The sequence below is a fragment of the Canis lupus genome, chromosome 20 (assembly GCF_011100685.1).
Source record: "Canis lupus familiaris isolate Mischka breed German Shepherd chromosome 20, alternate assembly UU_Cfam_GSD_1.0, whole genome shotgun sequence".
Taxonomy (NCBI): domain Eukaryota; kingdom Metazoa; phylum Chordata; class Mammalia; order Carnivora; family Canidae; genus Canis; species Canis lupus.
Genome location: NC_049241.1, coordinates 19303199 through 19437571, shown reverse-complemented (window position 1 = coordinate 19437571; position 134373 = coordinate 19303199). Strand labels below are relative to the sequence as shown.

Here is a 134373-nt window from a genome sequence, read left to right as displayed (position 1 = left end):
CAAGGTTCAAAATTAAGTGTTAAATTTAAAAATACACTTTCTATAAATAGTTCCAATTTCAGCCATATGACAAAATTCCATTGTTACAGCAGTCTTTTAATGGTGAAATGCTCCTTGTTTCCAGAAGGTGGCATTCATATAGACGATTAAGACAGTGTTATCACAAAGAACAGAGTTTTAACTTAAGTTGGAAATAGCTTCCTTAAAAAGCTATTTATAGCTCTAGTTCATTCTCTGAGCCATTTTTGGGAAGTGGTGGGATCTTACACAGAACTTGCAAACTACACCTTAACCACTGTTATTATTTTGGTGTACCTCCTTTCAGATTCCTATTCATAAAAGTATAGAAAGATTTTTGAGCAAAAATGGTATCATCTCTATATTTTTACTTTTTCACCTAATGTAGCATTACAATATTTCTGTTTGACTACTTTTTTGGTCAATAATATTGTACCATAATTTTACCCTTCTTATTTATCTGTGTTAGTATCATAACACTTAAAAGAAGAACAAACAGATGATTGGTTTTGAGAGAAGAAAAAAATGAAACCAATAGTAGAATCATAAACATAGATCACAACCCAGGAATAAAAATACAAAAGTTAGAAAACAAACTAGATAAGACATTTTGAAGTTTGAAAAAAGTTATCCTTTTATAGAACAGTAGTATGTACTATAAAACTAGACATCCTAAGTTTTGCCATTCCCAGTTATAAACTGCTTCCAAGAGGGCTTGGATGAATTCTTGGATAACGTACAGATGAATACTGTATTGTAAAAGAGGCTTAAGGGATGGTCCCAACAGGATATAGACAGAGCAGACCATGAGTCTCCAGTGTTTTTTAAACCCTTTTATAGTTAAGCACAACTTTTTTTGATCATCACATAAATCCTTCAGCCTATTCAAGTTATGTAGTTAAAAGAGCCCAGCACTGACAATAACCTAGCGCAGTGATGAGTATTTCAGGTAGGAGTTAGTCCAATTCCGATTTTCTACAAGCTCCCTAAAGCTCTGAAGAAAATCCAAAGTGGCTGCCATTGACACCAGTAAGTTTTGCAACATGTTTGTGTAGTGTGTAGCTAAGGGCTTAGCAACATATATTTCAAGATGCTAGTCCCATCCCATTAGATGAAATGCAGACCACTTAGAAAGGCTAACCAAACAGCATTCCAAGCTTCCTTCATTGTTAAACATCATATATCTAAAGGATATCTACAGGAGATGTTTTGATGTCCTGCCCAGATGACCTTAATGGAAATAGGGAATCCATCTGTCACTAGCAGCAAATGTGGTTAATGGCTTGCCCTTGACCCCTTCTCCAAAAAACTGCCCTAATCCAGTGTTTGTCCACCCCAAGTATTTCAGGAGATAATGCTTTGTTGTGGGCAGCTGTCCTGTGCATTGTAAGATGTATAGCAGCATCCTGGCCTCTTAACTTCCCAATGCCAGTACCATCCCTGCTATTGTGATAACCACAAATATCTCCCCAGACTTGGCCAAATGTCTCTCAGGGGACAAATTTGCCCACGGTTGAAAATGACCTAGATTGATTGGAGGATCCAGGAAGTACTTCTCACCATCACCACCACCACCACTACTCTGCCATCCAGGCCCACAAAAATGAAGACTGATCTGGGGTACAGATACTGCCTTAAATGACATATTTGACGACTCAAATATGGCTTATGCTCCAGGGTTCCTTTTGGGATCAGGCCAAGAGTAGTTTTCCCCAAGTCCATATCCTTGTTCAGTTCTTTCCTTTTCCCTGTCCTTCTTCACATCCTTCCTTACAGGTTTCTCCTATAAATGCCACCTGGATAAATCACACGCATCCAAATTCTTGTCTCAGGCTCTGCTTCAGGGAAATAAATCTAGGACACCTGACCCACGAGTTCATCTTGAGAAACTCCTTCCTTCATGTTCTTTACACTTCAGCAGAACTACTAGAGAAAAGGATCTACAATATCTACCAAAAATACATGACAAGTTTTTATGTAACTTTTTAAAGTTATCATAATCTAATTATCAATCATTAATTATTATTAATCTAATTATTAACCATAATTAGTTATGATTAATCTAATCTTTTCTTTGATTCAAAGTGAATGTGTTTTTAGTCCTTTGTGCAGATCTAAATGCACCTCCTTTGGCATCAAAGATTGTAGTAGGATTGTATACTGGCACAACTACCTTTAAAAATTATTTGGGGCTAAAAAAAATAAATAAAAGTTTAAAAAATTAAAAAAAATTTTTTGGGGCGCCTGGGTGGTTCAGTGGTTGGTTGAGCATCTGTCTTTGGCTCAGGTCGTGATCCCGGGGTCTGGAGATGGAGTCCCGCATCAGGCTCCCTGCCGGGAGCCTGCTTCTCTCTCTGCCTATGTCTCTGCCTCTCTGTGTCTCTCATGAAATAAATAAAATATTTTTTAAAAACTAAAAATAAAATAAAAATTGTTTGGCAGTATATGCTAATAAACATATGTATGTCTGTATACATATATGCCTGCAATTCCTCTCTTTGATATATAAAAGAAATGAGAGTTAATCATCCATCAAGAGACATGTACAGGAATGTTCATAAATGCATTATTTATAATAGCCCAAACTGTATATAATTCAAGTACCCATAGAGAGTACAATATACAGGGGTACCTGGGTGCTCAGTTGGTTAAGTGTCTGCCTTCTGCTCAGGTCATGATCCCAGAGTGACAGGATCAAGCCCCACATTAGGCTCCCTGCTCAGCGGAAAGTCTCCCTCTGCCTCTTCCCCAGCTCATGCACCTGTGTGCGTGCTCTCTCTCTCTCTCAAATAAATAAATAAATAAATAAATAAATAAATAAATAAATAAATAAATAAATAAATAAATGTTTAGAGAGTACAACAGACAGATTGTGGTATATTCCCTCAGTACTGCCACACAGCAATAAGGATGAACTCCTACTATACACAACATGCATGAACCACATAGGCACGTTAAGTCAAAAAGGCAGATCCAAAAGAGTTCATACAATATGTTGACATTTTTACACATGTGCATATTCATGTAATCCCCTCCCAAATTAAAAAGAGATTCTGTGCATGGCTAGAAAACAGTCAGAAGATTTGGACCACTCGTGGATGCTGGGAATCTAGGCTGCTGATGGCTCACAGCTGTGTCCCTCACGGAGGCTTGCCCTTGACTGCAGAGAAGTGCCTTGCACCAAATTACCCCTCTCCAGAAGGCTAATACCTGATACAAAGGCCTGGCCTCCTGCCTCATATGGGAGAACTTTGAAAGCCATCCCCACTCCAGAACTTCCTATAGAATTAACAGAGGCCTTGGTTGTAATTCCATCTGTCCAGTCCCACCTTCCCCTTCTTACAGGTATACTCCCAAGAGCATCCCCCCAAAACTGTATGCACTCAACTGTCCTAAAAACTGTTTCCTAGAGCCCTAATCTAAGATGCCATCTGTACTACAGATCTATCCTTCCAAAAAGATTGGAATCACCACTTTCCTCTAATACTGAAATCCCCAAATTAACTCAATGACCTCTTTCTTGATTTTCCTGAAGGGTCATTTCCTGGCATTTCTTCACTGAGGGGTCGTACTGCCGTGATTTTGCCTATATTTTTTAAAAACTGTTACTGGGGCTCTCTGTCTTCCTGAATGCCTTTTGAGTATTGCAACCACTCAGAAGAAAACCAGTCTTGTGAAGAAAATGGTCAATAAAACTATGAGCTCTAAGCAAGAGAAAAATAGTTTCCCCTGCAATTTGAAACAATTTCTTTTGATTATATGTATTGTAAACTCATTATAGACATTTCTCTATAAAGTTACAATGGCATAACTGGATTGTTTTATATTGTTTTCCCAGAAGAGTTCACATTAGTCACTTTTTTCCTGAAAAAAGGATAAATCCTGTCAACAAGATTCCCTAGTGTTTAAAATGTGGGTAGTAATTATGTTATTGTCAATGGTACATAATCAAGACATAGCCTTGGATACTTCTATCAATCTTCTCTTTTTGCTTTGCTCCATTCCGCTCTCTGGTTGTATATATTCAGGATTCCTTCACCTCTCAATTGATTTACACTTCTTTTCCTACATTGACATTTTTTGTTTCATATAAATTTTTTCTCTTTATGGGTTTTGTTTGTTTATACTTATTTTTTTGATCATTTCAATACTTAACAACCATTTTACTGTGATTTTTAAAATCATAATTTGTAGCCAATTAGATCTACTCTCTCTTTAGATTAGACATAAAGAAACAAAAGGAAACAGGAAAACTTCAACTTAGGTCTTTATGGCATCAGAAGTCTGCAGCCAATAGAATCTGAATAGGCATTTTAGAGCCAGTTGCCTCCGTTATCATAGTTAATGTAAATTTTTTCATTCTGAAAAATAATTTTTAAAGATTTTTTTCATTTATTCATGAGAGACACAGAGCGAGAGGCAGAGACATAGGCAGAGGGAGAAGTAGGCTCCCCATGGGGAGCATGGTGCAGGACTCGATCCCAGGACCCCCAGATCACAAGCTGAGCCAAAGGCAGAAGCTCAACCACTGAGCCACCCAGGTGCCTCTCATTCTAAAAAACAATGCTCAAGCACTTCACTTTTCCCTTGGGCAACACTGCTCCCAATTATCATAAGTTTGTGGTCTATATTTAGTCAACGATAATAGCTGGCATTTATTGGTTGCTTATTGTATACTCACTATTTTTTCAAGTGATTTCATCCCCTTATCAATCAATTCTATGAGGAAAAAGCTATTCTGTCACCAATAATATTTTCTAAATGAGGAAACAGACTTGGAGAGGTTAAGTGGTTGCCCAAGTCCCAGGGCTTGTAAGTGACACAGCCAGCATTAGACCCCCTGAGCTTGTCCTGCCTTCAGCCCACTGCCTATAAAACACGTGCTTCTACTCTTAATGTTCTGGGAAGAGGGAAGGAGAAGTGAGTGGAGATAATAAAAGGTGAAAGACGTGATTCCTAACGTCGAATAATGCAGACTTTTGTTAAGAAAATAAAACACAGAACGATTAGCAGTTGTGGTAGCCAGTTTCCAAAGATGCCTCCTCCCCCAATGAGCCACTACTGCCAAGGACCTCTTGTTTGGTCCTTTCCCACAGTGAATTGGGGTTGGCTCTGAGTAGTTTAGAGAATGCAGAAGAGGTGACACTGCATGACTTCTTAAGGTCAGGTCATAAGAGCCTTGCCACTTCCACCTTGCACTCTTGCAACATGTGCTCTGTGGAAGGCTAGCCACAGTGTAAGAAATCCAACTACCCTGAGACCACCATGCTGTGGGGAATCCCAGCCTAGCTACCTGGAGAGACTGTGTGGCCAGCTCCAGCTGCTCAGCCATCCCAGCCCAGGCACAATTCATGGGAGTAAAGGTGCCATCTTGGACATTGGAGCCCCAACAGACTCCACATGGAGACTAGGGGAAATCTAGTATCTGCCAGAAACAAGGAGCCAGACTTATGGCCCCATCCCAGCCACCTCCAATCCTTCGAGCAACCCCAGCTGACGCCCCAGCCATGTGAGAGGAGAGATAAGCCATCCCCACTGTGCCTACCCTAATTCCTAATTCACACAATGGTTAGCATAATAAAATGGTTGTTATTTTAAGTCATTGGGTTTTGGGGAGGTTTGCAATGCAGCTACTGATAAATGACACAGCAGTGAGAGACAACAAAGGGTGTACAGATTAAGTTAGGGAGATCCAGCGATAGAGAAATGCTTGGGGTTGGAACAATTAGAAACATCTCATTTCTGATAACAAAGTCTGGGGCCTGAGCAAAGGCTCCAGGGAGAAAAAAAGGCAGATAAATAGTGGAAAACCAGGTCACCTTATCTGATATGAAGACTGCAAGAATTGAAGCAATAAGCAATAGGGTTGGAAAAGCGTCTAGGGCAAATTGGTGAGGCTAGTGAGTGCCAAGGAAAATAACTTTCCAGCTGAGTGGGGCTATGAAAACCATCTAGTACAACTCGATTTTTTTTTTCTTTTCTTTCTTACAAATCAGGAAACTTAAACCTAGAGAAAGAAGCGATTTTGGGAGGGTCACGTAGCGGGTTGGCACAGAAGTTAATACCAAGGCTAGGGTGTGGTCTCTTTCCTCCAGGAGCCTACAGTTAGGGAAATGGGAGCACTGTTTTGCATCTAAATCTAGATAAGCTTTCTCCCCTGGCATCAGAAGTACCACGGTAAATCCATCCTAGCAGATGGAGACAGCCACTGCAGCATTTAAAGCCAGCTGCCTTAATTTGTAGCTCTAAAGTGTCTAACATTCTTACTTCATTTCCTTCCTCCACAGTAGAGGCCAAACCAGACAGACACTCTACACCTTTCTGTCTTTGAGCTTTCACCACATTCTCCATTAGGTTTTTCCTTTTTTAAACAACTGGATCGAGGTATAATTTACATTTCATAAAATCCACTCCGTTTTAGGTATGCTCTTCAGTGATTTTTAGCACTGAGTTGTGCAATCCTCACCATTGTCCAGTGCATGATATTTCTGTGGCCCCAGTAAAATCTCTGCCCATTCACGGGTTTGATCCCTGTTTCCATTAGGAGCTGCAGACAACAAATAATTTACTTTGTCTCACAAGATTTGCCTTTTGTGCCCATTTCAGATAAATGGGACTAGACAATAAGTGGTCTTTCATGTCTGGCTTCTTTTGTGTAGCCTGTTTTTGAGGCTCCTCCATATTACAACACGCAGCAGCATTTCATCTCTGTTACTGACGAATGTATCCACTGTATGGATGTACCGCATTGTTTATCCATTTAGTTAAGCGACCTTTGAGCTGTTTACACTTTTTGGCTATCGTGAATCAAGTGGCTTCTATTAAATTTTACCAGAATTTTACTGCTTGGTATAGAAAAATTACCAAAAGAAGTTTTGAGGATTTTGAGGGGATTGCTTATTAAAATGAGAAAACACAGAAAAACATGAAGATGAAAATAAACTCATCATTCAGATACACTCACACTATTAATATTCTACACTTTTTTGCTAAGTGTATATATATATTTTTCTTTATAATACCAAATCATAATACTTTTTAAAAAAACTATTTTATTTTTAAAGTAGACTCCATGTTCAATGGAGGGGCTTAAATTCATGACCCTGAGATCAAGAGTCGCATGTTCTACTGACTGAGCCAGCCAGGTACCCAGGTAAATACATTTTGATAGCTTATTTTAAAATAAATATTGTTGTGAATAATTTTTTTTATCTCAGTCACATTCTGTTGAACTGATATACCACAATTTAATCCCAATTATGAGATAATAGTTTATCCTAATGATTAGATAATTCAGATCTATCCAATTTGTTTGCCATTATAAACAGTATTAACTGTTGCTATACTCAGAAAAGCTATCCCCGACATAAAACTATTTACTTCTGTTTTCTTTCAGATATTTTATGTTAATGGTTCACATTCAACTTTTTCTTTTATCCTGAAGGTATTTTGGTGCTTACTCCAAAGCCATCCTTCCACATTGACTTAAAAAGCATTCTTTATTGCACAACACAGATAAATATTGGCCTGAATTGGGGCACTTGGGTGGCTCAGTCAGTTGAGCATCTAACTCTTGGTTTAGGCTCAGGTCATGATCTTGGAGTTGTGAGATTAAGCCCTATATCTGGCTCTGCTTGGGATTCTGCTCAGCAGAGAGTCTGCTTGGGATTCTCTCTCTTCTTCTGCCCCTTCCCCAAGTAGCATTCCCTCTCTCTCTCTCTTTCTCTCTCTCTCTCTCTCAAATAAATATTTTTTAAAACTGGACTGAATCTTTTCTACATAGGTCTGTATTCTATTTCATGAAGCAACTTTCATGTGCCCAGACCATCCTGTTTCAATTATAACTGACTAGCATCATGATACACAGTGATGTTCGTCTTTTGTGAACATTGTCTTGTTTCATATCACCCTGGGAAGTCCAATTTTTGTTAATACCTATGGCCAGAAGATTTTGAAACAATTTATACATTTTAGTAGCAAAATCATCTTCTGAGTTCACTAAGAGAACTCCTGGGTTGAAGGCACCCTTTGAGTCCCTTTCCAGAGTTATTTGTAATACAGTCACGGTCTGCTCTTTCCCTTCCTTTCTCTCCATCTTCCTCCAATCCCCCACCTGCCTACCTTCTATTTAGACTGGAGCTCTGAACTTCCTTCCCTGTCCCAGTGATGAGATGAGCATGAACTGTGAGTCAGTATGTTCTAAAAAATAGATGGATCTTGAAACCATAGTGTCCCTAAGCAGCACTGTTATGATCTGTATTAGGTATGAATTTTCAGTGCACAAAATTCAGGTGTGCAAAAAAAAAAAAAAAAAAAAAGTAACTTCGACTCTCCATACCTGAACTTAATTTCTCTCTCCAGCTGTAGTTTGCCAATCAATTATTGGTAAACTCAGTCACTTCAGAGTTTTTCCTCTATCTTTTTAGGGTAAATTCAAGAGGTCAACATTCTTTTCTTTCCCTAATTCTTGCTAAGGTGTCATTTCATTTCTAGAAAGTTTTCAAAGAATCATGGCATTGAGTAGTATGGGGTGAGCTGAGGGGATAGCTGATCCTTGGATTCATTTCTCTTGCATAGAAACATACATCTACAGAGACGTCCAAAGTCCTATCTCATAGCCATACAGTCCATTCCAACTTCTGCTGAGGCATTCCCTCATTGGCACAGGACTATACTGTCTTTATACCTAGCATGTTTTAGATGTCTCGCTCTGAGCCCCCCTTAGGCAGTACCCATCCAGAGCTCTAGCACCTCCCTCTTCAAGCATACCCTCTCAGGAGCCAAGACCCCATAAATCCTGCCAAAATGCTCCTGAGTCCATTTCCAGGGTTGGCTCAGACTTCTTTTCCAAGTGACCCTCCTAAAGAAAGGCCAACTGCCTCTGGTGCACATAACCTAATGCCCAAGGGTGGCCAAATGATAGTGGTTTTCAGGGCCATGGACAAAACTTGGATGAGTGGGAGGGATGTCCATGTATTTCATGTCACTCCTCAAGGATGAAGAAAGGGATGGGCCAGAGGCCCAGACTTGGGACTCACTCTCTGCCACCTCCATGTGTAAGTGTAGTGCTTTTAAAGTTCATCCTGGCCTCTAGGTTGTTATAAAAATATATTTGTCAAGGACGAGCATAGAGTGTATGCAGATCTCAGCCATGTACTCCATATCACTGTTCTCACTTTGCAGAGCACAGGGAACACCTATGATTTGGCCACTTTCCAAGGCTTTCACCCTACGTCCTCTCAACTCAGTTTCCTCCAAATAGCTGATAGATCTTTCATCCTAGCTTGAGTATTGATCTTACTGTCTTTTTGAAATTACTAGCCATTACCTTGTGCTTTTTAAAACTATAATATTTTTTTAGTTTAGAAACCATATCAAGTGTACAGCTTGATGAGTTATCAGAAAGCAAGCATGTCCATGCCTACTGCCCAGATCAATAACATGAACATAACCACCTACCTCAAAGGTCTCCCTCAGTCCACTTTCTAGTCACTACCTCTCTCCCCTAGCCAGAGGAAACCAATATCATGACTTTTAATACCAAAGATTAGTTTGGCTTGTTTTTGAATTTCATAAATAAAATAAGTTTGTATTTTTTTTGTGTCTGGCTTCTTTCTTTCAATATTAAGTTAATGAGATTCACTCTATAGCTGCATTTTAGTAGTAACTTATTTAATTTCATTGCCATGTAGTATTCTAGTACATAAATATGTACACTACATATCTGTGCTCCTTTTTTGAGCATTTGGCTAATTTCTAGCTTTTAGTAATTATAAATGAAACTGCCATGAACTTTCTTTTACATAGCTTTTGGTGCACATAAATATGATTAATATTAAATATATATTATACCTAGGAGTTGGATTTATGGAGCATAGAGTATGCATATGTTTAGCTTTAGTAGATTTTGCAATTTTTCCAAAATATTTAGTTCAATCTACACTTCTACTACTAGGGTATGAGCTTTGCTTGCTTCACAGTCTCAGCTGTGCTAGATATTGTCAGACTTTTTAATTTTAGTTATACTGGTAGAAATCTCATTGTGGTTTTTTTCCGCTCCCAAAATGTTTCTATGAAAAATTTCAAGCATACAAAAAGTCAAAAGAAATGTTATTCACCACTACCCTGAATTTTTATATGCACATTTTTAATGTTAGCTTTGATTTCATAAAGAACTCTAACTTTAGGTTTTGTTAGGAAAAATATAAGCGATGCTTTCATCCTCTTTCTGAACAGAGCAAGGATCTTAACCTTTTAACTTTCCTATGAACTGTCTCCATTAATCTTTCATGTCTTTATTTATGTATGTTAGTCATACCCTGATTACAAAACTCCTCAAAATATTATTTTTTTAGATTTGTCCTGTGTTTTATCTATTTCTTAACTCACCACTGCTTCTTATATCCCATTCTTTCTTCTTGAGTTCAATTTCCTTCTTCTAAAAGTATATGTTTATTACTCATGCACTGAGAGTCTCCAGGCAGTACACTTTTAGATTTCATGTGCTATATTTTACCCTCTGTATGAAATTCCAATTGCTGCTATAACAAATTACAACAAAGGTATTGGCTTAAAACAACAGAAATGTACTCACAGTTTTGGAATCCAGAAATCCATAATTTGTTACAGTGGGCTAAAGCCAAAGTGTCAGAAGCACTGGTTCCTTCTGGAGGTTCTAGAGGTGAATCAATTTCTTCGACTTTTCTAGTGTCTTGAGATTGCCCAAATTCCTTGGCTTATGACCCATATCCTGAATCACTCCAATCCCTTGCTTCATCATTAAACCTCCAACTTCCTTTTTTGATCCTTCTTGTCTTTCTCTTATAAGGACCTTTATGATTTCATTTGAGATCCCCCCAGATAATCCAGAATATCTCCCCATTTGAATATTCTAAACTTGATTATTTCTGCAAGTTCTTCTTACTATGTAATGAAACAGTGACAGACTCCAAGGACTAGGGCATGGGTATCTTTCAAGGCAATTATTCAGTCTATCATAGTCTGCTCTTTGGCCCCCAGGATTCACTATCACCCCACATGCAAAATATATCCACTCCATCTCAACACCTCAAACTGTCAACTCATTACAATATCAGCTCAAGTCCAAAATCTCATCTAAATATTATCAATTCAAAAGTCCCAAATCTTACCATCTAAATAAGGTATGGGTGAGAATCTGGGTATGATTCATTCTCAGGCAAAATTTCCCTCAATTTATGAATGCATAAAACTAGAAAACAAATGATCTGTTCCCAAAATGCAATGATGGGACAAGCATGGGACAACAATTATAGACATTCACATTCCAGAAAGGAGAAAAGAGAAAAAAAGAATCACTGGTCCCAAGCAGTTTTGAAATCCAATGCCTGAGAACAATCCTCTGGGGCTCTCAGCTCTGCTTTCTGGGCCAATAGGTGTGCATCTTGTTATCCTTTACTTTTTCTTAAATGAGAGCATATGTTTGTCACTGATTTATTTTATCAACCTGCTTACTGCCTGTAGAATTTTGGGGGTTCAACAGCCTTTTTTCATTTAGTCCTATCTGTTCCTTCCTGCCCAAGCTAACAGTGTTTCTACTGATAATATATTCTAAAAAACCTTGTGGGTCTCTCATGTGTGTCATGAGGATTCATTCCATTAAACAAAAAGCTCTCCCATGAATATTACTGGATAACATCATTTCCATTCCTGGCCTCTGCTGAGATAACTGAGGAGATCCATGAGTCATATGCCCAATCTCTCCAAAGAGTCCTCCATGAGATTGAATACTCTGAATTTATGAATTTATGAATACTCTGAATTCCAGCAACAGCCATACCCATGACTTTTTCTCCGGAACATAGTTTCCTTACAGTGAATCCTCTAAATTTTTGCATGTATTGCAATGTAAGATAGACTAAGAATTTCTCAATCATCAAGTCCTGGTTCCCCTCCACCTTTGGTTTTTAACAGTTCTTCCCCAAATTTATTTCTTACCTCTCATATTTTACTAAATGCCACAAGAAGCAGCCAGTCTGTACCTTCAATACTCTCTACTAAGTATCTGAGTTCATCATATATACAAATTCTGCTTTGCACATAACTGTAGGACACAATTCACCTAGGCTTCTAATACTGTGTACCAAGGATCTCCTTTCCTCCATTTTTCCATAACATGTTTCTCATCTCCTTGTGAGCTCTTACCAGCAGCTACTATAGCATTTTATTTCTTTCAATATTCTGTTAATGATGATTTTAGTCTTCTTTAAGATGATACACACCTTCTCTACCATGCTCCTCACTTCCTTGTAAACCCTTATCAACAGCAGATTTAACATCCATTATTTTACCAACAATCTCTTTGAGGAAATCTAAGATTTTTCTATCACATGCCTCAAAATTCTTCCAACCTAAATCCATTACGAAATTCCTCAATGAATTGAACATTTTTAGAATTTTATACCCTGTAAGTTGGATGACAATTCTCCAGGGTATAGAAGTCTAATTTCATGCATTGTTCTTCAGGACATCAAAGATGTTCCTCCCCTGTATTCTGTCTATGTTGTGGCTGATGAGAAATCCAGTTTTTTATTCCTTGCATTTACACAGATTTTTCTTTGTGAATTAAAGTTTTCCTCTTTCTCCTTTATGTTCTGTATATTTGTTAGCATATATTGAGATGTGGATTTCTTTTCATTTATCTATTTGCAACTCATTCTTTTTCAATGTAAAGATTTATACTTTTTTATAGTTCTGTGAAATTCCCAGCCATTTTCATCTTTAATATTGCATCCTTGATCCCCATTCTTTCCTTATGGATGTCTAATTAGAAGTATATTAAGCCATGGAGCACCTGAGTGGCTCAGTTGGTTGAGTGTCTGATTTGATTTCTGCTCAAGTCATGATCTCAGGTTGTGAGATTGAGCCCTGCCTCCAAGGTCTTCACTGAGCATGGAGCCTGCTTAAGATTCTCTCTTCCTTGAGGGAGACAAACCATGAGAGACTCCTAACTCTGGGAAACGAACAAAGGGTTGCCGAAGGGGAAGTGGGCGGGGGGTTGGGGTGACAGGTACTGAGGAGGACACCTGATGGGATGATCACTGGGTGTTATACTATATGTTGGCAAATCGAACTTCAATAAAAACAAGTGGATAAATAAATAAGTAAATAAATAAATAAGCAGGAAAAAGAAAGATTCTCTCTTCCTCTTCCTCTGCCCCCCAAAGAAGTATATTAAATTCCAGTGGAAACAATCAACAAAACTAAAAGGCAACCAATGGAATGGGAGAAGATATTTGCAAATGACATTTCAGATAAAGAACCAGTATCCAAAATCTGTAATTACCCTATCAAACTCAATACTCCCCCCCAAAAAATCCAGTTAAGAAATGGACAGAAGACATGAACAGACATTTCTCAAAAGAAAGCATACAAATATTTAACAGACACATGAAAATACACTCGACAACACTCACTATCAGGGAAATACAAACCAAAACCACAGTAAGTCTCACACTGGTCAGAATGGCTAAAATTACCATCTAAAAAATGGAACTATCCTACCACCCAGCAACTGCAATACTAGGTATTTATCTAAAGGATACAAAAATAGTTATATGAAGGGGTACATGCACCCCAATGATTATAGCAGCAATGTCGACAATAGCCAAACTATGTAAAGAGCCCAGATGGCCATCAACAGATGAATGGATAAAGAAGATGTGGTATATATATAGAGAGAGAAGGGGGGGGGGAGATTTCTCAACCATCAAAAAGAATGATATCTTGCCATTTGCAACGATGAGAATGGAACTAGAGCGTATAATGCTAAGTGAAATAAGTTAATCAGAGAAAGACAAATACCATATGATTTCACTCATGTGTAGAGGTTTTATTTTTATTTTATTTTTTAAAGATTTTATTTATTTATTTGAGATAAAGAGCATGAATGGGTCTACAGGAGGAGCAGAGAGAGAGAGGAAGAAAGAGGGAGAGGGAGAAGCAGATTCCCCACTGAGCAGGGAGCCCAATGAGGGGCTTAATCTCAGGATCCTGAGATCATGACCGGAGCCAAAGGCAGACAGTCACCCAACCAACTGAGACACCCAGGTGCCCCTAGAATTTTTTTTTAATTAATTTATTTATTTAGAGAAAGAGCACGTGCAGGTAAGAGGAGGGGCAGAGGGTGAAAGAAACCAAAGCAGACTCCCCACTAAGTGCAGAGTCTGGTGGAGGGCTTGATCCCACAACCCTGAGATCATGACCTGAGCTGAAACCAAGAGTCAGATGCTCCATCAACTGTGCCACCCAGGTGCCCCCAGTGTAATTTAAGAAACAAAACAGATGACCATAGGGGGAGGGAAGGAAAAATAAAATAGGATAAAAACAGAGAGAGGGAAGCCATAAGAAATTCTTAACTATAGGGAACAAACTGAGGGGAGGGGAGGAAGGTGGAGGAATGGGGCAATTGGAGGATGGACATTAAAGAGGACACTTGTAATGAGCCCTGGGAGCCATATGCAAGTGATGAATCACTAAGTTCTACTCCAGAAACTATTACTACACTATATGTTAAGTAACTTGAATTTAAATAAAATCTAGAAAGAAAAATAAATAAATATAGTAAAATAAAATTGAAATCCTATAATAAAAAATATATTAAATCCTCTCATTCTATCCTTTTTTTCTTTTAACTTCTTAACTTTTTACATTTCTTTATATCTTTGTGCTACATTTTCAGTAACTTCCTTAGCTCTCTCTTCCCTTTTTTTAAGTTTTCTCTTCAGCTAGATTTTATATGCTATTTAACTTTCAAGTTGAATTTCTAATTTGAATAATTACGTATTTTGTATTATTATTAGAAGTTAGCTTTTTTAAAGATTTTTAAAATTTATTTATTCATGAGAGACACAGGAGAGAGAAAGAGGCAGAGACATAGGCAGAGGGAGAAGCAGTCTCCATGCAGGGAGTCCAATGTGGGACTCGATCCTGGAACTCCAGGATCACACCCTGAGCCGAAGGCAGACACCCAACTGATGAGCCACCCAAGTCATCCCAAGTTACGCTTTTTTATTTTCAAATCTACCCTATTCCTTTTGGTAATTCCTTGTACCTACACCTACTTTCATAACCTCTTTTATTTTTAAAAAACTATTGCATGTCCTTATATTCCACAGTGACCGTTTCAATGCCTGTCCTTTTTTGCAGATTGTTCTCTGCATTTTGTTCTTTATGTTGATTCTTTTTTTTTTTTTCCTACCATGGCTTATTTTTGTGTGTATTTTACAGTTTGGGATGATGAAATCAAGTTCCTTGGAATTTTATCTGTATGAATTTCCTGAAACCTAGTGTCTTCGTTTCTTAGGGCCTCTATAGCCATTTACCACAAACCAGGTGGCTTATACAATAGAAATTTATTCTCTCAGAGTTTAGGATGTCAGGAGTCTGAAATCAAGATGTTAGCAGGGCCATGCTCTCTCTGAAGTTCAGAGGGGAATTCTTCCTAGTCTCTTTCAGTTTCTTGTGGCTCATGGCATCTCTTTTTTTTTTTTTTTTTTTTTTTTAAGATTTTATTCATTCATTCATGAGAGATACGGGGAGAGAGAAGCAGAGACACAGGCAGAAGGAAAAGCAGGCTCCTTACAGGGAGCCGGATGTGGAACTTGATCCCCAGACTGGGATCACAACCTGAGCTGAAGGCAGACACTCAACCACTGAGCCATCCAGGTGTCCTGACTCACAGCATCTCTTAGCTGTGGCAATATGACATGAATCTCTGCCTCCATATTCACATAGCTTCTTTTTTCATTTATGTGTGTTTCCCTGTGTCATCTCCTCTTCTCCCAGGGATAAGGACGCCAATCATTGGATTGAGGGCCTACTCTGCATTCAGGGTGTTTCATCTCAAGATCTTTAATCACATCTACAAAGATCCTATTCCCAAATAAGTCACATTCTGAGGTCATAAGTAGAAATAAATTTTGAGGAATCACTTTTCAACCCACCACACCTAAGATTTAAGTGTGTTCTGCCAATGAAAATTTGCTTTTGCTTTTGGAACCTGGAAGATCTACCAATTTAGGATAGTTTTAACCTAAAATTTCTCCTTGGATTTTTTCTTTTTTCCTTTTCTTTTTTTCAAAATATTTGTTTGTTTCCCTACAGAGGCCTATGTGAAAGTGGGTTGTTAGGAGTTCTCAATCAAATCTTTTCCCTCCTCTGAAGAACACTGTCAACACAGGTGATATCTCTTCTATCTTTTGTGAGATGGGTTGTTTTCAAGGTTTCTATTCAGGGTGCCACTCTTTGAGGGAATCTGGTTTATTTTTATGGTATTCCATTTTTTATTTTACTTTTAATTGTAGTATAGTTGACACACAATATTATTTTAGTTTCAGATGTAGAACAGTGATTTGACAATTCTGTACATTACATAATGCTTATTACGATATGCATAGTTACCATTTGTCACTATGCAAAGTTATTACAATATTACTGATTATATTCCTTTTTCTGTACTTTTCGTCTCCATTACTTATTTATTTTATAACAGGAAATTTGTTCTCTTAATCACCTTCACCTATTTCACCCAACCCTCTCAGTATCTCCCCTCTGGCAACCACTGGTTTATTCTCTGTTTTTATGAGTCTATTTTGGTTTTTTGTTTGTCTGTTTGCTCATTTGTTTTATGTTTTAGATTCCATGTGTAAGTGAAACCATATGGTATTTGTCTTTTTCTTTCTGACTTATTTTGCTTAACAGAATACCCTCTAGATCCATTGAGGGGACTGGGTTTTATTCCAGTAACTCCATGCTAACCTCACACCTTGCTTAGGTTCTAAGCTTTATTTGCTATCCAAAGAAAAGTTTAACTGCGATCCTGAATAACCACTCTAGTCTCTTACTTTCTTATAGTTTCATGGCCTCCGAGATTGTCTTCACTTTCCCACCAGCTCAGCTCTGCATATCAAAAGTTTGTGCATCATTGAAGGATACCAAGTAAGATGTGAGCGAATAAAAGATGTGTAATCATGTTAAACTAGAAAAACATCAGGAAGATGTTAATTCTTCAGAAGTTAACTCATAAATTTATTTCAAGACCAGTAAAGTGGTTTTTCTTTTTTTAATTTCGGAATGAGACAAACCAGTTCTGAGTTCATATGGAAAAATAAATAAAAATAGTTTGCAAAGCTCTAAAACAATAGGACCCCCTAGTAGATATTTAAACACATTATAATGCTAAGTAAATGAAAGTGCACTTTCACATGGAAGACAGACGGAATAGAAAGCCCAGAAATATTCCAAAATACACACAGAAATGTAGTACATGACAAAAGTGACATTTCCAATTGATATGGGAAAGATGGGCTGTGTAGTATTGATGTTAAGACAATTGAGTAACCATCTGAAAAAAATAAAGTTGGGCCTGTACTTTAATCAGAATAAACTCCAAGGGAATCAAAGATTTCAATTTTAAAATGAACCTATATATATTTGTAAGAGTTCTTTAAGCATATATTGGATAATCCTACAAATTGATAAAAGATAGGCAATTTGATTTTTAAAAAATGGGCAAAAGACCTGAGCAGATGCTTCATAAAATAAAATGCCTAACTGGCGTGATGCCTGAGTGGTTCAGCGGTTGAGTGCCTTCAGCTCAGGCCATAATCCTGGAGTTGAGGATTGAGTCCCATATGGGGCTCCCTGCGGAGAGCCTGCTTCTACCTCTGCTTGTGCCTCTGCCTCTCTCTGTGTGTCTTCCAAGAATAAATAAATACAATCTTTAAGAAAACCAAAACCAAAAAAAGATGCCTACCTGGCCAGTAAATACATGGAAAAATGCTGAACTTCATTAGTCCTCAGGGGAAGGAAAATTATATCCACAATGAAACACCACTATACATCCTCTAGAAAGGTTAAAATGAAAAAGGTTACTAATATGAAAAGCTGGAGGTGATGTGGGGGCACCTGGGTGGCTCAATGGCTGAGCATCTGCCTTTGGCTCAGATTATGATCCCGGAGTCCTAGGATCGAGTCCCATATCAGGCTCCCAGCAATGAGCCTGCTTCCCCCTCTGCCTATGTCTCTGCCTCTCTCTCTGTGTGTCTCTCATGAATAAATAAATAAAATCTTAAAAAAAAAAAAAATGGGCCAAAGACCTTAACAGACACCTCACCAAAGATGGCAAATAAGCATATGAGAAGGTACTTGTGAGAAGATACTTCCCAGGAATCATGCCCTGAGCCAAAGGCAGATGCTCAACCACTGAGCAAATCCCTGGCCTATTTTTAAATAGAATTTTTTAAATTGTTGAGTGTTAAGTGTTCTTTATATATTTCGGATAACAGTCCATGATCTAATTTATATATTGTGAGTATTTTCTTCCAGTCTATAGCTTGTCTTCTAATTCTCTTGAGGTTGTCTTTCACAGAGTGTAAGTTTTTCATTATAATGAAGTCCAGTTTATCAATCATTTCTTTCATGAATTATGCCTTTGGTACTGTATCCAAAAAGTCATTTTCATATACAAGGTAATATCAGTTTTCTCCTATATTATCTTCTAGGAGTTTCATACTTTTTGCATTTTACATTTAAGTCTATGAACCATTTTGGGTTAACTTTTGTGAAGGTTGTAAGGTTTAGGTATGGATGAATTTTTTATTTAAATTTTTTTTTGTTGTTTTTTTTTTGTTTTTTTTTTGCCTGCAGATGTCCTATGCCTGCAGATGCCTGCAGGTTCCAGCATTGTTTGTTAAAGAGACTATGTTTGCTCCATTGTATTGCCTTTGCTCCCTTTCCAAATATCAGTTGACTATACTTAACTGGGTCTATTTCTGGGCTCTCTATTCTGTTCCATTGATTTATTGTTTATTCTTTTACCAATTCCACAATGCATTGATTATTGTAACTTTAGAGTAAGTCTTAAAGCCAAGTAGCATCAGTCTTCCAATTCTATTCTTTTTCCTTCAATGTTATACTAGCTGTTCTGAATCTTTTGCCACTCCATATAAACTAGATAATCAGTTTGCCAATATCTACAAAATAACTTGCTGATATTCTGATTGGAATTGCTTTTAATCTATAGATCAAATTGGGAAGAATTGACATCTTGAGAATATTGAGTCTTCCTATATATGAACATGGAATCTCTCCTTTTTTTAGTTCTCTTTTTCATCAAATTCTGTAGTTTTCCTTATATAGATCTTGCACATGTTTTGTTAGATTTATACTTAAGTATTTTAGTTTGGGGGTCTTATTATAAATAGTATTGTGTTTATAGATTTAAAATTCCAGTTGTTCAATGCTGGCATATAGGAAAATGATTGCCTTTTGTATATTAACCTGGTATCTTGCAACCTTGCTATAATCACTTTTAGATCCAGGAATTTTTCATCTGTTCTTTTGAATTTTCTACATAGACAGTTTTGTTATCTTTAAACAAAGTACTTTCATTTCTTCCTTCCAAATCTGTATACCAGTATTTTCTCTTCTTATTTTATTGAAATAGTTAGGACTTCCAGTAAGATATTGAAAGAATGTTAAGAGGGAATATCTTACCTTGTTCCTGATCTTAGTAGGAAAATTTCTCATCATTAAATATGATGTTACCTGTAATTACTATTGATGTTCTCTATCAAGTTGAGGAAGTTAACTTTATTTCTAGTTTTCTGAGTTTTTCTCATGAATGGGTGTTGAATTTTGTCAAGTACTTTTTCCACATCTCTTGACACACTCGTGTGATTTTTCTTTTATATCCTGTTGATGTGATGGATTACATTAGCTGATTTTTTAATGTTGAACCAGCCATGGAATAAATCTCATTTGTTCATAATATATAAATCTTTCTATACATTGTTGGATTTGATTTGCTAATTTTTGGAGGATTTTTTAAATCTATGTTCATAAGAGATATTGGACTATAGTTTTCTTGTATGTGTTTGTCTGATTCTGGTATTAGGGTAATGCTAGCCTCATAGAATAAGGAAGCTTTTCCTTTGCTTCTGTTTTCTGAAAGAATTTATTGGCAAATGGTATAATTTCTTCCTTCAGTGTTGGTTAGAAATCATCCATGTACCCATTTGGGCCTGGTGGTTTCTATTTTAGAAGTTTATTAATTATTGATTCAATTTCTTTAATAGCTGTAGGCCTATTCAGACCATTTATTTCTTCTTGTGTGAGTTGTGACAGATTTGTGTATTCCAAGGAATTGGTTCATCAAATTGTGGACATAGAATTGTTCATAGTATTCTTTTATTATCCTTTAAATTATCTGTGGAAACTGTAGTGTTGCCCTCTCTTTTATTTTTGATATGAGTCATTTGTGTCTTCTCTTTGTCCTAGTGTTGCTAGCAGTCTGTTTTATTGGTCTTTCCAAAGTTCCAGCTTTTGGTTTTGTTGATTTTCTCTGTTGATTTTCTGTTTTCAATTTCATTGATTTCTGCTCTAATTTTTATTATTTCTTTTCTTTAGCTTACTTTGGATATAACTTGGTCTTCTTTTTCTAGTTTCCTAAGGTTGAAGCTTAGGTTTTTGGTTTTAAGACTTTCTCTTTTCTAATATATATACAAGCAGCATAAATTTGCCTCTAAGCAAGATTTCCCTGAATCCCACAAATTTTGATAAGTTGTATTTCCATTTTCATTTAGTTCAAAAAATTTAAAATTTTCTCTTGTGATTTCTTCTTTCACCTCACTGCTTTGTAAAAGTGTGTTGTTTAATTTCCAAGAATCTTGGAATTTTTCATCTATCTTTCGTTATTGATATTTAGTTTAATTCCATTGCGTCTGGAGACTATGTGTTAAACAATTTATATTCTTTTAATGTTGTTAAGACACATTTTACAGTTCAGACTGTGGTCTATCTTGGTGAATGTCCCATGTGAGCTTGAAAAGAACATGTATTCTGTATTTGTTGGATGAAGTGGTCTATGGATGTCAGTTATATTCAGTGGGTCAAAAGTGCTATGTTTTTAATGATTTTTTGCCTGATGAATCTCTCCATTGCTGATAGACTGCTGATAAAGTCTCCAACTATAATAATGAATTCACTTATTTCTTGTGGCAGTGCTATCAGTTTTTGCCTCACATATTTTGATGCTCTTTGTGAGATGCATATACATTGAGGATTGTTACATCTTCTTGGAAAATTGTCCCCTTTATCAATATGTAATTCCCTCTTTCCTCCCTGAAAATTTTCTTCCCTTGAAGTCTGCTTTTTTTTTTTTTAAATTAAAGTAGCTACTCCAGCTTTCTTTTGATTAGCCTTAGCATGGTATAACTTTCTCCACCACTTTGCTTTCTGATTCTTTACTTTTAATCTATAGATGTCTTTATACTTGAAGTGGATTTCTTACATAGGACATATAGTTAGGTCTTGTTTTTTGATTCACACTGAAAGTATCTCTTATTTGGTATATTTAGGCAATTGATATTTAAAGCACTTATTGATAGATTAAAGTTTATTCTGTTACTGATTTTGATTCACTGCCTTTCTTCTTTGTTCCTATTTTTTCTCTTCCACTCTTTCTGTTTCTTGTGGTTTTAATTAAGCATATTACATATGCTTTCTTGTATAGCAATTATACTTCTTTAAAAAATATTATTAGTGGTTGCCCTATAATTTGCAATATATATTTACCACTAATCCAAGTTCACTCTTAAATAACAGTACATGGCTTCACAGGTAAGTGCAAGTACCTTATAATAATAAAATATTCCTAATGTCCTCCTCTCATCCCTTCTATTATTGCTGTCATTCATTTCACTTATACATACCTCTAAGCATTTGATATATTATTGCTACTGTTATTTTAACCAAACTTTTTTAGATCAATTAAGAATAAGAAAAGTATTTCTTTTACATTATTCCTTCTCCAGTGGTTCTCTTTTCTTTATGTAGATATAATTTTTTTTCTTACCTATATCATTTTCCTTCTCCTTGAAGAAACTCTTTTAACATTTCTTGCAGGGCAGATCTACTGGCAACAAATTCTCCCAATTTTTGTTTTTCTGAGCAAGTCTATTTCTTCTTCACCTTTGAAAGATAATTTATGAGGTCATAGAATGCTAGGTTGATGTATTTGTTCTCTCAAACCTTTATGTATTACACTTACTCTTTTCTTGCCTGCATGGTTTTGGAGAGGTTGGATATAATTCTTATCTTTGTTCTTCTATAGTTAAAGTACTGGCCTCCCTCAAGATTTTTGCTTTATCTTTGATTTTATGCACCTTGAATATGATATTCCTAGGTGTAGTCTTTTGGAACCTTATCTTACTTGATGTTCTCTGAGCTTCCTCTTTCTGTGGTTTGCTTTCTGACATTAAGGAGAAAATTCTCAGTCAGTATTGCTTCAAAAATTTCTTCTGCTTCTTTCTTTTTTCTCCTTCTGGTATTCCCCCTATAGGCATGTTACACCTTTTGTAGATGTCCCACATGTTTTGGTTTTTCCGTTCCTTTTCTTCAATCTTTTTTTCTCTTTTTCAGTTTTAGAATGCTCCATTGACATGTTTGTAAACTCAGAGATTCTTTCCATAGCTGTGTCTAGTCTATAATGGACTTATCAAAGGTAGTCTTCATTTCTGTTACAGAATGGTCACCTGATTTATAACAACATCATTGGGAACTAACTGGGGAAAATATGGATTTTTAAACAAATGGGTCAACTAAATATCCATATAGAAAAATATAATCCTGATCTTTACTTTATATTTTATATACACACAAACACATAACATAATCCACAATAGGTTGTAAACCTGCATGTGGAAACTAAAACAATAAAGTGTCTAGAACTGTACTATTCAATATAGCAGCCACTAGCCTTATATGGCCATCTAAATAAAATTTTTAAAAATTCAGTTCCTCAATCATATTATCCACATTTTAAGTGCTTAATGGCCACATGGGCCTAATGGCTACTATATTGGGCAATGTAGACCTAAAACATTTCCATCATCACATAAAGTTGTATCACACAGCTATATTCTAGAAGAAAATAAAAAAACTTTGTGAGCAAAGATTTGTTAGACGAAACACCAAGTATACTAGCCATAAAAGATTGAAAAGTTGGACTTCATTAAACTGAGAACTTCTACATATCAAAAGATACCATTAAAAGAGTGAAAAGCCACACACTGAGTGAAGTTATTTGAAAATGTGTGTCTGATAATAGACTCATATTAATGATACATAAAGGACTCCCACAAATCAATAAGAAAAAGACAGATGCCCTACCCCTTAAATAGGCAGAAGAGGCACTTCACAAAAGAAGTTATCCAAATGGTCAATAAATATATCAAAGGTGCTCAAGGGAAATGAAAATTCTAACTGTAACATAATACTCTACACACTCACCAGCACAGCTAAAATTAAATTAACACACAAGATCAAGTATAGGTGGGGATATGGAGTAAGTTGGAGTGCTGTTGGGAGTACAAATTGGTACAACCATTTTCAGAAACCATTTGGCAGCATCTAAAATAAATATATGCCAATTGTATCACCCAGAAATTCCACTTTTGGATGTATACCCAAGAGATGTGTATTTATGTCCAGCAAAATATTTGTGTAAGCATGTTAATAATAGCTGCAAATAATTTCATTACCTCAATAGTAAAATAGATAAATAATAATAAGCTATTATATATTCATACAATGGAATATTATCAAGCAAACAGATATACAAACAAATGTACTGATACCTGGAATGATAGGAATTGACTTCACAGACAATATGTTGAATGGGAGTACATATCACATGGTTCTATTTACATAAACTTTCAAAAAGCAGACAAAAATTAATCTATGATTTAGAAATTAGAGGAGTTATTATCCTTGAGTATATCCACTGAAAGTATATAAACTCTTTCAGTATATCACTGAAAGAGGGCATAAGGAGTCTTCTGAGATGTTAGAAATGTTGTACATGTTGGTTTTTGTGGTATATCTAGCTATACAATTAAGATTTATATAGCTACTCTTCATAAGTAATTCTAAACATATAGACATATATATGAATGTGTATATATATGTGTGTGTGTATGTGTGTATATACATATATGTGTATGTGTGTGTATACAATTTGTAGAGAGGGTTGTGCAGGAAACAAAATGGGCAAATAATAATGGGAAGGACAATATCTCCTTAAAGAGGCTGGCCAGAAAAGGTTCTAAGGAGGTGGCTTTAAGCAAGATGTAAATCTTGAAGTAGATTCCAGAGCTTAGAATCAGCAAAAGGAACCACAAGTGCAAGGACACTGAAGCAAGTAAGATCCAGAAATGGTAGAGGCCCTGATGGAAAGCCTGTGGGGCTAGAGCAAGCCCCAGGATGGATGCAGTCAGAGCTGCAATCAGAGGCCACATCATCCTAGGGTCAGATGCTAAGGTAAGGAGTTAAGATTTAATGAACCATGAAGAAAGGACACCTGAGTAGCTCAGTCAGTTAAGCCTCTGACTCTTGACCTCAGCTTGAGCTCAAGCCTTGTGTTGGGCTCCGTGCTGGATATGGAGCCCACTTAAAATAAAAAAAAAAAAAGAAAGAAAAAGAACCATGAAAAATCACTGAAGAGTTTTAAGTAGGGGAGATATAAGATTCAATTTATGTTTGTTTGTTTGTTTGTTTGTTTGTTTGTTTAAATCATCCTGGCTTAAAAATTGCAAGAAGGCCTGGGAAGATGTAAGGAGATTAATTAGAAGGTAATTTCTATTGCCTGTAGGCCATAGAACAGCCACATCATATAACAGGGGCTGGGGGTGGGTGGTGAGGTTGGCACAATTTACATGGAATATGATAGGAATGAGGCTATTAAGAATTTGGCAAGGTTTGGACTTGTCAAGAAATCATGATTAGCAATTCAGAAGGAGAGAACTGGACAGATCCCAATCATGTTTTGGAAGTACTGTGACATAATTTGCTAATTTACTGGATATGGGAGGTGAGAAAGGTAGCCTTCCAAAGTGGATCTCAATAATCCTGGCCCCCTGGTATTCCAGCCCTTGCATAATCCTCTCCTCTTGAGTATGAATGAGATGTAATAACTTGCTTCTAACAAGAAGAACAAGATAAAGTGATACAATGTCACTTCTGAAATTAGGTTATAAAAGACTGTGACTTTTGTATTGCTGCATCCTCTCTCTGACTCTTCTTACAGGCTCATTCTGATAGAAAGGGCCACCTGGCAAGGAACTGGAGGCATCCTCTGGCCAACGGGCAGCGAGGAACAGAGACTCTCAGTCCAATGATCTGAAAGAAACTGCATTCTTCCAGCAGCCATGTAAGTGAGCTTGGAAGTGGATCCTTCCCCAGTTGAGCCTTCAGATGAGATCCCAGTTCTGAGCTGACAGTTTATTGCAGCCCTGTGAGAGCCTGAGAAGCAGAGGACCCAGCTAAGCTGTTCTGAATTCTTGCCCCACAGAAATGATGAGATTGTATGTGCATTTTCTTAGACCAAATTTTGGAGTAGTTTGTTATGCATAACAGATAATAATAACTAAGAATATATAATAGATCACTAATGCAGGAGGTGAGGGAAATAGAGAAATCCAGGATAATTCCCACCTAAATTCTGCCTTAAGCAACTGAGTGTCTAGAGATACCAAGACTCCAGGAGTCAGTTCAGGGGTGATGGGGACAAACAAACAAGCATTTTGTGTATTACACATCCAAGTGAGCAATTGGGTGAGCCATCATGGAACCCTTCAACAAGATGTCAGAAGTTCTACTTTTCCACCAAGCCGAACAGTGAAATCCAAAAAGTGGGTTTGGACTCAGGGGAAGGAGCTAAGTCAGTGGAGTTTAAGAAAATGCAGTCCTCTCTTTGGTCAAGCCTAATTGTCCCAAGTTCCATTTGGGTGTTTGAGGCTAAAACCCCAGGCACTAAATCAGTGTGACATTGCCTTATTTTACCCTTGTTGCACTGTCCTCCTTGAGGAAGAGGAGAGGCAGCAAGACAGAGTTTGGCATTTCTGTTTCACAGGGCCACAGAGCAACATGATGGTGGCCATTTCTGAACCTGAAAGGCCTAAGCACCAAGCCTTAGCTCAGTGTTTCTCAACAGGACCCCTCTGTTGGCACTCGGCCCAGGACAATTCTTGTCATGCTAGAATGTCCTGAGCATTCTAAGAGGGTCAGTGTATATCTATAGAATCTGCTGGTAATGGTGACTATCCAAAACATCCTTCTCACAATTCCAGATGCCTCCTACTGGGATGGCACCTTATCCTCCTTGAGAACCAATGGACTATTTGTGCTCACTCCACTGCAACATCTCAGCCCACGCTTTGACCTTGCAAGGGGTTCCAGGTTATTAAACATTCTCATTCCTAGAATTTTAAATACAATGGGTTCCCAAATAATCAAAATATAATGTTAATATAAGAATGATTTCTTATAATAATTGAATTTTAGGTGATTTATAAGTCAACATGGAATCTGGTAGAAACTCTGAGACGTTGTTATAACTGGTCTTGTGTGTGCTGTGGCCATGCTGAAAAGAGAGTTGATAGAACGCTGGCTGTCAGTTCCTAGTGAATAAAAACTGCATGTGTCCCAATGCTTTAGATTTGTGACTAGAGATGCCCTGAAAGAATAGTTTGAAAATTCAGAACCTTGATCTGGTGATTATAGCTGTTAGGGTCCCAGCGGACTCTATTCCTACACTGGGCCATAAAGTTGTTACTCTAGCTGAAATCTACATTAGAGAGAAAAAAAATTGCGTTTATGTATTTGTGATAAGCTACATTTTATTGTACTGATTACCACACAGCTTTTATTTGGACACCTATTGTGAGCCAGGCACCGCGCTAGTTTCTTTGAATGCATTTTTAAATTTAATGCCCACAAAATGCCTCTGTGGAGAGCAGTATTACCATTCCCATTTTGCACAAAAGGACACTCAGGCTCAAATTGTGCAACGTGCTCAGGATCACTAAGCCTGTAGGGGGGACAAAGTCAGATTTTAAGCCCAGACTGTGAAATTCATTCTATAACTTCTTTAGGCGACATGGATCTGGAGCGATTCTGTCTAACAGATAATCCACCAAGTGCCCAGGCCCGGCCCCGGAAAAACACAACAGAGATGCCCTCGCCTGGCTGGCTGGTTGCACCGGTGCGTGGAAAGATGGATACAAACAGGTGAGGGGGGACATGCATAGAACAAGGGGATGAAGAGTGGACGGAACGGGAAGGTAAGCGAATGAGCGCTCCGAATGAACAAGCAGCCGAGGAAACGGGGAACGGGATGGGAGGGAGTGAATGGATGAACAGGTGGACGGAAGGCTGAATGCCTGGATGAGCAAGAGGTGTTGAGGCTGCACTCCGCGAAGCCTAAGCGCCGGGCTCGGGGCGGCTGGCGGGTGGGCGGAAGGGCGGCTACTCCACACAGTACGGTAGGCGCGAGCCGCTCCTCCCGGAGCCCCGCTCGCGCCTCCTCCCCTCCTCCCTCCTCCCCCTCCTCCTCCTCCACCGTCGCCCGCCCGCTGGCCGCCCGGACCCCAGTCCCCGGCGGGCGGGCGGGCGGAGCAGGCGGCCGCCCGCGCAGTTGCGCTCGCCCCGCCGCCCGGCGCGCCGCGATGCGCAGAGGGGCCGCCGCCGCCGCCGCCGCGCCGCACCATGAAGCTCCGCAGCAAGGCGGCGGCGCTGCTCCTGCTGGCGCTGGCCGCCCTGCTCCTGGCGCTGCTGTCCCTGCGCGCCCGCCGCGCCCAGCCCCCCGCGCCGCCCGCGCGCCCCGCGCGCCCCGCGCCCGCCCCGCAGCGCCGCCCCGCGCCGGCCCCCGCGCGCCCCCCCGGCCCGGGCGCCCTCCCCGGGGCCGCCCCGCGCGCTCGGCGGCGCCGGCCCCCGCGCCCGCGCCCCCGCCCCCGCCCCCGAGCCGGCCGCCGGGGCGCCGCGAGCCTGGAGAAGTTGGCGAGGTGAGTCGTGGCGGCCCCGACACCCTTCTGGGGCTCCCGCGCCCCGCCGCCTCCGCCCGCGCCAAGTCCAGGGGAGGCTCGGGGCTGCCCAGCCGCGGGCCCCCCCCGCTGTCGCTGCGCCCCGCCGGGGCCCCGGAGCCACCCTCGCGGAGTCCCGCTGACAGCGCAGCGCTGGGATCACGCACATTTTCGAAAGAGAAGTGCCTGGGAGGGTGGCTTATCTCTTACTTTTTTCTTTTTCTTTTATTTTAACAGTCAGGGCAAGACGTGTTTGCGTCCTTGCAGACACGCGCCCTTTGTTTGATCTTTCCGAAGCCATCACGATGCAAGAATGCTGTATCTAATTCTCATGTTTCGCAGATTTTTTTTTCTTTCCTTTTTTTTCTTTCTTTCTTTTTTTTTTTTTTTAACCAAAACCTTAGATGTGATTGAGTTGGAAAAGTTAGCTGTTTACCAAAGACTAGCCCTCCTCTCATCGACTCTTGAAACGCCCTGCAGAGAACAGAAGGGGCACTCGACCTAGGTTTACCAAAAAGAAAGTTTTCCTTCCTGGAAGGAGCGATGCGTGGCACGCGGAAGAGTGACAGTGCCCCTGCGGTCTCGTCCCGTTGCAGGCTCGAGCGCGGTCCAAGTGTCTTACAAGGAAAGCATCTTAACCTTTGACATGGTGTCTGGTATCCTCCTGCTCCGCGCAGACCTTAGCCCGCCCTCCAGGCTTTTTTCCCTCGGAGCGTTTTATCTTTGTCCTTAGGGTTGCTGGACCGCCCCCAGGTTAGGGATTTGCGTTCATTTCCTTTGTTGTGGAGAGCTTTTTTAACAATCCCCTTGTCCCGTAGCGAGTGTGCTTCCTCTGCCCTTTGGAGGCTGGTGGTGTTTGTAAGTGCTGTTGCTCCGTCTGCGTGTGCTGGCTTCCTTCATTACTCGAAACGCGTTGAAGAATTCTTCTTTGGCCCTGCTGACTAAATCTGTTTTGGCGCTTTTACTGTAACTAAGAGAAAAGACACGAAACCTCAAGAAGTAGCTGTGTCAGCCTTTGTTTCTCTTCTGCCTCACAATAAATGTACAGATTTATTTACTGACAAGTTTTAGAGGGGGGGAAAAAAACCCCAATGATTTATAGAGTCACTTTTAAGTGTTTAGAAACGTTTACAAGCTCTTATGAATGTATACATACTTTAAGGATGTTTCTGTTAGGGGCTGGGGTTTCTCATAATGTGTTATACTGAGGCACAATTACAAGTTTACTGTGACTGGCAAGTGGAAGGGACAACTCGTAAGACAGTGACAACTGACACCATTTAACATCGTTCACCTTTTGCAAGGCACCATGCTAACAGCAGTACACAAATGTAGTCATTGTTAACACTTACTGGATATGTATTGACCATGTCATCTGCACCGCAGCCCTATGATAGTGGCTTTCAAAGTGTAGTCTTTTTATTTTTTTTTAAGATTTTATTTATTTATTTATTTATTCATGAGAGACACAGAGAGGCAGAGAGGCAGGCTCCCTGCAGGGAGCCTGACGTGGGACTCGATCCCAGGACCCCAGGATCACACCCTGAGCCAAAGGCAGAGGCTCAACTGCTGAGCCACTCAGGCATCCCTGAGGTGTAGCCTGAATGAGCAGCAACAGTGTCAACTGAGGCCTTGTCAGCAATGCAGATTCTCGGGCCTCACCCCAGCCCCATGAAATCAGAATCTGTGGGGCTGAGGTCAGTCATGTGTTCTAGCAAGCCCTCCCATCGTTTCTAACACACATCAGTGTTTGAGAGCCTGCTCCATGAAATAAGTGCTAATTACTATTATCCCTATTTTACAGTTAAGCAAAGTAATGCTCACGGTTTAGCCATTTGTCCAAGGTCCACAGATCGCTTGTGGTGGGTGAGCTTTAGGAGGACTGGGCCTGGTTAACTCTTACGTGCTATGTGATGTCCTACACTAATTAGCCTTGCCTACATTTCATAGTTTTTTGGAGATTTTTCTAAAGAAACGTCATAGATTTTTTACAACAGTCTCATTCTTCAAGGTGTTGGGAACATGGGGCGGCATCTTCTTGTCTCTATCTGAACAAATTGGCTCTGACTAGGAAGAGATCATGAGCGGAATCCAAATGGACGTTTTAGGGAAAGACTATTTCCATGAGCAACAGTACCTCCTGAAGCCATTTTTCTTTTGAACATATCTCTTATATTATCATGGAAGTCATGGCCAACACCATAGGAATATAGAACAAAATTTTAAAACTCGGGAAAGAGCGAACAACAAAAAAGCCACAGGAAGTCCTCAAGCTCAGCTGCATAAAGATGAAAGTCTAGTGTCCCCTGGAGAAGTTGACATTTTTCTGGGACTTAATAATTTTTTTTTTAAAACTACCTGGACAGAAATGGTGGCAGAAGATTCTGAGACAATAAGGGAGTGGAAGGAGAGATCTTTGCATGGACTCCTTTATTGCTCTTCTAATCCTGCTTGGGTTAAATTTTTGTGGTTTAGGAGGAATTTCATTTTAGGGAGGGAAAAGAAAGCCTCGTGTATTCAGAAATCGGTGCTTTAATCTCGTTACGTGGCTAGAATCCAGAAGAAATGAAGGTTACGTGATCTCATTTCTCGGGCCTGGGGAGTAGTCAGCAGCAAGCGTGGAGTTGATGGGCTCCAGGCCACCACCTGCTGACCATCCGTGGCCCAGGCTGCCTTGCCTCCCCCAGGGTACTGCTGTAAGTGAAGTCCTGCCACGTCAGCGCAGGAAACATAGCCCTCTCCTTCCACATCTTGTTTTCATTTCAGAGAAGTTTCCAGGGACTTGCCTAGTTAGCAGACAGACCCTACAATTTTATAACTAGTCATTTGTATGCAATCTGTCCTGTGGTGGCCTCTCCTCCCTATAAATATAAAGCCCAGAGGTAAGGTCTGAGCTTTTAGGTCAGGGGTGGGATCTGAAAACGGACACCACAATCTAAGTAGCAGTTCCAAGTGCACACGAGAAATGAAATCTTCCTTTTATTTTGGTTTATTGGTGATTTTTACCTGGCTGACTTCCAAAGAGAATTTGAGATGACTCTCAGTAAAAAACGTATATAATAAGGCCATTGAAATCGGCATAAAAAATGAAAAGTCATAAAGAGGAGTAGGAAATAAGCACTGTTTGTCAAAAACTGAGCCACTATTGTTATGAGGATTAAGTATTAAATTTAGCTCTAAGTTTCCTGGCAGCCATGTCAAAAAGGGAATCATGATAGGCTGCCTCATTTTCCCTGAATGATAAGAGGAAAAGTTGATCAAGAGGGATGATTCGGTTTTCATGGAAATGAATTCTAAAAAGAATTTTACTGGAGAGTAAACTCTCGAAGCCTGTCTCTCCAGCTTGCTTCTGGAAACTCCTCTTTGAGCCCATGTATGGAAAAGGCTGTTGAATATACCTGCGAATCAGTGCGACATAGAAAAGAACTTGGCATGTGGAGGCCAAAAAATTGGGTTCTAATCCCAAGCCATTTCACCTTAATTTCCTCATCTGTAAACTGAGCAAATCAATCCCAAAATTTTCCAAGATCTCTTCCAGCTCTGACATTTGATGATCCTGTGATGAGATCATCCAGTTTAGCTGTAAAATCCCAACAATGACTATTGCTTAGGCCTTTGTGCTGTCTCTTGCAAAATCAGTTTCTCATTTATTGGCTCTAGCCTAGAGTCTTACTGATTACTCAATCTCAACCCTCCCCTGAACTTTATTCTTTTTCTTCTTGCATTAGCCTGGATATTTCTGTTTTCTCTTAAAATATGGTTTCTGAGAGAGACTTAGGTTACCTCTGAGCTCTGTGGAAGTCCTCTGCCATTTTATTCCAGAGTCATCGAGCAGATGTTTATTGCACATATATTCTGGACCAGGCACTCATTGTACAGTGGTGAAAGGAATTGCTGGCCTACCAGAATTTGGGAGAGGTGGGGGCGGGGAGACAATAGAGAAACACGTTACACTTGGCAGCCTCCCCAGCTGTCCCAATGAGAGGAAGCGTGTTTACTTGCTCATCAAGAGACACCATTTCCTGCAGTTCCCTTTGGTATCTGAGATAAGTCTTCTCAGAGGGTTCAAGTCTGAATAAAGGTCTCACTTAAAAGGCACAATGTTATATAGCAAAATGCCAACTCTGTGGCAATCTTATAATTAGCTAGTGGCCCAGGACATATTAAAGGTCACCAGATCTTAGGTGCCATCTGTGATGTTATGCACTGGGAGTCTTGATTCTCTTCACATTCATTTTTCTTGGTTGGTCTGTAATTCCATCTTTTATTGATCAGCAAGCCATATTGTTTATTGCAAAATATATCCCTAGGGCATCTGGGTGGCACAGGTGGATAAGCATCTGACTCTTGGTTTCAGCTCAGGTCATGATCTCAGGGTCCTGGGATAGAGAGCCCTGTGTTGGGTTCTGCTCAGAATGGAGTCAGCTTGAGGTTTTCTCTCCCTCTCCCCCTTCTGCTCATGCTGTCTCTCTCTGTGTCTCTTTTTTTTTTCTCTCTCTCTCAAATAAATAAATAAATCTTTAAAAAATATATCTCCCCACTCCCATGCTTACCACTGACTCCTAAACACCATCTTGTACCTGTGGACCCTACAGTAGCAAGAGATCTGGTTTGCATGCTTCCACTCTAGCACCCTCTACAGTCCATTTCCCATACAGCTGCTGGAATCAAGTGAAATATGTGGACCACATTGGGTCTTTGCTGGTTAAAGCCTCCAGTGACAGACTTCCCACAATGAGAAGAAAATTCAGTTTCTTAGTCTGGCCTTCAAGCCTTGTTTGATCTCAGCCCCGTTTAGGTCTCTGACCTCATCTCCTACTACTGTGCTTCAGCTACACTATCCTTCAAGTGTGCTGAACTCCTTCCTACCTCAGCACTTTTTACTTGTTCCCTGTGTTAGTATGTTCTTTGCTCACATCCTTGCATAGCTAGTTCCCTTACTTCTTTCAGGACTCTGCTTTCAGATTTATTTACTTATTCATTCATTCATTCATTCATTCATTCATCTATTCATTCATCCATTCATTCACTCATTTATTTATTTATTTATAGCACCCAGTATTATATATGAACATTGTATTTTGTTTGCTCCTCTCCTCCAATGTATACTTCATGTCTTGTTCATCACTGTACAACTGGCACCTAGAACAGATATGATCTCATAGTAGGTTCTCAATACACATTTGTCAAATCACCTAATGAATGAACACAGCACCCATGTTGTACCAGCACTATGCTAAGATTTTACTTACATGATTAAATTACATATTACATATTATTACATATTATTAAATAATATGTAAATAATCTCATAGTGAAGAACAATGAGAAGAATAGAGAGGATCTTTAATTGTTAACATCCTCAAAAGAGAGGGTATATATTTTTTCTTTTTAATAGATGTTACTTTTAGAATAGTTTGGGATTTTTAGAAAAACTGAGAAAGTAGTACAGTTTCCCTATACCCTGCACCCGGTTTCCTCCATTATTAAAATCTTACATTATTTTGATACATTTGTTATAATTAATGAACTAATAGTATAATCACTAATGTGCAGTTTATTTACATTTCCTTAGTTTTTACAGAAAATCCCTTTTCTGTTCTAGGATCCTGGCCATGTGAGCACATACATTTAGATGTCACATCTTCTTAGGCTTCTTTTGATCGTGGCAGTTTCTAAACAAACTTTCCTTGCTTTTGATGACCTTGAGAGTTTTGAAGAGCACTGGTCAGATGTGTTGTAGGATGCCCTACCATTGGAATGTGTTTGATGCTTTACTCTTGATAGTACTAAGTTATGGGTTATTGAGAGGAAAGCTGGTGAGATAAAGTGCCATTTTCATCATATCATATCAAATATATATGCTATTGACATGATTTACGACTACTTTGGTCACCTGGATAAGGTAGTGTGTGTTTGGATTTTTCTATTGGCAACTTGCTCTTTCTCTCCCCTTCCTTTCCATGTTTTATGCTTTTTTAAAAAAGACTTATTTTTATTTATTTTAGAGGGGAGGGAGGGGCAAAGGGAGAAGAAGAGAGAGTCTCAAGCAGACTCCACGCTAAGCACAGAGCCTGATACAGGGCTCAGTCTCACGACCCTGAGATCACGACCTGAGCAGAAACCAAGGGTCAGATGCTTAATCAACTGTGCCACCCAGATGCCTCCATACTGTAAACTTTAAAAGGAAGTCATTGCACAGCCCACACCTGAGGAGTGAGCAGTGATACTCTCCCTCCTTGACAGTGGAGTATCTATATAAATTATTTGAAATATTTGAAATATTTGAAAATATTTGAAAATATCCCTGCATGGGAGATTTGATTCTTCCCCTCCATTTATTAATGCATTTAGTCATTATATCAGTATGGACCTATGGGCATATGTTTAGTTTATACTTTGAGTTACAATTTAATATGACTACTGTGTTGCTGGAATTGGTTCTTTATTGGTCATTAGGAGCTCTTACAGTTGGCTTTTATTCTTCTTTGACATACTCCAATCAATGCATTTTTATTTTTTGTTTTCTCATTTTTTGAGCACTTCCTTACCCTCTGGCCCTACAGGATGCTCCAGGCTCAACTTGTATATTTTCTGCTTCAAGGAGCCCTGATTCCCCTTACTGGAGAATGGTATTAGAAACCAAGATTTGGGCATGAGGCATGCTTGTAGGGATGTCATTTTTCTTAGATCCTCACAGCTGACAGAGCAAAACATGTATGTATTTGTACTACTTGCATATTTACGCATATAAATATTTCCATATGTAACTGTCTCTATGTTAAGCTAAATATTACTACATCGACCATTACCTTCCCTTACTTATTGGGGAGAGAGAATGTTTTTGCTTTCCCAAACCCCAGTTTTCTCCCATTTCATTGGCTTTCATTGGTTGAAATGCCTGTGGTATGGGGGAGGAGCTGGGAAAAGAGTGGGGAGGTAGGAGAGAATGGACTAATTGTGTTAAACCAAGCAAGGTTTAGTTAGAGATGAGGCCTGGACCACTCAAACCACGGGAGGGGGGGGGAATGGGTGAGAGATGTTGTGATTGGCTCCCTTGGCTCCTCACCTTTGTTCCTCCCACCCCCCTGCCATTTGTGGGTGGACCGCACCTCCAGGAGGTGGTGTCAGCCAGGCATGGTAATCCCACCCCTCCACGGGGTGAGCTGTTTGCATACAGTACTAAAACATTCAATACATTCATTTCTCTGTAAATGGTCAGGTAACACCTGACCCAACTTACTGAATCAGCCAGAAAGGGAGACATATTTTATGTTTGGAGCAAAAGACTCCCTATGCTATATATGGACAAGAAAATAAATAGTCCCAGTTACTACCATGATTCTTAGAGGACCGGTTTTAGGATGAAGCCATCCCTGTGAGCAGTAGAACAGAGAAAAAGGAGAATATGGATCCTTGAGGACATTCCTGAGCCCAAGAATCAACAAATCCTGACACCTGTCCTATATTGGGCCCTCTAGTTACATGCATTGGAGTTGAGGTTTCTGGTATTTTTCTCCAAAATTGTCTTACCCAAACTAGATGGTTCTTTAAGTCAGAATATCACTGGGGTGCCTGGGTGGCTCAGTGGTTGAGTGTCTGCCTTTTGGCTCAGGTCGTGATCCCAGGGTTCTGGGATCAAGTCCCGCATCAGGCTTCCTGCAGGGAGCCTCCTTCTCCCTCTGCCTCTGTGTCTGCCTCTCTCTAGGTCTCTCATGAATAAATAAATAAAATCTTTACCAGAAAAAAAAAAAAATATCACTGCTGTCATTGGAGAGAAAGGGGCATGATTACAGGGGCACATAGGAAATGCACATCCCACACCCTGGAGCACTCATCTTGTGCCCTTAACCTTGTCCCAGGTGGCGGGTGGTTCAGGGATATGTTCTTGGGCCAAATAAGACCCTTTCTTAGGGATGTAAAAATTGGATGAGAGACAGTTTAAGGGGAAGCTGTTTCTAGTGGCTAAAATTAAGGTATGAAATTCAGGATTGACTGCCATGTTTCTGCCCCGTGGATGAAGCTGGTTTGAAATGAGAGTATATGAACCCAGTGTGAAAAGCAACCCAGAGCAACTAGGTGGTGAGGGGCGGTGGGGCGGGGATGGGAGTGGGGGTGGGGAAGGCAGGTCCTAACATTGTTCCCAAGGCCAGCTTCTGCCTTTTGCTGACCGTGCTGTTTCATCCCTATCCTAAAATCCATGAGTTTCTGTCATCACCAAGGATTTCTGACTAAATTGGATATATGGCCCCTGGTTTTAACACCTTCACTGAGTTCGGTAAATAGTAGCCATACTGACACTAATCCCCATACTAACAGGGAGGTTCTTTGGAAAAAAATTTGAAAATAAATTTGTTTTCCTTGGAAATACTTCTCTTCATGTTATCTCACTGTGAGAAAATAAAAGACAACATTGTATGTTATATATATTTTACCACCATTTAAAATATTTTTTTAAAAAGGAAAATAAGAGACTTTTGGGAAGGTGGAATTCATTTTGTGTTCTTTTCCAAATCTTCCTCAGTATTTGATTTATTTCAGATTCTGAAAGTTGCCCCTAGAAAGAGGAATTTCTTAACTTGATGCCTTTAGTGGGACTCCGTGATCTTGTGCCAGCAGGGAGTGACTTTGATATATTTGAAGGTGATATTTTGATATTTGCACATGTCCCCTCCCCTTGACCTCTTTTAGCAACACAACAGACTGAAATAGTCTGGCAGAAATTCATTATGGTACAATTTAGAATCCGAGCTTTTATGTAAGAGACATGAACACATAATCCAAAATGTGACCCCTTTTCATGGGGGAGGAAACTGAGGTTCAAAGAGATAAAATGATAGTGCTGCTTATAAAGCACTTAGCATAGGACTAGCTCATGGTGGTTACTCAACAAAATGGCTCACTGTTCTGAGTACTGTTATTGTCCACTGTTGTTTATTAGTTAGGAACTGAGTCATAACTAGACCCAGCTAACTAGCTGTGTGGTTTTGAATTAGTCCTCCTCAGCAAATCACGGCTTTCTCATAAGCTCAGTGATAAAATGAAATAACAGGTAAAATGTAAAATGGTGGCACAGTATGTAGCATTTGAGAAACTTGGCAATGTGAGCTGGGACTCGGAGGTAGATTAGGGCAGACTTTTCTTGGATTATGGCGTGAGGAAACCAAAACTCAGCTTCCATATATGATAAATAATACACCAACCCCAGTTTTCTGATCCTTAGTAAAAGCTGAAGGAGTAGATGAGGGAGAACCATTATGACTGCCTCTTGGGGAGTTGGACTGTTGTTCTGGAGAGTATCAAACCTGGAATTGTGGCTCTCTGTAGCTCTGATGTCTGTTCAAGGGTAGAGAGCTACTGTTTCCCAGCTCAGAAAAGTAGAGGGTGGGCAAAGAGTTCACAGGAATTAGGAAGTGTTCTCAGGAACCCAAATGCAGAATTTTGTCCACAGACACTGCCATTTCGGGGTCTGCCTCTCTAGTTGAGCTTGAAGATGCTCTGGATTTGCCTCCTCCAAGTTTTGGGAGAATTACAAGGACCTCAGTTGTCTGGCCGCCAGTCTTAAAGTAAAAAGCTGTTGTGTTTGGGTATCAGATTTTACCCCATGGGGAGAATGCATTGTTAGAAATTTCATTTTAGAAGAAACACGAAAGAAGTCAGAAACACGTTGGAAATTGGCATTTTAGAAGAAACATTTAGTTTAAAAGATGTACAAAACTTCAAATCTGGTTTGCAATAAGATAGAATACTGATACCTAAAGTATGCTTTTTGCTGCTCTACCTGCCTGTTTTTGTCATGGAATTAAAATATTTAGAGAAAAATGAAGGTTTCTGATGCATTTCAAGTTAGTATTTAATAATAATGATGATGGTAACGACTAATATTTAATGATGACTTAAAATATGCCACGATATGAGGCACCTGTGTGGCTCAGTTGGTTAAGTGTCTGCCTTTGGCTCAGGTCGCGATCCTGGGGTCCAGGGATCCAGCCAGCATTCGCTGCTCCGTGGGGAATCTGCTTTTCCCTCTCCCTCTGCCCCCCTCCACTTGTACTCTTTCTCTCAAATAAATAAATAAAATCTTTAAAAAAATATATGTCATGATACTATATGAAGCACTTCCCTATATTATTTCATTTCATTTCATTTCATTTCATTTCATTTCATTTCATTTCATTTCATTTCATTTCATTTCATTTCATTTCCTAACAACCTAAGAGGTAGGTACTATCATTGGATAGTTGAGAACTCTTTCAGTTACAAGAGATAAGCTTATACCACTTAGTCATAAAAGGAGATTTGGTGGCTCATAAAGCTGTAAAGTGCAAAGGAGATAAGGATTCCATCACAGGTGTATCCTGGATTTCTAGGTATCTTGCCTCCACCTTACAACTCTGCTGTCTTCTGTGTGGGCCACACCCTTGTGTGGGTGTTCTCCACGTGAGAGTTCCAACAGATCTGAGCTTGTCTTCTCCTCCTTCAGTCACTGTTAAGGCAGAAACTTCATCCAGCAAGAGTCCCAGGGCTGCCTCTGTTGACCTGACGTAGATCACGTACATATCCGATTGCTGATGTCTGTGCTTGGAGAGAGGATGATTCAACCCTTCCAAACCTCATGGTCTGAGAACAGAAGAGGAATGGTTTCCCCAAAGGGAAATTGAGGTGCTCTTACCAAAAACTCTTAGAAATGGATGCTGGTAAGAAACACCAAAACCAAAAGCAGATGTCCACTGTAATCAGTATACCCATTTTACAGATGGGGAAACTGAGGATTAGAAGTGGTTAAAGTATTTGCCCAAGGTGGGGCAGTGTGCTCTATGTGCTTCAAGAATCAAATTGCTTACCATCATGCTGTACTTGGAAACAAATATTGAAATTTGAACTATTTGATTGCTCTCTAGAATCCCTCTGAAGATCCTTTAATAAAATCTCTTTTTTATCTTCAAAGATTTCTCTTTGTAAGAGAAAAATAGGTTATAAAAGTTCCCTTCTAAGAAAGTTTTTATATATTTTTATATATTTATATTTTTGTATATATGGAGATATATCACATATATTGGGTGTAACTCTGGAAGATTATACCTTATACCAAAATGTTAACAGTGGTTATGGAATTGGAATTATGGTGTCCGCCTTTAGCTTGTCTGTATTTTAAATTTTTTCTATGATGAACGTGTATATTGTATAATTTATAAAATAAGTTAAAGTATATAAATTATAAGAATTAAAAGTCTCTTATTGCCTGAGGCCTTAGAGGATGGAAATTAGTTCGAGAGGCCATTTTTCCTCCTGTGAAGTTGGTCTTTCATGCTCTTTTTTGGTAAATGAGCTGGAAGTGTCCATTTGCAGAATATGAAATCCTCATTCTTTTCCCTTGTATGTCACCAGCCATTTATTTCAAACTAGCATTGCTTTTTCATATTTTACAATCTCAATAACATCTTAATTTGAAAAGAAGAGGGAGATGGAGAAATAGAATCTCCTGTGTGTCAAGAACAATCATGAGGGGAACAAATGAAATGAGAATTAGTCCAGGCAGCATCACAGAGTTAGAGGGAGAGGAATATATATAAATACACTTGTTCACGGTGTCAGCTAATGGTGAATGCATGGATTATGTAGGTGGAGTTGGTAAAAGTGTGCACTGAGAGTCCTTCCCAGTAAGGCTGGGCCAGGGAGGCTAAAATCCAGTCCAGGCTCAGATCACTGAACTGTGAGCCCTCAGTACAGATAAATGGTTTATCTGCCCAGAGCAGGCTCCTTTTCTGCATCACTTGTGTGTGGCCCCAAATAGAGCATAATGATTAAAAACATGGGCTCTTAAGTCCAGCTCCCTGCATTTGAATCCTTGCACTGCCACTTACTAATCATAAAGCAGGTGTGTATGTCCAGTAATTTCTAAAAGCAGACACGCATCCAGATAGGTACATAAACAAGATTGACAACTTCAGACATTGAGCACCTACTACGTAGTAAACCTAGACTTTATTTAGGAACACAGCCATGTTTTAAATGTGATCCAGACTAAAAATATGTTATTCACAATTGAATGCGCTTATCAAATAATTGTATTATGCACTCCCCCCCCCTGCAAATTTTTGGCACTACGTTGACACTGTTCATATAATACCATGGCTTCAAGGCAAATGTCAGCTTCTCTGCCTATCTCGGAAGATTAATGATACTTGATTTAACTCCAAACCATGGGTCATTAAAAATGATTTAACTGTTAGCACAGCCCTTAGCGTCATGTCTAGGTTTCTAAGTGAAGCCTCTACTCAGCTCCAGCAGGGAAATTTTTTGTCAGGGGACAAATGTGTTCCCAGACCTGTGGTTTGCAGGGAACTTTATGAGTGCCTTTCACTGCCAACGTGTAGTGTGGATATAATTACCCATTACCAGACTCTCCCTTCTAGAGGCTGAATCGAGGTGTTTCTGCTTCTCAACTGCCACTCTGGCCTCATCTGCAGCCTTCTGCAGGTTCCAACAGCTATGGTTTCATCTGGTAGGATTCCACTCGGGAGGTAATCTATTCTTCCCCTAGATGAGCGGATTTGATTTCTTAAAATTCATCTTCAACCATCCCCCCCGCCCCCGCCAAATATTGCTATGTTGCTTTCCCTATTACCAGTTGTTACCAGCAACACTATATTTGGATGATATTTTCAAGAACTGGGATTTCCTGTTAAGCTTCCACTGCCTGCCTGTATCCCAACATCAGGTTTACCTGAGTTCATTTAGCTTGTCGGTTCAGGAGAAGCCCTAGGAAGAGGTAGCAGGAGATAGAAAAAAGGGTCTGAGAAGAACCAATTACTCGCTTTAATAATTCAATGTGTTTTGCAGTAATGGGCTACAGAGTAAATAGTGCTACACATAAGTGCCGTATTTCATTATTTATACACTCCAGAAATTGAAGTTTAATTAAGTAACCCTCTTGAGACTTTTAAGCGATTAAGGAGATGCCTCGTCTCGGACAGTGTGGAGCTGGTAAAGCTGCTTCTCCCTCTGAGCCTCCTCTGAATATCATTTTTTGTTTGCACATGGAGGGCTTGCGCGAGACAATTGAGACAACGTTTTCCAAATTACAGTCAATCCCACATTGGAGCCATCATTCTTAGAATATGGCCACACTACCACTGCTAACATGAAACATTAAAACAAAAATCGTTGTTAAAGATACATGCACTTATTTATTTAATTGTAGCTCAATTTGCAATACAATCCAAATACCCTTTCAAAGTGTACAATACAGTGGTTTTTAAATTTATTTGCAGAGTTGTATGACCATTACCACACCGAATTTCAGTATATTTTCATTGTAAAGAAAAAGCAACCTTGTGCCCATTAAGCCATCACCCCACATTTGTTTCTCCCCCTGGTCTCTGGTAGCCACTAATCTGCTTTTTGTCTCTCTGGATTTTCCTATTGTGGACTTTTCCTGTATGTGGAATCATAAAATATGTGGTCTTCTGTATTTTCACCAGGTTTGCAGTTCACTGAATTTAAGGTTCATACATGCAAAATACATCAGTGTTTCATTCCTTTAATGGACAGATGATATTTCATTTTATGGATGTGCCACCTTTTATTTAACCATCTATCAGTTGATGGACATTTGGGTTAGACTCTTTGGCTATTGTGAATAATGCTGCTATGAATATTTGCTTACAAGTTTATGTGTGGACATATGTTTTCATTTCTCTTGGGTAGATACTTAGGAGCAGAATTGCCGGGTCACGTGGTAGTTCTGTGTTTAACCAGAACTGTGGAGCTTTTTTTCCAAAGTTGCTGTACCATTTTACAGTCCCACCAGCAGTGTGTGAGGGTTCTAATTTCTCCACATCCTGAGTATATTTATTTTAAGGGAAACTTTCTGTCACTGCCACGAATTCTTGGCAGTAACATAAACAGAAGGTAATCATCAAATGAGACCCTGAGAAGATGAAACAATGTTGGTCATTTCTAACTTGGCTGTTGAAAGTTCTGTATCTGAGATCTGCTGTCTTGAAACAGAGTTGAAAGGGAGGATTAGGCAGCATTAGAAGGTGTTCAAGACATGTTAGCACCAAGCTGAGAGTTTCTCACTGACATTGTTGAAAAAGAACTGGGAAGGGAATAACTTTCTCACTCAGAGACTCAAAGTGATTTGATGCGGTGTCTTAATGATAATTGCAACTGACACATCACCCTCTGGAACACACAGAATTTGGAGGCACGAATGCCATATGCAAGCCCGTTTCATCCTGTTTCAGCAGTCAGTTCCATGGTTACGTCATGCAAGTAACTCGGAGGTGGGAGAGGTCATGTTTGTTATGTTTTTTGGGTTTTTTTCTCATGGTATGTGTTTTCTAATAACTCTTGGGTAAATTTGAGAAACTGTGAAGGTTACTACATTCTTAGGAGGATAATAGCTATTCACTCAGTACTGTCATCTCTGGGAATATACTGAAGGCCATAATGAAAAGAAGAAAAGATATCTGTTGGCTCACAATGTTTAGTACCAGACCTTTTTTTTTTAATATGACAGAGTAGTTGAAAACAAGCAACAATAGGGCAATGCTGATAAGGTCTGGTATTTTCATTGGATGGACTAGTAGATAGCCGTTACAATGATATAGCTGTGAAGGCTTAAAAAGTAACAAGAAAAATAAAAGAATTGGATGAAAAATGTGGCATATAAAGTTATAGGTACACTATTAGTACAGCTGTAAAAATATATATTCAATGGAATAAAGACCAGGATATAACATGCAAAGTAAGTTTTATAGGGCAAGATTTTTTTTCCATTTACCAACATTAATATTCTAATACGTATGTTTCATACATATATATATATATATATATATATATGTTGGAGTGCATGCATGCACGTGTGTGTGCACGCCTGAGTGGCTCGGTAAGAAGGAGAGGGAGAGAGAGAATCCCCAGCAGAGAGCCCAAGGCGGCTCCATCTTACAACTCTGAGATCATGACCTCAGCTGAAAATAAAGTCAGATAGTTAAACAACTGAGTCCTCCAGGTGTCCCTGTTTTTAATTGGAAGTGTACATTGAATATTTTATTCTGACCTTTTTCTAAAGATTGTTTGTTTATATTGCCTTAGATTGATGGTATTTAATTTTGTCTTTGATATAAATTACAATGAAAGAATTACAATCACCAGCTGAGGTAAGTTTGGGGAAGGAAATAAGCAAAGACCATGATAGAGAATAAAAGGAAGGTGCTCCTTCATTGAGGTGGCCAGGAAATCTCATTCTGCTGTTTAAAAGAGGAGGTATCAATGCAAAGGGGAGAATATTCCAGGTGGAGGACACAGTTTTTGTATAAAGGTCCAGGAGGACACAGTTTTTGTATAAAGGTCCAGGATGTGAGCATAGCACTGAGTGTCTCAGGTAGAAAGAAGGAAAGGTGGTGGGTGCAGAGGTCCCCATAGTGAAGGGTCAAGAGGCAGGGAGCATCTTCTAAACTGGCTGAAGTCCTGGAGAATGCTGGGAGGGATTAGGCTGGGAGGAATTCCGTGAGCAAGGAGCTAAGCTCTTCATTGAGTTAAGAGCAGTGTCAGGAAAAAGCTGTGAGATGACACCAACAAAGATAGAAGGTAGAATATTTTTCATCTACAGACTTCACTATGAAGACATGTTCCATGTCTAGGTGTGGCAGTGAGGTGGGCAAGGAGGACTCCAGCCCATCGACTGCCCTGAGGCTCCTGGGGCAGGGGAGGAGGAGCAGCCTCCATATGGGGGTCTGTCTGCTGGGGAGGTGGCGTCCTCACAAGGCATCCCCCTGTTTTCATTAAAGCAATATGTGAAGAGAATACCCTGAGGAAAAGGCTGAGCATAGAGTGGGCTTCCCTGAGGGCATGGGGGAAGAACTGGGGAGGAAAGAGAGGTGAGAGGTCAGCTCAGATCAATAGTTCTTGGCTGTAGCTGAACTATGGGTGGTTGTGGTACAAGCTTGTTAATAAGCAAACTCCAGGACCTCCCCCAAGACCCACTGATTCAGGATCTCCTGTGTGGTTTTCATATTAACAAGCACCTCTAATGATTGATATGCAGCTGAGTAGGGAAGCCCTTGCACTAGATGGTATCTGGCATCTCTTCCAGCTGTGAAACTACAAGAATGATGGGGATTTGGATCAGGGCCCCCAGCAGTTAGCAACAAGGAAGAGATGGATTCGGTGAGCAAATCAAAGGCTGACTCAAGAAGAGAATATGAGAGAGGCAGACCTAGACAAAGGTGATTGGAAACATTTTTAAGCCCTACAGTAGGACTCTTTATTGACTGCTAAGCTATAAGTTTGTTTCTTTGTGCCTTACAAAAAGGAAACGCATTGGCTTAAAAAATGGAACTGTCTGGGGGCACCTGGTGGCTCAGTTGGTTAAGGATCTGACTCTTAATTTCAGCTCAGGTCATGATCTCCGGGTTGTGAGATTGAACCCCACATTGGGTTCCATGTTGAGCTTAGTGCTGGGCATGGCGCATCCTTAAAATTTTCTCTCTCTCTCTCTCTCTGCCCCTCCCCTGCTCCTGTACTTGCACTCGCTCTCTCTCCCTCTCTCTCTCTCTCAAAAAAAAAAAAAAAAATTGAACTGTCTTCAGTTATGGTCAGGTGCACCTGGATCCAGGTGCTCAGGTAGTGCCAACGAAGATGTGACCTGCCACCTTTAGGCTCTGCTTTCTACTGTGCTGACTCCCATTCAGGCTCTACCAGTGTGGTGGCCAAGATGGTTATCATCAGTTCCAGCTTTAGTTGGAAGTTTCTCAAAATTCACTCCAGTCCTCTTTTATAAAGTATAAACAAAAACTTAGCCGTCTGTCAGAGCAGGGCTACAACTCCCCACTGCCCATTCCCTTCCCAAACAAGGGGTTAAGGAGTTTAAGGTTCATAGTCTGTACTTTCCTTGATCCTCGAAGGCTCTCAGGTGACATCTGAGAGGTGCTGAGTGTGCCTTTGGTAGGAGTGAGTGAAAGGTACACCCTTTCAGTGGCCTTAAACTTGATTATACATTGTGATCAACACAAATGCTTACTACCCGAAACCCGAGATTTTTAATGTAATATGAGAGGCAATAAGGTGGGGAAAGCAAAGGTCTCATTAAATCCCAACCACTGATACTTGAACTGCCACCAGAAGAGGCCTTTAGTTTTCTTTTTTAATACCTGTCATCAGACACCAAGAAAGATTGCACTCCCTAGCCCCTGCTTTTTAAACTGTGCAGTCCCAAATCACGGAAGCCTCTGCTAGGCTGCAGAGGAGTGCAAGTTTTCTTTAATTTAAAAAAAAAAAAAAAAGTTGGGGGCAGCCCGGGTGGCTCAGTGGTTTAGCACTGCCTTTGGTCCAGGGCGTGATCCTGGAGGCCAGGGATTGAGTCCCACATCGGGCTCCCTGCATGGAGCCTGCTTCTCCCTCTGCCTGTGTCTCTGCCTCTCTCTCTCTCTCATGAGTAAATAAATAAAATCTTAAAAAAAAAAAGTTGTTGGGGTGCCTAAATGGCTCGGTCAGTTAAGCACCCAACTCTGGGTTTCAGCTCAGGTCATGATTTCAGGGTCATAAGATGGAGCCCCATGTCAGTGCCACTTTGCACAGAATCTACTTGAGATTCTTTCTATCCCTCTCCCTCCCCCTTGCTTGGTCATACACACATGCACATGTGCGTTCTCTCTCTTTCTCTCAAATAAAACCTTTTTAAAAAGTTGTCAAATATTTTGGGCATACAAAATGGCACAAATAATAACATAATGAATTTCTGTGTGCCTGGCACTCATCTTAAGAAATAAAAATTTAAATCCCCCAAGATAACCACCATCCTGCATTTGATGTTTATCACCCTCATGCACATTTACTACATAAGTCTGAGAACAATAGACAGTGCTATTTGGCTTATTTTTAAGCTTCATCTAAATGCTATCATTCTATTGCTATCTTTCTGCAGGTTGCTTTTTTCCTCTTTGACCTTATATTGATATGTGATATTCTGGTTTGTTAATTTTCACTGCTATGTAGTATTCCTCTTAAACATACTGCAAATGGGGATCCCTGGGTGGCACAGCGGTTTGGCGCCTGCCTTTGGCCTAGGGCGCGATCCTGGAGACCCGGGATCGAATCCCACATCGGGCTCCCGGTGCATGGAGCCTGCTTCTCCCTCTGCCTGTGTCTCTGCCTCTCTCTCTCTCTGTGTGACTATCATGAATAAATAAATTAAAAAAAAAAACATACTGCAAATGTTCATGGTTCACCTATGTATAGACAGCAAAGTTATTTCCTTTTCTTCACTATTATAAAAGGGCTGCTGTGAGCATTCTTGAATGGGTCTTGTACAAATGTGCAAGAATTTCTTCAGGTTATATATATAGGCATAGAACTAGAGGGCTAGAGGGTGTATGAGCCTCTTTATTCCTGCTAGCTGTTACCAAATGGTTGTGCAAAATGTTTGGGTCAACTTACACTGTCAGTGGCTATTTCTTTTTTTTGTAAGGGGTGGGGGCAGAAGGAGACAGGAAGAGAGAGGATCTTAAGCAGACTCCATGCCCAGTGCAGAGATCTCACCACCTCAAGATCATGACCTGAGTCAAAATCAAGAGTCAGACACTTAACCAACTGAGCCCCCCAGGTGCCCCTCCCCAGCTATTTCTGAGCTGTTGCTCACCTCCATATCTACTCTGGAGTGTGGATTGTTTAACTTTTATATTACTCCTTAAGTTGTGCCAATCTGAAAATAAAATGGAATCCCTTTACTATTTAAATTAGTATTTTCCTGATTACTAAGGTTAAAGCTTTTTGCTCATGCACAAGCCCAATAGGTGAAGCTAAACTGGGCAGGGTTATTTGGAAGGAGCAGTGGTTCATATTTAAGATCCCTGTGCTATTGCATTGATTGTTTTAGAACTTTTGGATGATACCTGTGCTCCTAAATATTGAGCATAATTTCAGGCAAACAAGTTTGTATTAGATCTCTTTTGTAGCATGTTTTGAATAATCTTTTGCCTTTAAAAAAAAAAAAAAAAAAGCCCTGCTGCCTCCAGAGCTCTGGATCCACTTGGCTCTGGTGGCCTGTGGCCTGTGGCAATCGGACTGTGATTTTAGCATCATCTATGGCACACCCTTCCCATCCTTTTACATAAGTTAATTGAGCGCTGACTTTCATAGTTGGTATGAAAACTGGCCCACAGAGCAGAGGAAGAGATGACATCGGAGTCCACACGGCAGGGGTCCTTCCGTTCACTAGGCATGATCCTGATCAAGCACCTTTAGTCTGTCTCCTCTGCCTGGAATGCTCCTCACCCAGAAATGCACATGACTCATCTCCCCACTTCCAAGTTGTTGTCAGATTTCACCATCTCCGTGAGGACTTTCCCAGCTTTGCACAGTATAAAAGTACCTACCAGCCTATCAGCCACTCTTGTATTGCCTCCTGCTTAGGATGTATTTCCTACATAGCCCTGATCACTGGATAACTTTCTGTGTCAGTTACCTGGTTGCAGCTACTTCCTTCTTTGTCTTTCCTCTACCACAGTTTCTGCAAGGACAAGCATCTTGGTCTGTTTTGCTCTCTTCCTGGTACGTAGAGCAGTTCTTTGCACATAGTCCTTAGTATAGATTTGTTGATTAATAAATGGTCTGAAGTTAGCAGGAAATAGCAGAGGAGAGCATTTCTGAGAAAGAAAGACACACACACAAACACACACACACACACACACACACACAAGACAGCAAGACAGAATGCATGTGCCAAGACCTGGAGACAACCCAGCAGTCTACTGACCAGAAACGAAAATGGATGGAAAGTATGAGTATGTGTGACTATGGCTACGAATATGAATGGTTCTCCGCCGAGGCTGGGGGTGTTGGAGGCAGTTGCAAGAGATGTAACTAGAAGCCATGATGATCAGTTTGGACTCAATCTGGAGGGCAGCCAGGAGCCCTTACATTATTTTAATCAAAAGAATAACATTCCTATTCGCATTGTAGAAGAACATCACTCTGGTGCCAACAAGAAGAAATGATAGGGTGAGAATTAAAGGATAAGACTGGAGGCAGGTGGGCCATCTAGGGAAATGGCACAGTGGCCGAGATGAGAAAAGCTGGTGGTCTCACCAGGTCGCAGCAGGTGGATGAAGAGAAGCAGACAACTTCGGGTGGTACTTAGGATATGTCTAGTGTCTTTCTGCGATCTGTGCAATCAGTGGAATCTGTATCTCGGCATCTGAGCTTAGTTGAGCCTCCAATAAGCTCCTCTTAAGTGAGCAAATTGGAAAGCCTTCTGATGTGCTCCACCCACATCTTCACTTCCCCTCCCAGTGAAAGAAATCTGGAGCAAGACTGCCATGATTCAACAAAGCAGTGGCTAATGGAGCAGTGCACGGATTGGACTAGGAGGTTTTGGAAGGAAGGTAGCATTCCATGTCCAAGTTTCCCCGGCCTCCAACTCTTTTGTGCAAGTAAATTAGTTTCATTTGTCTCAGGGCACCTTTTCCAGGCCAACTCCTTCCAACTTGCCTGCAAATGTCTCTCAGTGGTGTGTTTGAGGCTTGGCTGCATCTCCTTGTCTGGAACAAATCTTTTATTACGAGGAAATAGCTGGATGATGATTCTGGACTCTTGGACCTTATTCCCCTCTCAGCTGTTGACTCAGGATTTGATACCTTGGTAATTTGCAGCTTAACCTGCCTCCTTGCCTGCCTGTTTCTCATTAATATGACTTACATACTGGAAGCTGAATTTCAAACCTGCCACCTCAGCAATTTTGAGCGAGACAGTTAGGATTAACACCTGTTTCTCAAGACTCTCCAAAGATGTGATGGAGGGACATATGTTATTTTCTTTGCTCACCTCCCAGACTTGCATGATTTTCCTTTGGTGCGGTGGTCATGCATTCCACTGCAACCTAAAACCATCCAGATGATGGGGATATCATGTTGCTGGTTTCACATGGGAAAGCCACAACCCACCCTCATTTTGTTCATGTTGCATTCAAATCTAATTTGCGTGGCCCGTGTGAGTGTGAGCACCACAGCCCCAGTGTCAGCTGTTGGAAGTTTAGCAACTTACTATTTCCAAACATGGGCCATTCGGCAGCCAACAGGCACTCTCGACAGCTGAGTGGGGCAGAAAAAGTCTCAGACACCTATGACAGTCCAAACAGTGACTCATCCTGCTATTGCCAGGATAAATACAGGAATAAATGGTATTTTTCTCTAAGCAGGAAGAATTGTCAAAATGCTTATCACTTTATAAAATATAGCAGATTGTAGCTGTTCATGTCTTGAAATGTTCCAACCATTCACTAGCTGGGCTTTTTTTTTAAATTTTGTTAGTTTATTAATAGCCTTAAATTGTTTTTCTTCTTCCTAGGAGGCCTGGAGAACTCAGGAGTTTTCAGGCTGTGCTGCCTCCAGAGCTCTGGATCCACTTGGCTGTGGTGGCCTGTGGCAATCGGCTGGAGGAGACACTGGTCATGCTCAAGTCAGCTGTACTCTTTAGCCACCGGAAGATCCAATTCCACATCTTCACAGAAGACTCTCTGAAGCCCGAGTTTGATAAGCAGGTGAATTTGTAGACATGGTGGCGCAGTAGTTACTGAGTGCAGCCAGACTGCATTTTGGGACATGCGTATCCCGTTCACTAATGTGATTCTCTAATTTTTGCTATGTACTCAGCGTGGGACCACGAACTCTTGACTCTGAGCCTTACTGTTCTCATATATAATTTGGGGATAGTCATACCTACCTTACAGAGCTATTGTAAGGGTTCTGTGAGATGATGAACTTGAAGCATTTGACCCCAGGGCCTAAGCCCTCTGGTGTAGTTAACATTGTTCTCATTTAGGGGGCAGGTACCTTTCTACAAATTATATGTGTTTTTTGAATGACAAGTAATAAATGTTCATTAAAATAAATTCAAATGATACAGATGTTATAGATTAAAAGGCAGGAGTCCTTGGTACTCCCAGTCCCACACAAAAAACTATCAGTTATCAATTTTGAGTTATTCCATATTTTTTTCATGTACAAGTGTGTGTGTGTGTTTATCTGTGATGTATGTATGTATGTGTGTATACATGTATATTTATAGATATAATCATATACCCGAATAACACATATAATTGTATGTGCCCAGATTAAAATATATTTCTTTTATAAAAGCAAGGTTATTCTCTATGTGTTGTACCGGAACTTGCTTTTCCTCCTTGAAAACCATATCATCAGCATCATTCCAGATCAGGACTCAAACATTCTTACCTCATCTTTTCTGGTGACTGTGTAATGTTTTATCATGTGCCCAGATCCTTGTTTACTTGGCTATTCTGATACTGAAGAACAGGTGATGATTTTTTACCACTGCACAAGGAGAGCTTTGGAAATACCTCTTCTCCCCAGTCTAGGTACGTGTGTGACTTTACAGACCACACTTGGCTTTGTCCTAGATGTTTTCTCTTGCGGTAAGGCCTTGAGTGCTGGTAGAGAAAGAAGCGGTTTTGTTTTGCATCTACTCACTTGGGGTCAGCAGGGCCTCCTCCTGTCACCAGCCTGGCTGCACTAATGAGAAATGCCAAAGAAGCATGTTAGGCAGAGTAAGGCTAATGACAGAAGGCTAGAAAATGTGTTATGTTTTCTAAAGAAAAATATCACCTTGACATCATCACCAAGAGAAGCCAAAGAGTCTCAAAGCTTTGAAATTGATTAGAAAATGCCTTGAAGGGCAGCCCGGTGGCTCAGGGGTTTAGCGCCGCCTTCAGCCCAGGGCCTGATTCTGGAGACTGGGGATCTAGTCCCGTGTCAGGCTTCCGGCATGGAGCCTGCTTCTCCCTCTGCCTGTGTCTCTGCCTCTCTCTTTCCCTCTCTGTGTCTCTCATGAATAAATAAATAAAATCTTAAAAAAAAAAAAAAGAAAATGCCTTGAAAAAGATCGGAGTCAAAGGAAGGGGAAGGGGTTGGAACACACATGGTTTGCTGCTCTGCAGCTGTGGTGAAAAGAGATGGTGATGATAATTACCATTTATCAAGGGCTTCTGATTTATGATTTACTCCTACTTAACCCTCACCGGAAGGTAGCAATCATGTCCCTCTTTTGCAAAGAGTTTTAGTGATTTACTCATCAGGTGTTGGTTCAAGGTCACAGCTTCAGACCTCCATGAGCTTAACTCTTGTACCCAACTACCTCTCCAACTAGTAGACGGAAGACTCATCTGCAAAACTCAGCTCCCTGTGTGCTTGCTGCCAGATCTCAGGCAAGCCTTGTGGCCTTTTAGAGCTTCAGCTTCCCTGTCTGTAACCTGAAGCTATCAGCATTGATAAAAGAGCTAAGGTGTCTAGAATCAGGATAGGTTAGGTCAGGCTGCCATAACATCTCCCGAAAAGCTCGGAGATTTTCCATGTTCCTGCTGTTTTTCTCACACGGGCACTTAGGTCTGGGACAAAGATGACAGAGATTGTGCCTTTTTTGTTTTGTTTTGTTTATTTATTTATTTAGGTAATTTCTACACCCACAGTAGGGTTCAAACTCGCGACCCTGAGGTCAAGAGTCACATGCTCTTTTGACTAAGCCATCCAGGCGCCCCACGACTATTCACGCTTTGAGTTGCACCTGCTGGAACACTTGGTCTCTAAGTTCTTGGGATGCCATGCAGGAAAGAGAGTGACAAGTGGATCACGACTGAGCCTTTTGCTCCCCCAGCTTGGCAGTGACATGAGTCTTTTCCACTCACATTGAACTGTCCAGAAGCAGTCACAAGGCTCAACAGCAAGGGGCTGAGAAGTGCTTAGTGTGCAAGAAGTGAGGAAAGTGGGCTGTGGGAAAACTCTAGCAATGTCTTGCACAGTATCCATCTAACAAGTATTTGTTGAGTACCTACTGTGTGCTAGAGGCTGGAACATGAGGATAGAGTAGAACAAAATAGATTTGAACTTGAAGAAGGCAAGGGCAAGGAAGATGTGTGTAACTATGTATATGGGGCAGATTATATTTCCCAAAGAAGCTCCCAGTGGCCCCACCTTCTGTTATTTGCACCCTAGGGTGCTCTCCTCTTTCACCGTCCCAAGGTTTGGTCTGTGTGACTGGCAGCATAGGGAAGATGCCATGCTCTGTCACTTCTGAGATTACATTTCAAAAGGCACCATGCTTTCTATCTTGGTTGCAATCACTTTCTCTCCTGAGTCACTTGCTATGGGGTAAGCCACTTTCATGTCAGAGCAGCCCTTGTCCAGGCCTACGTGGTGAGGAATCAGGGCTTCTTGTGACACTCATGTGAGTGAGCTTGGAGACAGAACGTCCCACTGCATCAAGCCTTCGGATGACTGTAGCCCCAGCCAGGAGTTGGACTATACCCTCATGAGGGGCCCTGAGCCAGAAAAACCCAGCTTACAGATTTTTGACTCTGAGAAACTGCATGAGAGAATACATTTTCGTGGTTTTTGAGCCACTAAATTTTGTTATAAGGTAATAGCTAATACATATGCGTCCATATGCATCATATGTATATATATGAAAAATAGAGTATGCTACATGTAATGTCTGTGTGACATTTAAGGCTTGGACATAGAAAGAATCTAGCATCTGCCTGGCTTTCTTGGGATGCCTGCCCCAGGAACCTGGCCGACATGTGGTGAGAGAGCCCAAACTAGCCCATATGGAGAGATCATGTGGAGAGGCCCACTCAGAGAGGAGCTGAGATCCCCAGCCCATAGCTGGCCTCAGTTGCCAGACACATGAATGGACTAGCATTCAGATGATTCCAGCCTCCAGTCTTCAGAGCTTCTAGCCGAGGCCCCAGATATGTAGCAGTGTAAGATGCCCCTTCTCTACCTCATCCGAATTCCTAATCCATGGAATCTGTGAACATAACAGATAGTCATTTTATACTACTAAGTGTGGAGATAATTCACTATGAGCCATGGTAATGGGCACATTATAAATTAGGAACTAAATTGTATGGGAAAATCATTGAATTTGAAAAATAATTTGAATTGCTCTGACGACTTTATCCTTGTGATGGCTCCTTTCCTCTGGTCTTTGTTAGACCAGTGAAGCTCAACTAACAAAGAAAATTGAAATAGGGTATTAAAAGACAAGCAGGGATCATGGTGCCAGTTTAGATATACAATCTTGACTCTTATGGAAGTCACAGAACTTTTCTCAGTCTCAGTTGTTTCATCTGCATGGAAGGGCAAATGATCCTTGCTCTGTTATTGCAGAGCATACTTGTGAGGCTGAATCAGATGATCTGTTTATTCTTTCGTTCCCACAAAGATTCTTTGGAACATCTCCTGAACCTTGCTAGCCCTAAGTAGTAGGGCTTTGTGGGCAGTTGGTTTGTGTGTAGCCACAGGAGATGCTGGTATGGAGGGGCAGCATCTGCCACCCTTCACAAGGGTCTCATTTCCAACCCTGAGGCATTGTGGGAGTATCCAGTTTCTTGTGATAACTTCCTGTAAAGCTCAGGGCAGTGTGTCTGAGGGTAAAAACAAAACAAAGTGCCGGTTGACATTATGATTCCTCTGGAAGCTGCTTTAGGGGTGAATTCTATTATATATAAGCAGAATGTTCTTTAAAATTTCTAAGCTGTATAAGTACAATAAGTTTAGTGGTACTTACCAGGTATAATGTAGATACTTAATACTTTGGCGTTTCATTTATTTTTGTCATCTCTCAATATAGAAACTGAAAATGCCAGCTGGTTGATTTCCTAGCCTTTCCAGGCAGCTCAGGAATCAGACATGTGTTTTAGGTTTGGCTCATCTGTCAGGAAAAAGTGGGACACAGAAGGGGGGATAACCACCAATCCATTCTGGTGATAGGTGGTGCCAGTGGGATGGAAACATGCTGTGTGTGCGTGTGTGTGTGTGTCTCTAACACAGGAAGAGGTGTCAACAGGAACTTCCAGTGGCTGGAGTTGGTATACTATTCAAATACATGTACTGAAACAAATGTAAATGGGCTGAACATTCCAGTTGAAAGACATAGATTGGCAAAGGTAAATAAACCCTTCTAGAAGATAGGATACTAAAGATCGAAGAGTCAAGGAAACCCACAGACCATGGGACCTTCCCATTCTCCTTCTGGGGCCGATTTTGGACTATTGTGCTCAGTTTTACTGACTATTTTTCCCTAGTGTCCATGGACTTGGTCAATATTGTCACACTGAGTGTTTATGACCAGTGTTAGTTCTAACGTGTCAGGACAGTTGTGCCGGGTTTTGTGCCTGGTGTGGGTTCTAATTGGTCAGTGCCCTTCATAAATCAGTGATCAAATACTTTATCACTCCTTTCTCACTCTGAGATTTCTCTCTCATATATCCATCTCTAAACTTCAAGTCTAAAGCATTATCAATGGTATGTTTCTTCAAACATTTTTATGTGACCATATAAGCAACATGTGTACATTGTAAAAAAAAAAATCATAAAATTATAAATAAAAAAATCAACCATCCTAATGGTCAGGAAAAGCAATTTTAACCTATTTACTTATATTTCTTTTTTTATGTATCAACATCCAAAATGGGATCATACTCTATATTTCTTCTCACATCACTGAGTCTTATATTACTGAGTTTCTTCTAAATCTGGGGTTGTCTAACTTTTCTCTGTAAAAGACCAGACAAAAGCTTTTTTAAGCTTTGCAGGCTGTGTGGTCTTGTAGCTACTCAAGTCTGATAATCAGTGAAAAAGCAGCCATAGAAATATGTAAACATACTTAGGTGTGACAGTGTTCCAATAAAGCTTTTATTTATGGACTCTAAAATTCAAATCTCATGTGATTTTCACATGTCACAGAATATTACTCTTGTTTTTACTTTTTAAAGCTATTTATAAGTGTCTAATCATTCTTGGCTTGTGTGCTTTTTGTAGCAGGCTGGATTTGGTGTTTGCACTGCCAGTGGCTTGCTAACCCTTATTGTACTGTGTTGTCACTAGTAGGTGCATGATATTCTGTTATGTAGACATACCCCAGAGCTTTTTAGCCAAATTGTTATTTAGGTTGTTTCCAGCTTTGCACTGTTACAGATAGCGTTATGATATTATTGTTATAAATATGAATGCACTTTTAAATTTTTCCTTAGAAAATTCTTAGAAGCAGGGCATCCCTGGTGGCTCAGCGGTTTAGTGCCGCCTTCACCCCGGGCATGATCCTGGAGACCTGGGATCGAGTCCCACATCGGGCTCCTGCATGGAGCCTGCTTCTCCCTCTGCCTGTGTCTCTGCCTCTCTCTCTCTCTCTCTCTCTCTCTCTCTGTGTGTCTCTCATGAATAAATAAATAGATCTTTAAAAAAAAAAGAAAATTCTTAGAACTATTGAGTCAATGGGGAAGCATTAACTCAAAAAATTAAGAAGATACACAGATGGCAGATAATCATACGAAAGAATGCTCAACATCATATCATTGGGGAACTGCAAAGGAAAACAATGAGATACCATTGCACACTTATTAGAATGGCTAAATCTGCAACATTGACAACACAAAATGCTGCTAAGGATGTGCAGCAACAGGGATCCCTGGGTGGCGCAGCGGTTAAGCGCCTGCCTTTGGCCCAGGGCACGATCCTGGAGACCCAGGATCGAATCCCACATCGGGCTCCCAGTGCATGGAGCCTGCTTCTCCCTCTGCCTGTGTCTCTGCGCCTCTCTCTCTCTCTGTGACTATCATAAATAAATAAAAATTAAAAAAAAATCTTTAAAAAAAAAAAGAAAGGAGGTACTTGAACTGTCCTTTAAAAAAAAAAAAAAAAAAGGATGTGCAGCAACAGAAACTCTCCTTCATTGCTGGTGGGGATGCAAGATGGTACAGCTACTTTGGAAAACAATTTGACACTTTCTTAGAAAGCTAAATGTAGACTATACAGTCCAGCAATCACACTCTGCGATTTACCTTGATGAACTGAAAAATTGTCTAAAAACCTGCACGTACGTGAATGTTTACAGCAGCTTTATTTATAATCGCCCAATCTGGAAGCAACCAAGATACCCTTCTGCAGGTAAATGCATAAACAAATCATTGTATATCCACACAAGGGAGGAACCTTAAGTGAATTTTGTATAAGAAGGCCAATCTGAACAGGTTATATACTGTATGATTCCTATTATATCACATTCTGGAAAAGGCAAAATTAAGAGACAGAAAAATAATTAGTGGTTGTAGGAATTCAGTGGGAGGGAAGGTGGAAGGGGTAAATAGGTGGAAAAGAGGAGATTTTTAGGGTGCTGAAACTATTCTGTAATGGTGGATACTCAATATTATGCATTTGTCAAAGCCTATAGAATGTACAACACAAAGAGGGAACCCTAAGGTAAGCTATGGACTCTACTTACTAACATAATGGATATTGGTTCATCAGTTGTAAGAAATACACGACACTACTGGAAGATGTAGGTAATGGGGAAAGTGTGGGGATGGGGGAAGAGGGGGATGGTAGATGGAATTCTGTGCTTCCTTTTCAGTTTTCCCGTAAACATAAAAGTCCTCTAAAAAATAAAGCCCATTAAATAGTTTTGTTATGATATTAACATATGCAAAGAAAATAATAATATATACTCACTGTGAAAGTTCTAAAGAACACAGAAATATAAACTTAAAAAATGAAACCACCACCTCCACAGGTGTCCACTTTTAACAGTTTTGTGTCTATCTGTCTAGATTTTTCTCTTCGTATAAAATACACATGCATATATTTTCCCTTTAAGACAGAAACATAAATTTTTTTTGCAGTTTGCTTTTTCTAAAGTCTATATATAATAAATATTTTTCCTTAGCACATATAGATCTACTTTAATTGTTACAATAGTCTATTGTATAGTTCTATCATAATTTTCCCAATTCCCAATTATAGGGCATTTAGTTTGTTTTCATGGTTTTTTTTGTTGTTGTTGTTTTGTTTGTTTGTTTTTATTACAAACTAGCCTGTGTTGAAAGTCCTGTGCCTTTATCTTTTAGGATTGGTTGTTCCCAATTTCCAAATTGTCCTCTTGGAAGTTTATTCAAATTTATATTCCCCTTGTGGTGTTTATGTACCAGTCTCCTAACATCCTTGACAACTCTGGATGTTATATTTTTTTTAATGCTAGCTATGGTCTTTCATTCATTGAGCATTAATCATTGTGGTGAAGTTGGGTAAATTATCTGAATAATTTCCACTTGAACATCCAGAAGCTTCAGGTGTTTTCCATATTTCTGGGGCCTATTCACCCTCCCCTTGTCTTCCTTATTTTTCAGTTACGACAGTGGCCTGACTCATATACAAAGAAATTTGAGCACAGAATCTACCCCATCACGTTTTCAGTTGGAAACCCTCAGGAATGGAAGAAATTATTCAAACCATGTGCTGCTCAGAGACTCTTTCTTCCGGTAGGAACAAGAGCTTTTAATCAAATGATGCTTGTGAGATAATTACTCTTGGAAACATGGTGGAATTAACTGGTGTGTGTTTAGAGACATTTTACTTAGAGCTGAAATGTATTTCTCTTGGATTCTGTAATTGATTCTCTTAATTTTGGGGTATAGAGGGTTCCTGTGTTCAAGCAGTTGTTTCTCAAAGATTAAGGAACTGAGAGCATCCAATGCATGTGTTGGAGTATGGGTCTTTGTGACTTTGGCTCCACCTTAATAGCTTCGTGAACCTCTGTTAAGTCCCCCATCTTCACTAGGCCTCATGTTCCTCCACAGGTTTTGCACATAGTTGACCCTCAATAAATGTTAGCTTTGATAACTTTTACTTCTCTTAAAACAACGATTGCCAGATGTAGCCATGCTAGGGAACAATTCAAAAAAGGTCCAGAATTTTTGATTCAGCCTGTTGGTTTTTAATTTTTGGATTAAATATTTTTTGTTCCTTTTTAAAAGTCCTAAATAGAAAAATCACTGAGGATGTATCAAACTCCCTTGGAGTTTGAGCCTGACAGTGCACTGAACAGGCAATTGGAAGTATGATCTGTGCTGAAGTCTCATGAATATATGTAACCTGGGGTTTCACACTGGTCGGTGAGAGGTCATAGAACATTCTTTGGGGCATGGCATTTATGGTGAGGCATGACCAGCATAAAAAGCAGGAATCACTGAGTGACAAGGGCCTGGCTGGTAATGAGAGAGAAGAGGGTACCAAGCAGATGGAATAATATATTCAAAGGCCCCAAGTTGGGAAAGGAGCATGGTAAGGAAAATAAAAGAAGGTAGAGTCACCAGAAAATAGGGTGACTTGCGATTGAAGAGGTCAGCAGGGTTGTTTAGTCTTTGTGTTAAGGGCATTGAGAAGCCATTGACTGATTTCTAGCATGTAAATGGGATGATCTGGCTTATGTCTTAAAGAGGACACACTAGTTCATTGCAGTGGAATCGCTAGGCCAGTTACTGCTGATTTGGGCATGTTGGGTACCTTCAAGATGGATTCAGAACCTGCCTGACAAGTAGAATTTACCATTGGCTTGTTGTAAGAGTTGCAGGGGAGGGAGGTGAAAAGGATTTCACCCAGGTCTCTGAGCTGAACAACTATTAAGGCTGATCTGTTTGAATTGCCAATATTCAGCTTTTTATGAGCTACAAAAAAAAGGCAGTTTGTTCCGGTTCATCCTACTGGTGGATGGTGATCTTTGGAGAGATGGAAAAGACAGGAGGATAACCAGTTTTCATGGGTGTGATGAGTTTAATTTGGGTCATATTGGTTTTGAGGTGCTCAGGAGATGGCCATGTAGAAAAGTCTTACCATCTGTTGGTTTGAAACTCTATACAGCAAGTGGCCTTTTTAGCATTTCCTACCCAGAACCTGTGAGAAGAACGAGGCCTGGCTGTACTCTGGGTGCCTATTTGCACATGCTTACTCACTCATTAAATGACCTGTTTGTCACACGCCACAGACCTTCATGTGAGATGGGATTAATTGCATAAAAGTGTGGGTAAGGAAAGACTACCTCAAACTGGAACTAAAATCTGTAGGTTGCTGATATAAAAACGAATTACTATTTCAGAAGATGAGAAAAAAATGTCAGGTTTCTTCTTATCTCTGTTTTAGGGGAGAAAATGTACTCAAAAACCAAGGTTACTATTGGAAGATTGTCTTTCCAAACTATCCAAAAAATACAAGCAACCCAGTGAAACCACATTTGAATTTCCCCTGACCTTGTGTGGTGACTTTATTGCCACTATTAAAAAAACAAACCTACCACATGATGATTTTCATTCATTCCCAGCTAAGTAAGTATTGCATTTTGAATGACAAATGAGTGCTGGCATTCCTTATCTGCTTTTGATAATGGAAACTAGCCCTCCTTAAAAATAATAAAGAGAGATTGTGGTTGACAGGACATTTACCTTCTCCAGGTTGTACATCATAACAGCAGATTATGAACGTAGCTTTTTTGGGCATCAGTAGAATGTATTGATCCTCAGGGTAATTTGAAATAAAGTCTAGGTGATGTTTTCCTTGAAATTCATCTCTGTAAAACCAAATCAAATGTACTGCTGAGGCAACAGAGAGAAGATGGAGATCCCAAAATGCAAACATTCTAGCAAGCAGTAGGTCAATCAACTGAGAACCACAATCACCCATATTCCAAGGGGGTATAATCTACCCTAAGCCTGTAGAAAAAAAAAAAAACCAACAACCTTCTCACATAAGATTTTACTATCAGAATAAGATCAGAGAACAGGTCTGCAGCTCAAGCTTATTAGATTCACAAGTACAATTAGTAGAACTCAGATCCCCCCAATTCATGATTTATGAAGTCCTGGAAACAGTGGACATTTAATTTTCTATTTCTTTGAATAATAGTCCTAAGAGCAAGACCATTATTAGTGCAAAGTAAACTGCAGATGGCTTCTACTAGTAAGCTCTCAAAGATGCATACTGTTCTCGGGTAACTCAGAAGCTTAAAGTATTTAAAACAATCTGCCAATTATAAATAAATTATATCTGTTCATTAAAATTTATTCTGGAGTACTTTTCCCTTTTTCTTTAGTAATAGCTGTAAAACTTTCACTATTGTAAAAATAATTGAGTGTCATGAATTCAGATCACCTCTCTCCCATTTAATTGGAATCGGTGAGATTTTCTGATGGATCTATACATTTTGTTACACACTCTGCCTCCTTGCTTCCAAGATTTCATTTATTTATTTGAGAAAGAGAGACAGAGAGAGACAAAGAGAGAGAGAGCATGAGCAGGTGGGAGGGGCAGGAGAGAGAGACAAGACACTCTGCTGAGCAGAGAGGCAGATACAGATGCAGATGCAGCGGCGTGGATGCAGGGCCAATGTGGGGCCAATCCCAGGACCCTGATCATGACCTGAGCCAAAGGCAGATGCTTAACCGACTGAGCCACCCAGGTGCCCCTGCCTCTTCTATTCCAAAAACCACTAATTATGGTCTTCTGGGGATCCTAGATATACTCCAAACATTACAGAGACACTGAATTGCAGAATCTTCAGAGACTTTATTGACAAGTGGCACCCAGTATGGAAATATACATTAGACTAAGGTGCTATGTAGGCCTAACCCAGGGAAAAAGGCCTTTTTAATCCAGGTTTTAATAAATTCCAAGATTATAGTAATGTTTGATGTCTTTCCTGCTTCCACACTTGCCATAGGCATTCATCTCAGAGGAAGGAGTTAGAGAAGAATATTGGCATGAGACATAAGATAAAATTGCTTACAGCCTTGACCTATAAATTCTTCCTGAATTCTCTGGATATTTCTATATTTCTAATAAACTCAACCCATCCTTTAATATTTCAAAGGAATATCATGCCAAATAAATAAAAATCTTAGATTACCTAGATTTGCTACATCATATCAAGAATAACAATATATAGGGGCACCTGCTTGGAACAGTTGGTTAAGCATCCAGCTTTTGGTTTTGGTCCAGGTCATGATCTCAGGGTCGTGGGATTGAGCCCTGGCATCAGGCTCTGTGCTCAGCACAGAGTTTGCTTGGGACTATCTCTCCCTCTCTCTCTGCCCCTCCCCTCTTCAAATAAATAAAATAAATTTTAAAAAATAGAGTAACAATATATCATCTTCCCTTTCCACTTATAGTTTGTTAAGGAGGTTTGTAACTAGTTCCAATATTTGGAAAATTATATACTTACAAGTGATATTCTAATGAGTCAGCTGTAGGCTATTCATTAAGGCTACTCGAAAGGTTGCCTGACTTACAAGAACTTCCTATAATTAAAGTCAGACTTCTGTAATATTATTAATATTATAAGTAAGCATTAGCAGTCAACATTGAGTTTTCCTTGGAACCAACCCTTTGGATGTCAACAAACATTGACAAATATGTGGGAACATGTTAAAAATCTATTAGAATCACCATAAATGATGTCTCTATAGTTCATTAAGCATCAAGAGACCATAAATTATTGGGATGAGATAAGCTATCAAAAAGGTCACATAAAAATGATGCTAGATGCCTATTTCATTGAACAAACAAGCTTTCCACAATCCTTATCATTAGCTCATACACTACTAAAGGTTTGACATTCAGGATATTAGTTACAACTCTTAGTTACATGTAAAAAACTCAACTTCAACTAGCTAAGGAAAGAAGGAAATTTTTTGGCTTATCTTACCATGAAGTCCAGATGATCCCAAGTGTAGGGCTGATCCAGGGGCTCCCATGATGTCACCCAGGCTCTGTGTGTCTCTTCCTCAGTTCCTTGCAAAGCTCACTCCAGGAGTATAATGACTGCTTGAAGCCCCCTGACATCAAATTCTAAAGGCTTAGCTTAGAAAAAAGAGCAAGAAGGGTGGCTACTTCCAAAATGGTGGCAGAAGAGCTCTGTGGAAATGTTCCCCAGTGAGACGGGCATAACTGGTGAAAATTGTTTTTTTTTTATTTATTTGTTTGATTTAGAGAGAGAGAGAGAGAGAGAGAGAGAGAGAACAAGAGTGGGGGAGGAGCAGAGGGAGAGGGAAAAGGAGAGGGAAAGAATCTCAAGCAGACTCCACACTGAGCTTGAGCCTGACATAGGACTCAATCTCACAACCCTGAGACCATGACCTGAATTGAAACCAAGAGTTGAATGCTTAACCAGCTGAGCCACCCAGGTGCCTCTGGCAAAAATTATTTTTAAAGCAACTATCTAGTATCTTTGGGTATTGTGCTAAGGGTCTAAGCAAATGAGGAAACAGAGTATTCAAGAAAATCTACTGATGTAACAAGTCCAGGCTTGTTCTGCTCACTGCATGACAGGCCCACGGGTCTAGATGTTAGGGTAAGGAAAGTAACTTTACCAGCAAGCCAAGGAGATACAGACTGTTCTCCTAAACAACCATCTCCCCTAGGCATGAAATTCAAGCTTCTTTTATGTTAGCAAAGGTAGGGAGGGGTGGTGAGGAGGTTGCAGTCAGGAGGTAACTGATGTCTGTAGATATCTAAGGAAGGTCATAAAACTTCTTTGTCCTTGGTCAGTTGATCTTTGTGTGCAGGAATTTGGTCATGTCATTCCTGTAAATGTTAAGCATAGCATAGTCATTTCTGTATGTGCTTCCTTATGTTCTTGGGTGAGGTAGGTTTTGGGAAGAAAGAAGTTTCTGCAAATCTTACCTGTAAGCAAAATTTCTTTAATGATTAACATATCTACGTACGTGCAGGACTAAGGCAGAAGTTTCCAAGCTATAGGTCACAGCAGCAAAGGGAATAGAAGTGATATGGAGTCAAGCATGCTGGTTTTTTCCCCCGTTACACTAAAACTTGTTAAGAAAGAGGGAGAATCCGTGACATTTGAACTATGACCTACTCCCTCCATCTCCCCTTCCAACTCAGTATGATGGAAAGTCAACTATAGACAATTCAATCAGGAATACAAGGATCCTTTTCTCCCCAGCCCCCAGTAGACAGATATGGTATTGCCTTAGGAGGCGCAAGTCATCAGCAGTTCTCATCTCTACCAGGTATGAATCATGGAGTTTAAGTTCCAGGCAAATGTGGCCAATGTTCTGGGGCTTCCTTAATTAAGAGTAAGCTAACAGCTTCATGAGAGCAACAAACTAAAATATAGGCCAGTTAGTTTATAAGAGAAGCAGGGAAAGAGACAGAAAGTGCCCTCTTGTTGGCAGAACAATGTTCAAAGACTGGCCTCAGAAACTATCCCTGCAAATGAGCCTAAATTTAATTGTATCAAAAGGAGGAGCAATTTGAGCCTCAAAGACAATAGAACAATCGGCTGGCAATTAGTGGAGGCTAATAGCTGGGTATAATACCAACAGTCAGTTTAACAGAAAGATTAGAGAAAGGGTCAGTCAAAGATAGGTGATAAACCACTGTCATTTCAGGGTTACTGTGTGCATGCCTAAGGCTGCACCCACTGAGGAACATCATAGGCTGCATGCAGTGGGTGAAATGGACTTCACTAAAATAGTCCAGGCAAGATGCTAAACAAATAAATAAGTAAACAACATCTATAAGCCCTGTAGGTTGGAGGTGCTAAAATATATTACCTAACATATCTTAAATTATATTAGCATGCTATAACATATTAGCATGCTAAATGTATTATCCAAAATTTTTTCATCAAAAAATATGATGCATTCAAAGAAATAGGAAAGTATGACTCATTCACAGGAAAAAATGCAAGCAATAGAAAATGCCTATGATAGGACACAGATGTCAGATTTAATAGAAAAAGACTTAACCCTTTTGGGGGCCAGGCCTCACCCTGCTCACTTGCTGGGGTCTCATCCCTGAGGGACACAGTACAGCCCTCAGGCTTTGCTGGTATGGGCTCAGGACCTGTGGGCACCCATAGGGCCTGACTAGGAGCGTATGGGCACCATCACCACCATATAGGCCCCCAGCCATCCCCAGCTGTCAGTAATTAAAAGCAATCTAATACACACACACCAAAAAAAAAAAAAAAAAAAAAAAAAAAAAAAAAAAACAACAAAAAGAAAAAGACTTTAAAGCAGCCATTATAAACATGTTCAAGCAATAAAAGGGAACCATGCTTAAAGGAGTAAAGTAAGTTATGATGACAGTGTTTCATGAAATTAAGAATATAAATAAAGACATGAAAATTATTTTTTTTAAAGAGCTGAATGGAAATTCTGGAGTTAAAAGGTACAATGATTGAAATGAAAAGGCATTAAAGGAGCTCACAGCAGATTTGAAATTTAAGTAGAAAAAATTGGTAAATTTGAAGGTAAATCAATAAAATTCATGCAGTCCAAGGGATAGAGAAAAATAATAAAATTGAACAGAAACTAAGAGAAATGAGCAACACATCAAGTACACCTGCATATGCAATACAGGAGCCCCAGAAGGAGAGGAGAGAGAGAGAAAGGAATAGGAAAAAAACTATTTGAAGAAATAATGGTTGAAAAGTTGCAAACTTGGATTACATGGGTGGCAGAGAGGTTGAGTGTCAGACTCTTGGTTTCAGCTCAGGTCATGATCTCAGAGTGAGTCATGAGATCAAGCCCCACGTACAGCTCTGCACTCAGTGCAGAGTCTGCTTAGGGTTTTCTTTGCCTTTGCCCTTCCCTCAGTCTCTAAAATAAATAAATCTTTATTTAAAAAAAAGAGAAAATTTGCAAATTTGATGAAAAACAATATATACATAAAAGTTAAAAGAACTCTAAGTAAGATAAATTCAAAGAGATCCACACGCAGATAAATCATAATTTAAAAACCTGAAGACAGGGATCCCTGGGTGGCGCAGTGGTTTGGCGCCTGCCTTTGGCCCAGGGCGCGATCCTGGAGACCCGGGATCGAATCCCACGTCAGGCTCCCGGTGCATGGAGCCTGCTTCTCCCTCTGCCTGTGTCTCTGCCTATCTCTCTCTCTCTCTCTCTCTGTGTGACTATCATAAATAAATAAAAATTTAAAAAAAAATAAATAAATAAAAAATAAAAACCTGAAGACAGAGTGCCTGGGTGGCTCAGTCAGTTAAGCATCTGCCTTCAGCTCAGGTTATAATCCCAGGGTCCTGGGATTGAGTCCCTCATCAGGCTCCCTTCTCCATGGAGATCCTGCTTCTCCCTCTCTCTATCACTCCTCCTGCTTGCACCCTCTCTTTCTCTCTGTGTGTCAGACAAATAGATAAAATCTTTTTTTAAAAATCCTGACAAAGTCTTAAAAGCAGCAAGAGAAAAACAACTTGTTACATACATCCTTGTTACTTACATCCATTAAGATTAACAGCATATTTTTCATTAGAAATTGTGAAGCCAGAAGGCCATGGCATGATATATTTAAAGCACCAAAAAGTGGGGGTGGGGGAAGTTATCAACTAAAAATCTTGTACCTAGCAAAACTATTTTAAAAATGAAGGTGGAGGGGATCCCTGGGTGGCTCAGTGGTTTGGTGCCTGCCTTCAGCCCAGGGTGTGATCCTGGAGTCCCGGGATCGAGTCCCACATCGGGCTCCCTGCATGGAGCCTGCTTCTCCCTCTGCCTGTGTCTCTGCCTCTCTCTCTGTGTCTCTCATGAATAAATAAATAAAGTCTTAAAAAAAAGAAGGTGGAATACACATTGCACCTAGCAGTCCTGCAGATCTGTCTCTTGCTTTAACGGTGTTTGGACGGAACAGACACAGGGTTGCCCCTTCTACCAACTTCCAACCACCCTCCATCCTTTTTTCTAGTCACAACCTTCAGAGCCACCTTCTCTGCCACCCCCTGCCTCTGGAACCAGCCAACACCCTGTTTTGAGCTTAGCTCCTTATTACCAATCAACCATGAGCTCCCAGATTTGCCAGAATTATTCCACAGAGGTATTGGCTGCCATCAGCTGCCTGGTCTGCATGCATCTGCTGGCCTCCTACACCTACCTCTCTCTGGGCTGCTTTTTCCACTGTGAAGATGTGGCTCTGGAGGGTATGGGCCACATCTTCCAAAGTTGGCTAAGGAGAAACAAGGGTACTGGCCATCTCTTAATGATGCAAAACCAGTGTGGCAGCTGTGCCCTCCTCCAGGACATGCAGAAGCCATCCCAAGATGGATGGCATAAAACCCTGGATGCCATGGGATTGCCCCTGGATCTCTGTGACTTCCTGGAGAACCACTTCCTAGTTGAGGTGAAGTTCATCAAGAGGATGAGAAACCACCTGTCTGACTTCCCCAGGCTGGCCCCCCATGCTGGCGTGGGCAAGTATCTATTCAAAAGCCTCACCCTCAAGCATGACTAAGAGCCTCTGAAGCCCAGCTGCCTTTGAGGAGGCCCTGCTGCTATCCCCCTGGTGCAGGGCTTATGCCTAAGCCTCTTACTACAGCGAGTAGGCAGCTTTTTAACTACCTTGGAGCCCTCTCCCATGGACCGAGTGGAAACAATAAAGCTTTCTGTAGGAGAAAAAAGGGGGAATGAGAGAAATCAAGTTATTCCCGGGAAAAGAAAACTGAAATAATTCGTTGCTAGCAGAACTGCCTTACAGACAATACTAAAGGAAGTTTTTTAGGCCAAAAGCAAATGACTCCAGATAATAATTCAAAATCACATTTTAAAAAAAGAGCATGAATAAAGGCAATTACATAGAAAGAATTTTATGAATATTTCATTTTTAAGAGATTTTATTAATTAATTTATAGAGCACAAGCTCGGGGAGGGAGAAGAATCTCAGGCAGATTCCACACTAAGCATGGAGTCTGATGAGGGGCTCAGTTCCACAACCCTGAGATCACAGCCTGAGCTGAAATCAAGAATTGGACACTAAACTGACTGAGCTACCCTGGTGCACCTTAAGATTTTATTTTTAAGTAATCCCTACATTCAGCATGGGGCTTGAACTCACAACCCTAAGTCCCATGCTCTACTGACTGAACCAGCTAGGCACTCCTGTAATGAATATTTCTTATCCTTTACTTTCTTAATTGATTTTAAAAACAATTATATAAGACAATATGTATATAAGTATGTTGTTGGCAGTATAACAGAAATGTAATATATTTAACATTAATAGCACAAAGGAGGGTGGAGTGGAGGAAAGTTGTGTGGGATAAGAGAATGATACTGGGGGCACTTGGGTGGCTCAGTGATTGAGTGTCTGCTTTTGGCTCAGGTTGTGATCCTGGAGTCCTGGGATTGGGTTCTGCATAAGGCTTCCCGCAGGAGCCTGCTTCTCCCTCTGCCTTTGTCTCTGCCTCTCTCTGTGTGTATCTCTCATGAACAAATAAATAAAATCCTTTAAAAAATAAGTTTTAAAAATTAAAAAGAAAAGAAAATGATACTGGATAGTAACTTAAATCCACAGGAACAAATGAAGAAAATCAGAAATGGTAGAAGGTTAATATGACAAACTCCATAAATATATCCTTGCTCTCCTTCATTTCTCAGCTTCTTTAAAAGACAATTGCATGAAGTAGCAATTATAACAATACATTACTGGGTTTGTAACATGTATAGATGTAATATATACAACAGTGACATCACAAAATGAGACAAGAGAGTAGAGCTATATAGGACTAACATTTGTGTGTCTCACTGGAATTAAGTTAGTATAATTCTGAAGTATATATTGATAAGGTATATATGATAAGCTTAGGAACAACTGCCCAGGAGAAATATGGTGAAAACAAATCACTGAATTAAAATGCTATGTTAGAAAATATACACTTGATGCAATAGAAAGCAGTAAAAGAAGAGTAGAAGAACAAAAAAGACATGAGACATACTGAAGACAGAAAGGAAAGGGACAGACATAAATTCAACTACATCAATAAAATTAAATGAGAATTGGTAAGACAGTCCAGTCAAAAGGCAGGAATTGCCAGAAATGGTTGTTTAAAATGATATGATTCAACTATATACTATCTACAGGAGACGTACCTTAGGTTCAAAGGTATTCCAAAAAGACGAAAAAAGACGTCAATCCAACAGCAACCCCAAGAAAGCTGGAGTGGCTGTAGTAATATCAGACAAAATAGAACTGAAAAAAATTATTAGAGAAAAATAAGCACATTAAATGCTAAAAATGTTAATCTACAAAAAGACATAAGAATTATAAATATATATGCACCTTACAACAGAGCCTCCAAGTACATGAAGCCCAAACTGACAGAATTGGAGGGAGAAATAGGCAGTCCACCAATAATAATGGGAGGATTTAATGCCCCACATTCAATACTGGATTAAATAATGTATATCATCAACAAAGAAATAGACTTGAACAACACTTTAAACCAACTCGACCAACAGGCATATGTAGAAAACTCCACTCAATACCAGTAGAACACATTCTTCTGAATGCATATGGAACATTCCTGGGATAGACCATATGTTAGGCCATAAAACAAGCTCAATGAATTTAAAAGGTGGAAGTCATGCAAAGTATGTTCTCTGATCATAGTGGAATGAAATTAGAAGTCAACAACAGAAAGAAAATTGTGCAGCTCACAAATATGTGGAAGTTAAACAACACACTTCTAGATAACCAATGGAGCAAAGAAGAAATTAGAAAATATTTTGAGATATGGGGCGCCTGGATGGCTCAGTTGGGTTGAGTGTCCAACTCTAGATATCATCTCAGGTCTTGATCCCAGGGTCGTGAGTTCAAGCCCCATGTTGGGCTCCATGCTGGGCATGGATCTAATTTAAAAACAAATAAACCAATAAACAAAAACAAGAAAATACTTTGAGATAAATTAAAATGAAAATATACATACCAAAACTTATGAGAGCAGCTAAGGCAGTACATAGATTGAAATTTATAGTTATAAACTGCTACCTTACAAATGAGGAAAGATTTTAAATCAGTAACTTAAACTTCTACCTGAGACACCTTAGAAAGAACAAACAATCCAACCAAGAACAAGGAAGGAAATAGTAACAATAAGAGTAAAAAATAACGAAGTAGAGAATAGAAAAAGAATAGAGAATATCCACAGACCTGAAAGTTGATTCTTTGAAAAGATCAACAAAATGGACAAACCTCTAGTTAGACTGAGCAAGGAGAAAAAGAAGACTCAAATTACGAAAGTCAGGAATGAAAGAGGAGAGATGAATACCAACATTACTGATATAAAAAGAATTATAAAGCAATACTGTAAATATCTGTGTGATAATTAGATTATTTGAATTAGTAATTTTATTTTTTTTTAAAGATTTCATTTATTTATGCATGAGAGACAGAGAGAGGCAGAGACACAGGCAGAGGGAGAAGCAGGCTCCATGCAGGGAGCCTGACATGGGACTTGATCCCAGGTCTCCAGGATCACACCTTGAGCAGCAGGCGGCGCTAAACTGCTGCACCACCAGGCCACCCCAGTAATTTTGTTTTAAATCCATGAAGAAAAGCTCAGGACGAGATGGCTTTATTGGTGAATTCCACCAAATGTTTGAAGAATTAATACTGATTCTTTCTAATCTTTAAAAAAAAAAAAAAAAACCAGAGGGGTGCCTGGGTGGCTTAGTCATTAAGCATTTGACTCTTAATTTCAGCTCAGGTTATGATCTCAGGGTCATAAGATGAGGCCCTGTGTCAGGCTCTGTGCTAGGTGTGGGGCCTACCTAAGATTCTTTCTCTCCCAATCTCTCTCTGACCCTCCACCCACCTCTCTCCCCTCTCTAAAAAATAAAAAATAAAATAATTATTTAAAAAAAAACAAAAGAAGTGAATATTTCCCAATTATTATATTAGGCCATATGTTAACCTGTTACCAAAACCATACAGTGGCATTACAAGAAAAGAAAACTATTTCTGAAAAGAAAACTATCAGACCAATTATTCATAAATGTAGATGGAAAAATCCTCAACAAATATTACCGTATAGAATCCAGTAACTCAAAAAAGGTTTTTGCACCATTACCAGTTGGGATTTTTTTCCCCAGGAGTACAAAGTTGGTTTAACATGTTAAAATCAACTAATGTAATATAATAAATAAACAGATTCAAGATGTCATGAGCATTTCAATAGATGCAGAAAAAAATTTGACAAAATCTAATACGGTTTCAAGATAAAAACATTCAACCCTGGGAATAGAAGAGAACGTTCTCGACCTGATGAAGGGCATCTACAAAAGCCTTAAAATTAGCATCATTCTTAGTGGTAAAAGACTGCATAATTTACCTCTAAAATCAAGGGGAAAAAAGTTATAAAATTTCTATTCATTGTAGTGGAAGTTCTACAGGGCATTCAGGCAAGAAAATGAAATAGAATGAAAAAAAAAAAAAAAAAGAAAATGAAATAGAATGAACTCTGATTTGAAAGAAAGAAGTAAAACTATCTCTATTTTCGAATGACATCATATCATATATAGAAAATCTGAGGAGGGCAGCCCTGGTGGCCCAGTGGTTTAGTGCTGCCTTCAGCCCAGGGTGTGATCCTGGAGACCTGGGATCAAGTCCCGCGTTGAGCTTCCTGCATGGAGCCTGCTTCTCCCTCTGCCTATGTCTCTGCTTCTCTCTCTCTGTGTGTCTGTTATGAATAAATAAATAAAATCTTTTTTTAAAAAAAAAGGAAAATCTGAGGAAATCCATTCTAAAAATGATTAGAACTAATAAAATTTAATAAGGTTGCAAGATACAAGACCCAGACACAAAACAATTGTATTTCTAAACACTTGCAATGAGCAATCCATAAATAAAATTGAAAAAACAATTGCGTTTATAATAACAAAAGCAATAAAATACTTAAAAATAAATTTAGCAAAATGAATATAAAACTTGTACTCTGAAAATTTTGAGTTGAAAGAAATTAAAGAAGAGTTAAGTAAATGGAAAGAAGACTCATGTTCATAGATCAAAAGACTTAAGAATGTTAAGATGGCATTAGTCCTGAATACTGTCTACATATTCAATACAGTCTTTAGCAAAATCTCATTTGGCTTCCCTCTAGAAAGTGCCAAGCTGATCCTAAAATTCATATAAAAATTTGAGGGACTATAATCAGTAAGCTCCTAGTCAGACAAACTAAATAAAAGCCCAGAGAGGACACAAATTACTAATATTAGAAATTATAAAGGGGACATCATTACTACAGTTTCCTTTTCATGGGCATTAGAAGTATAATAAAGGACTAACATGTTTATGATCACAAATTTGATAAGTTAAATGAAATGGGTCAGTTCCTTGAAAACACAAACAAGAAAAAATACATACTCTGAACAGGTTTATGTCTATTAAAGAAATTGAATCAGGGGTGCCTGGGTGGCTCAGTCAGTTGAGCATCTCGACTCTTGGTTTCAAGTCAGGTCATGATCTCATGTGTCTCGGAAATGAGCCTGCACTGGACTATGCACTCAGTGGGGAATCTGCTTGAAGATTCTCTCCCTCTACCACTCCCTCAATGTACATTCTCTCTTTCTCTCTCTCTCTCCCTCCCTCCCTCTTTGAAATAAATAAATCTTAAAAAAAAAAGAAATTTAAAAAATCGACCTTACAAACAAAAGGCAAAGGGCCAGGTGAGTTGGTGAATTCTGTCAAACATTTAAGGATGAAGTTATACCTATTTCTCTAGTCTCTTTCAGAAGATAGAAGAGGAAATACTTCCTACTCATCTGTGAGGCCACCATTTCTCTAATGCAGAACCAGACAAAGACATATTAAGAAAAGAAAACTACAGACTAATATCTCTTATTGATATAGACGTAAAAATCCTCAATAAAACATTGGCAAATCAAATCCAAAAAAGCATACAAAAAATTATACACCATCCCCAAATGGAATTTATCCCAGTATGCAAGGCTGGTTCACCATTAAAAAGTCAGTTGATGTAGCCCATCACATCAACACGTTACAAAAAGAAAATCATGTGATCTTATCAATAGATGTAGAAAAAAACATTTGACAAAATCCAACATTTATTTGTGATAAAAACTGTCAGTAAACTAGAAATTAAAGATAACTTTATCAACTTGATAAAAACTATCTACAAGAAACCCTACAGCTAATATCATACTTAAAGGACCTTTGAAGGTAAGCTTTAGGACCTATTAGGAATACTCAATATTGTCAAGATATCACTCCTTCTCAGGTTGATTTGTAGATTCAACTCAGTCCCAATCAAAATCCCACCAAGTTATCTTACAGATGTCAACAAACTGATTTTAAAGTTCATATGGACAGGCCAAAGACTCAGAGTAGCTAATGCAATATTGAAGGAGAAGAACAACGTTGCGTGATTGATGCTACCCAACCTCAAGACTTCCTGTAAAGCTATAGTGATCAAAATAGAATGATATAGACAAAAGAATAGACAAATAGTCAATGGAACATAACAGAGAGCCTATAAATAGACCCCCATAAATTTAGTCAATTGATCTTTGACAAAGGAGCAATATAGTGGAACAAAGATAGTTTCTTCAACAAATGGTGCTGAGAACAACTGGATATCCATATACAAAATAATAAATATATATTCAAGGGCACCAGGGTGGCTCAGTTAGTTGGATGTCTGCCTTCAGTTCGGGTTATGATCCCCAGGGTCCTAGGATCAAGCCCCACATTGGGCTGTCTGCTCCACCGGGAGCCTGCTTCTCCCTCTCCCTCTGCCTGCTGCTCTCCTTGTTTGTACTCTCTCTTTCTGTCAAATGAATACATCTTTAAAATATATGTATATAGATAGATAGGTAGGTAGATACAGATCTTACACACATCACAAAAATGAACTAAAAATGGATCAGATACTGAAATATAAAATGCGAAACTATAAAACTCCTGGAAGATAACATAGGAGAAGACCTAGATTACCTTGGGTATGGTGAGGACTTTTTAGATATAATACCAAAGACACAGCCCATGAAAAAAATAGTTGATAAGCTGGACTTCATTAAATTTTAAAACTTCTCTCTGAAAGACAATATCAAGAGAATGGGATGACAAACTGTAGACTGGAAGAAAATATTTGCAAAAGACATTTCTGATAAAGGACTATTATCCAAAATATACAAAGAACTCTTAGAACTCAACAATAAGACCAACAACCTAATTTTAAAATGGACCAAAGAGGGCAACCTGGGTGGCTCAGTGGTTTAGTGCCGCCTTCACCCCAGGGTGTGATCCTGGAGACCTGGGATCAAGTCCCACGTCAGGCTCCTTGCATGAAGCCTGCTTCTCCCTCTGCCTGTGTCTCTGCCTCTCTCTCTCTCTCTCTCATGAATAAATAAATAAAATCTTTAAAAAATTTTTAAAAAATGAAATGTGCCCTTACCATTGGACTCAGCAGTTGCACTTCTTGGTTTTACCCAAAGTAGATAAAAACTTATGTCCACACAGTAATCTGCATTTGGATGTTTATGGCAGTTTTATTCATAATTGTGAAAACTTGGAAGCAACCAAGATGTCCCACAGCAGGTAAATGGGTAAAAAAACTGTGGCACATCAGGTAATGGGATGTTATTTAGTGCTGAAAAAGAATTGAGCTATCAAGTCATGAAAAGTCATGGGGGAACCTTAAATGCATATTACTAAGTGAAAGAAGCCAATCTGAGAAAGCTACACACTGTTTGATTTCAATGATACAACATTCTGGAAAAGGCAAAGCTATGGAGCAGTAAAAATGTTTGCCTGGTTGGAGGGCAGCCAGGGGCAATGGATGAACAGGCAGTCTACCAGGACTTTTAGGGCAGTGATAATTCTCTATATAATATCATAATGATAAATATATGTAACTATACATTTGTCCAAATCAACACCAAAAGTGAACCATAATGTAAAGTATGGACTTTGGGTGATTATGATTAATGCAGATTCATCCTTGGTAACAAATATATTATTCTGGTGAGTGATGTTGATAATAGGGGAAACAGGACATGTTTAGGGTGGCTCAGCGGTTTAGCGCTGCCTTCAGCCCAGGGCATGATCCTGGAGACTAGGGATCGAGTACCACATCGGGCTCCCTGCATGGAGCCTGCTTCTCCCTCTGCCTGTGTCTCTGCCTCTCTCTCTCTCTCTCTCTCTCTCTCTCTCTCTCTGTCTCTCTCATGAATAAATAAAATATTTTTAAAAATAGGGGAAACTATGCTTGTGTGTAGAGACAGGAGGTATAGGAGAAATCTCTGTGCCTTCTCTTAATTTTGTTGTATACCTGAAACTTCTCTTAAAAAAGAAAATCTTTATTGAGATGCCTGGGTGGCTCAGTGGTTGAGCATCTGCCTTTGGCTCAAATTGTGATCCCGGGGTTCTGGGATTGAGCCCCGCATCAGGCTCCCCTCAGGGAGCCTGCTTCTCCCTTTGCTTGTGTCTCTACCTCTCTGTGTCTCTCATGAATAAATAAATAAAATCTTTTTTAAAAAATCTTTATTAAAAAGAAGGAAGGAAGGAAGGAAGGAAGGAAGGAAGGAAGGAAGGAAGGAAGAAAGAAAGAAAGAAAGAAAGAAAGAAAGAAAGAAAGAAAGAAAGAAAGAAAGAAAGGTAGATAGATTGATTCAAGGAACCCTGAATATCCAAAACAATCTTGGGAAAGGTGAACAAGTTTGGAAGACTCTAGGTGAACAAGTTTGGCTTCCTGATTTCAAAATTTATTACAAAGGTAACCAAGCCACTGCAGTACTGGCATAAGGTTAGACATATAGACCAATGGAAGAGAATTGAATCCACAAATAAACACTCATAGTGACAGAGTAATTCAATGGGGAGAGAGTAATCTTTTCAACAAAGGGTACCAGGGAAACTGGATATCCACATGCAAGAGAATGAAGTTGTATTCCCTACCTCATACCATATGAAAAATTAATTCAAATGGATCAAAGAACTAAATATAAGTGTTAAAAAATATAAAGGTTTTAGAAGAAAACGTAGGAGTAAATCTTCATGATCTTCGATAAGACAGTGTTTTTTTTTTTTATATGATACTGAAAACACAAACAACAAAAGAAAAACTGGATAATTTGGACCACATCAAAATTGAAAGCTTTTGTGCTTTAAATAATACCATCAAGAAAGTATACAGACATCCACAGAATAGGAGAAAATATTTTCATATCACATATAACAGACTTGTATCTAGGATATATAAATAACTCTTACAACTCAATAACAAAAAGATAAATAGTCCAATTTAAAAATGGGCAAAGGATCTGAATAGATGTGTCTGCAAAAAATATATAAAAGGGGAAATATACAGATGAAAAGATGCTCAACATCATTAGTCATCCATCAGGGGAATGAAATCAAAACCACGTTGAGATACCACTTCACACCACGAAGATGGCTGTAATCAAAAAGACATTATAACAAATGTTGGCAAGGATGTGGACAAACTGGAAGCCTTGTGCACTGCTGGTGAGACTGTAAACTGGTGCAGCTGCTTTGGAGAACAGTCTTACATTTCTCAAAAAAATTAAACGTAGTGTTACCATATGACTCAACAACTCCACTTCTAGATAATGGAGAGAAATAAAAACATATGTACACAAATATTCATAGCAGCATTATACTTAAGATCTAAAAGATGGATACAACCCAAACATCCATCAAGTGTTGACTGGGTAAATAAAATGTAGTATGTTCATGAAATGGAATGGTACTTGGCAGTAAATGGAAACGAGGTACTGAAACATACTACAGTATGGGTGTGCTTTGAAAATGTGCTAAGTGAAAGGAGCCATTCAAAAACATCACATATTATATGATTCCATTTATATGAAATGTCCTGAATAGGCAAATCTATTTATAGAGATAGAAAGTAGATTAGTGCTTGCCTAGGGCTAATCAGGTTGGGGAGAATAGGGAGTGACTGCTAATGTGTACAGAATTTCTTTTTGAGATGCTGAAAATGTTCTAAAATTAGATTGTGATGATGTTGCACAACTCTGTGATGTACTAAAAACCATTGAATCATTTACTTTAAATGGGTGAATTGATATGTAAATTATATCTCAGTAAAGCTGTTATAGGAGAAAACAAAAGCATGGTACTTAAGGACTATCATAAAAATCTGGGGTATATTATGATTGCCCCTGTATGGCTCCTGTTCTCATTCCTAAACAATTGTTATGGCTAGAAAAATAAGATACTCTGATTAGCCTCAGTTAAATCACATTCCCATCCATGGGCAACATCCATCCACCTGCATCTGAACCACAGGGATTTGGTTTCTTCATAGGGGAGAGGGTTGCTCTTGTCAGAAGATGGAGGAAGATATGCTGGAAAAGACAAACAATAGATAACTACCTGAGTTAAGAATGACTGGTTCTGAGGCGCCTGGGTGGCTCAGTTGGTTGAGTGTCCAGCTCTTGATTTCGGCTCAGGTCATGATCTCAGGGTCATGGGATTGAGTCTGGCTCTGCACTCAGGGTGGAGTCTGCTTGGGGTTCTCTCCCTCTACTCCTCCTGGAGCTTGTGCTCTCTCTAAAATAAAACAAAATATTTTAAAAAAATGACTCGTTCTGTAACACTTCTTCTCAAGCCTTCAAAGAAGTCCTTTTGCTTTGTTAAGATGAGAAATACACACACACACACACACACACACACACACACACACACACACCATGGAGTCTTAGAGAAACTTAATAGCCACAGTAGTAGGAAGCATTTAATGGAGATAGAAATTAATTTGAAATGTATAGAGACAGTATAGTGTGGTTGTTAAGACCACAGACTCTGGGGTACCTGGGTGGCTCAGTTGGTTAAGTATCTGACTCTTGATTTCAGCTCTGAGACATAAGATCTCACAATCTGAATCATGAGATCAAGCCCCATGTTTGGCTCCACCCAAGTGTGGAACTTCTCTCTCCCTCTGCCCCTCGCTCACCACCTCATGCTCATTCTCTCTCTCTCTCTCTCTCTCTCTCTCTCTCTCTCTCAAAAAACAAAACAAACAAAAAATGACTACAGACTCTGGAACAGTCCAAATATGTTCAGATCTTGCTTTTTGCTTTTACCATTTGCCATTTTGTAACTTGGGGAAATGACTTTTCTTTGCCTTAATTTGTTCATTTGTAAAATGGCAATAAGAACACTATCAACTCACAACAATAGTGTTGGGAAAACTTAAATTAGTTAATATATTTACCACTCTTAAGAACTGTGCTTGGCACAAAGTAAGGGTGTTCTGCTATTTTTGTTATAATTGTTATTATTATGAGAACTGATATGTGTCATGAAACTACTAAGATTAACTTTTTTCCCAAAGGGGCCTTGTCTTGGTTAATAGCAACAAAAATGTTTTTGGTCTAGTTGGCTAAGCCATAACCAACACAGAACCATTATAACATGCCCCAGCAGAGAACACAACATTACAATATCATCAGACATATTGTAGCAAATTATCTTTTTGTCCCCAACATGATTACCATCCTAGCAGTTCTGAAATCACCATGTTTGTTATGAAACATAGTGTAAGAATTATCACTAATATTTGTTGATTACCACTATAACATGATTCTTTGGTTGCAAGCAATCATAAGTTACTCACGCTAAGTTAATCAGAAGAGGACTGTAGGATAAATATAACTTCTAAAGGAATTGTTGTTAGTATCCTCAGAAAAATAAAAGAAACTATTACATGAAGAAGTATTGGATTCTACGAAAAATGAAACATTTAGAAACTAAAACCAGAATGTTTATAAATTCAAAATGTGGTAGCAGAAATTAGCACTCAATGGAAAAACTGCAGAAAAAGCCAAGGAAATTGTTCCCAGCAATAATCAATAAAAACCAATGAGATGGAGAATAGCAGTGAAATGAATAGACAGTGGACAGATCCAACAGCTGAACAATTGTAGTTCTAGAAAGAGAGAACAGAGAACACAAAGGTTCAGAATCAACCTTGAAATTAATTCAAGAAAATTTCTCAGAATGAGAAAACATACATGTCCAGATTAAGGGAACCCATCAAAAGACTATTGCATTAAGTGAAAAAAAAAAAAAAGACACATAACATTAGATAGATTGGCTTCAACTTTCAGGGTCCCAGTCTGAGACGGTACATAGGAGCCTCCAGAACTCATGTCTTCTCATGGACACAATGAGTCTACAACTACCATGGAACAATGACCTCTGAAAGAAATTTAAAAACTATCTGAGTGATTTCTACGTATTTGGCAAGCAAGAAAATACCCATACCACCCACACTGGAATGGGTCTTAGCACACTGTCAACTACTGGGAGCCACTAGGAACAAAGAATGTGACCAGAATCATCACAAAGGTCTGAGAGACAGCCTAGAGCTTGGGTGAGGTTGATTGAAAAGGTTCATCTCCTATGCAAGACCACTCTATCAAGACTAGGAGAGGTAGCTGTTTCATCTAACGCATAAGAAACCAACACAGAGAGGCAAGGAAAATGAAGGAACAGAGGAATATGTTCCAAATAAAAGAACAGGATAAAACCCCAGAAACAGATCCTAATGAAACAGAGATAAGCAATTTAGCTGATTAAAAAGATACTTGTAATAAAGATGCTCACCAAAGTCAGAGAACAATGCATTGAGAAATTAAGAATTTCAGCAAAGAGAAAATATGAGAAAGTACCAAACAGACATCACAGAGCTGAAGAGTACAATAACTGCACTGAAGAATTCAAGAGATTCAGCAGCAGACTAGATTGGATGGAAGAAAGGACTTGAACTTTGAGAACAATGGGGAGAAAAGATCATATTTGGTGCCATTAAGGGGGGGGGGGTGTTATATCCAAAGGATCAGAAATCAGAAGGGCTCTAGATTTCTCAACAGCAGTAGCGGAATTGCTAAATTATTGGAGCAATGCCTTCAAAATTCAGAGCAATATCATTTCCAACCCAGAATTCCACACCCAGCCAAACTATAAATCAAGCATATGGGTAGAATCAAGACATTTTCAGATGTCCCCATTTTTAAAATATTTACCTCCTCTAAATCTTCTCTCAGGAAGCTACTGATATACTGCCCACCAGAATGAAGGAGTATATGAAGAAAGAGAAGACATGGGACCCTGGAAGCAAGGAATCCCACAAGAGACATAAAATAAGTCTTAGGGTGGGATTCCTGGGTTGGCTCAGTGATTGAGCATCTGCCTTTGGCTCCAATTGTGATCTCAGGGTCCTGGGATGGAGTCTGACATCAGACTCCCTGAATGGAGCCTGCTTCTTCCTCTGCCTATGTCTCTGCCTCTCTCTGTGTGTCTCTCATGAATAAATAAATAAATATATTTAATAAAAAAAAGAAGTAGTCTCAGGGCAAAGAATGTGACAGCTGCGCAGTATCCTGATTGAAGCAGATCAGGAGGTTGTGGAATAAACTTTGCTAAATACGTATAAAACTAAGCAAAATGCTAACGGCAAAAAAGACAAGTGTTAATTCTAGGGAAAACAGAATTGTGCAGAAAAGTATTGTGGTTTGCTCGATGGCTTGATTGGAAATAGTGTTTTTATAGTCTTCATAACATAATACTGTATATTGATCTAAACAGTATTTTGATATGGTCTGTTGAAGGATGAGAAGTATGTATGTGAGAAGCATGGTGGGGTTGGGAGTTTGTGTGAAATGGAGCTAAATTATATTCCAGGGTAGAATGTTAACAGAGAAGGCATGTGTGACATAGTAAGAAATACTTATTTGGACTCTGCCCCTAGTTTTTGACATATAGCTCCTAAAACTCTTGTGATTTTCTGAGTCATAGGGGTGCTAAGAATATATTTTATTCTAGTATTTGGTGTTTGACTTTCTTCCTGACACAGCTCCTAAAAAATCTTGGAATTTCCTGATAGGAGCATCTTATACAGAATTTCTAAATCCCATGGAATTCCCTGGGTGATAGGAATGATTTTTATTCCAATGAGGTAACTCCTGATAGGCTCCTGGATGGGGACTGGTCATCCAGAAGACATAGGCATGATTAGAAGCTTGGAACTTGGGCAGCTCTGGTGGCTTGGCGGTTTAGCGCCACCTTCAGCCTAGGGAGTGATCCTGGAGACCCAGGATCAAGTCCCACATCAGGCTCCCTGTGTGGAGCCTGCTTCTCCCTCTGCCTGTGTCTCTGCCTCTTCTCTCTGTGTGTCTCTCATGGATAAATAAATAAAATCTTTAAAAAAAAAAAAAAGAAGCTTGGAAATTTCAACCTTCTTCCCTGTCCTCCAGGGCATGAGTTAATGACTATCATGCTCATGTGATGAAGCCTTCATAAAAATCTGTAAAGTATGGGGTTTGAAGAGATTCCAGGTTGGTGAACACATCCATGTGCCAAGATGGCAGCACACCCCATGCTTTGTGAGGATGGAAGCTCCTGTGCTTGGGACCCCTCTGAACCTCATCCTTCTACCTCTTCATCTATATCCTTTATTATACCCTTTATAATAAACCCATAAAGATAAGTGTTTCTCTGTGTGCTCTGAGCTGTTATAGCAAATCATCTAACTTGAGAAGTAGATCATGGGAGCTCTTATGTACTTGTAGCCAAATTAGTTAGAAGTGTGGGTACCTAGGAACCAAGTACTATGATTGGCATCTAAAGTGAAGAACAGTCTGGGCAGACTGGGCCCTTAACCTATGGGGTCTGCACTAATTCAGGCAGTTGTTGTCATAATTGAATTGTGGGACACCCAGTTGATGTACAGTGTTGGAGAATGAACACGTTTGATGTCAGAAGTCCTATAAATTCAGAGAAAAAGTCATTATTTTAGCATATTATTTAGCAAATTGAAGGTACATATCCACAAAAGCAATTTAAAGAATCAGAATTGGTTATTAACTATGAAAATAGGAAATGCAGTGGGAGATGTGGAAATTTGTCCACCTATCTCTGTTTATTTGTCTACGTTTAATTATTTTCCAACTCTTTGTTAACCTCAACCCCTATATTTCTCAAATTGTGGAAAAGTATCTACTGGCAACCCTTCAAATCAATTCAGTGGATTCTGATCAGATTTTGAAAAAAAATTAAATAAAGTAGAATAGAATAATGAGCATGCATTGCATATAGTAAGGGCAAATATTATTTTCAAATTTTTTGTTTTATGTATTTATGTATGCGTGTACTAGAATCACAATGTAAATGCATTTCTTATTGTGACATATAGTGGAAAACAGTTTGAGAAATGGGCTTTAAGATATATCTTCAGGACATACCGCTGAAAGAAGAATATATGGTAGGTGGCCAAAGACCACGCAACGTCTGCTGCATTGAACACATGCTCTTGAGGTTTATGATCTCACTAACTTCACAACTCTGAGGACTGTATTGATTTGTATCCTTTTTACAAATGAGGAACCTGAAATTAGCCCAAGTTTCTTCTGTAGTATAATTACTCTGCTCTACTTCTTGCAGTTTCAGAGTGCCTGAGTTTTCCCTTGTAGCTTACCAAAACATTACCAAAGTGTTCCAGAATGCCTCCTTTGGAAGATTCCCCTATACCTTCCATTCTTCCACTGTTCAATGGCTATAACAAAGGTACCTACCTATGTCTTTACTTTGCTGTTTAGTAAGGCTGTTGTATTTGAAATCGTTACGCCCTCACTTTGCTTTTCCCCTTACTGTCTTCAGACTTAGAATACTACATGATGTACTTATTTGTTTCATTTTTTGACTTCTCTCACTAGCATGTGCGCCCTATCAGGAGAAGGATCTTTGATCTCCAACACCTAGTGTAGTGCGTGGCACACGTTAACAGAAGATACTCTGTAAAGCTATTTAGATGAGTGCATGGGTGGAAGGAAGGAGGAAAGTAGTGAAGGAAAGAAGGAGGAAGGGAAAACACATATACTTATAACCAGGGCTTTAACACGTGCTTCAAAGGGCAGCAGAGAGGATTTGAAGATCCAACGTTTATGAAAATGTCCAGCCTTGCACTCAGTAAATACTCAGTAAATGCTGCTTGGATTTGATTCTCAAATATAAGGAAAGGGAAAACGTTCTTAGAAAACTTCCAATTCCTGTGAGGAGCCACGGTTCCTGGTGACCTAATGATCCTGTTTCCAGCGACTCCCTAATAGAGAACGCATCCTCTGGGAAGTCACCTTCTGACTTAGACTGTTGTTTCTTTCTTTCTTTCTTTTTTTTTTTTAAGATTTTCTTTCTTTCTTTTTTCTTTCTTTCTTTCTTTCTTTCTTTCTTTCTTTCTTTCTTTCTTTCTTTCTTTCTTCTCCTTCCTTCCTTCCTTCTTTCTTTCTTTCTTTCTTTCTTTCTTTCTTTCTTTCTTTCCTTTCTTTCCTTTCTTTCCTTTCTTTCTTTCTTTCGAGAGACAGAGAGGCAAAGACGTAGGCAGAGGGAGAAGTAGGCTCTCCATGGGGAGCCTGATGTGGGACACAATCCCAGGACCCTGGGATCACAACCTGGAGCCAAAGGCAGATGCTCAACCACGGAGCCACCCAGGCGTCCCAAGACTATTTTAAATGACAGTTGCCATGGCTAACAGGATGTCTACAGCCAACAGGGAAAGATAGTGTGTACTTGCTGGCTGGGATTGCAACACCTGATAACAGGAGGAAAAAAGCCAAAGGGATGGAAGCAGATGGAAGATCTGAGAGAGCCATTATCTCAGAATGCAGCAGAGAAAGCAGATACCTTTGGTAATGCAAGGCCTGTGGAAAATGTCCTGCATGCAGATACAACAGTTGGCCACACAGCTGAGATGATGAAATCAAAGATCAAATACGAGTTTGATGAGCCAGAATTTTAGGAGAACTGTCCTAAACAAAGCTATCATTTATTTGCTCAGCTCAGAGGCAGTCTGAAACTTGTTTGCATAGAGATCAAAGATTAAACTGATCAGGAGAGTCTAGGTTGTTAGTGGGGACATGTGTGAATGCAGTCATGACATTGATGCATTCTGCTCTTTTTTAAAACTTCACAAAAATGAGTATGTAAGTTACATGTAATTCCACAAGAGGGCACAATAGAAGCAAAAATAAAAATTGATACACTAATTGTCTCCAATGCCACCCTATTTTAAGCTGGTAATTTAATTAACGACCTTAAAATCTCAAAACTGTTAAAACAGTAGATCACTATTTAATAAGAAATGGGTATTTATTTTTGTACAAATTCCCAATATATTTTTTAAAATACAGGGGAAAAGTAAAAGAGAGGAACAGTACTTTCCAATGGTTCATGATTCTTTCTCCTATCTTAAACTATTTTACCATTATCAAATAGGATGTTTGAGAATTAAGCATTGAACAGAAAGCCCTTTGTTCTCTGCACATCCAAAATGAGAGGGTAATATCTCAAAGTAGACAATTAGCAAGTATTTGTAGCATGATTCCACTGCTATTTTTAAAAATCCAAAAGCACATATGTTTATGTGTGTATATATGTGCACATGTTTATACCTGCATTCATTCAACGGTGTTTATTTAGCCCCAACTATGTATAGGCTGTCCCTGGAAATATGATTGTGAGCAAGATACACAGATTTCCTGCTCTTACAGAGTTTATATCGAAATCAAGGAAAAATGAACAAGAAAAACTGATTATACATTAATTTCAGGTAGTAATAAGAATTACATGAAAAAAATTATGAGTTTTTTTTTAAGATTTTATTTATTAATTCATGAGAGACATACAGATAGAGGCAGAGACATAGGCAGAGGGAGAATTAGGCTCCCTCTGGGGAGCCCGATGCAGGACACAATCCCAGGATCCTGGGATCACGACCTGAGCCGAAGGCAGACGCTCCACCACTGAGCCACCCAGGTGCCCCAAATTATGAATTTAAAGAGTGTTGGGGAGGGAGATGTCTGAAGAGGTAACAACCGACTTGAGATCTGAATGCCAAGCTATACTACAGTCACACTTGCATATAGTTAAATGTATAGAAACAGTCCAGGTGATATTCACTGAAGTGTTAATATTAGTTCATTCTAATGAAAAGAGAGAAGGTGTGGGGGCTTGGAGTAGTGAGTGCAGGAGGAGAGAAAGGAAAAGAGCAACTTGAATTTCTGACACCACAGATTGCTGCCTTGTCTGTGTTTTTATAACACTCAAGCATGCATTCGTGTATTGTGTAATTTGGAGAGATTTTTTAAGTGGCAAACCAGAAAGAAAGAAGAAAACAAGAACATCAAAGCTTTTTGTAATGTACAGAAGCTGTCTGCTCACATTTGCAAGGACATAGAGATACACCATGAAAGTACAGGCTTCTTTCTGACCAGGTGTTCTGGCTCTGGCTGTATTTACATTAATACAAAAAATAAACACAGCAGTGATAATAGAGAACAGGATGATTGTATCACCCTGTTTACTCATCTTCCTGCCATCTGTGTCCCTTCCCTTCTGCATGCTACTCCTGGAGTTTCGGTTTTTGAATGCTACCCTCAGCGTGTGAATTCAGAGCTCAGAATCTTCCCAGGGTCTCTGTTCCCATGTAGGATCAAGTCAAGACTCTCAAACTTTTGTTCAGGGCCCTACACATTCACACTGAGTTCACCTGTTCATTCTTCAGCATTATTCCAAATCATGATTTACCTCTCCAGCCAGGCTGTTCGGCCCCTGTCCTGAGATGCTCAACATATTTTCCTCCTCCATACTGCTGCCACTTCACTCCCCCACCTCTAGCCTCACTAATTTTTTTTTTTTTAAGATTTTATGTATTCGTGAGAGACACACAGAGAGAGGCAGAATCATAGGCAGAGGGAGAAGCAGGCTCCCTGCAGGAATACGGGACTCAATCTCAGGACCCCAGGATCATTACCTGAGCCGAAGAGAGACACTCAACCACTGAGCCACCCAGGTGCCCCTCTAGCCTCACTTACTAAAATCATACCCAATTCTTTAAATCTCAGCCCAACACCCTAATAATCTAAGCTCAGAATTCCCTTTACCTTTAATAAATTATTTCTCAAAGTCACACACTCATATGCACAGGCTCCTGAGATCAGGTATTTATAGGAACTAGTTTTTAAAATAGATAGGTAGATAGGTAGGTAGAATAGATAGATAGATAGATAGATAGATAGATAGATAGATAGATAGATCGTTATAGATATGTGTGTATGCATTGATTAGTATACATACATGTATTTCGAAGCTCTATCCACTGAAAGAGACTAGAAGCAGAATGAATACATTCTGATACACAATAGTGGTGCTGGAAATTAACAATGTGCAAAAATTTTTAAATGAGTGAATGAATGGATGGATGGATGAATGGAATGATGGAGAGGGATCAAATTGAAAGGGTATGGGAACCAATCTTACAGAGACCCATATGATCAGAGTTGGAAGAGCTTGGGCAACAAAATAAACTATGATAGTATTGAATTATAATTTCTCAAATAAAATAATTTCCCTAAGCCCATACTAATAGAAATAAGTAACTGAATGGATAAATGCATAGGTAGAAAAGACAACTCTTCCCTACAAAAGATTTCCAATGAATACTTGTAGAAAGTATGAGGAAAATAGAGAAAATAACCATTAGAACACCACTGTACTAATGACTGCTGATAAGATCTACCAGATGCCAAATTGAGGGACTCTTACCAAGTAACTGACCAATACTTTTCAAAGGTGTCAAGATCATGAAAAGACAAGAAAAGACTGAGGAGTTGTCACCTGTTGGAGAACACTAGGAAGACATAACAACTCAGTGCAATGTGGGATCCTCGATTGGATCTTTGACCAGAAAAGTGACATTCATGAAAAAGCTGCTAAAATCAGAGACACTTGTATGGTTTAGTTAATAGAATTGTATGAGGCTAATTTTTTAGTTTTGACAAATGCTCGGTGGTTATGTCAGATGTTAACACAAGGGGAAGCTCAGTGCAGAGTACCTGGGAACTCTCTGGACTCCTTTTGCAACTCTTCTAAAAGTCTAAAATGGTCTTAAAACATTTATTTTTTTTATTTTTTTATTTATTTATGATAGGCACACAGTGAGAGAGAGAGAGGCAGAGACACAGGCAGAGGGAGAAGCAGGCTCCATGCACCGGGAGCCTGACGTGGGATTCGATCCCGGGTCTCCAGGATCGTGCCCTGGGCCAAAGGCAGGCGCCAAACCGCTGCGCCACCTAGGGATCCCCGGTCTTAAAACATTTAAAAACACACACATACATACATATATGCAGGTTCTGGAGGCCTGTGTCAGACCTAATAATTCAGAATCTGGGGAGGTAGGGCCTGCGATTCTTTTTAAACAAACTTCTGAGATGATTGTCAGGTACACAGAGGTTTAAGTACAACTACTCTGTGACGGACCACATCCATCATTCACATTGTGAACATGTCTGGTTAGCATTAAGTGAAAATCAGCATGAGCCTTGGTGCCACAGAGCCCTGGTTTCACCCTGCTGCTGCCATTTTTTCGTGGTGACATTAGGTACTCCATTTAAACTCATCTGTTTAATTGGGGTTAATGTTACCACCTTAGCAAGGTTGTTGAGGCTCTAGCATGAGTGTATATGAAATGCCCAGAATGATGATTAACATAGAACAGGTACTGAGTAAACAAGGGGATTATTATTATTCCTTTACATTTGTAAATTATTTTATTGACAAAAATATCTGCTGATTGAATATTTTGTATATTTCTGTGACCTTGGGCATGTAACTTAACCTCTGTATCTCAGTTTCCTCATCTGTAAAATGGGGATACTAATACTAGCTCATTAGGATGTTGTAAGGATTAAATTATTTCATGTGAGAGAGCTAACGGAACAGTACCTCACATATAGTAAGTGCTATATGAGTGACTATAATTATCATAATTATTTAGTCAGAATAGTGTCTTATCTACCTAGCTATTTTATGGGGTTAAAATAATCCCATAAAATAATCACAGTTTTGCATTTTTTCAGATTTCTACCTCTGTTTACTAGAGGATGTCTCAGATTGCCTAGACATTGGTATTGGTATAAATGTTCATTATTATTCAGCTTTCTCTCCTTCCTCAATAATCATTGTCTCTGTAATAGCCTGTTTCAAAATAGGTCCAGTGTAATAGAATGGTGGAGGAAAAGGTATTTATTTTCACCAGATGGCAGATTTATGTTGACATGTAGGATTTCCTTTCCTTTCTGCTTTTGCTTTGGAGACTTTGGAATTTTGGTCCCAGCACAGAAAGTCCAGATAGCCATAGACGCTCTATTCCATCCAACTGATATTTCTGTAGAATGAGAAGGGGCAGGGGTCATCAAGTATTTTCCCAGAGTCTGTGCCCCAGGAGGAGGCTCTCTGTCAGAGAAGGAGGCAGCTAGCCAAGGGGAGTCTCTCCTGCTCTTTTCTAGGGCTGTGTTGTTCTTGTGGTCAGCTTTGATGGACATCTTGCCTGGAGAAGAGTGTGCTGTAGGACTGATATTTCAAACAAGAAAAGAAAACAAGAAAGGACAGAATGAAAGATGATCTTGGGAAAACTCCAATTATTTGGCTTAGGAAAGTGAAAATTCACAAAGGTAGAAATAGGTTAAGTGATACCTCAGAGCGTATTGGGTAAAGCAAACTTTAACTGGAAAGATATAATAATGCTGCCTGTGTTTCCTTTTTCTCCATTTTTATTATAAAATGTATATAGTGTAAAATATCTTAAACCATTTGAACCATGTTTAAGTGTATGGTGCTTTGGCACTGAGTATGTTCACACTGTTGTACAACCAAAAGCACCATCCATCTCCAGAGCTCTTCATCTCCCCATACTAAAATAGTGTCTGCATTTTTGGTGCCATTCCATGAGAACACCATTTCTTTACTCATAATTCAATTTAGTGGAACACCTGGGTGGCTCAGTGGTTGAGCGTCTGCCTTCGGCTCAGGGCATGATCTTAATAAGTTCTGGGATCAAGTCCCGCATTGGGCTCCCTGTAGGGAGCCTACTTCTCCCTCTGCCTATGTCTCTGCCTCTCTCTCTGTGTCTCTCATGAATAAATAAATAAACCTTTTTAAAAAAATAATTCGATTTAGTATATATGGGGACGGTGCCTCACTGATTCTGTGTAGATGGATTGTGGCTATTTTAGTTATAAGCAAGTCTCTTTGTTTTTCCCATATACATAGATGGCTTTACTTGGCAAGAAAGAAAGTGTTTCTTCTTTTCTTCTTCTTGAAACCTTGTCTTTTCCTCATCTCTGTTCCTACCTCCTGCTTTTTACCCTCTTTAAATATTTCTGCCTTCTTCTGATTATCATCAATGGCATTTTCCAAAGGTTCCCTCTCTGGAGTTCAATTCTACTGGCATCTGAATGGCTTCTTTATCTTTGCTTCTGTTCTGTCATTCCTCCTCTGGTTCCCTTTCTTTTCTTTCAGTTTCCAGGGCCTTTTAGAGATGCTTGAGAGGTAAGGAAATGGAATTATATATTTAGCACCTAGGGGAATAGAGGCTCAACACCTGTCAATAGAGGCTCAGCATATATTGGATATGCAAACGAAAAGACATTCACTGGTGCTGAAGGTGTTTTGTTGATTTCCTCTTCAGGAACTTGAGTCTTCTAGTCTTCATTTGTTCACAGACCATCTCATTTCCCAGGGCCTGTCTTCATCTATCATCAGTCTTGAAGCATATTTAAAGCTTTATAGTGGTTCAGAGACAGATCAGCAGTTGAATTCCTTAGTTTACATATTTATCGGTTGCCTAGTCTCTGTGCCAGTCATTGGCTAGGCGCATGGACTTCAGAAGTGAACTATACACAGAGGGTCTCTGCCCCACAGAGCTTCTATTCTTTTTTTTTTTTTTTTTTTTTCCCCCCACCCCCAGAGCTTCTATTCTAATCAAAGAAGCAAGCAGCAAATGAGAAGATAATTCAACAAAGGCCATTGGTATAAGAAGTGGTGGAAAGAAGAAAGTAAGGTTTGATGAGGAGACTGGGAAGGGGGAGGGGACGGCTCTCTCCAGGAAGCCTTACTGAGGAGGTAACATCTGAGCTCAGATCTAAGGGATAAATCAGAGCTGGGTGTTCCAGAACAGTGGGTGGAAAGCTCTGCTTACATGGGTGAAGCCTTTGGGAGCAATTCACTAATAGGACAGGGAAGGTGCTTATCATAAATTACAGGAGCTCCATGGAGCTTAATGAACAGACTCATAAAGAGGGGAGAAGCATCAAATTACTGCTAAGTCATTTACATCAGCAGGTATGATTTGGGAACATCATCCATTTTCACACTAATCATAGTTTTGATTCTTTAGGCAATTATCTAAAACAATACCTGGCAGGGGTGCCTGCAAGTGGCTCAGTTAGTTAAGTGTCCAACTCTTAATTTTGGCTCAGGTTGTGATCTCAGGGTACTGAAATAGTGCTAAGCACATGGCCGGCTCTGTGCTTAGCAGGGAGTCTACCGGAGACTCTTTCTCCCTCTCCCTCTACCCCTTTCTCTCTCCTTCTCTCTCTTTCTCTCTCTCTGTCTAATAAATAAATGAATCTTTAAAGAAATAAAAATAAAGCAATAGCTTACAAACCTTGAAACTGACTAAAGCATCAGAGGTTGTGCATATATTTCATAGTCAATAAAGATGCTCCTTTTTTTGAAGATTTTATTTATTCGTGAGAAACAGAGAGAGAGAGGCAGAGACACAGGCAGAGGGAGAAGCAGGTTCCATACAGGGACCCCAACACAGGACTCCATCCCAGGTCTCCAGGATCACGCCCTGGACGGAAGGCGGCGCTAAACCACTGAGCCACCCAGGTAGCCCAATAAAGATGCTCTTTTTAAGCACATTTGCAGACCTTTTCTTCACTTCAGATGTCATGAACTTAGGAAGTAAAGTGAGAAAACATTCCAAAAACTGATTCCTTGGTAAATAAGAAATTCATAGTTTCAATTTATTTTCCTTTCTTATCCCACAAATGAGTGACACCATATGGCATGGCACTCTAATATATTTCTCTTAGCATAGTACTCTCTAGCTCCATCCACCTCATTACAAATGGCAAGATTCTATTCTTTTTATGGCTGAGTAATATTCCATTATATAAATATACCATGTCTTTATCCATTCATTGATGTTGATGGACATTTGAACTGTTTCCATAATTTGCCTCTTGTAAATAATGCTGCTACAAACATATATCCCTTTGAATTAGTATTTTTGCATTTTTCAGTAGATACATAGTAGTGCAATTTCTGGACTGTAGTGTGGAACTAGATCACCTTCTTACACCATACATAAAAATAAATTCAAAATGGGCTAAAGACCTATATGTGAGGCCTGAAACCATAAAAATCCTAGAGAAGAAACAGGCAGTAACTTCTTTGATATCAGCCAGAGCAACTTCTTACTAGATGTGTCTCCCAAGACAAGGGAAACAGAAGCAAAATAAACCATTGGAACTTACCATATCTGTTGATATAAGTGAATTTGCAGTAATTTCATCCCCCTGCTTTATTTAGCGTTTAGGGATAAAACTCTGCAGAGCTCTTGTGTTTATAATAAACAGAAAATCAGTAGAGATGGAAGTCCTTGACAACATTATCAGCCACGTGACCTAATTGACAGCTATACAATTTATAGAATACTGCGCACAACAACTGCAGAACATTCTTTTCATATGCATGGGAGACATTCATCAAGATAGACCATGTGCTGGACCATAAATTTGAGAGGATTGAAATCATGTAGAGTATGCTCCCTGACTACAAGGGGATTAAATTAGAAATGAACAACAAAAAGAAATCTGGAAAATCCCAAATATTTGGAAATCAAACCACATACTTGTAAATAATCCATGGTCAAAGATTAAACATCCCTTTGGCTGCTCTGTGAGGAATAGATTGGAGAGGAGTAAATATGGACACAGTGAGACCAGTAAACAGGCTTGTCCAGACTTCTGGGGAGCTGTAATCATGCCTTGGACTCTGGGAAGGTGGTGGAAAGGGAGAGAAAAGGGAAGATCCACATGTATTTGGAGGAAAAGCTGATAGGACTCTCTATGGTTGGATGTAGGCAATGTGAGTAAGAGAGGAAGAGTCTGACCTTGGGCTTTCTGGGTCACACTGTTTGACATCTCCCCTTTGCTCTCAGGACCCAGTCCAAATGCATCAGCATCCCTTCTGTTTGGGCCCTGTCTGTTCTGCCCCCTAATCCCCAGCAGCCTGGCTCTCCTCCTCTCAGCTCCAGCCCCACCAGGCACCTTGCCATCTGGTTCTATGCCACGTTCTCTCAGTTGTGGACCTTCCCACATGCTGTTCCAGTTGCCTTCAGTACGCTTTGCCCTGTGGTTCGCTCTTCACTCAGTAGATGGTGCTTCTTCTGGGAGGCCTTCTCTGCTTTCACTGCAGACTGGTTGAGGGGCCCTGATATGTGCTTCCCTCCCACCCCTGTCACCCCCTACACCTCACTTCGCCTAGCTACCTCCCCCAGTAGACCTCTCGAGACCAGAGAATATGCCTCATTCTTTCACTACTACTACTACAATGGCCACTGCTGCTATGGCCAGGACCTTACTCCCCAGGCTGTGAATCAAGGACCCCGGCCCTTGTGGAGACAGGATGATACTATCTTACTAAGACTGTGGCACATCAACTGAGTGCTTCTCTGTGTTTGTCAGAGGCTTCACACGCACTGTGCCATTTCATCATCCCAGCAGCACTGTGAATGGGTTGCCTACGCCACTTAAAGGATGATAAACTGAGGCATAGAAGGCGTCAGTAACTCGCCCAACACCATATAGTTAGTAGCAGAAATGGAATTTGAGTTCAGATACAGTCATCCCCCCCCCTTATCCACGTTTCACTTTGCACAGTTTCAGTTACTCGTAGTCAACCTCAGCTGGAAGCAGATGATCCTCCTTCTGACACATGGTCAGAAGATTATTGGTAGCCTGACGTCACGTCACCATGCCTACATCACTCACCTCACTGCACGCCATCACCTAGGCATTTTACCATCTCAAATCATCACAAGAAAGGCGAGGCCAACACAACATTTTGAGAGAGACATCAGTCACATAACTTTCATTACAGTGTATTGTAGGGCTTGTTCCATTTTATTATTGTTGTTAATCTCTTACTGTGCCTAATTTATAAATTAGACTTTATCATAGGCACACATGTGTAGGACAAAATAGTATGTGTAAGGGGTTCGGTACTTTCCACCATTCCAGGCATCTGCTGCTCTGGGAACATACCCCTCGTGGATTTAGGAGGGCTACTGAAATTAGACTTCAAACCGAAAGCTTTTAACCACTAAGTTGTACCGTCAAAGAACAGTTGAAGCAAAAACAGTGAGTCCCTGATAATCTTGTTGCCTGTGACCAGCCTCTGGTCCTCACTAAGCACAAAGAGCCAGCAGGCTTCACGGAGGACAGCCACTCAGGTTGGGGCAGTGAATGGGGCAGGGACAGGAACACCCGTTAGCCAGCATGATCACGTACAACTGGCTATTGTATGCTCCCTTTCTGCCCCCTCCTTCCCTAAGAAAACAAAGGCCTCATTTCTAGTGCTGACTGATTTCCATAAGGGAATTAGAATGGCTAATTTTATATCCTTTTGGTAAATATTCCTCTTCCCATTATAACATGGCCAAATGATCCTCTTCAAATTAATACCAGCAATAATTGCTGCAGAATTAGCCTCCAGAGACACAATGTTATAGAGAGAGTGGGTTCCCTCCCTCCCTGGTCCTTTGTTTTTTCAGATAAAGAGTAAAAAAGCCTTATGTACTTGTTTTCAGTTAAGGTAATAAGTAGATTGTGTTGTCAGAAGGTTCAAAAACTGCTTGACTATGACTCTATAAAAGGCTTTTTGTGGTTGACATGTTTTGAAGTGCTGTGAGCATTGATGGGAATGGTAACTAATTACACTTGATACTTTACAAGGGAAAACATAGAGACTTCTTACAGTAACAACACTGTTACTTGTTGAGTACTGACTATGGACCCGCCACTGTACCAAGTACCTTGTGGGTGTTATTTCACTACATCATTATGACAACCTGGGGAGAAGGGTGGTGGTGGTGATATGGCTTTCCACTTTTTACAAATGGGGAGCTGAGGCCTGGAAAGACAGAGGAACTTGTCCAATGTCACAGAGCGAGGGGTCATCCTGCCTGGAATTGAACTCACGAATACTGGACTCAAGATGTTAAGAACTATCATGTCTCTGAGATGTACCATTAGGTATCGTGTGTCTGCTTGAGAAACATGAGCTACCTACCAAACTGGATACACTTAGTTTAACAAGCTCACACCTGCAAAAGCACCATTGTGGTCTAGAGCTAGATGATTTGATCAGTGCCCCCAGAAACCTTTGATGTACCCCCTCCCAGGAGCACCCAATGGGCTTCTTTACATCTGAGGGAGAGCAGGTGCCGAGGTAGGTAGGAGGGAGCTAGGCTTCAGCAGTTACAAATACCGGTAGGTACCCACGAGGGCCAGACAGGTAACTCAGGATTGACACATCAGGTGCCATCTCAGATAAAGATGACTCTGTCGTAACTTGCACTTGACTTTTTTCTTTGTCTCACATGATGCCCACAGCCCATCAGAAAATCCTTTTGGCCATATCTTGAAACTCTATTTAGGATTTGACTTCTCACTCTCTGAGCTGTAACCCCCTGATCCAGGCCACCGTCACAACTCACCCTAATTACTAAAATGCTGTTCTAACGGGGCTCCCTACTTCCCCTGCCCACTTTAATCGTCTGTTCTCAGTGTGGCCCACAGTAACCATTTCTCTAAGTCATATCATGTTGCCCCTCTGTTAAAGCTCCCCAGTGGTGCCATCTCACTCAGTAAAATCCTAAGTTCTTCCAAGGGCAAGCAAAGCCCCAAATGGCCCCCGTCCTTCTCTATCCTCCTCCCCAGTTCTTCTTCCTTGTGTTGGCCCTGGTCGAGCCACACTGGTCCCCTGCTCTTCTGGAAATGTGCCAGCCTGCTTTATTCTCATTTGCTCACCTCCTTCTGAGTGATGCTTTCTCTACAGCCCTATTTACAATTACAAACTCCTCTGTACCCGAGACCCCTGGTTCCTTTCCCTACTTTATTCTTCTTCTGCTTATATACTATATAATCAATATATTTGTCTTATTTATTATGTGACTCCCTCATGAGGCCAGAAATTTTTGTCTGTCTCAGTCACTGCTGGTCACAACCTGGCACCTAGTGGACCCTCCATAAATGTTTATTGTATGAATCAACTGAGAATGTCGAGAGTACCTGTAAATAAGTGCCACCTGATTTTTCCCTTGTAGAATGCAAGCCATTCATTCTTGCTGGAGCTGTCAATTTTTTTAAAAGACAGAAATGCAGAAATTTGGGGCACCTGGGTGGCTCAGTTAGCTAAGCGTCTGCCTTTGGCTCAGATCATGATCTCAGGGTCCTAGGATTGAGCCCTGCATCAGGCTCCCTGCTCAATGGGAAGTCTGCTTCTCCCTCTCCCTCTTCCCTGCACCCCCACACTCATGTGCATTCTTTCTCTCTTTCTTAGTCTTGCTCTCTCATGTAAATAAAACTTTTTAAAAACCTATAGGAAGAAATGAAAAGCACTATAAATATTACACATATGAGCAAAAAAATAATAAAAGACTAGATTTGTTCTCATTTCCATAAATAAAATAAAATAAATTGATAGGCTAAGACCATTTAAGGTGTGCTCCTTGTAGGCCAAAGTCTTAAAACATGACCAAACATTATGCTGGTGAAAGTAATAAGGGGCAAGAGGCATCCTCTTACATTTCTGGCCAAAATCTAAATTGGTCCATTTCTAGAGAAGTAGTTTGGCAATATGTATCAAGCTTACAAATGCATGTATTCTTTGACTAAGGAATTACATTTTAATGAATTTATCCTTACTAATACACTCCTGTGTGTTCGAAATGAATTAAGATAAGGAGGTTTCTCATTGTGACACTGTTTGTAATAACAAAAGCTTGAAAATAACCTAAATGTCCTACAATATGTAGCTAGATAAATTATGGTAGAGCCACACAATGAAATGCTACACAGGCATCAAAAATAAGTAAAATCTGGATCCCTGGGTGGCGCAGCAGTTTAGTGCCTGCCTTTAGCCCAGGGCGCGATCCTGGAGACCCGGGATCGAATCCCACATCGGGCTCCCGGTGCATGGAGCCTGCTTCTCCCTCTGCTTCTCTCTCTGTGTGTGTGTGACTATCATAAATAAATAAAAATTAAAAAAATAAAAATAAAAAAATAAAAACCTAAAAAAAAAAATAAGTAAAATCTTTATGCACTGATATGTAAAGTCCTCCTACATGATTTTTTTTAAAGCAGGCTGATAACATTGTGTACACTACACTACCATTTGTAGCATAGTAAAAGAGAGGAAGGTACGTATTTATTTAGCTATTTATTCTTACATTATAATAAACTTCTGGCACAACATGGAGCAGTCCAGTATCATCAGTTCCCTCAACGAATGGGACTCGGTGACAAAATCACAAGGAAGAATAAATTGTCAACACATTACCTTAATATATTTTTATTTTTAACCACGTAAATATTTACTACATTAAAAAGAAAAGAAATCCATATTACATGCTTAGAAATCTCCCCCAAAAAGATACCCATTATAGTATTATTTCTAATAAAAAGGGGAGCAATCTTGTGTGTCAAATAATAGAATATTGGTTAAATAAAAATTTTACCCTATTTAAGTTTATTCTGGTTTTATAGATTTCCAGTACCACTTTTTTGCTTTTTTTCTCTCTTAATTAAACATATGGCCTCTAACATCATGTTGGAATATCTCCATTCTTCAGATCTTTATAGTTTTTTTTTTCTAGACCTTCTCCAGTAGAGTCTTTTTGTTTTGATGAGGAGTAGTAACATTTTGTCAAAGAAAGTAATGATAGCTTTAATAAAATGATGACTTAGGGCCAAGAAAAAAACTAGGGTAATCAAGTCAGCAAGGTTCTTTTGAGTGAATGTCTACATAACCTTTAATTGATTAAAGCATTAATGTTGTAGGCTTTTATTCAAGCCTTATTAGATAATCAGCCATAAAGAGAAATTTGTATTATTTCACGTGGGTTCAAATAGCTTTCTCTTCCTCTCTGATTCTGTAATTCTGAATTAGCTTTTTTTTGGAACACCACACAGTCTCTTTTCCCTGAAAACACATTTTAGAAAGTGACTTAATCTTGCTATAACCTTATTAGCTAAAATCCAGCAATCATTAGCATTATATCTGAAATCTCTTTGAATTTTTGATACCTATATCAAACAGTGTGCATGTTCATCAATTTTAAATATTGGGGATCCCAATGGAATATTGTCTTAGCTTGCCAAAACAAAATACAAAACAAAATACAAAATACCATAGATTGTTTGGCTTAAACCATAGAGATTTATTTTCTCACACTTCTGCAGGCTGGAAGTCAGAGATCAGGGTCCCAGCATGGTTGGGTTCTGGTGAAGTACCTCTTCCAGGCTTGAGATAGCTGCTTCTCATCGTTTTCTCACATGATAGAGACAGACAGCAAGTTCTCTGGCATCTCTTCTTATAAGGGCACAAATCTGTTCAGGAAAGCCCCACTCTCATGATCTAATTGAACCTTAATTGCCTTCCACAGGCCTCGTCTACAAATACTATCACACTGGGAATTAGGGTTTCAACATATGAATTTTGAAAGGACAAAGACATTCAGCCCATTGCAAGTGTTGTTATGGTATTAGGATGATGTTAGGCCAGGGATCCAGGAAAATTCAAATCCTTCCTTAATTAAGCTACCACTAAATTTGGGGAATAACAGCAAAACAAGGCAGATAACACTATCACTAAGACTTTGAGGTCTCAAACCACAAGGCAAAACTCTGGTAAACTAAGCAGTTAGAGAAGGAGAACTCAATTGCTTTAGGCAGCTGGCTTGAATGAACTGCAGCAGAGGTTAAAAATCATAGCCCATGAACCAGGAATGGTTTTTACGCTTCATATGGTGAAAAGAAATCAGAAGATTTTGTAGCATCTGGAAAATTACATGAAATGCAAATTTTAGTGTCCATGAATACAGTTTTATTGAAACACAGCCATGCCCATTCTTTTCACATTGTTGTCACTTTTGTACTACAGTGGCAGACTTGTACTGTGGCAACAGAGTGTTGCATTTACTCTCTGACCCTTTAGAGAAAAAGTTTGCCAATTCTGATCTACAAACAAAGCTGACCAGTGACTTGTTTCGCCTATTCCCAAGACTAAATCTTAGCTGAAAATGTTATTTCAAAAAGATGTAGTCATACCCATCAACATAGAAGAAACAGTCCAGAGTCAGAATATTTACTCCAAGCCTGGCATGAACTGGTCTAGAGACTGTCCAATTCATGTTACCTAATGCCAGACCCACCTGTTCCAAGAAAAAACTAAGAGGAGGACAGATGGCTTCATTGAAGGATGAAAGTAGAAGAGAGGGCCTCCGTCCATGTGCTGATGTTGGCATTCCTTTGAGAGTTCAAACCTTAACAAATATAGTCTAGGATCCTAGAATTAAACCAGTCTGAATTAAGATTTATTTTCCTTTGAGTCTCTACCCCTTGATTAAGATTTATCCCTGAAGTCAAAGGTGACAGGAGGAATGGAAACTAAGAAGGGTACCCTTTCTAGAATTCAACATTGACCAATGAAATTGGTGGCGCTGTTGATATATCAGACCACTTCCTTTGTTTCTGATTTTTGTTTTGTTTTCACCCTCTTCCCCGCAAACTCCCAAAGGTGATTTTAAAGGATGTGGATTCTCTTCTTTACGTGGACACTGATGTTCTCTTTCTGAGACCTGTCGATGACATCTGGAAGCTTCTGAGGCAATTTAACGCCACACAGCTTGCAGCCATGGCTCCTGAACATGAAATCCCCAAGATTGGCTGGTACAGCCGCTTCGCTCGGCACCCTTTCTATGGCTCTGCTGGAGTTAATTCAGGAGTCATGCTGATGAATTTAACTCGCATACGAAGTGCTCAGTTTAAGGTAAGGAAATACTGTATATTTCATGTTTAAAAATTGGGATTTCTTTAGGTATTTCACCAGTGATTTTCCTAGATTGTCAGTGTATTGATTCTGGAAGTAGGTGGCTTGTAGTGGGATGGAAGGAGCCAGGGAAGAGGAAAATATTTGGGAAGCTATGAAATACTTGTTCAGGAAAAGTCCAGGTGGTTATGGAATTTAAAGCTTCAGCAGAATTGTTATTCAGGAATGTTATGTTGCATTTCTAAATTCTATAATGTTTGAACTATGTTTATACCCAAAGCTTCAAAAACCATGAAAAAGTCTGTGGAATTATCCTAGGGATATATATAAGTATACAGAGATATTTGTACAAGGCTGCTCATGGCCTCATCTTTTATCCTAGTAAAGAACTGGAAAGAATCTAAATGAACATCATTGGAGAACTAGTCTAAAAATTTTTTTTAAATGCATCATCCTATTAAGAATTAGATCAACCTAAAAAAAGAGAGAGAGAGAGAATTAGATCTATAAGTAAGGTAAATAAGATCTCTAAAAAGTATCAAGGAGAGGAAGTTAAAATGCAACAGAAATCATAGTACCATAAAGTATGATCTCTTTTATGGCTTAGAAATTTCCAGAAGAATACCTAAGAGAATACCTAATTCTCAACTGTGGATATTTCTGGGAAAAGTGGGGGTGGAAATGGTAGGAGGATGGAGGAAGAGTTTTTTACTTTTTAATTTTATCTTTGTATGCTGTTTGAATATTTATTCTATGAATGTGTTGCTTCTATTTCAAAAGCAAATTATGTTAAGACAAGGAAAAGGTGTTTTCCCTTACTTTAATTCTGCTATTTGTATTTTGTTCCTTCATTTCTGAGGCAAGAATTAAGCATAAGAAAAAAAGGTTCAATTTGGGCATGATTTTCTGAGTAGAAACTACAGCCCCAACTACTGGTTCCTAGTCCATCAAGTATCCATGTGTTATCATCCATCTGGCAAAACTCTAAAGTCCAGCTCTAGTTTTGCATTGTCCTGTGTGTTGAGGCCCCAGGACTCCTTGTTTGTTTGCTTCATTCCTGGGGGTTTAGGGGAACCAATTCCTCAACACCATTTCTTGGTCGACAAGATGTATTTGCTTTGCCTCAGCCGCTCTGATGGTTTTCTCTTTTCCAGAACAGCATGATTCCAACAGGCTTGGCTTGGGAGGACATGTTGTACCCTCTGTACCAGAAGTACAAGAATGCCATCACGTGGGGAGACCAGGATTTATTAAATATTATTTTTTATTTCAATCCAGGTAGGCTCCCTTGCAAGAATGCCATTTGTGTAGGAGTCCACCCACCTCTTCTCACAGAGCACATTCCAGTCTGGTCTACCATTGACTGAGCCTGAATTGTGTCTGGTGTTCCCCTATGAAGTGCGCTCTTTCATTCACCCCCTGCCCCCCAGGCTTCTGCCCGGGGGCGGCCCTCATGCTGCTGACACAAAAGGCCAAATGTTGAAACCTCCAACACTGGACTCCATTTTTGGAGAATATCTTTTAGATTTTGCCACACCATTCTTCTAAGAAGTGTGGTCAAAATTAGTGGCAGGGCACAGAACTGAATGACAACATTATAAACTAGACATGAGGCCCTCCATGGCTAAACAATTGCTAGATTGAAAGGAATGGATTCTTGGGATCCCTACAGCTAAGTATCTTGTTCATGGTTAAATGAGCCTAGAATAAGGGCCTAGATTCCCCAATTCATTTTTCTTTTCATGTGAGACAAAAGAAATCTTTCTTACGTGGTTGTATCACTGATTTGGTGGAGTTGGGGGAGGGAAGGAGATGAAAATTTCTGATCTGTGTTTTTTGTTGTTGACACCTAAAACAAATAAAATTTTTTTCTTTCCTCTTTCTTTTTCTTTCTTCTTATTTAGTATTGTTAAAATCAAAACCATATTTTCTCCTCAAGAAAGATTTTTTTTGGGGGAGAAAAAGCACTCGTTACCCAGACTATTCAGCTCATTTCTTTGCTTTACAAAATCCTAAAATAGAGACTATTTTATAGTCAGTCTATAAAGACTTCGGCCTGTGATAACCTGTCACCCTGGAAGCACCTACTAAGTAATTAGATTTTTTTTTAAACAAAACTCTGAGATAGAACCTAATCTCATATGTCTTCAGATCTAGAAGGAGCAAGTCCTAGAAAAGAAAAAAAAAAGCAGATTGAAACAGTTTCTGGGGGAAATCCCCAACTGCAAATTCATTAGATGAAGGGAATATCTTGGCTGTTCACTGGGGGCATGTTTTATTCCATTTCCCTCTGATAATAATAGGGACGTTATGGTCTCTACCTCCTCTTTTCTCCTCCTAAGCAGATTTTGTCTTTTTTTCTAGGTGGAGATGGATTGGTTAGGACTCTTGGCTGCATGTGAAAGACCCCCAGAGTTAGCCCAAGCACAAAGGATACTTTTTTTTTTTTTTAAGATTTTACTTATCTATTCATGAGACACAGAGAGAGAGAGAGAGAGGCTGAGACACAGGCAGAGGGAGATACAGGCTCCCCGTGGGGAGCCCGATGCAGGACTGGATCCCAGGACCCCAGGATCAAGGCCTGAGCCAAAAGCAGATGCTTAACCACTGAACCACCAGGTGTCCTCACAAGGGATACTTTTTTATTAGCAAACTGGTGTCTGCTAGAAACTGAGGCAGGAAGGCCAGCAGGCTCAGCCCATGACCTGAAGCAGGAAAGGGTAAATGATAAGGAGGCCAGGGTAGACTTGTTGTCTTCCACTGACATTGTTTCTTCTTCTCTTTGTGCCCCTCATTCTCTGCTCCTCAGGCCTCAAAGCCAAGTACCAAGGTTTCATAGTCCAGGTGCAGCCACATGGAGAGATTAACTCTATCCTCTTTCCAAATTCCCAGGGGGTGAAACCAGATGGTTCCAGCACGGGTCAGCTAGGCCAGGAGCATAAGGTGAAGAAAGAATGGCTGACATTTATTATTTACTAAGTGCCAGGTGCTGTTCTAAGCATTATCTTCTTTAATCCTTGCAACCACCCTGAGAATATAATCCCCTATAATTTTTATAGACAAAGGTACCAAGGAAAAGAGAGTTTGGTAATTTGCAGCACTGCTAATGAGTGACAGGGCAGGGGTACAAATGCAGGCCTCTCTGACTTCCACCCTCTGGGTTTTGGGGAGAGGGGAAATTTTAAGAGAGAGAATCCTAGAGAGCTGGTGCACATCCCAAGATGTAAATCTGTACTGAATTATTTGTCCTTTAAATATTGCCTTTTCCTCTCTGTTATGTGGCTAAAGCTATCTTGTATAAGCCCATCTGGACATATTCCCAAATAGGAATTCTAAAGATTCGCAGTTTCCTCCCCAGAAATCCTCTTAGCCTGTTGCAGATTATTTGAGGACGTGATCAGTGAGTAAAGAATACTTGAAGGCAGTTGTAAGCAGCTTTGCAATTAGACAGGAGCCCTTGTATTTAATTGGAGCTGAATACCAGCTGAGTTTGATGGCTTCTGTACTCCCCATCTTAAATCCATTGAGTCTTCAAATATTATCCAAGAGTTTTGAAGTTGTTGTAAACCCTGGTTCTGAGCAGTCCCAATAACCCAAGTTTTCTAGCTTTCGATTGGCAAGTTCTTAGGTTACTCCTTGATTGTTCTTTGTGTGACCTACATCTGATTGCCCTTTTTCATACTTTCTCCAGATACTTTATTAAACACAAAATCCTTGAACTGAAACCTATTCAATATCCTCCACATGATAAGCTTTTTATTTGTTTATATTGTGATCATTTTCTATAAGCCAGAAAACTATTTTGAAAAAAGATTGTTCACCTTTATCCCTAGAAAGGAGAGAGGGAGTGGAGGAGGAGGAGATTGGCTCTGACATGGGACTAATATGCTTGTTGTTATGGTCCTTTCGGTTACCATGGACGAAGAAGCAATAAACAAAAAACCTGAGCACATGTCTGGAATGGTATTATTATAGCCTCATGTAGTTAATAACACCACTTTTGAAAATGTGTTTAAAAGTCATTAGTTTAAGGGCACCTGAGTGGCTCAGTTGGTTAAGCATCTGCTTTCTGCTCAGGTCATGGTCTCAAGGTCCTGAGATTGAGCCCCTTATCATGCTTTCTGCTCAGTGGGGAGTTGGCCTCTCCCTCTCCATATGCTTCTCCCCCAATTCCTCTCTCTCTCTCTTTTTCTCACTCTCTCTCAAATAAATAAAATATTTTTCAAAGAAGTCATTAGTTTAAAAATATTTTACAACTCTTGCCATAATTAGATAGTCCATTTCTGTGGGTGTGTAATTGCAGGACTGGGTACTAGACAAGAGGAGAGAGCTGGAGCTCAGGAGGGACATGCAGGTTGCTCAGCCTACAGGACATTTCCTGGCAGGTGAGCCAAGGTAGCTTCTTCAAGGGGTGGAGGACGAGCTCACAATTCTACATATGAGTTCGAGTAGAGAGCAGAGTTCTGTAGGAAGGGTTGATTTGACCAGAGCCAGAAAAGCACCCTACACAGATTGCTTGGATTAATATGTTTATGTTCCAGGGAACAAAACTCAGGCCAGCTAGGGGACCAGGGGGTGGCCCTGGGAACACATGGGTCACATCGTGCTAGACCTCTTGGGAACTTGCTCTGGGAAACTGCTAAGGACCAGAGCTGATTTCTCCATCCCTCAGAGGCTCCATGGCCCCTGCCATCCTTGCTTCTCTCCACGCCTACCTGATTCCATTCTGTCTCTCAGCATTCTGTTTTACATGAGGCCCAGCTCTGAGCCAACACAACCTTACAAGCCCACAGCCAATGACGATGCATGTTCAGCAACAGCCCCCTTTGCTTCCTAATTCACATTCTTGAAGAGATAGAGAGATTTGCCTGGCCCTGTTTATGAAGTGATTCCAAACCCAGCTATAAATTAGTTCTCTTTGGATGGGAAGACTACCCATGATCTGGTCGTCAGGAGCCAGAAGAGCAAGGCCATGCAGCATCTTCCTCTCTCAGACAGGAACACCTATGTCTCTTCCTTCTTCAGGAACAATTTCCAAAAAGGTGGGCTTTGGGCAGGGAAGGAAATGAAACCAGCCAAGTATGGGTAACCAGGCAGGGCGTCCAGCCAGATAGCAACAGTAGGATTCTGCTTACAGAGAGAGAGAAGAGCTGAAACGCTCATGGAATACACATAGATTGTCATGGGTTATACAAAGAGTGTGATGGCAGGGAGTTGTGAGGGGTTTGGTGGGGCCACAGGGAGCAGGACACACAGTCACATGGGACAGCCTCTTTGGTGGCCCCCTTAGGGCCTCGTTCTCATCCTGCCAGGGTCACTAGAGCCCTATATTCTGAGTGTGTAACCACACTGGATCTTCACCCTACCCAAAGCTCCCAGCATCTGGCAGTGGTGAGTGTGTTGTGGGCTTCACAAGCCCAGCTACCTAGTGTTAGGATTGTTCCCAGAAACTGGTAACATCTTCTTGTTCAGGGAGCCTGGGAGTTTCATGAGCTCTGATAGCAAAGTCAAGAGTGAAGACTGTGGGATATTTGTGGGAAGGGGTTGTATCTACTTTTTGTCTCTAGTGTGCAAGGCTTAGTACCTAGAACAGAGTTGGTCTTCAGAAGTGTTGGTTGGTTGAATGAATGGATTTGAGAGGATAGAGTGACAGAGGGAAGTGAATGGAAGAGAAAGTCCACACCAGGGAAAGCGAGGAGAGGAAGGAGAGGGAGAAAGCAAGAGCAAGGAGGACACATGTGGTAGAGGAACGTGTAAGTTCCATTTACTCATTCATTCAGCAGATACTGTTTGACTATCTACTGTGTGCCAGCCACAGTGGTGGGCACTGGGGATAATGCAGCGGACAGAACGGACAAGTGCCTATTTTCATGAAACCCACCTTCCAAATAACAGCAACTAGTTGTTACAAATCATGGGTTATAATAAATGCTATAAAGGGAATAAATGGGGGCACCTGGGTGGCTCAGTCAGTTAAGTGTCTGCCTTTGGCTCAGGTCATGATCTCAGGTTCTGGGGATGGAGCCCCACCTTGGGCTTCCCACTCAGCAGGAAGCCTGCTTCTCCCACTCCCTCTGCCCTTCCCCTCACTGCTTGTGCTCACTCGTTCTCACATGCTGTCTCTTTATTTCTCAGATAAATAAAATCTCTTTTTTTAAAAAAAAAGGAATAAGGCATCGAGAGAGATTATCAAGGCTGGAGGGAGAGAATTGCTTCCTTAGATTGTGTTATCAGGGTAGTCTTCCTGGAAGAAGTAATTGTCCTTTTGTGGGACAAGGTGCATTCCGGAAGAAGGAAGAAGAGGTTGCTGGGAAACCTCAGGTCCAGAATGACACATTAGAGAAACAGAACTAACAAACAAAAATTAATGATGCGTCCAACAGCCTCCATTCTGTTGGTAGTGTATCAAGCGAGTAGCAAGCCTGTCTCACCAGGAAGTGAAAACAATCAGGCATGAGCTGCTCCATGATCTTAGAGAACCCGAGAGTATGAAATAATCAAAACGTAAGGAGCAATCAATTCACATGGTACTTTGGAAATAGTTAGGAGACTCTGGAAATAAATGTAGACTCCTGAAGCAATCGCTAAGGGATTTCAGAGCCTGAGATAATCAGTTAATGAGCTTCTTTATCTATGTAAAATGGAGAGGAAAATAGCAAAGACTCAGGATTTGAAGAGGGGTTAGCCTGAAAAAATATTTTAAAATAAATTGCAGTAGTTGGAGGCCTGGGGATTTGGAATTTTAAAACCACTCACCGTATTATTTCCTGAGCAGTGGAAAGTACCCTGAACATTTCCCCATGCTGTCATTTTTCACCATCAGATTTTGACAGCCCTGATAATCTTGCTTAAAATAGATCCATTTCAGAATGGTTATTGATCAGGTGCCAAAATAGCCATCATTAGTCCACTCTGCATGTTCATCAGCGGACCTCCATAGATGTCCCCTCTTTAGTCCGCCCCATGATGCTAGTGTGACCCCTCTTCTCCTTCCCCTGATTAACCAAATGGAAATTTCAAAATGTAACCCATGTAGAATTTATCTGTGAATAAAAAGACACAACTGTTATTTTTAACTGCCCACTCTTGATTTCCCTTTCTTTGGGTAACAGGGTTCCAGTTTTCTCAGGGGAATTTTTCTCTTCCTCCCCACTTTTAGTCCTCCCCCCCCCACCTGCTTTTGCATGCAGTCCTAGAGCCCCGTGGGCTCCTAACTCCCACTCACCCAGTCAGACCATATCCTCAGAACCTGAGTGTGGGGGGATCCAGGAGCAGAAAGTAGCCAAGGGTGCAGCATCAGCAGCAGCGCTGAAAAGCTGACATTAATTAGTGCCCACCCCTCAGAATCCAGGAGCTGTCCCACTTCCTGACCCAGTTCAACTCTACCCCCAATTTTTTGAGCTACTCTCTCTCTTTCCAAAGGAAATTTTTTTCCTTCTTTTTTTTCTCCTTCCAAGCTAGAATCCAAGTTAATAACCTGCAATCCAACATAGATTTATCTTTCTTGAATATTTTAGATCAAAGCAATCTATTTATACGACAACTTTGCTACCATTATCTTACCCCTTTGAAGAGACTGAATTTATCCCAGCAAAATTGAATAGCTTATCTTTTGTAAAGCACACTCTGATTTCCAAACTCTTCACCATGATCCGGCCATTCTCTCCTCCTTGAATCCTCTTCCAGGCCTCCATTTTTGACTGTCAAAATCCCATCCTTAGTCTGTAAGTCTGAGTTTAAATGAAACTTTACTGAAATATCCTCCTTTCTATGAACCCTGATTTAAAAAAAAAAAAAAAAAAACATGTTCATCTTGACTATACTGTATACTGTCTCCCTTACAAGAGTATGAATTCCCCAAGGGCAGCAGCCAAACCTTATCATCCAGTGACACCAATGTCTTGCATTGTGTGAATGAATACTTCTTGCAATTACATGCTCAATGTATTTTGCGTTTCTTCCTCTGAAAAATTCTGAAGGGGATTGTAAAGATGTGAATTGAATTCCATCTGGAATCCAGTTTCATATTTGAGATTCAACAGCTGGGTTTTAGCTGGTCTTCAGGAAATCGATAAACCCTGAAACTTATGAGCAAATGTTCTTAGATACACCCACTTGTACCTTTTCAATGATAAGGTCTAAAGCTTTCATTAGATTCTGAGAAAGATCTGTGATCCATAAAAGGTTAAGAATAACTGGCCACCTGCATATCTAGAAACAACTGTGGTAAAACATTTATTACCAATGTACTAGGTGTCAAGAACTATGCTAGGCTCATATTTACCTTTACTTTGTTTTATTCTTCCAGTGACTTAATGCAATAGTTCTTATAACAGTAACTGGTAATTATTACAACTTACAGTTATCATATGCTTTCTATATGTCATGTACTGTTCCAAATAGTTGTATTTATAAAAAAAAAAAAAAAAAAAAAAAAAACAAATAGTTGTATTTATAAGCTCACTTAATACTCCCCAGAATCCTACCGGACAAGATATTTACAGCCCTCTGCCCCTTACAGATGGTGAAACTCAGGCTCAGAAAAATTATGCAATTTGGCTGAGTTCATGCAAGTAGTGACAGTCCTGTATACAAACCTGGTGAGTTGACTCCAGAGCTTGCTCCCTTAGCCATTTCACTATTAGCATAATAAACCTGGAGTTCAACCCCAGATGATGTAGCTTCCTTTTACTGCTTCTAAATTAAGGTCCAGATAACCCACCAAGCGTATACTGCAATGAGGCAGTAGAAACAAACTTTGAAAATACATTCGTCTGATTTCAAAGCCTTTCTATCTCACCTTCTGTCTTAGAGTACCCTCACTGGGCATGGAGGCTGCAAAGAAAAGAAAAGGTTTCCTTTGTAATGGGGTGCTAGACAACCTGGGAAGAGGCAAAACCACTCCCCCTCCATCACTGATCTCAAATGCCACAAAGGCAGGAAGCAGACTTTCCTCTGTCCACTGTGTACATAGCAGGCACTCAATAAATATTTGTTGATTCAATCAGTGTAGTTACAAAAACAGAGATGGATTCTAGGGCAATTCACTCAGCAGGGAACATTAGCAGGTGCTTAAGCAGGGATTACAATTGCAAATACCCAGACAGATATCATAAATGAGCAATGTGATTCACCGAGTTTCAAAAGGCCACAATTTGTCTGAGGTCAGACACAGTTTAAAAGCACACAAGCACTTTTAGATATTTTCACTCACAGAGTCCTCATGCCTATACAGTGCAGAAAAGTCACACAACTAGAAGAGGAGTTTAAATCTAGATAATGTGACTTCAGGATGAGCACTACTCTCCCCCAGCTGTGGATTATATGTGGGCAAGTGTGGAAGTGAATGCAAGTGAGGGCAGCATCATGGTTGAGAGGGGTTCTCCCAAGAAAAGGAAAATCTCACAAGGTGTTTGTGATTAGGAATTGGGGGGTGACTCGGTGTCACCATGGCCCATAAAGACTGAGTGATAGAATTATTATATATATTATTTATTATTATGTATATTATATATATTACATATATATTATATATGTGTGATGAACCCTTCATTGTTTGCTTTCCATCTCGAAGTCTCTGGAAGTAGTCTCTAAGCAGTGGTCCTTTCCATGAGAAGGGATGGCCATCAGCCCAACCAATGAGCACATCGTTATATTTTTCTGATCGTTATATATTTTCTGACAGCAGTAATTGATTTGGCCTTTCCCATGAACAATGACACACACTCGCCAAGAGCTTTGATCCATACTGCTCTTGCCCTGGCTTTTAAACACACCAAGCTGAGGAGCCAGGAAGCTCATAAGGGTCATGAATTTATTGCTAATTTTATAATCCTAGCCACCAAGAGGAAATTTTCTGAGTCCAACAGGATTAAAGCCAAGTTTCTCAACCTTGGCACTACTACTCTTGTGGGGGTTGTCCTGTTCACTGTGGAATGTTTAGAGTATCTCTGGTCTCACCCACTATGACCAGTGGTGGTCTCCTCCATGTATAACAACCGTGACCTCCCTCTAAACATTGCCAAATGGCTCCAGGGGAGGGCCCTGGCAAAAAACCACCAGATTAACACTACACATACAAGTACACCAATGTGCACGTGCTCACCCACAATGTATACAGTCACCTTGGCACAGGAACTTTTTTTTTCTTTGATCTTTTGGGGGAAGTTCTCCCCTTTACTGTTGTCATTTTTTGTTTTTTCCTTCATTTTGATTTTGTTGGTTGGTTGGTTTTTTAATACAAAGAGGAAGCTCTGCTTCTACCTTGATTCCAATTTTCCAGGTCTGTCTGTTTCATATAAACCTTTCCAAAGAGTGAATTGTATGTGCCTACACTGTTGACCACCACTGTGCGCTTGACATTTGGCTGAGCGTGTCACGTGTGCTTTATAAACATAATCATCACGCTAGGAGGGAGTTCCTGTCCTACCCATTTTACAGATGAGGAAAGCGAAGTACAGGGAGGCTGAATTACTGGACCTAAGCTGCACTGTCTTTGAATGAGGGAGCTGGATTTGGACCCAGGCTGTCTGCTGACCTTTGTTGCCTTCTTGTCCCTGATCCGTTGTCTTCCTTCTTTGGGTGAAACCTACAACATCCCTCGTATGTGCCCCTTCAATTCCTGATCTCAAAATATGGACAAAATGTGGTAAAGCTTGGGCTGTGAGTTCCCATCACACTCGCGTGTGGTATGCGGGTTATAGAAACATTGGTTTAACCACCAGGCACACAGAGGAGAGTAGGCACTGACTGTGGACATGTCTCTCTCTTGTCACCGCCAGAATATCTCTATGTGTTCCCCTGCCAGTGGAACTACCGTCCCGATCACTGCATGTACGGAAGCAACTGCAAAGAGGCTGAGCGGGAAGGTGTGTCTGTCCTGCACGGAAACCGAGGCGTCTACCATGACGATAAGCAGCCAACTTTCAAAGCGCTCTATGAAGCAATACGGGATGTAAGTGTGTTCCTGCCCCCAGTCAGCAGACACATGCTTATTCGACATGAAGCAGGACAGGCGCTTTGGTCACCAGTACCTTGGAAGGTCAAAGAATTCCCCAGAAGCATTGAGTTCTGCCCCTTTGCCCAATCTCAGTCACTGCTTCACTCTACCCACTGGCTCCCTCATCCCATATCCATTCTGAATCTTTACCAGCAAGCCACTCATTTTCTCTTGGTTCTTAAATAAGTTCACTTAAGAGGGAATTAAATACCAGAAAGAAACCCTGTGCCACTTGCCGTAACAGAGGGGAACGTGTTAGGGTAAAGGATGTAAGAACAAAATGATTTTGATTCTGAGTCCAGCCGAGTGTGTTGCCCAGTTGCCAGCATCCTGTTGAACAGTCAGCTGTGGCGGTGGTTGATGAGGATCACGGGACAAACTGAAAGTACAAATCGAGTCTTTATTTACAAACTGCAGAGGTGCAAGCCAGAGGAAAAAGAGGTCCCAACCACCCTGCCCCCCCCCCCCCATATTGTGTTTGTACCCAGCAGAGAGTACTATACTAACTGGTCCAGAAGATGCAGCCTAGAAGCAGAGATCATCTCAAGGTTCCTGCATCCTTATGGACCTGTAGGCAGGGGGAGGAGGAAGAAGAAGGGAAGGAGGGAGGAGTGGAAAGAGACCTCCTCCTTCCCTGGAGGCCTCCAAATGGAGGTGTCTGGGATAGGAATGCAGATATGCATCTGCGTGTGGCCTGCCCAGGGCAGGGGCCTGAGTTCTTGACCACAACCCCTTCAAATAAACTACAGGCATTGCCTGCACCGAGTCTGGTGTCAGGAGGGCAGCTCCTCCCACCTTCCACAGGCCTGCCAGTAGCCCTGTCCTTCCCCAGGGTTGAGTCTGAAAGGCCACATGGAGGAGCTGGACTTCTCACAGCCTCAGGTCCTCTCTTACAACCTTGGAGAGATTGGTTAGCAAGTGTTGAGACATTAAAGATGCCCAGGAACTATCTTCTTGCAGTAAATGGGAAGGTTGAAAGAATCTTACTTTGGGGCTCACTACCTAAAATGCCAAATGTTGCCTGCTTTAACCTTTTTTTTTTTCTAAAGATTTTATTTATTCATGAGAGACACAGAGAGAGGAAGAGACCTAGACAGAGAGAAAAGCAGGCTCCCTGCGGGGGAGCCTGATGCGGGACTCTATCCCAGGACCCGGGATCACGCCCTGAGCCAAAGGCAGATGCTTAACCACTGAGCCACCCAGGTGCCCCTGCTTTTGCCTTTCACCCACACTTGGGGAAACACTGCTTTCCACATTGCTTTTTACCTTGAGATGGCTAGGGAAAACCAGCAATAGAGATTCGGCGATGTCCCTTTTGAAACGGTCATTGCAAGACATAGATAGAGTAGGGGTCAGCAAACTTGGGCCAGACCTTCCTTGCTGCCTGTGTTTGTAAGATGTGTGGGCTCTGAACAGTTTTGTAAATCACTGGGGGAAAAGGAAGACTATTTCACGACACGAGAAAATTATATACAATACAAATTTCAGCGTTCATAAATAAAGTGGTATCGGGACGCAGTGACAACCCATTCATTTCTGTGTTTGTCTGTGGCTGCTATCAAGCCACAATGCCAGAGATGTGCATTTATAACAAACTGTGTGACCCACAAAGTCTAAAATATTTACTGTCTAGCCCTTTATCGAAAAGATTTGCTGACCCCAGACATAAAGTATGTAGACTTAGAGGAGTTTTTCTTAAGAATCAAGGAGCCCTCGTGGTCTTACAAATGGGCTTTGGTGGGAGCAGATCCCGAGACACAGGAACACATTTTTGCATGTGTGAGAATTGTGCATCTTGCTAAAGAAAGTCTTTGGAATTCCCAGAATTTTCTCTGCAGGGAATGAGTTTAGCCGCATGTAAGCTAACACCAGCTTTCTTCTCCTGCATCTCCTGTTGTTGGTTTTCAAAGACCAGGTGATTTAATTACACAGAAAATTTGTCCTGCACTTAGTGATATCATCACTTTAGATATTCAAACACTGACCCCAGGGGCTGAGCCACTGAGGAGTACAAACACAAGTTAAATGAGTTTGCAGCAGTACATCAGAGCCGCTCTTGGGTTTCCTTTGTGATCTGTCAGCCCTAGTTTGGAATTGAGCAACTGTGATTCTTGAGTTACCATGTGTCTTGTTTGCTTTCTGGAGGAGCAGAAAGAAAGCCAAATAACTGGGCCGTAAATGATCCTGCCAAACATACTCAGCGATCACCCTCACGTGAGCTTAAAAGGACATTTGTACCAAGCATTTCAATCAAGAATATTACTAACCCCGTCCTGAAACAGGAACAAACACAGGCTCGCTCTTGGAAGACATGTGTCCCTTCTCTCTACAGGACTGCGCACTGCGTGTGGGGTCAGGGCTTGGCTCCGGGATTGACAGACCCCTCAATGCCAACATCCAATTTTTGTCCCTTTCCAGGGATTCATCATTCCTGGGCTTCAGTTTCCTCATCTGTGAAATGGAGATAATAATATTATCTACCTCATAAAATTGTTGTGAGGATTCCACAAAATGATGGGTTTAGGTTTTATTTACTTACTTACTTACTTACTTATTTAATTATTTATTTATTTATGTGTGAAAAAGAGCATGCCAGCTGGGGAGGAACAGAGGAGGAGGGAGGTGGAGGGGAAAGAATCTTCGGGAGACTCCACACTAAGCCAGCCCCAAGGTCTCATGACCTTGAGAGCATTGAGATCACGACCCTGAGATCATGACCTGAATGGAAATCAAGAGTCAGACACTCAACCAACTTCATGACCCAGCACCCCAAAATGATGTTTTTCTTAAACTTGGAGCACAGTGCCTACATAGGGTTGTGCTTAATAGTTAGAAGTTGTTTTGATGCTGGTAGTTTCACACTTACGTCCTTCCCTACCTTGCTCACATGGTCTCACTCCGTCTTGCTCTTCCTCTCTGACTATAAATACAACTTCTCTCACACACACTGTATTTCTTTCTCCCTTCATCTCTCTCTAAAAGTATTCTTCCCATCTGTCCCCATTGTCCCTCCATCTATCCCTCCATCTCTTCCCTCCTCTGTCTTTCACTTGTACGCACAAACCCTAAGCCTGTGTGTTTGTGTTTGTGCGAAGGAGAAGTGAGTCTTCTCCCTTTGGGACCGAAGGAAGTCATCTATCAAGTAGACATTCTGTCAGTAATTCTTGCAACCATCATCTATGACGAGCCTATTTTATGCAGGTACAAGTCTAGGTTCTAGGAATTGAGAAGTTAACAAGGCCAACAAAGCCTGGTCTTCATGAAGCATATACTGTGGGTGGAGGAAGCCAGGCAATACTCGTATAGACAAAGAAAGAAAGAAAAATTGTACCAGGCAGTGAAAGGTGTTAAAAGGGAACCAGAGCAGGGTGATAGGCTTCCCCTGTCACAGACAGGGAAGAGTGTTCGTGAGCTGGGGGCCTCCTCAAGCCTGATATGTGATTGGTAGAGGCAGCCATGGTGCAGTCTGGGGGAGGTCCTGCTAAGAAGAAGAAGGAATAACCCAGGGAAAGTCCCAGAGGCAGGGATGAGTTTGGTGTGCCCAAAGAGCAGGGAAGAGGCCAGGGTGACCAAAAGTACAGAGAAAGACACCAAGGAGAGTTCCAGATCACATGGAACCTTGAGGACAAAAGGGGAGTTAGGAATCTTATTTTAATTGCAGTGGGAAACACCTGCAGGAAAATAATACATTCTGATTTATGCTTTAAAAATATCACCCTGGTCACTCAGTGCAAGGAGGCAAGAGTGAGCACACAAGGGCTATTTATGAAGAGTCACTACAGCCTTCCAGGTGAGAGCTGGGGCTGGCATGCACTGCGGGCAGAGGGAAGGTAGGCAGTGGTGGCCACATGCAGACATTGTTGTAAAGACAAATTTTACAGTGCTTATTGATAGACTGGATGAAGGATATGGGGGAAAGAATGAACCAAGGATGACTCCCAGGTTTTGACCTATTCATTTCCTGTCACTAGGGAGAGTGTGATGATAAAGAAGGTGATCAGTGGTCTAAACTTGTGCTGAGAAAGAAAACAGTTGTCCCAAACATGGCCCTTCTTGTGTTACATAATGCATAATCTCCTTCTGGGAAGAAATTCACATTTCTGATAAACACGCTTAAGCAATATTTCTGATGAACTTTAAAGGGATTAAAACTTGTTCTAGGAAACCAGACACCCACCCACTCTGTTGCCAGGCAAGCGTATACTGACCTTTCACCCTTCTTTTCTTCCTTTTTTTCCTAGTCTTTTTGTATAAAATTTCCTCGCCAACAATGAATCTTTGACTTGACCTACTAGAGGCCTTTTCCATTTCAACCGGATTGTAATAAAAATTTGAACATGCTCATAACCAAGTGGTCTGAAAGATTTATTTTGGAAAAATTCTGCTTATAAAGACTTTCCTTGGGAAAACAAGAGAAAAATCACATCATGTCAAATCAAAAGCCCAGTATTAAGTGGGCAGAAACCACCAACCAATATTTGGTACCTGAATTATTAAAAATGAAGTTCAGTAATGATAAATTTTACTAGTATCACCTAAACTCTTAACTTCATGAGATTACTATAGACGTAACCTAAAGTTTCTTCACTAAGATTCCAACAAATGGGCCCCTGGGTGGTTCAGTCGGTTAAGTGTCGGACTCTTGGTTTTGGCTCAGGTCGTGATCTCAGGGTCATGAATGGAGTCACACATCTGGCTCCCTGCTCAGAGGAGAGTCCCCTCTCCCCTTGAGATTCTCTCTCTCTTCCTTTGTCCCTCCTCACCTTGTGCTCTCTGTCTCTAAAATAAATCTTAAATAAGTTGTGACAAATGCAAAAAATATGAAGAATTCAATGTTATCTCGCAGTAGATTTCAAGTCTCTACTTGCCCCTTGCTTCTCCTCAGCAAGAGCATAAAATAGAGAATATCCTGTCCTTGAAGATATATTTTGGTCATAGATTTTAAGAGCTTTAAGGACCCAAGTAAATCTTTTTTTTTTTTTTGAAGTAAAGAAACTGAGGAAAATAAGTAATTGCCCAGGGTTGCACAGGGTTGAATCAGGTTTTGAATCTCCATCAAATGCCCAAGAACATCCAAACCTATGCTTGCATGTTTAATTCCCTGTCTCATTTTTTACTAAATGTAGTTTGTATTTAAAATGGCATTTCAGTCACTAAACATTTTGTTTCATTTTTTTAATCCTTTTTCAGTTTCCCTTTCAAGACAATCTCTTTCAATCCATGTATTACCCTCTCCAGCTGAAGTTTTTGGAGACTGTGCACACTTTATGTGGACGAATCCCACAAGTGTTTTTGAAGCAAATCGAGAAAACAATGAAAAGGGCTTATGAGAAACACGTCATCATCCATGTGGGCCCCAACCAGATGCACTGAATATTTTTCATATTGTCGCAAGTGGATTAGGCCTCTCGAGAATAAGGAAATGTTCATCTTTAAGCTGCCTGGATCTCTTTTGTGTGAATATTTAATGGTGCTCTCTGACAGTTGAGTTTAAAAGGCCTCGTTACATGTTGCTAAATTAGTTGCCCTTAAAAGGAAATATGCTTTAATTTTTTAAAAAATGCTATTTATCTCTGTTTTTTTGTTTTAAATTGTATTATTATTCACTTAACATTGTTCAAGCAGGTGGAGCTAGCTGTGAAAAGGAACTTTTGTGAGCCTTCCAATTCCTGTTAAATATCTGAGACAACGTCAGTGACATCTCATGTGGTGTATTAATCTAATATTCTTGAGACTCTCTCTATGCAATTGACTCCCCCATACCCCTCTTATAAAAGTAATACATGCTTGTTGTAGAACAGAAAAATGTTAAAAACCTGTAGGGAATACAGGTGGACCAAAATCAAAATTAGATTAAGCATGACCCTCCCAACCAGTGAAAAGATCGTTATGTTAATGGGTAGTTTCTTCTAGCCTTTTCTCCTTACTGCTTTATTTATTTGCTGTCTGTCTTTCCCATTGTGACACATATCTGAAACAGGTCATTGAACCATTTGAGTAAAAGCTGGCCCCTCAGTAAAAGCTGAGATTTTTCTGTAGAGACAAAAATTTAGAGAAAATGATTATGGTTACAGGGCTTTATTTAAAACACGTGTGGCAGAGGTATTCAGATTTCAGCTGATTGGGCAGTGTTAAAGGATGAAGCAGATCTGGGAGTGTTTTTAAAGAAAAACTGTTTAGATGTGTGGATGATTAAATTATAAGAAATATTTATGCAACCATACCTTCTGGAAGGAAATTCAATAGTTGTGTTAGACCCAAGGGGTCAATTTAGCAAAGATGTGATTTTGTGTTTACACACAGACAAGACTATTTTCTCTCTTAACTTACTTAGTAGGTGTGACCTTCTCTCTTCTTTAAACTCTTGATCAATAGGTGGAAATTAAAGGCCAACTCCAAACTTATGTGTACAGAATAGATGGTTCAGCTGATTCTATTGACAAGAAAATTCACTTCCTACCAGCCTTAGGAAGGTCTCTTTAAATTTTTTTCCTTCTCTAGGGTTACCTAACTGTTAGCCAAGGAACCAGGCAGGTTTTATCACCTAGCTACAGTAGAGGAAATTCTATATTCCCCCAAGGGATCTGACTTAATCCCTAGTTGCTCCTGTAGCTGATATCAGGGTAAAGCATTTTGCATAATGCTTTATCGCAAAAACTTGTGCAGAAATAATCTTTGATGTTAGCAAGAGCCTAATGAACTTAGTAGGGGCCTGTATCATCTCTGTTGAGCAAATAAGGAAATTGTAACACAAAGAAACAAGCACACCCAATGCAATTGCTGTTCTGTAAGACATAGAGATATGTATAAGATGCATCCTGTTTTACAGAGAATTTTTTGAAAATAAAAATATTAAATCTTCTCATCATATATAGACAATTATGTAAAAAGTATAAAATGAAAAATAATATTTTGTTAATGCAGATGTGGTGTTCTAAATAGTGGAACCCAGTAGGATATCATAGGTACTATATTCACAGAAAAAGTCTTACCCGCCAAAAATATATGAAGATCTCTGTGCTCCAAAGAAATATATAGATATCAATTAATATGAGTATACAGCACCATTATGGTAGTAACAAATTCTAAAATGTTAGAGGAATAGCCTGTACTTTCCTTTTGGTCAGTTGGGCGGTCTGTGATTTGTTATTTCTGTTAAGGAAATTACCATTATGATGTGGAACTCTTCACTGTTATATTTTATGTTTCCTCAATTCACCATTAAAGGTGATGTCATTCGTTATTTTATATCTAAAGGCCATGGGGCAATTTTTGGATTGTCTTTTGGATGGGAGGAAAACACATCCTACATACCCACAAATGGAATTTTAGTGAAAGAGCCAGAATGTAAACATGATTCCCTGACTTCCATTTCAGTCTTTCAACTTGTTCAGCATGGCCAGTAAACCCTTACAAATGTCACTCAGATTTGTTAGTGACTTACGGACCTAAAGAAGTTCCTTTCATCCTTTGGTGAGTCCCACAAAAAAATCTGCTGTAAAGACTACAAATACAGGAACGCCTTTTCTTTTATGAGAGTCTGGTTTACCCACAACTCTTTAACTATTGGTTCTGGTCTAAATACACAGAACTGGATTCCAGCAAAGGGCTATGATAGAATTCTAGAACATTCTAGAATGATGCAGTATGAAAACGTGAAACCTTAGAATTTGGTGTGGTTTTTTTCCCTTGGAATTTCTTCATGATATCCTGAAATTCTAGTTGAGTTTGTGGAGAATTTGGAGAAAATTTGCTCTTCCAATCCCTGCTGCCTAAAAGTGCTAATTATTTTCTATTTAGAATGTTACCATGAGGCAATATTTTCTTTGCCTTTGGTAATTTCCAGACAAATATTACATTAGCGCCTTTGAAATCTGGGAACTGTAGATTTTAATTCAGTGGACTCCTAAATCATGCAGTCTGTGGTCTGAAGTTTGCCAAAGGTTGTGCTGCTCCATATGGCACATTGAATCTCTATGAGAAGAGCATGAGACTGGTTCATCTCCTCTTCTTGTTTCCTTCAGAATTCCGGTCAATGAATACAACTACAGAGTTCACTGGAGAATGAAAGAACACTTTCCAGTAGTAAAATATAACTATTTTTGTATGTATTGAGATTGAAACTTTCTGTAGTAGGATGACTAGAAATAAAATATTTTTCCTCTGAATTTTTTTCCAATACAAATCTCAGAAATTGTGACTTAGATTGAAAATTTCAACATTAAAAAAAAAATTAACTGCCTAGAAAATCTGTTTTAATTTTCCTTCAACTTCCTGAATGTCAGTTTAGCATTTAAGGGCGTAACACTCCAGCTATGCTATTTATTTGAAATCTCTATGACAGACTGAGTGCTTCCATTGCAAATTGTTGTGACTCTGATGGATTTACTATTTGAATGGATATTTATATGGACTCGCCAAAGTTTGAGAGTATTTATCTTATTACACTTATGGTATTCATAAAACAAGCAAGCCATATAAGACCTTACTTATTGACAGTCACAAAATAGTGCTCCAGTAATAATAATCATTCCAACCCACCAAGAAGAAAGGACAACATTCATACCAATTTAAGTTTGAGTATAAATATTGCCTGATATTTATACAAAAAAAAAAAGATGGATGCCTGTGTTGGATGAGCCAACATGAACGTGACTTCATGATGGAAAAATGTTGGGTGCCATGGAGGTACAAATTGTTATATCCTCATTGAATAGTATGGTAAGCAAGCTTCCTTAGGTTTTTCTGTTTCTTGGATCTACCCTTTCATCTTCCTTTTTTTTTTTTTTTTTTTCATTTTTACCTTTCCCTTCCTGTCTTTGATGTAAGCTACTGAGTAGTACCAAGAGACTTGGTGTTATTGACGGAGTGACAGAACTTGGAGACCCTTGTGTAGACAGAAGGAAGTTCTAATCCTTAGATGGAATCTATAAGAACTTTTCAAAAATTTTTAAAAATCACACAACACGTACAAAGGCATAGACACGCACCCACATGCCTTTTAAAGAAAGAGCCTCGTGAATCTGTCATGCTCTGTGAATTGAAGAATTATAGATAGCGACAGCTTAGTTCAACTCATTTCACAGTGGCTGTGCTGGTGTTTGAAGCTGATGAGATTTCTCTGCCAAACAGAGAAAGTTATCCTAGTTTCTGTTCTTCACAGGTCAAAACTGGAAATACTCTCTTGAGTCCTCAAAATAAAACACTTATGTGTGTGTGTGTCACCATCTGCATCAACATGTAAGAATCAGGTGTAGTTTCTGCATCATTAATTTTACACATTTGTATTGTCACTGAAAAGTGCACTCATTGATTATAGCTCCCAAGGAGACCCTGCATGGATTTTTTGTTTTATGTTGGAAGACTTATTTTTTAGTAATTTTTTGGGGGGGAAGAAATGAGCTTTTTTTTTTAAAAGAAAAAAAAAGCAATACTCAAAGGAAAATGAATTGTTATAGCAAACTAAAAGAAACGGAAATATTATGATTTAATTACTTGTCTTTTTGAATGCCATCTCCTGTTTTACCTTTTTTTTTTTTAATTAAAAGCTTTAAAAAAAGATATGTCTTTCGGTGTTATTTTGGAAGTGTGTTTCTTTTCTTTCACAAGATTTCAAGTTTAAAGTTTTATAATACTGAATAGTAATATTTAAGTCCTTGCTTTTAAGAACTGGTAAAGAAATATTTGGTTTAGTGATGTTTTGTGTTTGAGATACAATGAGGAGAATTTGGAGGACGTGAAATCGGTTATCCCCATTCCTACATTTTATTTGGCAAAATTGAACTTGACTTGCTAAGCTAATAACACAAATCAAAAATGACTGAATTGCACAAAGAGTTTTTGAGTCTATATAAAGGTTTTTCCCCCAATCCATAGTCTCTTTTTCAGATCAGCACAAGGTACTCCATGCATCTACTGAGTTCCCATCTTATATTTTCAAACATTTTAAAATGCTAAGATACCTGGATATGGTTTTCTGGAATAACTGGGAACCCACATCCAATTATTATGTGACATATAAGCTTTAGGAACTACATGTAGACAACACTGAATCTAAGTCCTAGCCCCACCATTCTCAACCCTTACTGGCCTTTCTGCTTCAGACTTCCCATCTACTACAACAGGGCCAGGGATGACTCTCCTCCCAGACTGTGGTAAAGAATAAACATAGAAACAGGGAATTTCAGGTATGCCTGGGTGGCTCAGTGATTGAGTGTCTGCCTTTGGCTCAGGGCGTGATCACGGGGTCCTGGGGTCGAGTCCTGCATCAGGCTCCCCACAGGGAGTGTGCTTCTCCTTCTGCCTATGTCTCTGCCTCTCTCCCTGTGTCTCTCATGAATGAATAAATAAAATCTCTCTAAAAAAAAAAAGAAGAAGAAACATGGAATTTCAAAATTTTAAAAATTCCTGTCTGTGGTCCTCTAAACTCCTCTAAGTAAATGGCTAACTGATTTTAAGGAGTATCGATTGCAGGAGTATCAGATTGAAGGAGTGGCAACCAATTTGTCTGCCCTGGTGTCAGAGGCGTACTTACCAGAGCATCCACATGCTGAAGTTCTGCTCGCCTCGTCTCTTTCCAGGAGCATAGGGGAACATGTTTGAAACTCACTGGCTTCTATAGTTTTACCTTTCCCAAAGCCATCCTATTTCGGTTGGGTACATTATCGACTCCTTATGCTGAAGCACAGTTCAAAAGTAGCCTTCCGGTCATTCATCACAATCCCATGATATTCCCCTTCCTTCTCTTCCTCTGTTTTATAAGCTGGTAAATGTCACCAACGTCCACCCGATGCCTCATCACAGAAACTGGCCACTACTCTTGTCTGCACCTTCTCCCTCCTTGCACACCACCCTTCTCAATGACTCATCACTTCCCTACTAAAATAGCCCACTCCACATACCCGTGGTGGCAGCAGCAAAAGGTCTTCACATTGTAAGTGACCATACAAAACTTGAACTAGTACAGGAAGTGCAGGGGGTGTCTTGCTTATACTTCCAGAGTATTAACTGAGTCAGTTTCCTGTATTTCTCTGCACTGTTGCCTCCATTCAAACCATTACTCTCTGGGGTCTTGTGATCTCTAGCCTGGATTGTTGTTCTAATGCCTGTCTCCTCTCTGCATTCACTTTGGCCCCCACCAAACTATAACCTACCCCACTTGTGTGAAGCTCTTCAGTGGTTCCCCTTTGCTCCTATGATAATATCCAAACTTCTTTCCAAACTGCTCAGAAAGGCCCTGTGTGGTCTACCTCCTGCCTATTTCTTGGCCTTGTTTGAGTTATTCTTCCTCATTCTCCTAATTGTCACTTTTGCTGGTTTGTTTTCTTTTAAGAAGGCAAGCCCGGGATCCCTGGGTGGCGCAGTGGTTTGGCGCCTGCCTTTGGCCCAGGGCGCGATCCTGGAGACCCGGGATCGAATCCCACATCGGGCTCCCGGTGCATGGAGCCTGCTTCTCCCTCTGCCTGTGTCTCTGCCTCTCTCTCTCTCTGTGTGACTATCATAAATAAATTAAAAAAAAAAAAAAAAAAAAGAAGCCAAGCCCTTACTCATCAAGGGGCTCTGCATGCGCTTGGAATCCTCCAACCTGCAAATTCACCTGACAAATTTCTAGTATCCTTCGGGTCTTGATTTAAATACCACTTTCTCGTGGAAGCCTCCTTAGATCCCCCCATAAGGGCAGGTCCTCCTCTTACACTCACATCAACCTGTACTTTCTCTTTTCAGTATGTATTGTAATAGTAACAATACTTACTGGGGTGAAACTTTTGGTTTATTGACTGCCTTTCCCACTAGACACAACGTTCCTAGAGAACATGTAATCTTTTCTGATCTTGTTCCCTGTTCTATGCATATCACCTAAACTCAATGACTAACACATTTCTGGTGCTCAAAATATATTTATTGAGAATGAAGTGATTCTGCTGTATCATGAACTGAGACCAGTTTATCCACAAAGCTTCATGACATACTGTATTGACTTGGAGTATTGTTCTCAAAACCTATTTTTCTTATAAATGTTCATTGTTCTGGGTTATAATATTTACCCTCTAAAGTCTCATTCATTGAAAGTATATAGATTCATTGAATTTCTTGGAGATTTACTTACTTGTCCAAAAAATGACATGGTGGGTTACATAATGTTTAAGTTCCTTCCTACTTAAATGTTCTGTGTTTCCATAATCTGTTTTTGATGGCTCTGTTGTGGACATTTGTGGGATTTTGGCTGCCTAGAAACCACACCACACCTGGTACCAATTTCTGCCTTAGTTAAAACTCTTTAAATTGCAAGTGACAGCAAATACAACTCAAATTAATACAGAGAAAGAGACACAGGGAGAGGGAGACCGAAAATATTGGCTCATGTAAGTGAAAAGTCCAGAAATAGCTCTGAATTCAAGGCTTCAATGATGCCAAGGGAAATGTATCATCTTAACAATGCTTTTTTTCATTAATATTTTATTGAAAACCACACATCTTTCTAGGATTCCAGCCATAAAATTTTCATGTCATTCCAATAGAATCATTCCATCTTTGGAAAAACACGTTGTCTTTATGTCCAGATGAAAAATGGTATTGTCAACCTGGGTCAAGACATCATGAAAATTGTTCTCCTGGTGTATGTTTTAAAACAACAATATATCTTTTTCCCCTCATTGAGAACTACTATTATCCAAATAAAGCTCTCCTACTAGAAACAATTCACCAACTAATAGGAATGGATGATGGGGTGGGGGAGGTGCATTCTCATAAACTGTTGGATAAGAGTGTTTTATCACCATCCCTCTGCTCCATAGTCCACATAGACTCTCAGAGGTGACAGTCAGAATCATGAGTGTAGAGTATCTTCTTAGGCTATGACTATAAAGAGACTCCTGGGAATGCCTGTGCCTGTCTCTTTACTGAGTACTTGATCTTATCAAAGTAATAGCACTTTTTTTTTTTTTTTTTTTTTTTTTTTAGAATTGCTACTTTGGGTCTAGTGACAAAGTGAGTCTAAATGTCATATTAGGAAATTGTTCTCCTGCATCTAAGTTATTATTATTAGAAATGATTGCAAGCATACAAAGTTAAAGGAAAAATAAAAGGGCTGATACTGGCTTTGGTATATTAAATGTTTAAAACTTGATAATTGTTTATAAGGGTTCCCCTGATACTTTGCTAGTGTTTGCATGTGCGTGGTGGTGCAGCAGAGAGTTAACATACAACTAAGAGGCTATGTTCAAGTGAGAGGAAATTAAACTTCTCAAGGTTGCCATCTGTCTGTTTAGATCCCACAGTATCTGGCATGTAATGGATGACCAGTACAGCATGCCCCCCGCCCCCATTCCCTTAACACACATTATTTCCACACATGCCAGCTCAAAATCTAATTTCCAGCCCCTGTGACTCTGCACGAAGGCTCTTTTTCCACTGCAGTCTGCCCTGCTTACCCATGGGCAGGCAGGAAGTGTTGGAAAATTAACACATCTGAGAGTAGCCCTCAACCATTGATTGGTGGGAATTGGTGGATACATATCCCAGTTCCCTCTCCTCTCATGTTGGGTAACTCTTGATTATCTGTCCCAGAATTCTCCACTGAAAGCTCAAACCACTTACAGAGTAGTAACTTCTTGATAATATATTATTTATTGGCTTCCCTCCCTTGTCTCACTTTCCACTCTTCTACCAGTGTTTCCTTAGATTTGGCCCCAAATAAACCACTTGTACTCAAATCTTTGTTTCATCATCTGCAGCTGAAAAATTTTTCATGTCAGTAAAAAATAAAATATCTATGATCTTATTATTAAAATAATTCTTCTCCTTCCTCCATTCTCCCCCCTTCCCTCTATCTTCCCCTTTTCCCTGTTCCTCCTCCTCTTCTTTTTCTTCTTCTTCCCCTTTGTCTTCTTCATCTCTGCTTCCATTTGGGGAAATTTGAATTCACCCCCCAGCCCCTGCACAAAATATTTGGAAATTAGCATTCTTAAATATCCTCCTATTGACTTTTCTCCCCTCACTGGATTTTATTAGTTATTATTATTTTATATGTTCAAGCTTTATAACATTTATGCTCTGGTCTATAGCATGGCTATTATCTCAATTATATTAAAAATGAACATAGTTGGGTGACTGATTTTATTCATCTCTAAAGATTCCCAAATACTTTGAGTTCTAGCCCTTATTTCCTTTTTATAAGGTATTCATTTTAAATACACTGTATTTTGGACTTGAGTTTTTATTTTGTTTGTTGTGTTTATGACATATTTAGCTACTCATTAATATTTTTGTACAACCTTGTTACAGTAATAATGGAAATACCATAAACTACTCATATTAAAAGGTACAATTTGATTGGTTGTAACTTATGTATGTTGAAATCAACGTAACAAATATTTTCATCACCTCTAACATTTTGTAATAGTCTAATTGTCTCTTTTTAAAAGATTTTATATATTTATTCATGAGAGACACAGAGAGAGAGTCAGAGACATACATAGGCAGAGGGAGAAGTAGGCTTTCCGCAGGGGGCCTGACACAGGACTCAATCCCAGGACCCTGGGATAGTGACCTGAACTGAGGCAGACGCTCAACCACTGAGCCACCCAGGTATCTCATCTCTTCCCCTTTTGATCTATCTCTTCCTCCATCCCTGTCCCTGGCTAACCACTGATCTCTTTCCTATTACTGTACATGAGTTTGCAGGTTCCAGGATTTTATATAAATGAAGTCATACAGTATGTGTTCTTTTTGTTTGACTTCTTTCACTCAGCATAATTGAGATTAACCCACATTGTTGCAGGTATCAATAGTTCATTCCTTTCCATTGTGGAGTAATATTTCTTTCTATGGATTAACCATCGTATGTTTGTTCATTCTCCTGTTGATGGATTTGATTATCTTCAGTTTTGGACTTTACAAATAAAGCTGTTATGGACGTTGATGAACAAGTTTTTGGACTTTTAAAATTATTTCTCTTGGGCAAAAATTAGGAGTGATGGAAGGTGAGTAGTACAGTAGGTATATGTTTAACTTTTCAAGGAACTGCTCAACTGTTTCCCAAATTGGTTGTACCATTTACATTCCCACTAGCAGTTCCAGTTGCTCCACATCCTTGCCAAGATTGTGTGGACACTCTGTTAATTTTACCCAATCTAGTGAGTATAAAGTGATGCCTTATTATGATTTTAAGTTGCCTTTTCCTAGTGACTAATGATAGTATCAGCTCCTTTATTCATTTGACATTCATATGTCTTCATGGGTAAAATGTTCAAACCTCTTGCCCATTTTTTTTTAATTGGGTTGTTAATGTCTTACTACTAAATTTGGGTGGCCTTTACATGGTCTCATTATAAGTCCTTTAATATATGTGTTGGAAGCACTTTTTCTTAGTCTATGGTTGCCCTTTTGTTTTCTTAATGGTGCTCCATTAATGCATTTCCCAAGAGCAAAAATTTTTATGTTGGTAAAGCCCAATTTGTCAATTTTTTTCTTTTTCTGTTTTATGCTTTGTGTTTTAAGAAGTGATGGCCTATCCCAACTTGCAAAGATTTTCTCCTGTGTTTTCATCAGGACATTTTATAGTTTTAGGTTGTATACTGTAGGGTCTGAATGTTCATGTCCCTCCAAAATCCATATGTTGCAATCCTAACCCCCATGTGAGGGTATTAGAAGGTGTGTCCTTTGATAGGTCATTAAGTCATGAGAGTAGATTAATGCCCTTATAAAAAAGAAACATGAGAGACATTATTTCTCTCACAGCCATGTAAAGAATATATAATCCATTTTTAGTTAATTTTTATGTATATGGCAAGAGATAAGGGTTGACATTCATTGATTCTTGTATGGTATTCTGGTGTTTCAACAATTGATCCTACTAACTTGTGTTTAGCTAGACATTAATATAAGATCAATATTGGATAAAGACACAATCAAAGGCAATAGGCTTTTGCATTCATTCATTCATTTAATTAACATTTATTGTGATCTATTAAGTACTAAAGTCACCAGAAGGCTTTGGAGACACATGATAAATAAAATACAACCCCAAACTTCAAATAGATTACTTTTTTTTTTTTTTTTTTAAGTTGGCTCCATGCCCAGTGTGGAGCCCAATGCAGGGCCTGAACTTATGACTCTGCAATCAAGACCTGACCATGGGGTGCCTGGGTGGCTCAGTCAGTAAAGGGTATGCTTTGGCTCGGGTCATGATCCCAGAGTTCTGGAATGGAGCAGGGAACCTGCTTCTCCCTCTCCCCCTTGCTTGTGCTCTCTCTCTCTCTTTCTCTCTTGCTATCTCTCCCTCTCAAACAAATAAATAATAAAAAAAAAAACAAGAACAAAAACCTGAGCTTAAGACCTGAGCTGAGACCAAGAGTCAGATGCTCAACCGAGCTACCCACATGGTCCCCCAAATAGACTACATTTTAATTGAAGAAATAAATATAAAATTACAATGTGATAGGAGAAAAATATACTGGAGCTGTGTATTCATATCAATTTAAAAAGTCACAGCTAGCTAACATTTTTAAAAAATGAAATAGAATATCAGAGTGCATATTAATGGCACATGTGAAGGCCTGAATAGTTACAGCAAATTCCGGGAATGGTTAGAAGTTTTCTGTGCCAAAAGAAAAGAGCCAGATGGATGTCCCAGGGTAGAGAGTGGGTGGAACAAGATAAGACCGAAAAGATAGGCTGGGGAGATACTACAAAGGACTTTTACAACATAGTAATAAGATTAGCTTGAGTCCCTGGCCTTTGTTTCTCAAAGTGTGGTCCCAAGAGATTACTTTATTAGAATCTACTTGGGCAGTGGCTCTGAGGGTGTTGTTCCTGAACAAGTAGCATCAGCATTACCTGGGAAGTTGTTAGAAATATCAAACTTGGGCCCCATTCCAGATCTGCATCAGAAGTTTTGGGAGGGAGGCCCAGACATCTGTGTTTTAATAAGCCCTCCAGGAAGTTCTGCAGACTGACGTTTGAGAACCACTGACTTAGGAGTTTGCTAAAATGGGGATTCCTGGCTCTCACTCCAGGCCTGCTAAATCAGAATCTCTGGGATAAGGACCCAGAATACCTATTTTTATCAAGCTTTCCTAGTAATTCTAACTCATTCTAAGTTTTGAGAATAATGGGTCTATGTGGCATGTCATCAGTCATAGATTTTAAGTTGGTAGAGGAAACGACAGGAACTAGGACACTGGTAAAAGAAGAGTATGCCACTTGAGGCTCCTAAGAAAGACGACTAGACAAGAAAACATTGTGACTTTGACAAAGATAAATTGAATCATGCCATCACCTTACTCAAAACATTGCACGATAGATGAGAACCAAACTGTGTAGGATGTCTCCACAGGACCCACAGTGCCTGTCCTTCCCTTTGCTGCCCCGGCTCTCTTCTCCATTCACCCATGGTGCTCCAGCCCTCTACCAATTTCCTACAACATACTATGTCCTTTCCTTTCTCAAAGCCTTTGTCTCTCATTTCCCCAACTCTTCCCCAACATGGCTTAGATCTCAACGTAAATGTCACGTCTCCAGAGACACTTACTCTGATCACCCAAACAGATTGGCCTGCCCACATGGCCCTCATACCATACTATCTGTTTATTTCCTTCACACTGCTTACTATGATCTGCAACACCTGGGTTTTTATGCAATTGTCTACTTCCTTTATATTTGTCCTACTAGACTGTAAGATTCATGAGGACAAGGATCCTGTCTGCCTTGTTCACGGCTATCTCCACAGATGAGTTCCTGGTGTAAAAGTACACACTAAGGAAATATTCAGGCCTGAGAATTTCCTTGGGTCAGCTTTGGGTTCCAAGTTTGTGACTTTGCTGGTAGAGGCTGATCCCTTCCCTACCCAATATACTCCACACCCTCCCACCTCCACGATACAATCCACATGTGATCAGGCAATTGCAAATGTGGCATACCTGTGACAAGCCAGAAAATAGTCAAATCCGAGAAAAGCAAGGGCTTCATCCTAAGTGGGGAGTGTTCCCATAGGTTGAGGGTATATCCTGGATGCCAGTGAGGTTGGAACAGCTTGAAGAAGTACTTTGAAAGCAGGGATAGGAGATGAAGTTGGAGGGATGTGGAATGGCCAAGTAGCCCACTGCAAGGACTGTGGCTTTTACTCTGAATGAAATGAGGAGTGACTGCAGGGTTACTTTGAGCAGAGGCATGACATGATCTGATCTTGTTAAAAGGACCCTTGCTGCCATGTTGAAATCAAGGATGGAAGGAGGAGAGCTGTTGGAGGCTGTTGTAATAATATAGGTGAGACATGTAAACACCTAATAAACATCTGGAAAGACTTACAGAGAGCTCACTACACTTCCAACAGCTGTGATGGGTATTGGGTCGGGGGGAGGGTCATAAGAGACTTTTGCTTGTCCTGTATTCTTTGAATTGCTTTATGAAATGTTATTTATGAACTATTGGAGAAGTTAGAAGTTACCAGTATTATTTTTATTATAAATACTAATAATTTTTACTCTTTCCTCCTGAATAATTCAGTCTCAGGGCAGTCAAGTGTGGCCAAGAAAAGTAGGAATCTGCAAAAGAGTGGGAGAAGGTAGTCTGGTGCAGGGTGTCAGAGCCCAAGAGAGGTAAGAAAGGCCACTGTTAAAGGGATTGGCAATGGTAACAGGTTGGTCGCGTACCAGGAAGATTGATCCAATAAATAAATATATTGTGGATAATGGCAGCAGGATTTTTACTGTTGGAGTCTGATACATATGGAGAGGGAGAAAACTAGAATGAATCCCCCAGTGTTGGATTAGAATTGGAAGCTGTGAATTTTTGGTTCCAAATATATGTTCATATAGATAGATATAGAAATAAATGTATTTGTGGATGTGTGTGTATGTGCATGAATACATGTGTATACTCTGTAGCTCTGTCTGCCAATAGGGTCTGAGAGCAATAACATATTAATGGCAATGAACACCCTACCAGTCTTGTCTAGACTCCTAAATAGCATTCTCCACTAAAAGGAATCAGGACTTGAAGAAATGTCTAATTCCAGGGCTGCAGAAGGGAAGATGCAAGATGAGCCTGAAATAGTGATTTATACCAGAAAATGAAGATGTACTCTAAGAATGATGGGGCCATGTCAAAAAGATGCAGAAGCCAGCTGGATGAAGGTCCTACTGGCCAAGTCTAGAACAATTTGGGTATCAAAATAAATAATGATAGTAATGAATTATGACCCACTGAATAGGAATCCATGAGTCCAAATTAATATAAATTTTAAAAATGAATAAATGTGAGATAATGCTTTCCTTATGTTATATTGCCAACTTACAACTGTAAAAGGAATGATGGAATTAGAAAACCACCATTTGGCAATCATCATAGTAAAACTTAATTCAACGAAGAAACATAAAGGGATATGAAAACTGAAGAGTGAAAGTTTAATGATATGTGGAGTATTTACAAAGTTGCAAGGTCCATCACCACAAAGCACTTTTAATTACTATTGCGGGCTGAATGGTAGCCCCCCAAATAATATGTCCATGTCCTAGAACCTGGAAGCTGTGATTGTTACCTTATTGGGAAAAAGGGTCTTTGCAGATGTCATTTAAGAATCTTGAGCTGAAAAAAAAAAAAAAAAAAAAAATCTTGAGCTGAGGGCAGCCCCGGGGGCTCAGCGGTTTAGCGCCACCTTCATCCCAGGGCGTGATCCTGGAGATCCGGATCGAGTTCCACGTCAGGCTCCTTGCATGGAGCTTGCTTCTCCCTCTGCCTGTGTCTCTGCCTCTCTTTCTCTGTCTCTCTGTCTCTCTCTCTCTCTGTCTCTCATAAATAAATAAATAAATAAATAAAATATCTTTAAAAAAAGAATCTTGAGCTGAGGAGATCATTCTGGATTATCCAGGTGGCCTCTAAATCCAATAACTAGTGTCCATTTAAGAGTAGGGTCAAGGGAGATTTGACAGATGAAGAGGCAAGTGACCATGGAGGCAAAGTTTGTACTGATGCAGGCAGCCACATGTCAGGGAGTGCCAGCAGTCAGCAGAGGCCAGAAGCAGTAAAGAATGGATTCTCCTGGACGCCTGGTTGGCTCAGAAGTTGAGCATCTGCCTTTGGCTCAGATTGTGATCCCAAGTTCTGCATCAGGCTCCCTGCACGGAGCCTACTTCTCCCTCTGCCTGTGTCTCTGCCTCTCTCTGTGTCTCTCATGAATAGATAAATAAAATCTTAAAAAAAAAAAAAAAAAAGAATGGATTCTCCACTAGAGCCTCCAGAGGGGGTGCAATCCCACAGATACTGTGACTTTGGATTCCTGGCCTCCAGAAATGTGAGGAAATACATTTCTGCTGTTATAAGCTACCCAGTTTGGGGTAACTTGTTGCAGCAACTTCAGTAAACTAACACAATGACAAAGAGGAAAAAAGCAATATCACAGAAGAGAAATCTGCAGGTACTACCTTAATCGCATGATCCAAGTGAACGTCTCGATAATGAGACAAATTGAAATTGTGGGCCACCTGCTAGGATGGAAGCAGAAGAATACGGCATCCCTTCTGTGACATGCCTGCCAGAGATGTGTCACCTGAATCTAATGAGGAAATATCGCACAAACCCCAAATGAGAGGCAGTCTACAATTCTGGTCTTCAACATGGTCAAGGTAATGGAAATCCAGGAAAGACTGTGGCTTCCTCACGCTGAAGGAGACCAAAGAGACCGAACAACTGAATGTAACATGTACTTCAGGACTGGATCCTTCTCTTAGAAAGGATGTAGTAAGTCAATTAGTACAACTTAAATAAAGTCTGGGGATCAAATGGAGATAATCTATCAATGGTAACTCCTTGATCTTTTTAAAAAATATTTTATTTATTTATTCATGAGAGACAAAGAGAGAGAGGCAGAGACATAGGCAGAGGGAGAAGCAGGCTCCCTGTGGGGAGCCTGATGGGGGACTTGATCCCAGGACCCCAGGATCATGACCTAAGCCAAAGGCAGATGCCCAACCACTGAGCCACCCAGATGCTCCTCAAGTGTTTTTTTTTAATTATTTGTGTTGTATTTGCAACTTATTTGTGAGTTTGAAATTATTTTTTTAAAAAGGAAACAGAATCACAAAGATTATTTTTGTAATTCGTAACCTAAGTAACAACGATAGCTACTGTTGACTGAATCAGATCACCTGCTTAATTCTCACAGCAAAGCTATGAGTTAGGTACTAATACCGTCTCCAATTTGCAGTTGAGGAAGTTGGGGCATTTTGATATTAATCATTTACCAATGTTCACACAGCTAGGAGGTGATAAGCCAGAAATTAAACCCAGATCTGTTTGATGTTAGACCCTTTTCTTTTAAGCAGTACACCATTCCATTTTATCATATTCAATTATTGGATATTGTATGTGTATACGCATTAGTCAAGGTTCTGTGGAGAAACAGAAACAATATGGTTGTGTGTGTGTGTGTGTGTGTGTGTGTGTTCATTTAATATAATGAATTGGTTTGCAATAATTGGTGATTATGGAGGCGAAAGGCCCCAAAATCTGCAGGGTCAATCTGCAAGCTGGAGACCCAGGAAAGCCAATAGTTTAATTCCAGTCTGAGTCTGAAGGCCCAGGAGAGCCAGTGTTGTAATTCTAGTTCAAAGGCCAGTAGACCTGAGACCCGGAAAGAGTCAGTGTTTCAGCTTGAATCCAAAGGCAGGAAAAAAAGCCAATGACCCAGTTAAAAAACCATAGGGGCAGGAAGAATTTTCTTTTACTTGGTGGGGTAGGAGGGAGGGAGGGAGGTGTTAGCTTTTTGTTCTATTCAGGCTCTCAACTGATTGGATGAGGCCCACTTACATTAGGGAGGGCAGTCTGCTTTACAGTCTACTGGTTTAAATCCAAAAACACTCAGAAGGGCAGCCCGGGTAGTTCAGCAGTTTAGCGCCGCCTTCAGCCCAGGGCCTGATCCTGGAGACCCAGGATTGAGTCCTGTGTCAGGCTTCCTGCATGGAGCCTGCTTCTCCCTCTGTCTGTGTCTCTGCCTCTCTCTATGTATCTCATGAATGAATAAATAAATTTTTAAAAAATCTTAAAAAAGACTCTTCTAAAACAAAACAAAACACAAAACGGAATAACATTGACTGAATATCTGGGCACTCTGTGGCCCAGACAAGGTTGACATGCAAAATGAATGATCACAGCGTATATACATATATGAGAGAAAGAGAAAGAGAGGAAGAGCCTAGGCTAAAAAAAAAGTGGACTTTGATAGCAAGAATTGATTGGAACCTATCTAGCCCTGCCTGAGGGAGAGAGGGACATGCAATTTCTTGCCTGTACTGGAAGACTGTACCCTCACATAGGATGATGGGATTGTGTTTCTAAACAACACCCACAGTCAGGATGAACTTTCTCTCAGATTACTCATTGGCTTGGGCTCCACGGGGCACCATCCTGCCTCCTGTGTGAGTTTGGTAAGGGCCAATCAGACCCCTTCTTGTAGTCATCTTTGGGGGTCTCTGGTCACCACATCCCCTACTTTTCTGGGAATTCTCCATTGCCTGGCCCTGCTGCCCTACATTCATGGTCAAAGCATTCAGGTTTACACCAGGAGAACCTACATTCCAGGCCACAGCTGAGTGGGTACTTGGCCCAAGTCGGATTGTGACTGGGAGATACTGGTCAGTCATCTTAGCGAGTCCTTGGAAATAAGAGCATCTTTTTGAGAGCAGTAAACACTGATTCAGAGAGATAAGGAGAGAAAAAGATGTGCAGAGCTGAAGAAGAGCACGTCTCATGGGTGTGGTGGGGAGTCTTGGATCCCATAAAATACCCTTCTCTCTTAATAAATTCCCCTTTTCTTTCACACAATTAGAAGCAAACTCCTGTCATCACAGTCCACCTTAATTAAGTCATCCACCCAGGCAGCCCTTACTACGCTTTGCCAGCCTCCTCTCCTGTCGGGACTCTTCAGCCCAACACGGCTGCCATCAACAATCACATCCCTCATGGTGCCAGAGAAAACAACCCAGGGTCTTTCCTTTTTTTTTTTTTTTTTTAACCCAGGGTCTTTCCAAGCAGACCTTTTGCTACCCTTATTTTCAATAAGACAAAATAAAAACCTGTTAGCTCTTGAAAGTGTCTAGAAAAAAGTTAACCCTGGTGATATGTGAAGCTACCCACGTATTTAGAAAAATGTATTCACCTTCATTTGTCCGTATTCCTACCTCAGCTTCATCTTAATATCTGCCGTGGGGTACAAATGAGGACTAAAAGGCATGAATAAAAGGTCATGAAAATCAAAGCACCTCCATGGCTTTTTATACTGGTATTTTAACCTGCCCTATTCCCTGTTCTCCAACCCTTGCAGATGCGGTATGGCTTTTCCAGACTTTTCCAGAACCCTCTGTACTCATCCCTTTCCACAGACTCATCTCAGAGGGATGGCCAAACTCCAGTAATTCTCTGTGGGGTTATAAGAACATCCTTGCACATTTTCTCTGACATAGACGTTTTCTTCCTCCCATTTTGCTGTCTCCTTCTTCCACTTCCTACCGTGAATCTATCTTCTCGAGTTCAGCTTTTTCTCTCCTGCATACACTCAAAGCAATGGGCCAGTCCTCCTGCATGTTCATGTTTGCTTAAAGTCCATCATTTCCCCAGTACCTAGGCGGGCATCAAGGACTGTTTGCTTGGTTAATACCACTCTCTCTGCCTGGAAGCTTCTTCCCTATTGGTGGGAATCTTTCACAACCTTTAGGTGAGGCCCTTTTAAAAGGCATCTTCTATCCCTGCCTGGAGGAAATTTCACAGCCCTTACACCACCTGATTTGCATACTTGCCTTTTACTTTGCCCCAAAGTCTGGGCACACACCTTATCTCTCTGGGCAGTTTGCTATCTCCTTGAGGGCAAGAAAGATTTCTTTCTTTTTTCTTTTTTAAAAGATCTTATTTATTTATTCATGAGAGACATAAAGAGAGAGGCAGAGACCTAGGCAGAGGGAGAGAGGTAGGCTTCCTGCAGGGAAGGGAGCCTGATGCAAGACTCGATCTCAGGACCCTGGGATCATGACCTGAGCTGAAAGCAGATGCTTAACCACTGAGCCACCCAGGTGTCCCGGGATTGAATTTATGACTCTTTAGAAGCCATCTAGTTCATTCTGGTTTCAAAGCTTGTGTATCTGTGGCTTTTCTGTTTTCAAACTTCTCTCCACTTCAATTGGATACCTTCCACTCATAATTCAGGTCTCAGCTTAAACACTAGTTCCTCCTGGGATACTTTCCCTTATTCCCTTAGCCTGTCACTGTTTTGTGTACTTTACCTCCTATCACAGACTTTCTCCCACATTTGGAAGTCAAGACATCTCCAAGTGAGGGGAACCACTGATGAAAAGGGGCAAAGCAAAATGAAAGAAATTAGCATGGTATGTTCTCTAACCAAGACAACTTTTTGTGATAATGGGATTTTCTTTAGTTTTTAAAAAAGATTTGAGAGTATGTGTGTGTACAGGGGGAGGGGCAGAGGGAAAGGGAAAGAATCTCAAGCAGACTCCCTGCTGAGCGCCGAGCCCTAGGACCCAGAGCTCCATCTCACCATCATGAGATCGTGACCTGAGCCCAAATCAAGAGTCAGCTGCTTAACCAACTGAGCCACCCAGGCGCCCTGATAATGGGATCTTCTTGATCTGTGCTGCATAATACAGAAACCACTAGCCACATGTGTCTACTAAGCTCTTGAAATGTGGGTAGTGTGACTGAGAAATGAATTTTATTGAGAAACTCAAGAACTGAATTTTAGATTTAAAAAAAATTAATTAATTAAAATGTAAATATCCCACACCTGGCTAGTAGTAACTATATTGTCTCACACAGGTCTTACAAAAGAGAGACCTGCCTGAACAGAGGACAGGGTGGTAGAGAGAAGGGGAGGCTAGGCTTTGCTATCTAGAGAACAGGCCAAAAAAAAAAAAAAAAAAAAAAGAGAATAGGCCCCTTCAGACTAGAAGGGACCACGATAAAAACTAAATCTAGCGCGTGGTAACTGTGTATATTTGATGATGCCACCCTCATACATTCCCCTGCAAGGCTATTTAGGTAGATGCTCTGAACAATGAAAGGGTCTAAAGACACAAGGGACTGGTTCTCTGATGGCAAAATGAGAAGTATTTTGGGTTTGGGGAGCTTTTGCCTACATCTGCCACCCAGGGTCAGGGTCAGAGCCATTATCTTTAAGAGGGTCAGCAGTTCTAAGGGCTGTGTCCAAATCTGTACCTTCTAAGACAAGTCAAAAATAGCCTTCTTTCCACCCTCCCTTCTTCCCTCTTCCCCTTCCTTTGGTGGCTTTGTGCTAGGCTTTCAGAAGACAAGGTGGAACACAATTCAGCATCTTTTCCCTGAAAAGCTCAGAGATCAGTGAAGGTAGTAATAATGACCACGCTGGCCGGGAGCCAGATGTTCTGGGTTCTGGTTGCCCTCTGGCCAGGCTAGCTTTCTACATCTCAGCTTTCCCATTTGAGAAATGTCAGGGTTGGAGAGGACTTCTGAGGTCCCGCCCTCCCTAACTTCCTGGGTGCTTATGTAATGCAACCCAAATCACGAAGACAATAAAAACAGCAGCCACGTTAACCAAGGGCTTGCGAGTTCCAGGCACCGTGCTCAGGGCTTCATGTTCACCGTTTCACTCAAGCCTCGGGGGTGTTTCACAATCCCTCCTTTTGTAGGTGAAGAAACTGAGGCTCTGAGAGTTTAAATAACCGGGGGGGGGGGGGGGGGCAGGGTCCCACGGGAAGCAGTAGAAGTGGGCTTTGAATCCAGGTGGTCCCAGTCCCTAAATGCTTATTCTCTTTGTTGTATGCATTGCCTTTCTTCAAGGTGGGTCAGTGCCGCGCGTTGGGTTCCGGCAGGG

General features: G+C 40.1%; 1 protein-coding gene and 1 long non-coding RNA gene across 2 annotated transcripts; one reads left to right on the top strand and one right to left on the bottom strand.

The window, feature by feature from the left end:
- Nucleotides 1-27603: 27603 nt before the first annotated feature.
- GXYLT2 (glucoside xylosyltransferase 2) lies at nucleotides 27604-117197 on the top strand. Its single transcript, XM_038565846.1, has 7 exons — nucleotides 27604-27899; nucleotides 49269-49461; nucleotides 57121-57252; nucleotides 97271-97522; nucleotides 98677-98800; nucleotides 108304-108476; nucleotides 113712-117197. Exons 1-7 carry the CDS (start codon nucleotides 27604-27606, stop codon nucleotides 113892-113894), a joined length of 1353 nt encoding a protein of 450 aa, XP_038421774.1. The 3' UTR covers nucleotides 113895-117197.
- On the bottom strand, nucleotides 103645-106350 carry LOC111091270. Its single transcript, XR_005374725.1, has 4 exons — nucleotides 106120-106350; nucleotides 105399-105495; nucleotides 104748-105299; nucleotides 103645-104565 (listed from the first exon to the last, which is right to left on the bottom strand). It is a non-coding gene; the product is annotated as an uncharacterized LOC111091270 (long non-coding RNA).
- Nucleotides 117198-134373: the final 17176 nt, after the last annotated feature.

What these genes read in the sequence shown, in the direction of transcription:
- GXYLT2 (XM_038565846.1), top strand. Translation starts at nt 27,604, where the DNA reads ATGAAGCTCCGCAGCAAGGCGGCGGCGCTGCTCCTGCTGGCGCTGGCC. An exon ending in AGCCTGGAGAAGTTGGCGAG is followed by an intron (nt 27,900 to 49,268) that starts GTGAGTCGTGGC and finishes TCTTCTTCCTAG; the next exon opens with GAGGCCTGGAGAACTCAGGA. An exon ending in AGCCCGAGTTTGATAAGCAG is followed by an intron (nt 49,462 to 57,120) that starts GTGAATTTGTAG and finishes CTTATTTTTCAG; the next exon opens with TTACGACAGTGGCCTGACTC.